Source organism: Dreissena polymorpha, chromosome 1, assembly GCF_020536995.1.
Source record: "Dreissena polymorpha isolate Duluth1 chromosome 1, UMN_Dpol_1.0, whole genome shotgun sequence".
Classification (NCBI taxonomy): Eukaryota; Metazoa; Mollusca; class Bivalvia; order Myida; family Dreissenidae; genus Dreissena; species Dreissena polymorpha.
The window spans coordinates 24,250,809-24,394,987 of record NC_068355.1 but is presented as its reverse complement, the minus strand read 5'-3'; the positions used below and the strand labels follow the sequence as shown (position 1 = coordinate 24,394,987).

Genomic DNA, 144,179 nt, shown 5'->3' with positions numbered 1-144,179 from the left:
GCGCTTGGCTGGCATTGTCTCTGTTGCTAGGCCTGATGTCACTGCATCTTGTTTAAATACTCACCTTAAATTATACAAGAGCTGTAAGAAGACAGCGCGCTCGACTTTTCGAGTGCCTGTAAAAGATACGCTGTGAGACAATGTTGTTTGTCATATATATGTAGAAGATTACTGATTAATGTTGAATACAGAAAAAAGGGAAGAATACATTTTAGGAACCTTGTCATGTGATAAATTGCAATAATGGAAATAATAAAACAACAACACTTTCCACACATTTCATTTACTTCAATTTAATACTGCATACCAAATTTAATCAATTGTCTGCAAAACTGCATACATTAACATTATTCATATGAAATTACACTTTTCTGTATTTTAGTACTGAAACAGCTGAAGCAGGATGTGCTGAATCAAATTTCAGATTATTTTTATAACCTACACCTGTAGAAGGGTAACAAAATATGTGACTTACTTCATGCTATACAACACATTTTTGCAATTCTATATAGATCATTGACCAACATCCAAATCTCTGTTAACTGAACCATTGTGAAAGTCAACGAACTAGTCATGAATTTCATAACAGGTTAATGAAAAATTATTTTACCCCAAAGAGACTTTTAAAAAAAGGTTCATGAGAGCATTGTTCTAACTAATGAACTGTTTACAAATATGTAGTTCTTGGGCCAAAAAGCTCATTAACTGTGTAGAAGATCATGAACATTACCATTACACTGTTCATGAACATTTGGTACATGAACTTTCAGTTAATACGAAATTTATTTACTTAATAAGAATCGAATGCAATAATTGTGCATATATTTATTATTAGCAATTATTACATAATGAGTTATTATGCATCAAAAGACATAAACAACCAGAGGGTCAGTTCCATGTTGTCGTTGGCCAGTCGTATGATGAGGTAGATGTATGATGAAGTAGATCAGGAAATTTTAAGTCCTTACCCCTGTCACTCAGACCCTGTTGATCAGAAAGTCAATGTATTGTTTAATGTCAATGATATATAGTGCTAGTTTCAACTATGTTCACCCATGTTTAAGTGACGGATATGATAACAAAAAATGGTGGTTTTACAACAAGCGGGCATATGTGACTTCAATCCAAAACACATGGAATAGATAGTTTCAGGCTTTGATGATACAGTGAAATGACTGAAGGCAAATTGCGCTCTTAAAATGTGACCCATTTGACTTCATAGTATATTATTTCTGCAGACCTTAACAAGATATGCTGTGAAACAATTTAGTTTGTCATATATACGTACATTACAAGATCGCTGAAATAAATAATACAGGGAAACAAATAAATTTATCTAGTCAAACCTAGTCATTTTATACATTCAAATTATGGAAATTAAAATAAACTTAACAAAGACTGTCCACTTACTTAATCCGATTCATACTGCACATTGTGTTTCATCATTGTCAGCTAAACTGTATAAAATTACATTATTAATATAAAATTACACTTATTTGTATTAACAAATTTATCCGCTCCTTTAAGACATATTTAGATCAGGATGTACATGATCAAATATCACATTATACAAATCTGCACCTGTAGAGGCGAAACAAAATACCCAAATATTTTCGTGACATAAAGCAAATCTTAAGAATGCTGTAAAGATGAATTACTAACATAAAAAACTCAGTTAACCGCCATTTGTAACACTGAAAGCCTAGGCTGGTCAAAGTCATGGCAAAAAAGAGTTAATAATAACATTATTTTTTTATGAACCATTGTGTTAGTTAATTAACAGCTCATGAAATCCAAATGAAAACAAAAAGGTAAATACAAGTATTTTTGTTATTAATGAACTTTTCATGAATCTTTATTCCATTATAAGGCTAATAAGTTAAGTAATCAGAGTTTCACAGTTACATTTTACTACACACTTACTACACAAAGTAAAATAATAAACTTTACCATAATTTATGAAAATTTGGTTCATGGACTTTCAGTTTGTAAATAAAGAAATTCATTTATTGTGTGATAAATCAATTCAAAAAGGTGCATACATTTATTATCATTACTTTGAAATAAAAAACAGGTACTTATAGTTAATTTATGTAATCAGTTCAAACGTATCTACAATCTCTTGCACGACGGTTACATTAGATTCACCTCTGTGTTGAGCTCAGAACAGACTATTTTTATGAGAGCGCCTAATTCATGTGATGATCATTTCAAGCGTTCATCATGATGGTTATAGTATACTAAACAATCCAGGGGGGGATTAATAATGTAATGCACGACTGTTGCATTACATTCACATTTAAAGCAATCCATCTCATACCATAATATCCTATATCAGTCTTTATGCATAATGATAATATGGATATTGTTGTTTGATGTTAACAAACCTACATGTTTGTGTCTCAGAGTATTTAAAATATACACTTACGTGTATATACCTACATATATTTGAATAAATCTTAAAAGGGAATATATACAATATAAAAAGGTAGTATAAGAGACAAAGCTTTCAAAATCACTTGCCATATAAATTCGTATTAATTTTAATGAATCTATCACTGGTTGATTCAATCAGTCAGCCTTATATGTGACGAAGGTGTTAATAAGTTTTTCCAAAGGAGGGGATCTGGATCAGGGGCGGATCCGGAATTTCTGTTTAGGAGGTCGGGATATTGGAAGATTTGCTGGGAGTCCAGAGGGCACTTAGGGGCCCCTGGTGGGTTCAAGGCAAAGCCCTGCTGAGGGGTCCAGGGGGCGAAGCTCCATGATTTTATTGATTTTGAAGGCTTTGACAATCACTTCTCGAGCATGTCACGCCTTGTGTACTTTCATCAAAGCACCTTCTTATAATGCCAAAAATTGCAAAGCTTATAAGTAGTACGGATAAACCCGGCAACAGAGAGTCTAAAGTTAAAACATTTAGCGATTGTCTGTGATAAATGGTAAATGTTGTGTACGAAAAAGAAGAAAAATGAGTTTAAATAGGTGATTTAGATCTAGTTAAGTATGAAACATCAAATAAATTTACTTTACTTTGGTGATTTTAGGGGGGGGGGCATACTCAGCGCCCGCCCCCCCCCCCCCTGGATCCGCCTATGTGGATAACACCTGATCACCAAACATGAATATGGGTACACGTTTGTTTCTGAAATAACGCAGGTATCGTTGTCATATGTGTCACTGTAGTTATTTTTCATGCACTTCAAATCACAATTTTCTGCTTGATCAAAAAAAAGCTTGGGCATACCTTAGATGATTTACATAGAATCAACGTGTATGGCCTTGTTTCAAAATGAGGCAATAGTCAAGTAGTATACTATCAACTTGCCATTTTAAAACTCTAATGGCAAGGGTTGGTATTATTTTTTTGTCTGCAAAATATATCAATAATGAAAACATGTCTTCATCAATAGTGTTTAGACTAACATTTGTACATGTATAAATATGAAAATATGTCTGTTTTCAGGAAATACACTGCATGGATATTTATCGAAGACAAAAATCCCCATAAATAGAAAGGCATTTGTTCACCAGTAACATAATCATTAAAAAAAGTGTCAAAATCAGACATGAGAAATTCAGTCCCCCTTGTACAATGTTGGAGAGTATAAATGTGAACAAGAGCACCGTCTAGCGGGAGCAGACTGTTCATCTATTTTTATTTTTAAAGGTGAAGGGACCTATCTCAATACTTCAATCAAAAGGGGGAGGGGTGAGGGTGGAGAGGGATGTAAAGCGTGGGTGTATGGTCATTTCTTTCAAAAAAGAAAAAAAAATATTTTGGGGAGATTCTTTGGTGAGGTGGTTGGACAGTCATTCAAAAATTAAATAATTAAAGTAAGTATTTGTGTTTTTTAACAATTTAAGAAAAAAAAGATTTTCTTTTTGTGGGAGGGGGGCCTCGGGAGTTCTGAGGTTGTGCCAGGGGTTGGTTTGGGGGTGTCCATTGTGGTATGTCAGGTTTTGTCAAAGTATGAATCAAATCTGATCATAAATAAAGAAGTTATGGCAATTTTAGTAAAATTTAAGAATTTGATTTTAAGAGTCAATGTCATTCAAGCGCCAAGGTCAAATTCAACTTTCAAGGTACAGTACCTTCATGATAGTTAGAAATTGTCTTAAGTTTGAAAGCAATATCCTTTATACTTCAGAAGTAAAATGAATCTTAGAACAAAATTTATGAAAATATTCAAAGTTACTGAGTAAAAAAGGGCCATAATTGCATCAAAATACCTGCCAGAGTTATGCAACTTGTCCCGTACAGTGCCCTCATGATATTTAGTAAGTTGTGCAACTATGAAAGCAATAGCTTTGAAACTTTAGGAATAAAGTTGACCTAAAAACAAAATTTAGCCAAATGTTCAATTTTTTAAGTATGAAAGGGCGCATAATTCTGTGAAAATTCCAGTCTTAGTTACATAACATTGCCTGCACAGTCCCCTTACAGTGTGATAGTAAGTAAGTGTTGCAAGTATGAAAGCAATAGCTTTGATACTTTAGGAATAAAGTGGACCTAAACACAAAACTTAACCAAATTCTCAATTTTCTAAGTATAAAAAGGACACATAATTCTTTCAAAATGCCAGCCAGAGTTATCTCACTTTGCCTGCCCAGTCCCCTCATGATAGTTAGTAAGTGTGCCATGTTTGAATGCAATACCTTTGATATTTTATGAGAAAAGTGGACCTAAGCACAAAACTTAACTTAACACAAAACTTGACCAGAGGCAGACGCTCAGGTGATGACAATAGCTCGTTTTTTTTTAAATATCAGCTAATATGGGCATAATGATAATAAAGAAATATTCTACAGAAGAAGTTAAGGAGCTGCATTTCTACACGGATCTGCTTTCCAAAACACAGGACATAAAATATAAATTGATTTTCAACAACATGGGAATCCATTTTCCCAGCTACATACTGCATGAGTCGAATGAGAAGATATCCATACGTCAGTAGTAAACCCATAATTGATATTGCCTCAGTTAAGGCGGTTCACGGGAACGCAATTATTATTATTTACCCACAATGTCAAACCTTAAATTCACAAATGTGGTAATGGATAAAAATGAATTTTAAGCAATGCCATCAATGGTTTAACGGTTGTATCAGTCAGACTCATAGTATGGCATTTGCCAAGATTGTATTACTTAGATGTATAAAAATACCTGTACATTACTATAATAAGTTATTATCAAGTTATTTACATTTTTATTAATTGTGAAATTGTTGTAAACATGTAGTTATTGAGTTTATTTTGTTCTCTCCTTTTTTGCATTATGCTGTCTGTGTTTGTATTGTATTGAGCATATTGAAACCATAAATGATATTATTTTGCATTTGAATTTTGTGTGATAGTTTAAGTGACTATATATTACATCACAGGCTGGTCTGGTTTTATGCTGTTTTGCACATATATTTTTTTCTTTGCTTGTGGGAGAGGGAGAGTGGGAGAGGGTTCAATAAGTTGAGACAAAAAACAACAAATTATAAAAATAACATTTAAAAGTGGACCCTAATAACCATATCCCTGATACTCTCAGTAAGATTACACAAAGGAAGAACCACTGGTATTTCGGACACTATGCCTCTTATACACTGGTCAACTGATTAAACAAAAATCTGCACAGCAACAGTTAGAAGAACAAAACTGCAAGAGTGAACATTTGATAATTAAAGTTCACCCAAATAGGTTGTTTGTTCTGTTGTGAATTAATGTAAGCCAGAAAGGTTTTGCATTAGAATTGAACCGTAATTATAGACTAGTATGAAACTTGATTTGTTTATTTATAATACTAATACAATACACACTGAATATTTCTCAAACATCATCATCATCATCATCATCATAATCATCATCATCATCATCATCATCATCATCATCATCATCAGTATTAACATCATCATCTTGCACATGAGGACAATAAACACGAAGACAATGATTATATTATTTTGTATCAATAATCAAAATAATTTAATAATATTCAATCATGAGTTTGTAAGCTCATTCAATTATTCTGTGTTCAGTATTACACTTAATTGTCGCATTTGTGTGATAAAATGCTTGTGATTAATAACTTTGCAATATTTGATGAACTCAATCCTAATAAATATTTAGAGATGCGTTAAATATGTTTATTTCAGATATGTAACATCGCTGTTTATGCTTTAACGGCGATTTTTTAGTTATCCTATAGTGTAGGAAATATGTTGTACACTTCGTTATCGTGTTTTGTATTCTAAGTAAGTCTGTAATATGCATATGCGGTATAAAGTGTGCTGTGAATGTAAGTGGTTAGCGTAATTGAAATTCAGCATTTATCAGCAGTCACTGCAATCATATAAACTTACGTTAATACACATTTAAAATGTGCGTTCTTCTGTTCCGAAACTAAGTTCTTTAGCTAATTTCCTATTTTCTGACGGATATTTAATGATAACATATTGGAGATAGAGTGTCGCGTGCAAGAACCACATGACGTCCTGTAATGTTACTTTGAATAGCCATAACTTCATCAATTGTGCAGCGATTTCCATGAACTAGGTCCTATTCAAAGCAGAAATAAATTTCCTGTCTTGAAAAGAACATATCTTGTATGTGTACAAATGCTGGGTAAAATTTAAGATATAACACGATACACAACTCGCGTGACCTACTCGTCAACGATCAGACACGATTAATGAATAAAATCTTCAGAAGTAAAGACACACCTTCGCATTATACCAAGGAAATCACTCGTTTTTTTAAAATGTCGGCCAGTTGAAATTTATGTGAACAGAGGTTTAAAACTGCGCTGGACAGTTAGTTTTGATGCATGATGTAACGGCAAGAGCGGTAAGAATGATGTTTCATACGTTTTGTTGAATTATGGTTCCCAGGTCCGTGAACTTTGCAGGGAAAATGCCCTTCACTCATTGAAGATTTCTGACTTCGATCGGGTCTGATCCATGATGAGTAGGTCACGCGAGTTGTGTATTGTGTTCTTTCGTATTTCTTTTGTTTTGACTTGACTATATGTAGTTTAAATCAAAGCGCTGAAGGCACTGAAGATTTTCGCTATTGCATAATTTAACACGCAATTCATTTTTCAAAATCAATCGCAAGTTTGAAATGAACACATGCCATTCAACTTTATAAAGTATGTGTTATAGCGTACGGGTCGAGTTTTGTGTTCACTTTTTATCATCCTTATAATTGCATAGAAATAACTTAGACAAAATAAAAACAACATGCTTTTTGGACGTTCTGAAACCATAGAAAGTATGATGAAAATTGTAATGAGAACTTTATATAAAGAAAATTTGCAGTCACCATCATATTAAAGGATTTTTTTTTCTAATATCGAATAACTATCTCACCAAGAATATAAATTCATAATGAAAAGTCTGTGTACAATACTTTTGATTTTTGACACCATATACAAATTCAAAATATACAATAATCTTCGTATCTTGTATGTGGAGAAATAAAAGTATATAAACATTGCTGTTTATGCTTTACTTGTTACCCGAGCAGTTCACACGGTGTCAACAACGCTGACATAAACATAGGTATACATCACTAATGCGCTTTTAGGCTTAGCTGTTTTACCCAGTGTTCATCTTAGTGACTTTTACATAATGCCAACAGACACGCATGAATATTTTCGAATATTTAATAAGCTGATTCGAGATACAACCTCTGAATTTTTGCTACATCACTGCGTATGTGCTCAATTTAAAGGATGTAGCACTGTTCAGTGTAAGGAATTCCGTTCTACTCTCTGTATGCTCAAACGACACAAATTGTGGTCCTGTTACAATTACGCGTTACAATCAATCTCGCAGAATTTCCCTTTCGCCTCCAAGATGAGAAAACAATCATTAGCGAAATAGTATAGTGTCACGATAAGAGAAAATCGTTTAATTATCATACCACATTGTTGGCCGTACTTGGTCAGCACGTATGGAAATCATTCCTTAATGTGTGGATAGGCTGCCATTATTAACAATTTTTCTATTTTTAATTCAATTCTGTAAAGCATTGTTCTTAAATGTGGCATTTTCAATTCGCAATGAGATTTTTAATGACCCTCGTCATGCGAAAATGGGTCTCATTCCATATGCTCCCATCATATAAAAAGCTCACTCAGCTATCTCTCCTTTTGGTAAGGAGAAACATAACATATTGATTCGACAGTAAAGAAAGATACTCATAACAAGGCATATGAGGAAACATATGAAGTGCTCTCCCGAAGTATATTTTTTTTCCTCTCACACTAATTTGTGGTTTGACAATGCTAAAACACATTTCATGCGGTAAATATGCAACTTACAAGTGAAAAAACACAACACAATAGTTTAACTTTTGTTTAATTGTATTTTTTATTTAGAAAAGTTAATTGCAAACTTTATTTCAAAGTCAGCGTATACGCCGACATTTTTAAAAGATATTTATTGTTATAAATATATTTTATATAATATATTTAGTTTTTTTCGGTTTTAGCGATTTTAAAGCATTTTCGAGGTTGCCTGTAGTATGCCTGTAGTAATTGATGAACTCATATCCAACTGTCTATGTATTGAGAACTGTGAATATATACAAGCTAAACCTTCTACTAACCTTCTACTATTGCGTTGCTAAACCCGTAAATACTAAAGATCGCCGCTATATGTTGAGAACCAAAGAACGTTTTCCAGAAATACCCACTGTAGTAGCATGAACGAGGTTACGAAACAGGGCATTCGTATTATTGTTATAAATTGTTTGTTATATTCGGGTTAAGCGATTATGAAACATTTTTTTGTCTATCGAATCACTGAAGTTATTGCTGAACTTGTGTTCAACGTTTTATAAATTGAGAATATAAATAAGCGTTGACTTTTTCCCGAATCTATTAATAGCCTCAATTTACGACCTGGACTACGTCATTGAGGTGTATGTGAGAGCGTAACCTATTGCGTTGTTATCGCCCGTGGACTTTCCTTTGTTTATCGATAGGCGCATCTATTAATAGCCTCATATTATGAATGGACTGAGAAAAAATACTACGTCATGATGACGCTGCAGAAAGTGGACTATTTTATTTATTCATAAAAAATCTCCTCCGCTACACGTACAATACGATCATTGTTTATTGATTATTTTCTATAAAAGCACCGTTCGAAACTATTGCATTTAACACGATATTAATATCATTTTTCCATTTGTAAATGAATATAATTGGAGAACTCAAACCTCTTGCATAACTTATACAACTCTTTCTCGCGCGGATACGCGGGTGTTGGGCTCCTAGAAGCTTAGGCGTATCGACCTGAATTTTAGACTAACCACCTTAGACGGTCGCTAAGCGACCATCTAAAAACAACAAAAGAGTTGCATGTCATTGAATTTAACATTACATAAGACAAAAGGCAATAACAAAATCCTCAACATGTGGACTGGCTAGCTACATCTAATAAAAGTATTTCTTTACTTATGTATTGATATTATTTAATTCTTTATAATAAAATGTTGGTGGAAAGTTTATGTTTAAAGCATTTACGGCCCTAAACAGATAACAGATTATCAACTCAGGATAAAGATGATAATATTACATATCATCTGGTAGCATTTTATTCTTTGTTGTATCAAGCAATAATAACACACAGTAAACATTGCATTAAAATATTCATTTGAAATTACACAAGATAGAAAGCATAAAATAATGTTATCCCAATGTTTTTGTCGTTTGCTACTGCAATAGGAATGCAATTGTCAAAGTATTAATAAAATCTGAACATAAATAAAGAAGTTATGGCAATGTTACTAAAGTAATATGCATATTGTAAATGGAAAAAGGGCCATAACTGTTACAAATTATTTGATACAGTTGTTTGCTCTTGTTTATAGATTAAGGTCATGTTGGTTTAGAAGTATGCAAAATATAAAAGCAATATGTCAAGGGATATAGAAAGTATTTGAGGTGGTACGCAAACTGTAAGATAGAAAATCTACATGAAAAAGGGCCATAATTCTGTCATTTTGCTTGATACAGTTGTCTGCTCGTGTTTATAGATTGAGATCATGTTGGTAAAGAAGTATGCAAAATATAAAAGCAATAAGCCCAGGGATATAGACAATATTTGAGATGGTACGCAAACTTTAACATAGACAAGAGCTGTCAGACGACAGCGCTCTCGACTATTCTAGTGCTTGACAGAATAACGTAAGCCATCATGGGGAAATTGTTCATATTCAATAATTTATTAGAAGATCTTTCAAAAATAAAAAAGGTAAAAAAAATAACAAAAACTTGGGGGGGGGGGTAAGAAGGGGTTGAGAGGGGGTTATAATGTGGGGTGTGGTAATTTATTAGATGGTCTTTCAAAAAAAAAAAAAAAAAAAAAAAAATAAAAAAATTGGGTGGGGCAGGTTGGGGGCAGGGATTCTGGGTTGGGGCGTGGGGTATTGTTTGGGTGGAATCCATTGTGGTATTTAGGTTAGATTTGTTTTGTCAAAGTATTAATAAAATCTAATCATAAATAAAGAAATTATGGCAATGTTACTAAAGTAATATGCATATTATAATGGAAAATGAGCCATAATTCTTACAAAATGCTTGATACAGTTGTCTGCTCTTGTTTATAGATTGGGGTCATGTTGGTTAAGAAGTTTGCAAAATATGAAAGCAATATGTCAAGGGACATAGGAAATATTTGAGGTGGTACGCAAACTCTAACATACATGTAGATTTATTACTGACATGCATATTCTAAGTGAAAAGGGGCACTAATTATTACAAAATGCTTGATAGAGTTGTCTGCTCTTGTTAATAGGTTGGGGTCATGTTGGTTAAGAATTATGCAAAATATGAAAGCAATATGTCAAGGGACATTGGAAATATTTGGGGAAGTACGCAAACTTTAACATTTGCATGCTCATGCTTACCCAAACGCAAACGCTAACGCCGGGGTGAGTAGGATAGCTCCACTATATGTATTTCATATATAATAGTCGAGCTAATAATATAAGTGAACAAGCGAGCCCAACTGTCACAAGATATGCCCGATCAAAGGTTTTGGACACCATGCTCAATGCTCAAAATGCACCAAATGACCTTGGAACCTAGTTATTGACCCGGCATGACCCATATTTGAACTTGACCTAGATATCATTTAGATGTAACATCTGACTAAATATGGTGAAGATCAGATAAAAACTACTTCAATTAGAGAGCGGACACCATGCTAAATGCTTGAAATGCAACATGTGACCTAGTGACCTCGTTTTTACCCGGCATGACCCATATTTATACTTGACCTACATATCATCTAGACACAACTTCTGACCAAATTAGGTGAATATAAGATGCAAAATACGTCAATTAGAGAGCGGACACCATGCTAAATGCTTGAAATGCACTAAGTGACCTCGTCATCTAGTTTTTGACCCGGCATGACCCATATTTGAACTTGACCTACATATCATCTAGACACAACTTCTGACCAAATTTGGTGAATATCGGGTTAAAACTATTTCAATTAGAGAGCAGACACCATGCTTAATCCTCGAAATGCACTTAGTGACCCCGTGACCTAATATTTGACCCGGCATGACCCATATGCAAACTTGGCCTAAATATTGTCTAGACACAACTTCTGTCCAAGTTTGGTGAAGATAGGATGAAAACTATTTGAAGTAGAGAAGTAAAGAAGTATGCAAAATATTAAAGCAATATGTCAAGGGACATGTGAAATATTTGGGGTAGTATGCAAACTTTAACATTTGCATGCTCACGCCGACGCCAGGGTGAGTAGGATAGCTCCACTATATATATTTCATATATAATAGTAGAGCTAAAAATGCAAGTAAATAAATAAAAACATTCTAGTGCACAGATTACATAGAAATTGCATAGAATTATTTCAAATATTTGGCCTCTACAAGAATTGTAAAAAATGTTTTATAAGTAAATGTATACATACCTAAAAAATATTGTTATTCTATATGTTCTTCTTAATAAATTGAACAGAACATAAACATAATAACCTGCTGCCTGTTGAAACATAGATGTAGCTTTGGATGTCATTGAATACGTATTTTACTGAAGAACATTTATGACGCATTTAAAAGATGATTGATATAATTTTGGCATTAAATTAAATAACCAACAAACACAAATTATACTCAATTAACACATCTGCTATAAGTGGTTATCTTTATCTTTCCAGTTTCTTGATAATTTCTCTCTGAAAAATAATGCCACATTTTTGAAGTCGACAATATAAAACATGAACAATGTAAAAACCATGTTGGTCAGATATTTAGTTATAAACTATTTATTTTAGCTTGATTTCATCAAAAGCCTAAGGCTTATTTAATCGCTATCTGTTTCCTGGGCCTAGAACCATTACTTGATGTATTTGGGGAGATCTTATGAATTCTTAAGTGGGGATAGAACCAGGGACCTCCCGATTGCTAGGGGGACACTATATCCACTTTGTCATGGTGACCTTTTGAGATATTTGAAATGCCTCTAACATCAACATCAGCCTAAAATATCTCAAAGGCTTTCAGCATGTGGTGGTCATTAAGACAATGAGACATTACCATTCCTAAGAGCCATGTTGTGGTAAAACTGGGCTTTATGTATGTGTGTAAATAATTGTCCCCGACTTGTCTGTGCAGCCTGCACAGGCTTTTCAGTGACATCGCTTTAAACTTAAATTGTACTTTTCTTTTAAAAAAAGTCTCTTCATAGCAAACATCAAGTTAAGTCAAAAAGTATCATTCCTGATCGGCCTATGCAGACTGCACAACCTAATCTAGGATGATACTTTGCGCCCATGCATCAAGCCCATTTTTCATGGCTACAATAGTCTTAATCCACATTCAAATCTTAAAACAGTGTTCACATTTCACGTTCTCAGTAATCATCATCAACATCATCCCCTCTGTTTATTGCACTGTCTCGTATGGCAATGTTCATAACGTCCTTGACCTCGCGCCGCGGCGCCTCCTCAAGATCAGTGTTGACCGCTCCCGTCTGCGATAGCATCCACTCGAGTTCTGAAAAGGAGTAATTATGAGAAGTGTAACCTTGGCCTGGTATCACAAACATGCTAAACCCTTTCCCACTCAAAAGCAAAGTGAAAATGGCTACATGTATGTGCAAACAGCATTAAAACCAAAACAGCGTGCGAGTAACTCGCAGTCTGTTCAGGTTTTTGCTGTCTGCTGCTCATCTGATGAACACTAACGGTTGGAAATTTAACTTTTAAAAACTGAACAGAAATATCTTTAAAAACATTTAACTTTCTAAAGGACTTTAAACATGTCAACATATGTATCTAAGTGGTAAAGATTTAAGTCAATATTCTGGCTCAACATTTATATTTTTCAGTTTTGAGCTTGACTAAACTCTGTGTTTAAGGATTGATATGTGACTATTGTTTAGGCTGAGATTACTCAATACTCAGCTGAGTGGAAACTCAAATTGCAGGGCTCGAATTTAACTTTTTTTTCTACTTGCAAAAAATTGCGAGCAGCTCTAATACCAACTCGCAAAATCAAAAACATTCTTTCAAATTTTGATGGAAACATAAAAAAGTCTGGACATTAGTTTAGTACTATTAAAACTAAATAAAAGTACTCAACAGACACATTTAATTTCTGCAACCATACAACGATATCAGTTTCTTGGACAATAAGGGCCCACATTAGGTTGAATGACCATCTTTATCTACAACAAATTTAAGTTTTATCGTAAGTTATTTTTCCCACGTTTTCACTGGTTTCGTAGAAGTATTTAATATCCATTTTTTTCTTAATCAACGGTTAATTTTGCTTTATATTTTGTATTGGTATTTCCATCTGTGGTCAAACAGGAACGAGTTATTTTTCGCTTCGACACCATGTCTGTTCCAGTTCAATGAACACGTGTGAATAGTTGACTGTTTCACTTCCTTTGTACCAATACCATCCGCGTATCTGTACTATATATAAGTATAACAGTCTACATACAGGGCTCGAAATTAACACTCACACACTCGCAAAATGCGAGTGAAAAATACCTATTGCGAATTAAGTTTTAAGCCACTAGTATATTTTTGCGAGTAAATAAATAGTGAAAAGAAATGAGTAATAATGCTATGCCCTTGACTTTGTGAACGCTAAATCTTAGGTCAATTTATAGAATGCTCAAACGAATACCCTTGTGCAGAAGCGCGTTGTGGCGTAAATATGAAAGACCCGTAAAATATGCAAGTGCGCATGTGCAAAGGGATCACAACATCCGGCATAAAAAGTGCAAGTTGCATATGTAAATATATTAATAAATCCACGAAAAGCGATGATAATTAACCTTCTTATCATTATGTAATGTCAGCCACGTAAGCCATGCTGTTGATTGCATAGGTGTCACACGGATTTAACGGTGTTATGTACGTTTTTACGATGATAGAAGATGTCCATTATGGTTGAGAACATCCTGAGAGGCCCTGTTGTATGTGTAGACGATAAAAATACAATAATATTAAATAAAAATGACCATTCGAACCTAAATAATGCAAGAAACATGGTATGTATTCATTTACTACATGAAGGAGAACAATTACTTCAAAGACAAGCTGTACACGTTGAATAAATTCAGCATACAAGATGCTTGACTTGCATATGTTGCGGTTAAAGGGACTGTCAACCACGACAACGAAGAAAAGAACTGTAATTAAATACTGTATTTTTTACAATTGATTGTATTGATTAAAATATCACGACATGTCAAAAATTAAGAGGTATTATCTAATAAACTATAAACTATGAAATTCGTCTTAAATGTATCATTTTTCTTGCATATTGTGTGTTATTATAACATATTTGTATCAATATATCAAAATTTTACACATATAAAAATCGTATAATCTCGCTTTAAAACGTTTACTTGGATATTTAACAACAAAAAATGCATATTTGGACATGATAGTACATGACTTCTCTTCCTGTTTTTTGTGAAGCGGCCTTGTCCCCCTCATTTTGTGAAAAAATGATCTGCGAACAGTTCCACATTGTAAATGAATGAGTCGCAAACTTTCTAAAATTAGTCAGTGAGCTCTTGTCTTATGAAGGCATTTTGTATTTGGAGACAAATTCTTTAGGAGTGTGTATCCTCACAAAAAATGCATATTTGGACAAGACAGAACACGGCTTTTCTTCCTGTTTTTGTGAAGCGGCCTTGGCCCCCTCATTTTGTGAAAAATGAGCTGCGAACAGTTCCTAACTGTAAATAAATGAGTCGCAAACTTTCTAAAATTAGTCAGTGAGCTCTTGTCTTATGAAGGCATTTTGTATTTAAACTTGGAGCAGATTGGAGAAAATTCTTTAGGAGTGTTTATCCTCACAAAAGTGTGACTGAAGGACAGACACTTAGAGCTTAATGCTGCCGTTTTGATACAGCACAACCAACTTTGTGTTTGTGAACAGAATGTATATAATGTAAAATAACATGTTTGAAAATCAATGAATTAAACTCTTCATTTAAAGTTTAATTGTACCTGCCCAGGATAACATTCAAAATTATTGTACATGTGTGATGCCTTTATGCTATAAGTTACTGGTAATTAATAAATAACTACCACTTGAAGTAATACGATGACAAGTGCTAGACCTTTAACTACCCACACTTGCATTTAAAATACTTTTTTATTGGAAATTCCTGTCAATGTTAGTTAGGAATTCAGCGTACATATATTAATTTCGTATTAAGTGCCAAAGTTTATAATAAAAATGGTGCAGTTATACATCCCTAAGATTAATAATAGCACATATAAATTATGACAAGGTACACATTTCTGCAAGTTATTCTACTTGTACCAAAAATCACCTGTCTTGGGGCATCATAAATTCTTATCTGTTGTAATCAACACCCCTAGTGATATATGGTTAATAGTGAGGTGTAACCTTTCTCTTGTTATTTTTTTTAACTTTTGTGTAGTGCGTTCAGTAAGCGGAACGTTTCCGGTTTTCTGTTTATTAATAGAACGCAGTCTGTTGAACGACCCGTTCGATTGCAACAGTTTCAAGATGGCGGAGTTTATCGCATTACTGTCTTTTTTACTCGATGAATTCGCCGATATTTCGGAAATAGAACAGATTCAGATAAATAAATATGAAACAGAACAAATGGACTGTCTGAGAGAAACGATATGTGAATTGTAATACTCAGAATTAAATAAACTGAAATTCAAGAAATTCTCTAAGGGGAAGGGGCCTTTAAAAGGACATTGCTAAAGAAGCAATAAAGCCCTGAACTGAGTTAATTTTCAAATGTTTGAGCCTTTTGACTTGAACCGAACTTAGTTAACAAGTTCAATTTCAATTGTCAAGAAACTTTATTTTTGTAACTAGCTCTTAAAAATTAAACAATGTCCTATTCAGTTTTAACCAGATTATATAAATTCCCTATGTAACAAAATCTGCTCACTTAAGTGATTCTAGTATGCAAAGCTTAGTAAATAGTGTATGTGATCATGTGACCTAATCAGCTAGTACAATACCATAATCAGCTAGTAAATTACCAGAATCTTGCTCTCCATCAACTGTCTGACTGACAATATAGCGAATAGTGTCATCATCTAAAAGATAAACAAAATACATGATTTAGAAAGTTGATTTGTGTGGAATATGTAATTTATGTACAGTATTTTTTGTTTTATTTAATACATTTCTTAATGAGTGCACACATTGTTTAGACAATATAACAAGGCAGAGTAAGACCTGACCTAGTTAGTAACTGGGCTGAATAGGATTAAGAAAGTCAGATCATTTCTGGCTAATTTTAATTCCTTGGTACAAACCCTTTTCATCTACAACAAGCCTGTACGTCTCCTCATCAACATGGAAGGAAACCCTTTTTCCATCCGGCAACTGCAGAGTGAGCTTCATCAATGAACTAAGCATAAACACACAACATTCTATTAGAATTTACTATCCGTTAACAAAAATATAAAATATAATTTTTCGCAGTCAACGTGAATTGAATATTGTTCTTAATATCACATAGTATACACTGAAAATAAAAAAAATGTGTATTTAAACAACATAATAACGTATCATTTGGGTATGATTTCTATCTGTTTCATAAAGACTATACATGCTATATAGGCCGAACGCATGTAAAGATACAAACAACATCAAATAAATAAGTTGTTTTTAATCGAATCAACCCATTTTTATTTTAAATATACGCACAAACGTAAAATACATAAATAATGTACAACTTCACCGATGTTGCATTCAGAATTTTGCATAAAATTGAAAATTTCAAGAATAAACAACAAATTCTACAACCTCTCCGCCATCTTTGTTCGCTTTGAAAACGACCTCCCAAATGCGTTTCGTTTCGTTGCGGAACGTTCTCGCCGAACGCACTCTGGATCAGCAGACGATTTATTTATAGGTTATATTACACTAATTCCGATTCCCATAGGGTCCCACGATTTTGGAAGATTTTATTTTTTGGAATTGGGAAAAATGCAATCAAAATTTGATTGGGAACGGGTCCGTTTGCTTTGGGAATGCCTCCGTTTCCCGGAGGCGCTGACAGTGCTGAAAAACCCCCGTGACATACCTGTACGCTGAAGCCAACCCCGTATCGAAAGTCAACCAGAGTCGTAACATATGTATGTCACGCTATCAATCAAAGAATGCTCATTTTCTTGGATACATTTCTACATATATTGGTGAATCACGAATGAATATAAATTACTGCATCGAGGAATATTTTAAAGTTCAAATGCTTCAAATGCATCTTAAAATAGAGGAAAATAACTCTCATCAGTCTGAAATTCAAAATTTTGACGCCATTGTCGCTTTGTCACGTGACCAGTTTTCATTTGGATACTTTCGGATCGACCTTGACATTTTATAATGCTGAAATGGTAAACATTACTTTTGTTTTCTGAAATCTATTATTTGTGATTAACAACTTACGTCTGGTGGATTATAAGACTGATTTCAGTGTGAATCAGGTAGTTTTAAATAATAATTACGTTGAGTTTGTATTTACACTACAATTTGTTTACAAAACAAGCCGGAATAATCTAGAATACCGGGAAATGTCATTCTGAACTTGAAAACACGAGCGAATGGTATGTTACTAAAAATAGAAATTATGTCATATGACCCGTGAAATCTTGGGAGATTCGCATTGTAAGAAAGTCTGTCACATCACTGTTTTTTCGATATGTAAGAGCAGGATAGATAAATTCTAAATGTTTAAGATAGTATTTTGAGAAAGAATATATCAGTTAAATGTGAAAAATGTCAATCTTTCCGATCAAGTGGTTGATTTGGGCCAATAACTGCATTTAAAAGCTGTTTTGGACCGGTCTTTGTTAACTGTCTACTTTTCGGGAATTTCTGGTTGACTTTCCTAATAGGGTTGATCCATAACTATAAAGTTGCGCCAGTCAAAAATCATAAAAGCGACATTTAAAGTTATGGTAGCCAGAACTAATGTATTGAACAATACATTAGTTCTTGCTACCATAACTTTAAATGTCGCTTTTTATGAGTTTTTAATGGCGAGTTGACAAGTTGAGTCTGCAGAGAGTCGGTGTAACGGAGCGGGTCGTGTTCGTGAAACAGCTGTTGACATTGTTATAGTGCTGGCTCTATATCAGAAAATGGAAACAATAACGGGAGTCACTTAAAAAAAACTATTATGAATCACAAATTGAAATTACAATATTAAATTACATATTGCATTGAAATACACAATAATCAGGCAAATACATTTGTATTACAGTAAACAATACAATACAATTTATTTATACAAACAATAAAAGCACAATCACCAGGGACCAGAAGACTTAGTTTTAGAATAAATTGGTACTGGCAAATGGAAAATGCCTATGAGCAATCACCTCTATCTTTTACAAGACTTTATGAACCAATGACACTATACTAGTGTCAGAATAAAACCAGTGAAACTCTATAGCTAAAAAGATCTCACATCAAAACATGCAGTGTTAGTAACTTAATACACTCACCAATTATCACTCACACTGATACTTCTCACAGTTTTGATTAGGTTGGTAGTATTAAAGGATGAGTGAGTGTATACCCTGTTACATTTATTTTAAGGTAACATGCGATAAAAAAATGAGCTCTAATGTGTGAAATAATTGTTTGGTGCCTAGTCACATTTGCAGATCATGTCATTTTATGTCCTGAGGTTATCACTGAATGGCGTCAAAACCTTTTTGTGGTAGGTCAAGTGTACTTAAAGCAGATCTGAAACAAATCTATGGTTACATTGTACATCTAAAGGCATTATTTTAACATTTAAACCACAGTTGCTTACCGTTGTTCTTTCAATACTTCTTGTGGCTAGTGTGCTAGTTTATGTATCACTGGAGAGGGAACAGAAGTTGTGTGCCTATAAACAGCGGCCCAAATAGTAGGCAACCTAGTTGTGCTAGTGGTTGGTAATGGAGTCTTTCTTTGCAGTCTGCAGACACTAATCAGTTTTCTTTGTATAAGGCTCCTTTTATGGAAGTTTTTGTTTATAGGAAAACTTCTAAACAAAATCCGACCGGGGTGATAAGAATACCCCACATTAATTCGGGTGGACTACACTTACAATTATGGATGTTAATTTACACATATATGTACATGTATGCATCAAGCCGCCTTTTCTCTAAGCTCAGCTTAGATGTATTTGACAATTTTTTCTTGTCAGTATGGCTCAAAGTGTTGTTTATCAATCAGAAGAAATGCAACAAATTAAGTGCAAGTGCCACGCTTTATATTTGGGGCTATATTCTTGTAATCAAAACCTGTTAAACACTTTGTGAATATTAATATACATTTTTACCAGTACCTCTTTTCCTGATAGTTTTTGCTTGACCATAATGTTTCATCATTTTGGGAATGGGGCTGCGGTCTTTTGGATAGGGAAAAATTGCGTCGTTATTACTCAAATTGGGAAAATTGCTGTATTTTATTTTTTGCGAACACACGTTATTTGTGGCTAGTGCAAAAGGTTACAATATTTTATGAAAAAAGCAAAGCAATCTGAGTTTTCTGCATTTTAACAAAGATACACATAGCTGAGATTTCTTTGAGATTGCTGAGTTTTATTGGGTGATATATGAAATACAAAAAAATCAGGGCATTACTAGAGAATATCATTACACATCCCTATTTAATATTTCAGAGATCTTAATATCACAGGAGTCACTCATTTAACTATAAAAATGGTTATGCGCTTCAAACACTCGACTGTAGGCATCGGCGGTGAGCCGTTGGTCTACAGTCAGATGTCTGAACAGGAACTTGATGAGTTGGCCAACTTCAACCCCACATCGACTTATGGCCAGGCCAAGCAGGCCTCACCAGAAGATTTTGTGCCGGGTCATGTTGCTTTAGGTGTGTATCTAAATATTATATAAACAATAATTGGTTGAGATTGAAGCTATTGCATCTCACATAGAAATGTAAAACAGATGCAAACGTTACACACTTTAACCTCAGTGTTTATTATATATTAGTATTAAAAATGTTTAATGTAGTAGAATGCTGGTACTTTATCCTCAGGGCATAATGGAAATTGAAATCAGAACCCTTGGAATCTAGTCAGACATATCCTTTTCTTATGGAAAAATTTTCAGTTCATTTGTTATGGAACCAAGGCAGTATTTTTCTTTAAGCTGCTATTTAAACCTACATTAGTGAATATGTTGTAAAAATATATATATATATTTCTCACTTTTCTTCAGACATTAATTTCTTATTTTGGGGAATAATACATTATTTCAAAGATTCGTTTCAATCACTGTTGAAGAAATTGTGCAACTGGTGTGAAAAAAAGTTCTCTATCTTGGCATCTGCCAATAGAGCTAACCAGATCAAACCACAGTGTCTCCCTAAAATATACAAGTAGACTTGAGTATATCATGTTTTAATGGGTCCAATTGAACCAAAGACCCCAGTTGTTTTCAAAACAAAAATTCTGAAAACATATCCTTTTGGTAATGCTTGTTTGATCAAAATCGGTGAATCTGCATATTTGTTCACATGATTGGAACATGTATGTTTTCAGAAAACAAAATCATGTTGTGAAGCATAAATACAAATTATATAATACAACACTACTGTTTCAAGCTTTGCGCTAAAATGCCTACTTCAAGCAAACCGTCAATGAGTCGAACGACGAGTATTTCAGAGTTCGTCCTGAGGATATTTTCTACTACCTTGAAGACGACAGCATTGCAGTTATTGAACCTCATGTAGAAAACAGCGGCACGCCTCAAGGTATGGTATTTACTAATATAATTTAGCATTGCACTGCGAAAATTTGGTTTAATGCATACAGTTTTTTCCAAGATTAGCCTCTGCAGTCCTGTAGGGCTAATCAGGAATAACAGTTTCCGTGTTAATGGTATTTTCGTTGAAACTCTATTGAGTCCTTCGCCTAGATAGAAACAGTATTTGGTGTATGTTTTGTGAAATCTTGTGTCTTTATTCTTATCAATGAAAGATTTCATATCCAAGCTTGCGCAAAATTATAAATCTATTGCAGTTCTTTTCAGACAAGCTAAACCACTGCTAAAAAACTTAAAGGACTACAGTGTTATAACCATCATTAAATGTATGTGTCTGCCGGTATACGCATAGGAATTCTTATCTTGCTTTGACGCTACCAGTTTTTTACCATTTGAGCCAAGGTCCTGGAAAACCGGGTAAAGTTTCATCCCAGATTAGCCTGTACACTTTCCACTTTATGAATTTATGATCTTTTTATAAAGGGAGACCGCTTCTTATCAAAATCTAGTCCAGACAGAAAGTGTTGTCCCTGATTTGCCTGTGCAAACTGCACAGATTAGCTTTAGGGGATTGCAAAGGCTTATCAGGAAAGATACTTTCCTTTTTATGCTATGTTTTGTTTAAAGGAAGTATCTTTTTTACAAAAAAACTGTTTAAGCAAAATTATCATCCCGGCGGTCGTGATGGAACTCTTGTCTCATGAGATATATCAGTACTTCACGCCGAAAGATTTCTTCGTGGATGACACCGTCATGGTCTATGGTCGTCGCTTCCTCATCTACGACTGTGACAACTTCACGAAGACTTTTTACTTCCACACATTTGGCGTCACAGAGGTCCAGACTGTGGATGTGAAACAGAAGCTGAAAGATCTGCCCTAGATGGTAATTGACCTACCCCAGCCCAGTGTTTTTTCTTTCAAAACATTGGGACTTTTCCCAAGCCAAAGGGCGCCAGCCCGATTTTAATAATGGAAAAAATCAACACTGGAAGCTTTCAATAAAAATATCTGATAAGGTAATCAAATACTGCTTTATGGCCTTTATTTTGTCATGCAAAGAAATAAGCAACAGACAACAGAATGAGCACAATGTAGAAAAGAAAACAAAGAGTGCAGAGAGATAATTGGCTGTTGGTTAATGAAACTCGTGACAAGATTTGCATAACCTTTAAAACAAGATTGGCTTGAAGTTACAATGATATGATAATGCTATTTGATTAACCTTATTATGTGGTTTTATTGACCACACTACATGGATTTATTAATCTTATAAGGAGAATTTATTGATTACTTGCGATGAGATTTAAATGACATAATTTAATTGACCTTACCATGTATTTGATTCATCATACATCAAAATTTCAGTGACCGTACAACAAGATTGGTTTGATTGTATGATTTGATTAGCTGTATCACATGATTTAATTGTCTCTATGATGATATATGATTTACATAATTAGATTTGATTGTTCTCATGATAACAAACGGTTGACTTCATTACAAGAGTGATGTTATTTGATTAACCTTATAACGAGAGTGATGTGATTTGATTGACCTTTTGACGAGATTGGATTGACCTTACAATGAGATGTAATTGACCTAACAATACGATCTGATTGACCTTAAAACCCTTTTTCATTGACTTTTTTCAGAATTATTTTTTGCAAGAACTCAATAAACCGCCAATAATAAAAAAAATCTCCTTTAAAAATTCATTTTGTTTATCAGTGTTTTAAAATAATTTTTTTTTGAGAATCATCACAGTATAGGAGATTCAACACATTAAACAATGGAGTGTTTCTTTCTGATTGACAGGAAATTCCGCCATTCAACCAGTTTGGATCCCTGGAAGACTCCCTGCAGAGTTGTCTGTTCCTGATTCCTCAACCTCCAAAGAAATACTTCATTAAGATGCTTGAGAATGACCACAGGGTTCTACGATTTGATGGCATTATGGTGCGTTCATTTTTTCTAATCTAAAATATTGCAACATATTTAATTTGTTCGCCCCAAAAAATTCATTTAAGAAATGTAAATTGTGCTCAACCTTTCCATCTGAATAGAGTCTGAAAATAATGATTTTATAAAAATTAATCATAACTAAAATATAAGTTTCATTGCTAAAATTGATTTTCAATCCAACGTCGTGAAGTGAGATGATATGGTAAAATTGCACAGGCTGATCAGGGACATCACTTTCTGCTTAAACTGGACGTTTGCGAAGAAGAGACTTCCTGTAAACGAAAAATACTATACAAGCCCAGAGTTTGGTCCCTGTGGGGACTGCTTATCTGGAACGACTAATAACGCACATGCATTAGTTCCAGTTTTCCGAAAACGAGAATCAATTTTAAAGGTGTTGTAGAAAGCTCAACATTGGAAAGTAAGTCTTGCACTATAAACGAAGCACTAAGGTTGTTTTTCTAATTTTTTTAAAGGATTCCGTCTGACCTGTGGACAAGGGTCGCAGGTTCATCATTTCATATCGACTAGCTGAGGACATGATGACAATCTACGAGCCCCCCGTCAGGAATTCCGGAATCATCGGTCGGAAATTCCTAGAACGTACCCGTGTTGCGAAACCCAACTGCCCACCTGACCAGCCCATTTTCTATGGGCCCCAGGATTTCTACATTGGGGCGGTGATTGAAGTTTTCCGCCATTGGTTTGTGATTACCAATGCTGACGAATATGTCCTCAAGTTCATGGAAGAGCACAAGGACCAGTTCCCAAGTAAGTTTTTGTTTAGTTTAAGCCTTTTTATTTTAGTTTGATTCCATCGAACCCCATGGGCTTATTTAAGGGCTCTTGAGTCTGTTTCTTGAGTAGAACCAGTATGAGGTGTCTTTGAGGGAGATCTAAAGAATGCTACCACTGTGGAGATCAAACCTGTGACCTCCCAATTGCTGGGAGGACAGAACAAGTACTTGCTGTCTTTGGAAGAAGATATTGTTAATTACCCCATAGTGAGCTTTAAACCTGGGGCCATTTGATTGCTGGGCAGACATATTCACTGCACCTATGCAAATTGAATCAAGTATTGGCAATAAAAGTAGCTTGTTGATAATATTATGCACAGATTAATTTGTTTGAAGTGTAGCAATATTAATCATCATTTTAACTGATGACTCTATGTAATGTGTTCTATTATTTATATGAGCCTGGCTCTGCAAAAACAGAGTTGAATGCATGTGCATTAAGTCAGGTTACGTATTAGCCAGTGCAGATTGCACAGGCTAATCAGGGACGACAGTTTACCCACATGCATTAAGCCCTGTAATCCCAGAGCGAGGATTAAATATATATCTGAAATGTTTGATTACTTTTACCAGGCAGCACTGTTGAGTCCTTCAGACAGAGGTTAGCTTAGGGATCACACATGCGTGAAACAGTGAAAGGCGCACCAATGAAAGTGAAGAGAACGTAAGTTAATAAGAATTTTATTGTCTTTTTATTTAGTTTTCCTGTAGTATTAAATATTTAAGGGTCGAACAGAGTAATATTAATGTTTTAGAATATTTTGTGAATAAAATGGGATTTGAAAAAAGAGAGTTTTTTTTAAAGAAAGTTTGATAAATAATGGGTGCTTTTTAATTATTTATGGTATTAATGTGTTTCAATAATAATGTGTTAAAACTGTTTTGCAACTTTTTATTTTGAATTTTGTTTAATCAAAACTGGTTACTTTATAACTATAAATAAGAACTGTAGATTGTTAAAATAGTTAGAATTATTATGCCCCCTTGTAATAAGTAGGGCTATTGTTTGCAATGATATTGTTAAATTTATTAATGGCACTTAATAAAATTCTTTCCACGTTGTACTTAACTTTCAATCATTTCCAAGCTAAATTCTTTAAAAATACGTTAACATTTTTTGAATAAAAAATATTTTAAATTCATTTTACAGTGAGGGAGACCTAGCCACCTTAGTGCAACAAGTTCGTGCTCAGCTGAAGAAAATCGCGATCACAGACAAAACGCGAGTCGACGAGATGTTTTTGCGCTACAACAGCAACAGGACTGGCGCCATTGACGCACTGAACATGCGGATTCTGTGCCGACGTCTATAGCTGCCTGCGGATGATGATGTCATTAATGCTGTCTGTAGTTTCATAGCTTTCTATGTCCCAGTCATTTACAGACTTCTCATTCCTCCGTTCGTTTGTATGAGGATAACCCAGTTTTACTTGTTTCATATAAGATTAATAATGCTTCCTACAAAGCTTCTATACTTGAATTGATGATGTCCTTGAACACTATCAAGATTGATGATGTCCTTGAACACTATCAAGACTGATGATGTCCTTGAACACTTTTAAGACTGATGATGTCCTTAAACACTATCAAGATTGATGATGTCCTTGAACACTATTAAGATTGATGATTTCCTTGAACGCTATTAAGATTGATGATGTCCTTGAACACTATTAAGACTGATGATGTCCTTGATCACTATCAAGATTGATGATGTCCTTGAACACTATCAAGGCAGCCAAATCACCATGAATTCATTTTAATCTGTCATTGTTAATTTCAAAGTGACGCATTTTGTCTAATTTCAATACTACTTGCTACAAAAGCTTAATACTTACATGAATATAATCTATGAACACTGTAAATACACCCCCATCACCTGAACACATTTTGACTTTGAGAATGACCTACTTTTGGACTTATTTAGGAGGAAGACAATTATTGGTAAACCTAAATTGAGCGTTTCTTATCTTCAAAACTTCTTTCTTAACAGCTTCGAAACTTCCGTTTAACTCATGGCAAACAAACATCTCACAAAACCACATTTGACTTTGACCTAATTTTGAACTTGCATTGAATCAAATGGGCCAATGAATTAATTTTGACATGGCTTCCACCATGCATTTCTTGAACCCAGCATTTTGTTTACACGTCGCCATTATGTGAATGTAACATATATGACCTGTGAACTTGAGAATTTTAGTACTATTGGCTTTAAATTGGAAAAAAAGGTATTATCATTCATGCCATAATTTCAGGACAAATTTAGACATGTCATGAAAACTGGAAAGACATTTTAGTTTTTTACGGGACACCTTACAATTACTTTATTTAAACACCATAAAGTGCGCTAACAGCAAAGACGTTCTTTTTTTTAAAGAAAATTACGGCTTTTATTGACATTATACACATGTTAAAAACATGTATTACAATCAATATTCACCAGTTTACCGAAGTTATCAATATAATTATGGTGACAGAGGGACAAACATTCAAAGAGCAGAACTGTCTTGCCAAAATCTTTACATTGAGATATTATGGTAGTATGGGTTGATGCATATTTTTGTTTTCCTTTCAGCTTGTTGCAGAATGCACAGACAACCATGAAGGGAAGATAAGCCTGGAGGATTTTAGATGATTTGTGGAAAGTTCATGAATCATCTCCCTTGAATAAACTTTATTTTTACAATTTACAAATAATGTTTTTTCCTCAGAATATGTATTAAAATGTATGCTTGAAAAGCTGATCTGGTTGTTTTATTATTGAAGATTATTGAAGCTCTGTGAAGCTTTAATACAAAAACAATTTGACAAAATGTTATTTATGTGTTCTAGGGTTTTAAATTAAATAAACAAACTTTAACTCTAAACTTTACATTGCAATGCATCAAGAAATCCTGTTAAATGGTAAAATAACTTAATTTGGAGACTTTGATTTGCAACATTACTGCCTGATGCATTTGTTGTTTTATTGCATTATATTACGGGACTGTGTGTCTCCATACATGACTTTTTGTATTTTATTTTCTTTGTTAATTTCAAAACAAAATGAAAATATATTTCTCGCATCTTTATAAAAAGGACCATAAAGTTGTGTGTACTTGTACATTTTGAATGTGCTTTATTTCAAAATAATATAAGAACATTTAAAACCAATATTTGTTATGTTGTGATTACTGGTGAATTGAGTGTAGCTATGAAGCATGTCATGATTGAAAAAAAACATGTTTGTATGTAATAAACATATAAGTAACGGTATGTAAGAATATTCAAATTAGTGGGATTTTACATAAATTGATCCACTAAACAAATATGTAAAGAACACATGCCTACCTAAAAGAATGTGTTCGATACTTTATTCAGAGTATATAATATTAATACCATAGTAACTACAGGTTATTTTAAAAACAAGTAAATGTGATACTATACTACAACAATTACACATTTATACCTTAATATTTTTGCTTTAAATAGTGTGAGTTGAATTTTTTTCACTTTAATATTATTTATAAAACTTTATGATATTCTGTTATATTAAATGAGTAAAAGATTGAGTGTGACTGGTTTTAAACTACAAAAATATAATTATTATACTGGATTCGCCTTAGATATCCGTCTGTAAGTATGTCAGTCCATAGATACAAACTCTGTCTTAGTACTCCTACACATTTCAACGAACGTCGTAAAAACTTGCATGCATTGTTTCTATTGATATGACATCCTGCATGAGCAAGGGTTATTATATTAAGCTAAATTTTGCTTCATTAATGCGCCATGTGTATACCATAGAAGGAGCGCATATAGTTGTTGCAACATGCGTATGAGTCTGTGGGTCGTTTGGTGTGTGCCGGGCATCTATATTTCATTTCTGTTTTGTAACTTTCCATTCCTTGGGGTATTTTTATATAACCTCCAGTTATAATTTCCCATCACAAGACACCGTGTCGAAATCTACCTCCATGCTGAATGGTCAAAGGTAAAGGTCATCAATTCAAGGTCTAAGATCATGAATTTCAGTTAACAATCTTTAGATTATGCTCTCTAGAACCTTGAGTTTAATATTTAGAATAGGCTCTCTAGAATCTAGGGTTTAGTCTTTAGAACAGGCTCTGTAGAATCTAGAGTTTAGTCTTTAGAACAGGCTACCTAGCATCTAGGGTTTATTCTTTAAACAAGCTCTCAAGAATCTAGGGTTTAGTCTTTAGAACAGGCTCTCTAGCATTTAGGGTTTAATCTCTATAGCAGGTTCTCTAGAATCTAGCGTTTAGTCTAGAACATGCTCTCTAGAATCTATGTTTAGACATTCAGAACAGGCTCCTTAGAAGATGTGTGGTGGTGAAAGCTGAAAGCTCGGAACCCTAAATTCTCATTCCGAAGCCCTGAAGAAACTGCAGAAAACAGGCACAAGGCCATGACATGTAATGCGCTAACAGAAAAAAAGTCGCGTACATACATGTTTTAATGGCTTTGTAACTGATTACTCATAAATATGAATTAGAAAATATGCAGTAAATTGTAATTTTCTTTAGCTTGAAAACACAAATCTTCAATCTTCAATTTGTTTTCAATACCTCAGGGGCTTCATAGACGTTCATATCCACAGACGTAGTACAAATTTAGCAAGGCATCGTAACTATATAGTAACCCAATATAAACCTGGCACTCATAGTGGGAAAATTAGTTTATCATAGCATGCTGGTGTAGTATGGCGACAACCAATCGAACTGGTATAAACAGGGAGCAGAGATCAAACCCGAGTCGCTGAGCTTGCAAGCGCGTGTAGCAACCACTGGCCGATAACGTAATAGAATAAGTATTTTTACATATTATAATTATATTAATTCATTTCAATATAGACCATATATTGAAAGACATTAATAGAACATATAGTTATTTGAACAATTGACTTATAATAGTATAAAACATGTAATATATGGTCATTTACACTGACATATCTCACTGTCCGACTCAATATCAATACTGTCCGACTCACAATCAAACTGGAGTAGCTGCATACAGCTATACCATTCTCATAGCAGAGTTGTCTTTCGTTCCTCAGCATACGTGAAGGTTACGCATGCGCAATTAATTTCCTTCTATATTACATATACAAAAGTTGATGTTCGATATCATTTGTTACCATGACCAAGCGTTTCAACACTATATCGTCATACATCATTGGAAAGATAAATGCATAATCTTTTGAACAAATGCATGCCATCAAATTCTATGTGTTGTAACTCAAAATATTTACTTTAGAATAGGCACACCAGTTTTGACTCATAGGGAGGCGACAATTTTTACTCAAATAGTATGACCTTCTTTCAAAGCCGGGAACCATCAACAGAAAAAGTATAGCACAATAATGGCTCTTTTTCTTATTGCTTACAAATTTACCTTCAAATAAATACCAAAACGTATCATTTGCATTATATTTTACAAATCCTAGGCAGCATTCACTGAACAATGTGTGCTATATATCAAATTGACTGCAATGTAACCCTGTAAACAGGAGTTCCGGTTTAGGGTTATGTGACCTGAATGCAATGAACCGCACAATCTCTTGCACGACGGTTACATTACATTCACCTCTGTGTTGGGCTCAGAACTGACTATTGTTATGAAAGCGTCTCATTTATGTCATGATCATTCCAAGCGTTCATCATTGAGGTTACAGAATACTAAACAATCTCTTGCACGACGGTTACAATGCTTTCACTGCATTAAAGAAAACCATCTCATACCATGATATCTTGTATCAGTCTTATTTCATAATTATAAAATTGATAGGGTTTTTTTATGATAAGAAACCAACATACAAACACACGTCGAAGCAATTCCTAACGTCACTCAAAAAAAATATGTTCAATTGTTTACATTTTGAAGTGCATGGAATGATTCCATCTGCGTAAATGGGCAATAAATTAGTTCCAAGGAGTTGCATTAAAACTCGCAAATTTTTGCACGATTTATCGTACATTTAAAAGTCATATTTCTTAATTAAATGCATGCGATCTTAAATATACAATAAAATTTACCTTGAATGCGTTTGTTCGGTTTATATTTTATAGACAAAATTTAGGGCTGAGCCTTTCGCAGAGTTGTATGTGAGAGCAAGGAACGACAAGTCTGCGTGGAGGTTGTGAACCGCAGTGTAAGAGAGTGCAGCTATACATATAGGCGAAATCTAAACCGTTTGCCTACAAAAACCATTGAAACGCGTAACGGGAATAATTGGCTGGGTACCAGTATGAAGAAACTGTCCTGACAGTTCTAAATATAGCTCAAATCCTTCAAAACTGAAAACACTGTCCGACTCACGATCACTTTACCCCATATTGAAATGCAGCTTCATCCGCAGGAACAAAATCTTAAATAACAGGTAGTCCTATTTATGACAAGAAACATATTTTCAAACAGTATGCCACACATCACGTACTACACATGAAGATGCCATAAATCGCTTTAAGAAAATAATAAAAATATTTAGGACAAACTGACTGACAGAGTGACAGACACACAGTTGCACACAGACAGACAGAGTGACCTATGTACCTACAGACACACATAAAGGGACAAACAGACAGATTGAGCGACCGACACACAGAGTTGCACACACACAGACAGAGTGACATACATACATACCGGTACATTCATATATAGACATATGTATAGGAACAGTTAAACTAGTAGATGGAGAAAATGCACGTTTACCTTTACCGACGCTAACATTTGGGTGAGTATTATAGCTTGAACTATAGGTTAATATTCAAGCTTAACATGACTTTTTAATGTACATGATTAATGATACTGTTCAGTGCAGTAAAATTATACACATAATAAAATCAACTAAAATACTGTTTAAAATCGGCTCTATATGATTTTGCATGCCAATGTAGTTTCATTAGTATCAACCTATTTATTTTAAGTGCACCATATGCGGATTCTTTAGTTAATATAGAACAAGGTGTTCTTATTTAGTACCTTACAAATGTGTACCCCTAGGAAATGCAAAGTTTTCAAGATGAATTTCCTTTAAATCATCCACTTTTTTCCAAAACTAAAAATTAAGCTAACTTTTCATTTCTCAGTTTTGTAGATACCCCTTTCCCATAAAAATGAAGGTTATTCATTCAAAAGTATTGAATTATAATAATAACAATTGTGTATATAGTAATATGAATGAACGTCTTTTGGAAAATATGACACTAATATATATGGACAGCATATGACGGTATAAATATGTAACTCTAAATTTGCAGATCAGCTACGTACATGTTCAGATAAGATTGTGAGGATTGTTTCAAGAGTTTTAAACTAGGTTTCAGTGATAACATTGACTTGTAATTGTTAAATTATCTAAAACATTTTGTTATGCAGACAATGGTTTTCATGGAAATACAGTTCTTCAAGTGCATACTCAAATTGATGTTATTGTTAAGTTGTGTATGCCATTGTGATATCACTTCGTATCAAGTGAATAGTTATCCTTATGAACACACATCTTGTCTAAAAGTTTCGTGATTAATAAGAATAATCACAGTTCTCAAACGGTTCTGAATTGAAGAAACTTTCTTCTGCGGTTTGCAGAGGTTGATTGTTAAATAGAACATAGCAACATATCCAACTATACGTTCGTAGAGACTTAATAATGTTCAGGTTTAGAATTCCATTTTTACAAATCGATTTATGGAGATTGCAAACTGTTTTATGTAATTATTAACGATGTCAATGGTTGGATGTCATAAAGAGACTTGTGTCACTTGATAGGGTGATGTATCGCACTAATTGACAATAAGTTCCTTGTCACAAATAATATTTATAAACTAATTAATTTATTGTCTAAATCAATTCTGCCTTTATATCGCAATTGCGTTCATAGTGTTTGTCATTGACATATAATTACATTCCTTTAAAACTAATAAAACACCGGTTTATGTTAAATATTATTGAATGATTGACATAATTTAACGTCAAACGTTTTGGAATGTTTACTTGGGATACGATTAATTCTGGATTTCCTGTACATCCGTTCACAAGGCAACAAAATACAAGGGACACAATTGTCACAAAACCAGGTTTTCATTGTGAAAAAAAAATCTGATAAAGGGAGACAACTCAAACTGAACTTTTTAAATGAACAAACAAAATTAACCCCCTTTTTAAGTTTGTTTGAAAATTAATCTATTTTTAGTCGTGGCAACCTTGACATTGGAGATATCGACGTGATTTTTTCACGCGACGCACCGTCCCATGATGGTGAACAAATGTGCCAAATGATTTTAAAATCTGGCAATGAACGACATAGTTATGGCTCGGACAAGCTCATTTATGGCCATTTTTTACCTTTGAACTCAAAGTGTGACCTTGACCTTGGAGATATCGACGTAATTATTTCGCGCGACACACCGTCCAAACAAAATTCATAATGTTGTTTTTATTTTAATTTTGAATAATTGTATAACGTTTGATAGAGCATAATTAGCAACCATTTAAACATCAAAATGGGATTGGCAAACTTCAATTGATTACGAATGGTCAAACGAAACATTGTTCACGTAGCATACTGATGTAGTGCATGGTGTCGGTGAAAGACGACCCGGTAATAAGACATAATCATACAATAATAAAACAATATCTACCAAGATTACGTTATGCATTAAATATCAATTATAAATGCAAACAAGCAGACAGAGAAAACATTGAAGGACGTTTTCCTGTGTATTTCTTTACCAAAATTTCTACAAAGACACGAAATGCAATAAAGAAAATAAAACATTGCACTATTGAAGAAAAATATGCCATTACAATGCTTCTAATTATGTATTGCTTAACGTCAAAATCAGTACAGACTCTTAAACACTGACGGATTTTTTCGGTTAAGCGCTATATCAATGTAAGGGTGTGTTATAAGCATTTGAGCAAATACAATAAAACTCTACCGCAGGTCAAAGGAACGAAACAACCTGACATTTCATGAATGTCTCATTAGTAGGAAGTTGCTTCAAGGGGCTTTTTCACGTTTTGGTAAAATAACAAAATTAAAAAAAAAGTTGGTTCAGATTCGCAAATTTTCATTTTAGTTATAATATTTGTGAGAAAACAGTAATACTGAACAGTTACCATGCTCTAAAATAGCCATTTTATGCATCTTTTTACGATTTAAAAAAAACTAAACAATATAAAGCGTTGCAACGCGAACCGATTAAATAATTTAGAGAGTTCTGTTGTTGTCGTAATATTTTGTGAAACTACGACGATTGCTTATATAAAGTATACAATACATTTTTCATTGTATTTGCATGGATGGCCGAGTGGTCAAAGTGGGTAGAATTTTACTCGAGGACGCAAGGGGTGAGTGGTTCGAGCCCTGTTGAGGGATACTTGCTTTTTCTTTTTGTAACTGTATTCTTGATTTTTTACTGGAGCTTGTTAGATCATATGTTTACATTTATCCATATAAGCATATAAAGACAAACTTCAATACATAAATGATATAAAAGCATATATTTAAGTTTATCTACATCACAATAATTGTGTATGTGGGTAAAAAAAAATGGGTAGGAAAACAATGGGTACACTCATTTTGGGTACAAAAATTATGCCAAAAAATGTGTGCGAATTTTTTTGGGGGTACGAGCAAAAATTTGGGTACGAAACAATAATTGAGTACGAAAAAAAATGAGTACAAAAGATGTAGGGTACGTAAAAAAATAGGGGTACGAGGAAGTAGTACCCGCAGAGAACTATTCAGCGAAACATGCTCTTTAAGTACACCATGCTCTTTAATTCCACATGTATATCATACCAAACTGTACATTTCGTTGTTTCCATTCCTAAGTTAATGATGCTATGTGTAAGGACGTGATTTCACATGCCCATGTGCATGAAAATATAATATTTCTCTTTTGATTATTGTTGTTTTTCTCTCTCTCCTTTCAATAAGCTTTGGCCTGTTTGTTCGTACGGCAAGTACGGCAATAATTCGATGATGATTCTTGATAGTAGGTATGACCACATAGTCGTAAGAGCACTTGAAGACGTGAGTTCACCCATGAATACATGGTAAGGTTAACTGAATCTCCGCGATATGACCGAATATGTGTTTAAAACAGCAAACAATATCCAACAAACGAATGAATTATCAAACATAGTATGTGCATTGATGATGCTCTGTATTTTCTGTTTGAAAAGTATGTTAAATATGCAAATTGAGAATGCACGCATAAGACCAAATTCCACATATATCAAACGGCTTTAATGCTGTTTATAGACCATAGTCGCTACAATGTTGACAAATGGCAGGTTCGAAATAATTCGTTTTATTTACACTCATGATCGCGTTGAATGTTAATCATACACGTTTTAATTCGCAATTTATTTACTGAATCACGACAAATGTCAAATACAATACAGAAAATGCATATTTGTTTCATTGATTTATAAACATATAATGGATTGAATATAACTGATTTAAAATTAACGTTTTCAAACAATTATTAAATATTTTCCCCAAAATATGCTGTCCTATTTAAAGCCGAGCTTCCCATACATTACCAATGCAATGCGGGGAATCACGTGGTCAGATTTGAGAAAAAATGGCTGCCGATGCCTCGATTCGATGGAGAAATTGAGTCTTCAAACAGGTACATCTACCTTATTACTTGTTTTTAATCGGATAACATCTATCATAGGGCCAACCGGAAGCGGTTTCAGCGATTATCAACCGTTTTCCGCTGGTTGGTCTGAGTGTGGAGATAACTCATGGAATATTTCGCGATTTCCTGACGGAAAACGGTTGATACTCGCTGAAACCGCTTCCAGTTAACCCTATGATTTGACCCAACATCTGTAGAAATATAACAAGATATATACATGTCTAAGGATATTCATTTCTGCGTTGAATTAGACAAAGATCGTGAAAATCGCTGTACAATTGATGACGTTATGGCTGTTCAAAGCGATGCACCACGTTTTCGGATGATTTTGAGTTGGATACATTATTTTCTTTTATACCTAATGATAAAAGATGACATTTCTGCAGTGAAATAACAGCAGTGAAAATAACAAATTGTTATTTTATACGGATGAAAAGAACACATTTTCGGAACCTTTTTTCTATTTTAAGATTTTCATAAATAATTTTATTTATATTTTCTATGATCACAAGTGAATTAAAATCAACATTCCACCGAATCGAAAACATTTTTTTTTTATTTTATTCTTAAATTCACCATATATTTACATTGTAAAAGAGTTTTAACTGGAAATTCCGCTGGTATAATGACGTCATTTCGTCATACTCATGGCGTCATTTTGTGTTTTGAAATGTTTTTAGGCACGCAAAGGGAGAAACTTCGAGAAAGGGTAACTTTTCAGCGAAAGGGAAACAGCTGTTTATAATTTTCTTGAAAAAGGGGCATAAAAGAAACAGAAAATGCTCGTGAAAATATAATTTCTATGATCACTCATGAAATAACAAACGATCTGACACTGACATGAACACACACACACACACACATATATATATATATATATATATATATATATATATATATATATATATATATATATATATATATATATATATATATATATATATATATTAAAGGTATCTTTTCACGGTTTGGTTAATTGACACAATTAAAAATAGTTGTTTCAGATTCGCAAATTTTCGTTTTAGGTATGATATTTGTAAGGAAACAGTATAACTGAACATTTACCATAGTCCAAATATAGCCATTATATTATCATTTGACGATTTGAAAACCTAAAAATTTGAAAGCGTTGCAACGCGAAACGATTGAATAATATGGAGAGTTCTGTTGTTGTCGTTTAAATTTACGAAAATACGAAGATTGCTTATATAAGGTATACAATACTTAGATTGTGTATACCCGGCGGAATAGCCGAGAGGGCTAATACGTTTTTACTTCAGACTAACTCCAGGACTTCGGGGGTCACTGGTTCGAGCCCTGGTACCGGTTACTTTTTTTCCTTTTTTCAATTTTATTCTTGATTTTTTACTGGAGCTTTTAAGATCAAATGTTTACATTTATCAAACATTAAGCATTTAATGACAAACTTCAAAATATGCCGAAATCTGTGAAAAGGCCCCTTTAAATGATATTAAAGAACCATATACATTTTACAATGTACATAACTCAATTCTTAGAATTGTAATGCAAACGTTACGATTATAATTTATATATTTTTCATTACGGTACAATGTGGTTGACGTTGTCTTTTTAAGATTTTAAATTAGCCTGAGTTTTATGACAGAAATTCGGTTACTTTATATATCCACCTGTCCATAGGTGACCGCAATCCGTTAACAGACCGAACAATACGACAACATATAGTTAAATATGATCCAAAAGCGGATTTTCACAATATGACCGTGAGCTGGTTACACTGAGGGGTGTTGCAGATAATTAAACTATAACATGGATACTACTATTCAGTTGCTATATAAGCGATCTTTCTTTTTAAAGGCAGTAAAAATCATAAATTAATATTACGTCGATAATCCTTGTAGCAATGAGCCTCGGAACAGATTGTCTTCAGTCCACTTGAAAAGAAATAAGTCATTTAAAAGTGGCAAGCAACAAATACGAGTGTGATTAATATGCTAGTGGAACTGTAAATGCTAAGATTCATACACATATTCTACATAACATTTTGTTTATCCAAACGCATAAATATTGAAATTTTAATGCAAAAGCAACTTGTTTTAAGAACAAAAAAGTAAACACATTTCACTAAATACAAAGGAATTCTGACACTCAACATTAACATTCTTATTAACACCCAATATTTATTTTTTTTTGACAGGTGCTCAGCATTGCTTAGAATACATGATTTAACCACAGTTCATATCAGTATTAAGCATTTATTTACAATTTTCTCTTGGTGGAGGTACGAACACATGCAACAGTATATAGTGTCTTACAATTATTATAGGAAGGCTAACAGCGAGCGATGATGGGGTCAACAGCGGTAACCCTTTCTGAGTTCAGTTCATTTAAAATATATACAAGTAAAGTATTTAGAAGTTTAACTGATCGTTGTTCTGACCTTCTTGAATTGTTTCATGAAATATTCTGTTATCTTAATGATAAGTAAATTATACTCAACTTTCAGCACTAAATGTCAAATACAATACAACATTCATTATCGTTAAATAATCAGGACACGGACACGTGAGCGTTTCAATAAGCCTAAGGCTTTCGATGCAATCGAGCTAAATTTAATAGAAGCTCTCTTGTCTTTAAAATTCCTCATGAACTATAAGAAATACAAAAAATGACTTCCACGTTGACTTAAAACCAATTCAAGCAAATATGTTGTTACCCAAATATTTGTCATAAATCATTTAAATAATGTATTGTGGTGAAGTACTTGTATGTTGTGCACGACATTTTATTAACAAGACGTCTTGAGATTGGTCACTAAATATGTGTCGATGAATACGCTCATTTTACAAGGATGTCAGGAAACGTATTTCGATATTAAACTTATACATACACGTTGCGATGTTTATGTAATTCTCTGCAACATGTACATATGTTTTGAATCATTTTCAATATACAGACTGAATGGCGGTTTAAATACTGCTTCCGACATCGTCTCGCTTTGATACGCAGTTTGCCGATATGAATGTTCAACGTTATGTAAAAAACAATATAAACTGCTTTCAACATGCTATAGCTCAATGTGTCATTTTCGACCTGAAATGGCCCGCAAGTCACCCGGTTGTGACTAGAAGCCGATTTTTGTCACAATAGGGTGACTTCAAGCCGACGCTAGTCATACCCGTGTGACATGAAGCCGATTGTAGTCACCCGGAGTAGACATGAAGCCGATTCGTGTCGACCGGTGGTGACTTCAAGCCGAATCTTGTCACACTCGAAATCAGCATAATGTTACCCTCGGCAACAATTTTACTTTTTTAACAAAAAATACATGACTTGGTCGTTCATATGTTTGAGAATCATTGAAAATCATTAAAACGAATGTTATCATTTATGTATATAATATATTTAAAAAAAACACAATGCCATATATTAGATACATGGATGCGGTGCCGTTTGATATAAAATACACGGATGACAAGAAGCCGATTTCAGGTCGACAATGACCCAATGAGCCATGCATTAGTGTGCTATTGACAGAGACTCATGTTTACACAACAAGCTATTAAACACCTATAAACGTCACTAAAATTAATTTGAAATCAAATTTCATCACTCTGACGTTAGCATTTTTGAATTACGCCCGAGATTAAAACCTGATGGATAATACCCTGCAAGCTATTTAAGACTCGAGATAGGTCCATATAAATTTGAACATCGATCTAATGTTGGGTTTTACATCGATTCGAGATAAGATGTATAGCATGACTCAATGTCTAATCAAGAGTTTGACATAATTCCGTCATTTCTCCCTACTACTGCTACTACCGAAAATGTGTTATATACATGAATATGAGAAATTAAAACCTTCGGTCCACTAGGCATCCAAAGGATTCACGAAAGAGAAATCGGGATGTTACGAGGCCTTTTGTACCACGATCTTGGATCATTTAATATCACAACGCTTCTGCCACCTTCTGGTACATTCGTGCTTTACTGGCATCAAACTTTTAATTTGGAAATTCGAAACAGTTAAGGGATGTCGGCAATTCATAGAGACGTTTTTTTTACCCTTCGTTAGTGACTCGGCTTCTGCGGAAAACATTATACAATGCTAAACTCTTTAGATTGAAAATTTTCAATCTGAAATGTACATAAAGTGAATGTTGTCAAACACAGGTATACAGCCTCCAACTCAGTGAATTCGAACATGAACATGCCAATGCTTATTATATCTGATACACACGGACCACAAGCTGACCTGGTGTTGTGGTATTCAACTTCTTCAGCGATCCAATCCCCACGCATATGAACTTAGTTAGAAAGATAATTCTTTCCTAATTAGATCATTTACAGAAACAAGTCTGCTTCAATTCAAAAATAAGATTGCTTAAGCAACTGAATGAATTACATGTTAGTATAAAGCAACATTGGGGCTTGTATCTATCAAATTTACAATATATGTTTTGAAATTATAATTTTCATGAAGTATTATGCAGAGTGAAATTAATTAAGTTAAACAGAGAACTTCAGCGTGTGGAAGAGTTATTAGATCTTACACTTCAACACATGTTTGTTGAATGTTCTTAACAATATACATGTTTATTTTACATTCCTTGCTTATTAAGACTCTTAAATGATATCATCATAATTATATGTATATATTGCCCATTGAACATTAAATGGGATAGGGCAAAGCTGTATATCAACTTAGATGAAACACATAGACAATATTAGACAAAACCAGATGAAACTACAAATGGTATTGTACCTATATTGTTAACACTTTACATTACGTTAAAGGATGGTGGACGAAAAATGCCGGTTGTAACACATGTCCCATATCGGACTTCAACAATGCAATCACGTATAGCAATTCATGTGCACGCTTACAGCTAAAAACGCTTTGGCGAGGATACGAGTTGTGCACAATTAGTGCAATTAAAACACAAGAAACATATAATTAAATATAGATTATGATTTTTTATATTACATTACATAGCGTTATGTAATCTGTATTTTTTAACTTTAATGCAAACAATCAAATTAATAATTATGTATGTATTAAATATGTGTGTTTGTGCATTTGAATTTTGGTTTAAAAATGCCATGTCCTATTATGTAGTTGTTTTTACACAAATATATGTTCGTATAATCACACTATAAAGTTTTGCATTTTTATTCAACATCTCTCAAAATCTCAAAGAAATACGTATTCCTTTAATTCCGCCAGCAATCTGATTTGCGGTCCAATCTAAGTTCTGTCCATAATTTGAAATTCCACCAATCATCAAAATTATAATCACGATATGTTTCTTTCGCTAGAAATGTTAAATTCCGCATGAAATCCAAGCGTAATCTGATTTTTTCTTAAATTTACATACAGAAATAAAACGCCGAGAGATCACTTTCGCACCCGAAATTGTATCTTTCACTTCGCACTTTCTTAGGGTGTCAAACTGCATGTAGGTAATAATCAGATTTTATGGTTGAAATTTTGCCTACGGGTTTGCTATAACGAAGATAAACATGGCTCACAAGTTTTATTATATGCATACACCATTATGATGTAAGCACCTGTGATATTTACCGTCGTCATGTTTACCTAAAACACATAGGAGTATCCTTTATCTCCCATGTAACCATCATACCTATTTACACTATTGTAGGCAAAATGATTGTTTTTATATATTGTTTAAAAACGGATTGGTCGTAGGCCGGATAACCGACCGAGCGTCAAAGGTATGGACGGTGTAATATACCACACATGATAACCGAATGATTAATATTCACTACAAATAGTCACATTCACATTAACAAGACACACCATTCCAGTATATATAGTTAATTAAGCAATATACATGTACTATTAGACAATAGTGTATCATTGTCTGCTGATATTTGTTGATAGTATACTAAATATAATCGCGCTTGCTATTAAACATCAAGTGACATCATTGTGTAGCTAATTTGGACATACAAACAGCATAATTTATAAAGACATAAACATTAAGCTAGACATAATTAAATGTTATCAAGTTTTTAACTTAAAATATTGCGCAAATTCAAAATGTAGGCATTTAAAAGATACATGCCGATAAGCATTCTGTGCTAAAAAAGTTTCAACTATGCGGTATCAACATATTTACAATACAGCCGTACCGACAGACATAGACAGACAGACAGACAAATATACAGATACACAGACATACAGCCGTTCAGACATACAGACAGACAGGCATACAGCCATACTGACAGACGCAGACAGACAGACATAAAAACAGACAGACAGACATACATACAGACAGACAGACAGACAGACAGAAAGACAGACAGACAGACAGACAGGCAGACAGACAGACAGACAGACAGACAGACAGACAGACAGACAGACAGACAGACAGACAGACAGACAGACAGACAGACAGACAGACAGACAGACAGACAGACAGACAGACAGACAGACAGACAGACAGACAGACAGACAGACGTCTTCATAAATATATATTCGAATTATATTACGTCACGTGAATTGGTATAGCAACATAACATAATATAACATATTAAAATAATTATAGAATGATATAAATACAATTACACACATATCAATTGCAAGAACACGTATATTATATCTAAGCGGTAATGACATGTATTACACAAAACTATTTAGGCTTGTATTTCTCCTCACACGTGATTGATATATGTTCATACATTAGAATTTGTGTATTAGTCAAACGAAAATAGTAACTTGTGGAATATATTTTCATATGGGTTAATATAAGATATAAGGTTAATATATGTTTTCTCAAGTTAGTGTAATAGCGGAATAAACATATACAATTGTATCCGTCTTCTAAATAAAAACGAACGCCTTGAAATTATATTTACGTATAACATATAATATCCAGACATCATGACCTACCATATGTAAACACATCTTTTTTGTACTAATGTTCTTAAGCTCAAGAAAATTGGAAACTGTTTTGATTGAAACGTATAAACTTAGATGTGAAACTTTTAATAGTCTAGATTTTGTTTAATTGCATGCTAACAAACATAATTGTATTTAAAATTCAAACATATTTGTCACGACTGTCATTTTTGCTCATCTTTAATTTGTATTATTATGTATGATTACCTGGCCATATTTCTTATGTATATATTTTCTTGGCCAAATACAGAAGCAGCATTGCCAATCATATTTGATTGATTGATTGATTAATTCTAAATCAACGTCATTGCAAAATATAATTAATAATATTCCGAGCATATCTGCCAGTTTGGATTCTTAATTTGTGTTCAGAGACTTTGTATCTTACAAAAACAAGCGCACACGTCTAGGAAGCAAAGCTAAATAGTTTAGTTTAAGTAGTCACTGTTGATACCACATACTCCGTTATAATTTGTTTTAACATCAAATTAAACTATACATGATGTTTATCCAAACAATATTTATCCAAACAATTAAACACACACATAAAAAACACTATTTAATAGTTATAATTGTACTGATTTCTGATTATACACTACGATTTGATTAAATATTATATACAATACATGGTCATGCTTTTGAATTATTTCACGTACATAGTATTTGGTTTTTTGGTCGGAATAAATGAATTTTCTCTAGAATGGTAAAAAAACCTTCGAAAACCTTCAAATTCTTATGAATAATTGAATAATGAATATATGAATAAAACGTAAAATGGAACAATTCTATTACATTCCCTTCATATCATTTGTTTTATAAAGATAAGTCATGTGAATTAATCAAAACTGCACGTTGCTTGTTGTTCCTTATCAATCGAGTGCCAGATGCTCCTTGTTTGGTAAAACGATCCTTTTGAAAGTTCGAACCGACAAAGATGCACATAACACACGGATGGATCGGATTCAGTGTTGTCTTAATCGCAATCACGTCGTTCATCGGTTGATTCTTTCGACACGTTAGGCAGATTCTGAAACACATGCATTTAAATGAATCTTTTCAACACGTCCTCTGATAATCTTTCGCTTTTCAATTCTGTGTTAATAAACACGGCTGTAAACACTTATGTTACAGATGAGTAGTTCATAGTCCATGTATGATCTCTTAACGTTTGAAAATCGTGTTGGACTATGACTTGTATCTAAACAGTTTGCATTGTAAAAGTATCAATGAGTTCAACACATTAACGACTTATCAATCAAAAATCACACTAGTATGTAATTATTTTATATACACAAAACATCAAACAACTTCGACCTAAATTCCTTGAGCTAAAGCACTTATTAATGGTTATTTTTTTATCGTATTTCTTAACAGCCTTAACAATTTTGATAATATGCGATATCTTAAGTCCTTGATGCATACATTATAAACAATAATTGATGTTGTTTATCTAGTTATGTTATCGTCCTTTTTATTGTTATCTCAGCTTTGCTTTCATGTATATACATCACTATTTATTAACGACTTAACTGAATAATTACTCCTTTAAAACATGATTACATTAGTAAAGTAATTTGTAAACATTTAAAATGTAACCATATTACTTATCCTAATAAGCTTCATTAATGATATGAAGTTACTGTTTTTCCTAGTTGATAGTTGCTAGTTGATAGCAATATGAAACTTATAATGTGTACATATATGCAAATATGAGAGCAAAACTATATTGTTGATATAAGCAAGTGCTCATGTGTCTTCCGCCTCGAGTCAGATTTTTCATAATGCAAATTACCAGTGATAACCACTCGTCATATCGATTTGTTTAAGCGTCGTATTTTCTCCTTCTTGAAGCCATCTTTAACCTAAATAACGCAAAATATAATAAATACCACAGACATTTTCACTTAATCCTTATGTCGAATGTTCCTATCGCAAAAAAGAGTAACTATCATAGATATCCCACTAATATGGTAATGTTAAGTGTTCCCTTTAGTAATTCAATTGAATTGACTTTGTTGAAGAAACTGTAAATTGCTCGTTTTAGAATTTAAAGGAAATGATTTTGATTGTTCACATAGAACATACTATATAATATTATATGACACCATTATTAAAATTCAATTTCAATCTAAACACGTTTGCGAATCAACATATCAAAACAAATAGTAATACTCGAAATGGTATATATACATCGCGAATATATTGAAAACAATCGGAAGATTTACTTTTAAATATCATAAGACGTTTACCTTTTCATTTAACACGCAGTTGCATACGAAGATATTAACGCCCTGCAACATAACATATAAACGTTATAAAACATACATTTCAAATGATTATATTTTGTCATGCTCATGAACTATTTAACATGCCTAGTTACAAGAAACTATTGATTTGAATCATCAACCTTTGTTGATTAGTTCATAGCTTGAATGTTATTTTTGACATTTATTTTGGGATTAAGTTACACCGCTATATGAAACGAATCGAATGTGACAGGAACTAAATCGTCTTGAGAATATCCGTTTGCGACAAAATGTAAATGGCCAGGCTAGCTGTGCGATCGTTGATGTTGCAGATAGGTTTTTATGTTATATAATACGTAGTGATATGATGCACTATGCGTGCAAACCTGCAGCCCGTTGCAGAATGCGAACACATACTGCATGAATGAGGCCGATTCTTTGACGTAGAAGATGCCGAGAATCCAGGAGATACCCATAAGAGGCACGAGCACGCAAAGAGACCAAAGAGTTGTCCTACAAAGAGTATTTTTTTACCTAATTTTGTACTTGAACTGTTTTCTATCCCGTATAACATCAACAGGTTTTCATAGAAATTATTTTCATCGATACATTATTTATGACTAGATATGAAGTTAAGGTCACCACAAAGTATATTAAAGGTAACATATAAAATTGGTTGAAGGCGTTATTGCACGATTAGTTCGAACGTACTGTACGTTCTTGTGTAACGATGCAGCTATCCATGATATCATATGTTTGGCATATTTTCGATAAACACAAAATGGTATGTCATTTACGTATTTCTTTGTTGATGGTAGTTTAATAACTTTGGTAGGGGTCTTGTTCAAATAATACAATATCTGCAAAGTTTAATTGGGCTCTTATATACTTGATGCACTTAAATATTATAAGTAAATGTATAATTATCTTACTTGATCTTGTCTTTAACTGGCTTGTCTTCCATTAATTTTAGAGCAAACATTTTCTTAAACAATATAATCAAGACAATGCTGTTGAACTGAAATAGAAACAAAACAAAGATTACAAACTAGTTTGCTTTTCTCTATTCATGTCCAACAAACACATAAAGCTTGAAGATGTACTACATCTTTAACACTCTATTCGTTCCCGTCGATTCCGTTTTCTAGATATTTGTTCGAGCTTTATTCAATTAAATTGAGTTACAAAACGACCGATGGTTTGTTCTTAAATCTTTATATTATCAGTAATCGATTACCAGTATTACGAACAAGGCTGGACCAACAAATGCCCATCTGAGTCCACGAGATAGAGACAACCAGCAGCTGGAAGAAACCGCATTGTTTATATAGGTCTTGTTGCATTCTTCGGTAATTTCTAGACTTGATTATGGTTTTATTATAATATTTGAAGCAGATACGTGCTGTGTCAGTAAATAAGAATATGTACACGTTTAATATATAAGAAAACTATTGTTTAACATAGGAGCACAATGCACATACTAATGATCGTCGCCATATCCATTTGTTTTTGTTATTGAAAGTGCACTTCCAACTATGAAAACAGGAACACCTACAACAAAGTAAGCAAAGCATTATGACTTAACCATGAAGACGTCATGATTTTATGTTATTTTATAAATACCGATTCAAACATAATCCCTAAACATTACTTCATGTATAAAGTTTATGTATGAAGTACTAAATATACATATTTTGACATTAAACAGATAATAACATGTGGTTTACCCCATGCAAACACTAACAGCTAGCGGAGTTGTGATGTTTGTGCAAAAACTAGAATAACGTCACTTAGAATAACAATGCTTTCTGCAAGCATGAGGCAAAAGACGGCGCTATAGATGTAGTGCAACGCAGCCGCGACTACCGTACACACAATCTGTAAAAAAGTTGATTTATTTCAAAACTAAATGGAACTGTGATTAAGCCTTCAATAAATAATACAGATAACGTACACAAATTATAACGTGTAACACTCTCAAAACTGTCAATTAAATGCTGAAATGTGGATTAATATCAATACACAATATACATATGGCTGCTGCGTTTTACATAAAAACAAGTGATATACTGTTTGGAATTATATACGGATATACGACTAACATTTTGTATATATTCTGTATTTTGATAATACGATTTCAAATCATAACTTAGTAATTTAAATCAATAATTGGCATTCAGCCAACGGCAATTGACTCTTCAACACACAAGACTTACGTTATAATACGTCTGCAAAAGTACATAATTATCTTGCACGGAGTTCATATGTTTAGCTGTATAAATATGTTTACAGAAATCAGCACGTGCTTGTTGTATATGTATGTGATTTAAAGTTGATGAAAATGTAGCCTTTTAATAATTGCTTGGGAAAGTGTTCATGTCCATCACCAACCTTATTTTCCGTACGGTCGATTCCTCCAATGAAGATCCCGTACGAGATTATAAGCGCAGTGATCAGATTCAGCAACAAAATGGATCTGTCACTTCGAACGTATCTAAATCAGTTAAAATGTACTTGAATTACCAAGAATGCACAAATACCATTTTTATTATGTCGAAGTTTAAAAAAAAAAAAATATGTTAGACTGTTTTAATATTACATTTTGTAAACTTGTTTGTTACATTATTGAGTTAGTAAATGAGCACAACCCATTGTGACATGACAAAACAGTTGATTGGACCGGAAAACATCCTATTTTTTTCATTTGTGCAATGGAGCGTATTCGAATAAAAAACGGCGAAGCTTGCCGAGCCGTTTTTTAATAATTCGTCTGATATATAACACTACGATCGGGCAGTAACCTAATTATTATGTTTATCATAACTCTATACCCCAATTAAACAAAACATGCAATTTAATTGCTACAATGCATTATTGCGTAAATGTATATGTTGTATGATATTTGACGTGTTATCAATTACGTCATGAAAACTTGATATTTTAAAAATACATTGTGTTCTGTTCTTGTTGCTTTTAGATTCTAATATGTATTACATTTTGGTAAAAACTTGTTTGTTTAATGAAACCTGATAAATTTATACCGGAAATGAAAACTGTATCGTTAATGCCGAGTTATATATCGAACCATTGAACCTTGACAAGTACAAACATCGACGTACCTTATACAACCATTATATTATACCTTTGGATCAGGCCAATGTAAACACTTTGATGCATGATAAAGATATATATCAGGTATGAAGAAACACCTCAGTTTTGAATTAGAAATATGTCACCATTTGTTTGGCGAAATATCAAAGGTACTTTTCTGTTTTTCTGTACCAAGTACTGAGCAGACAAAATAGGAAAAACGTATAATGAATACATGCAGGGCATAAACAAGCGCACACAAGTCCAAAGCTGTTTTTACTTGTAGCGCATGAATACTTATACACATTAAAAAGGTCCTCCCCCGTAAAAATCTGCTCAAACAAACCTCCAAAGCCTTGCAAAAACAATAATCGTCAGAATTAGGCACAATGAAGATACTGATATGCCAACAATCGAAACAATGCGTATGCCTCTGGTATTTGCATCTGCCTACAAATAAGATCAGTTAATTAAACTTTGCGGTTATAAATTCAGTGTTTGAAAACAACTTTTCGCTTACAATATATATGTTAATAAAAATAAGCTTTATAACATACTAAATGTTTCGTGCTTACTTTACAATTATACCATGTTTTACCACAGATATATGTTAACATCCCTATAGGTCATACTTTTTGAATATTATATAACATATTCATAGCTCTCTTTGCACATAGCAGTCAATGTTTAAACTTAACGTATTATACTTTCTTAACTTATAAACGCGATGTTGAACATGACATTAACAAATATAATACTAAACAATATATAACCAATATATGTACACCAATTTGAGCAAAGTGGCTTTGTATGTGTATTAATTTTGACAATTTAGTCATTATGGTGCGAATGCAAGCATAAAAAACAATGGAATACATTTGTACGAAAAAAACTTGTAAAATGTTGAGTTTGTGCTTTGTTTATTTTATACACATGCATAAAATCATGTTTTTGATTCTTTGATAAATAATGTTAAATATTAACCTTCTTAACAAACATTTTATCATTCATCAAATTGATGTGCGTTTGCTTAATGAATAATGATAATGTCATGGTATTTTCAAATGTCATCACATGCACGGTCCCTTTCACGTGATATTTAGAGTTATACAGCTTGGTGTACAGTAAAAACTCTACCTGGCTATTAAGAATGTTATAAGTTGCAACCATCGCAAGTATCAATTCACATGGAAAAATGCCATGCCAATAAGACTAAATTACCTGGTCAGTAACGAGACGTAGTCTATAAATAATGTATATTCTTACCTCAACAAAAGGACTCATCAGGACAGCGAAGTTTGTGAGGTGGTAACATTCACACACAGTAATCGTGTCATTTGAAGTTTGAACTTTACATCCGTCATTGTCCCAATAGCCCAGCTGTTCAGGCCTCAAATGTAAATAAACTACTTTTGTCAACTGTATTGAATTCTAAAGTATCAAATATTTAATTAAAACTTGGGAATAAAAGTGCGTAAATCATGAAAAAAATCTTTAAACTATTATTCATGCAAATTGCAAATACGTTTTCATTAAGTTTCAACATACACCAACATACACCTCTATACTCGTATCATTACATATACATATATTTTATCCTACAGCTACATGAAATTAATTATAAGACGCATACAGAAAATATAAGGTTTTCTCCACAGATATTTTGAGGAAAGGTTTATCCCAGACATATTTTTAGAACATGTACATAGGGGTTACTTGTTTGGCCTTTCACCCCTGATTGCGTCATTCAGGTCATTGGGTACGCAGTCGTTGAACAAGTGTTTTTGTTTACGATTGATTAATATAATATTATACATGTGAATAACTGTGTTGGGATATAACACTGGAATAAACTGGTGAGACTGCATTTTCGATTTCGTTAAAATGTCGAATGTACTCAAATAACACGATGTTTTGTTGAACAATTGATGGATCAAAGGGGCCTTTTCACAGATTTTGGCATATTGTGAAGCTTGTCATTAAATGCTTTATATAGATAAATCTAAACATTGGATCATAAAAGCTCCAGTAAAAAATCAAGAAAAAAATTAATAAAAGGGAAAAAAAAGTAGCCGGTACCAGGGCTCGAACCAGTTACCCCCGGAGTCCTGGAGTAAGGCTGAAGTTAAAACGCATTAGCCCTCTCGGTTTTTCCGCCAGGTATACAATTTAAATATGTTATACCTTATATATGCAATCTTCGTAGTTTCGTAAATTTAAACGACAACAACAGAACTCTCCAAATTATTCAATCGTTTCGCGTTGCAACGCTTTATAATTTTTAGGTTTTCAAATCGTCAAATGATACGTATAATGGCCATATTGGACTAAATGGTAAATGTTCAGTAATACTGTTTCCTCACAAATATCATAACTTAAACGAAAACTTGCGAATCTGAAGCAACATTTTTAAATTTTGTCAATTTACCAAACCGTGAACAGATTCCTTTGAATTAAAGAAAAGTGTCAGTGAATTGCTCTTTAACTTTTCGAAGGAAATCAATGTTGAATTAAAAGGGTAATATCTTTGATGAATAAGTCGTTCTTTTGTCAGTCGATCAAAGATTGTTCATCCACAAAGAATTGCCTGTTTTCATCCAGTGCTTTAAAATGGAAAAGATGTATGGTGATGAAGAAATGTGTCCAGAATTTTAACTCGTTATGGAATTAAATTAAACTTTACGAAAATAAAAATGGTTATAACAAAACTTCGGTGCGTAATACAATAACCAGTAGATGTTTTACTTGGTTTATGTAAGTAAGTAAATTAAGTGAAAAGAGTTGTTTATAGACTAAACAATAACAAAATCGGCGGTGATCAATGCTAAATCATGCTTCACGTAGGTGTCTACACATGTTTTTCATTTCAAAATGGAGGCAATTTTTGTTTTTTGTTTTGGTAGTTTACAGTGGCGAAACAAGAATTGCAGTTTGAACACAAACGTATGTGTTCTACTTGAGTATCATTTGGAACGCGGATTAAATTTGAATCGAGACGTATAGCGATATTTTGTCTCGTTACTCTCTCTGATTACTACGTAATTTTAGATTCAGTTAATTTAATGTGCTTTTGCTTTTATTTTATCAATTGAAGACTACTATTTTGATTGCAATTGGAATAAATTAAATAAAAAAATATTGTAGGATAAATAGAATACTATGTTAGCGTGATTTTGTACTTAAATTTATCTCACTCGTTTCAGAAAGCTTAAAAGGCTCAGCAAGCGTCGCCATATAAGCCTTTCTTCAATTGTGGGGTTTATTAAAGTACAAAAACGCACTAACATAGTATTCTCTATCTATACATGTGTCACTATTAGGTTACAATGAAATAGATACGAAAGTTCGTATAACGAATATACTAAAATGTTAGAGTGTGTCAATATCCATTGGCTTCTAGCAAACATAATACAATACATTTACGATAGGAAAGTGAGCATTGCATTGTAATGTGTTTGCTTGAAAAATTATTAAAACCACGAATTAAACGAAAAACATGTACGTGCATGTGTTATTTATTTATTTAATGTCCGAATCATGACACAGCTTATGCTCGTATTCAAATCACAATTATATTTGTTGTGTACTTGTTCACTTATAGATTAGGTAACAACGTTGTTTCACAATACAAAAAGAGTTTACGTAATTACACATTTGATGAGTCAAGTTAATAATTGCTGTAATTCACACAGGGCAACCGCGACGAATAAGCAACTTACCTAAACATCCAGAAGTTGCATGTTGCATTGGTAAAGTTTTTCTGTAATAAAAATACACAAGCACAATTAAAAACACTATTTGTTTAAATAAAGGACATATACATAATTTAGTATGTGAGTGAAAGGACGACATGTGATTTTTACCTGTCCATGTTCAAAGGTCATATGAATCGTTGAGACCAATTTGGTAGAGTTATCGGAAATCGAAACCGAAATGATAGGGCCGTTAACTATAAATTCTTTGTGCGATGACCTGCAACATAAACTTAGATAATTAGAATTGCATGTATTATATAATAGTATGAATGATACAATTAAACAGTGTCTTTCAAAATTGCATTACATAAAGAGTTACGAATAATGAACGGTATGTTAAGAGCGTTAACATTAACAAAATTATAAGATGACATTTCACGTTGAATACGTTTTCTTTTTCTTACTTGGGTTCGTGTGTGCAGGTATTTTACAAAAAGGATCACACATACTCTACGTTCCTATGATAATCGTGTGTAACTATTTAAACCAATGCCAGCACGAAATCAGTTACACTCATCATTATGGCACTCTCACATTATGGCACTCTCACATTCTGGCACCCTCACATTATGGTACTCTCACATAATGGCACTCTCACATTATGGCATTCTCACATTCTGGCACTCTCACATTCTGGCACTCTCACATTATGGCACTCTCACATATGACAATCTCAAATTTGTATGCCCAAAGATTAATGTTAAGGTTGATTTTGCCGAGCTACATACTGCTATGCTGGTTATAGTCTAATGAAAATAATTGCGTTAATATTTTTACTTATAGCTGATTGTAAACGTTGAGTTAACGGAATGTTATTGGAATGGCAGCATAAACATCCGGGGTTACACAAATTGTGTTTATCGAATTGTCGAAACGAACAGTACGTGTGAATACATGCATCATTAAAACATAGGGGTTTTACCGTGTTTAAAGTGTTACGTTTTTCCCCTACCTTTTTTTCCATTTATTGGAAAGATGTTCAACATTGCGGTATGAATGATTTGTTTTAACCTTAACTCCGTTTTGACCCCTGTAAGTTTCATTTTTACATCGCAAGTATTTTTAACAGTAATTACAGTACTCAGTGAATTTATATTTTAAGTAAAACTCATCAATCATGTGATCTCCGAAATTTTTAAAGTTTATTTTAATAATAACATTTACTATAATTACCATTGTCCGTTATAATATCTTAAATACTGGTTTGGTTATTTCAGATAAGTTTACTGAAGCACACACATACCAATTGATACCAAAGTTCGTTATCATAGCTTTCATACCATAGGGATTTATTCAGATTGGTTGACGGACGGACTGACAGACATACCCTAACATAAACATATGACAAGATTGACAGACAAACAAAGAGCGGATATAATGACGAAACGTAGGCACTGTAAAGCTGTACATTATTCCGGTGACAGCGTTTGAGAACTAAACACGTAACTGTTTATTATTGTAACTGGACATGTACATGCATATTCATTTATAACAACGCCTACCGGTTGCTTGACGTTCTAGAAGATATTATGCCATTCATATCTTTGTAGATAACTATCGTTACAACAACCTCACCTAAACAAATGGAATCATAGAAGCTTCTTTAAATTGATTCAAAAATTGATAATGTTACAAATACATAAGTTTAATTAATGGTGCGGACATTTGCTTTTTTGTTCACATCTATGAACTCATGAACTATGTAAAACACACAAATTTGTTTTATAAAGCTTACACAAAGTCTAAAACAACGAAATTATCGATCCGTTCTAAGATAATAATAAAATAAATTATTATGGAAATTGTAGTTCGACTTTAGAAAACGTGTATATTATCAAATGCTTTGTCCAAACTTAAAGCATCAACATTTTACAGCCACATGTACCTACTAACATCGACATAAGTAATCCAAAGACACAAAATAATATTTAGTTTATGTAAAACATCTGCTCAAACCATGGTTTCAAGCTTACACTTTTTGTAGGGGCACATACCTAATGCCGTTGTGTTTAAAGATATGCGACTCTTTGACTGAACAATCCATGTATTGTCACCTCGGGTGTCGTTTTGAATGGTCTGATTGTCAGGAAATTTTACGATCCCATCAGTCACTTTCTTGACATCGAACACGCAATTCTTATTAACAATAACAACGTTGCCAATAGCTTCAGCTGCTATCCTCTTACGCAGTCCAGAACCAAATTCATCGATTGAAGATAAAAGTGTTTCACGAGTGTTTTTGTTCTAAAAAGAATATACAATGTTTTTTTAATTAATTTAGGTGAATTTTACGGATATGTTGACCAGTATGTCTATTATGTGAATGAATAGTATTAATAAGCTTAGTTATGTTTTATCTAGCTGGCTTCACAGCACATGCGTTCAAAGATATATGATTTAGTCTTCAAACAAAGTATATGAATAGCGTATATCAAAATATGTTTGATGTAAAAAGGGCTTATATAAAGATATGAGCACCAAATATATAACATTACCGCTTGTTTCAACGATAACCATGTGTCTTTGTTTTCCATATCTAAGATATTGCTTGCCGATTTCAGAAATACCTGACAAAATATAGGTATACAGGTTTGTAAATTTTATGTAAACAAACCATTTAACATCTAAGCATTGGAGTATATATACGAAATAGGAATTATATTTCACAATGTATAATAATAATTTAATGTATGCTATTTGTTTGTAAAATACACATGTACAACTTCGTACTAATAATGCATGTTTGTGTAAAATTGTATCACCGTAGGTGAACCAAGCGCTAACTCACAACAGATACCATTTAGTGTTTTTTTGTTGAAGAAAAAAAATTTGACAGATCTTATGTTGAACTATTTAGCACGTGTATCCTAATATAAAACATTTATGACAATGTATTTATTACCTTGGCAACATCATACGTTGCTATTCCTCGGCGACTGACAAGGCCTGCAACAAAGTCCAAAGCGTTTTCTAAAGCTGATATTTATGTGGTATTGAGCAGCTCTGACGATGTCCGATTTTCTTTATATTCGGTAACGTTTGCAACCGCCGACAAAGCTTTGATAACCTCGGCCGATGTAACGTTTCCAGTCAGCGAATATGTCTTTGATTCCATAAAGATAGAGATATCAAATCAAAAATGAATATGTCTCATGCATTGCATTTCGTAATGGCAATCAATTGCTAGATAGACTGACAATGAAAAGATACTACACGATTTGTGTCTTCCAATAAATCTGTACGCAAAAGCAATTAAAATGAAAATTTAGTAACGACTCTTAAGTTATTAATAAGCTGAACGAATTAAAATTTAAATACATGGGTTAATATATCATCAATATTTTAAGTAAAACCTTTAAAAAGTTAGTATGCAATTGTAAATAGTTTGTATAATTCAAATGCACGCCATCGAAAACACGGACCTGGTTAACAGCATTTTTAAAATCAGCTCTTAGACAGTTGTACTGTAGGTACTGCCATTCTCCGTTCGAATCACAAGGTCGGCTCACGTTACCTAATTCAAAAGTATGTAAAACCTGTTAATCCAAACGGCTGTTTATGAAAACAAATACAAATGTACATACGTCACATAATATTGTACTGACGTCTGCATTGAATTAGTGTTAATCACCCCCACCCTTAAAGAAGGCGAAGTCACACTCAATTTTGGTGGGTCTATGCGTCCTGTGGGTCAGTAGGAAACTGGCTGTCTTTAATATAATTTTAATATAATTTCGTCATTTGCGGATCTATTGTGGAATACTTTGGCACACATGGTAACCATCATACGACGACGTGTCCCGTGAATAACGAGTTACCTTAATACAAGGTCAGACGAAGAGATGAAATGTCACATTTGACCATAAAACGGCGTTTGTTTTTTAAATTAAGATGTATGTGTGTGTTGAATTGTGTTCGATGCTCATTTTGGACTTACGGTGTAATGTAATGTGAAAATTTGATTACATCGGGTAGGTGGGCTACATTTAAAATTCAGTTTAATTATCGATTATGTTCCGAATTTAGTAAATAACAGTTTACAATACCAAATTGTTTCTGCCGAAAATTTGAAACAAACCTATTATGGGTGAGTTTTTAATGTAGAGTCAATGGTAACACAATCAACATCATTCAATATTGTATACTCCCATATCATTTAATTACCCAACAGTCTTTTGTGTTTATCACTGAATTGTGGATATGTGTGTCAATTGTCCTACCCACTTGTGATCCTGATGAACAGGAAAGAAATTGATTCATTCCATCGGTGTGGTGAGTGTGCATGTATGTTTGTGTGTGTATGTGTGTATGGCGGGGCAGTTTCAGAATTTAAAACTATGTCTCGGTAGTGTGCACTATCTGATGAATTGTGTGGGGTCAGTGGGCACGAATTTGACTAAAAGTGAGATGGAAGAGCTAATTGAGTCAACAGTCTCAAAATTCTCAAATGCGAAAACATACCCACACATGTATGGACATTAGGACTACTGGCAAGAGGAATAGTTTTTGCGCAAAGTATATACTGAAAATGATGTTAATTCATTTGATGATCTAAATATGTATCTGAGAAACAAACTCTTGCCACGTTCAAATTGTGGTTTGATTTTACAATTGTATATCTACAAGCATAAAGAGAAGGTTGTTGACCATTGTACCTGGCATCAGTTAAGCTCATGTGACCATATTTCTTTGTTGTGCTACACTACCTCAAAAACGCAAGATTCGGCATATATTATATACAATCAACGGCGAAAATGCCTTAACGTGTTCTTGACAAGTTGTTTAAGGGAGATTTTATTATGCATATTAAAGGATGTAAGGAATGCAATTTTGAGCGACGTGTTCATAGAAAAAACTTGTATGCGGTATGGCCTTGGTAAAAAGAGGATACGAGGTGCAGCACTGGAAGCTGGAACTCCTATGGTTTGAAGTTTGAGCTTCCATATGTGCAGCAAGATGATTTCAGATCTGGGATAATTTATAGAGCCAGTAAGGTGGACTTTGTTTAGAACCACAAAGAATTAATGCGGAGGGCGATTAGTGCAGATGCTAATGATTAAGAAGATAATTGATGAAAGTTGACATAATGTATAGATCGGTTGGATCCAAGGTCATCATCCACCCGACCTAGTGACCTTTCCGACTGGAACAATAGCACCAACGTCTGTTAAAGTTAATCAAGCCATATTTATTGGACAAAACCGCAACGATACACTTTTGAAATTTATTGTCGGAAAATGTGTAATGTATCTAATACGAATGGAACCCACGTTGTGTCTGGAAGGCACATTAGGGTTGCAGACACCAAAGTGTATGACACAAATCTGATTTATTTAAGTGGTTTCGGCTTACAAGGCACATAATGGTCGCAAACACCAAAGTGTATGACATAAATCTGATTTATTTTAGTGTTATTGGCTTACAAGAAAGTTCAAATGAAGTTGACATTAAATATATCATAATCCATTGATTGAATCCAGTACCTATTGCTATGCTTACTGAATCAAGGGCATCTCATAATCGGGTGCTAAAAAGACTACTAAAAGTAGAAGTGTCTGAACGACACTTAGCTAATTAGACCCTACGTTCAGTAATAGATTGATCTGCTTTACGGAATGTAGTTCACTAGCCAATAGACGGAAATATACATTACTACATTGGACATGCACACAACGGTTTAAAGGCATAGACTTTTCGCGACCGGCTTGCTCTCTATTCACACGCTATATCTGCAAGCAGCCATATTGCTGGATATTGTGGTATATATAAAGGTTAAAGGACTAAGATGATGAACTCGAGCAACTCTGAACATACTAGTAGGCAAAAGGACAGCTAGTATGAAGGACTTTGTGAAGGAATCGACCAGGTTTGTCTCAACATGGTACGGAAAGCCTGACACAGAGGGATTGCTAATTAAAGAAGAACGTTTTGACAGCCATGGGAGGCAAGTAGGTTAAGACTGTGCCTCGGAAGCATGCTATAAAAATATTAAAAGTGCCCATATACAGACGTGCTTATGAAAACACGCAAACTATGCAAATCCCTCTGATCCGAATCAATGTGTTTACTGTTGAAGAAATGATGAGGCATCACACACTATTTTACCTTTACAGTATCATCTAATGTTGCTTAAGCTCTACCCAATAGGTTTAAAATAATAAAATGTTGGTGTACAAAGCGATAGACCATGTCCAACGATTCGGTGCTCATGTTATAAAGTGCGACTACGTGTGTTATATGTTATGTTTGCTACAAGGTTATGGTTAACATTATATTAATACTACACGTTTGTCAACTTATATTTGTCAACTTAAGGAGATACTGTCAACCGAGGTAAATCCTATAATCTGAATGATGACGGTCTGGTATCATTGAGTGACCTAAGATTTCAAAGACGATTTCCAAGTTGATTGCCCGTTTCAACATTACTGCAATCAATATTGTGAAATATGTGGTTATATAATCATGCTTTATCCATTTTCTAGCTTGTGTACCTAAGGTATTATGCTGTTCTGATGGTTTCTGATTGGGGAGTATATTGATCAAATCCAAATTCAAGATTATACCTAAAATGTCAGCCATTATGGTCGCTTATACAAACTTGTGCAGTTAAAAGTCCATCACAAACAATTGGATTAAAATTTAATGCTTTTAAACTCGAAAAAAAATTTTTTCTTTCTTGATGGCATTTTGTAAAATAAATTAAATATTAGCAAGAAACATTCATTAAGTCTAATATTGCCTATACATGAAGAGATAAACGACAACGAAAATAAGAAGACACATGTTTGCTTATGTTCTTCATAATTGATTTCAAACTAGATGTAAACATCGTGTAGGTATATTTGTTAAATTCAAATGCATTATATTGTTGCGAAATTATTTAATAATGGTTGACAGCACCATTAATTTGTGTTGCCGAAAATTTAAATTAAAATTTATATGGACGAGTTTTTATTCATCTAAGTCACCAAATGGTAATCATCAATCATTCATGGGTAAGACGAACAACAGTCTTGGAATGTCATAACTAAAATTGTGAATAGTTTTGTTTTTGTAGAATTCCAGTATGATCCTGGTGAACAGGAGACTGGATGGTTCATTTTAGGCGAGCCTGTATGCAATTATATGAGTGTGTGCGTACACATGTGTGCGCGTGCGTGTGTGTGTATTCGTTTGTGGCCAAGCCGTTTCAAGATGGTTATACAACGTCTCGGTAGTGTATAACACTAGTCGGTAGCTTTATATTTTAACAAACTAGCTTCTACCAGGCGTACGTCTAAATTGCAGGTTGATACTACTTAAAAGTATGTGTGTTCGAGGAGAAAGGGACGTTGATGGACAGCTACATCAGTTAAGCGTATACCATACTTCTTTGTAGCTACACAAACTCAATAATGCAAAATTCGACATCTATGAAGTAATATAAATAGACAAAATCCCTGAAAGTGTACTCGACAAGTTGTTAAAGGGAGACAACGGCATGGGGCATGTTTAATTGGTATGAAATGCCATATCAAGCGACATGTTTATAGACACACCTTATATGAGTTGCAGCCATGGTAAGAAAAGGATAAGAGATGCAACACTCAAGCCTGATGCAACCATAGTTTGACATTTGGGCTAGCTGAGAGATATTAGAAGTAACAAATATGTGGACATTTATAACCGAAGCCAATAGCAAAAAATGGGAGGATTAGTGCAGATGCTATGGATTAATCAAGTAGTCAAACGAGTTAACAAAATGTATTGATCCGTTAAATCGAAAACAAGCATCCAGCAAGGATAGTGAACATCCCGACTGGAACAATAGCATAACATACTGTTCATCAATGTTCATCAAGTAATAGATGTTTTTAAAACCCAATCGACACATTTAAAAACTCATGGCCAGAACATTGGTATGGGTCAATATCGATATACCCCAGTTGTAACCATTCTGTAAATGATGTTCACTATTATCATGAATTGTTTAATTTTTGACCTCAGTTTTGTGTAACATGACTCACTAATGTCCACCTTAATTGTTATCAAGTCTAGGCTGGCAACATAATAGTTATTGCTGACTGTTTAAATGCTTAATGATCAGTCAACAGAATTACATATAAAGGCTAGAATCAGTGTTGCGAAGTATCTTCAAGTGAAATGTGTTGCTAGAAAATAAACGATACATTAAACATTTCTTCGAGTTGGTTTTTGTTTAACCTGTTTATTTCGAAAATTGACTTAACGCGCGCACTAGGTTCTAACAATATCTAATAAAGTTGAAATCCACTTTGTGTCTAGAAGGCACCTTAATGTTTCCTAAATGTTTCCGACACCAAAGTGTATGGTATGCATCCTTTAAATTCGAGAGTGATTGGCTTACAAAATAGTTCTAAGGAATGTGACATAAACTTTGTATTAGCTTTAGTACCTACTGCAACGCTTACTGAAACACGAACACGCAACGACAACAGCATTAAAGCGGTTAGTAGAACAATTGAAAGTAGAAGTGATTGTTATTAGATCACATGTTCTGTAGTAGTTTTATCTGTTGTACTGTATGTTATACTTTGGTCAATAGACGGAAATATACATAACTTCATTTACAACTTTAAGTCTGAAAAACTTAAAAATAGGATATGTGTTTTTCAATTTAGTGTCTGACTGATACAGTGTGTTCAGCACCAAAAGTATGGCGAGGTCAGGTAGACAATCTTAGGTCTAAAGGGTGTAAAAACTTAAAAGTGGCATGTCACCAGATAATATAATACTATAACATAATACTAGGATTCACTAAGAACAAGCGCCATATGATCTCTCTGATTTGAAAACATGAATGCTCTCAAACACACAAGTGAGTCGTTACAGGAGATATTGATATTGATACTGAATCATGTACCATTGTAATTATTAAACGAACTGACTTTTACACATCTAATGAGCAAGCGGAAGTGATCGCGATAAGTCAAATGTTTGATGCTGTAAACACAAACCGCATTTGCATATTAGTGATTGCTGATTATACAGCCGTTTTTGTGTTTTGTTGTCTTATTGTATGTAGTCTGCAAATTAAATTATTGATAATTATGGAATGACCAGCAAGGGAGAGGGCGGTAATTTAAATTCTCAAAATGGGCTAAAAGTAGAGACAATTCACGACCAACTCGATATCTGCTCAGGTTATCTCTGTACGCGACACTTTGGCTGGAAGTATTTGCATCCGTAAGGGTAAAGTAACTAAGATGCTGAACACATGCAACTCTAAACAAACTTTTAGTCGATGCAACTAATATTCATGATTTTGCCAAGGAGTCGACCGGGTTTTTCTCAGCATGGTACTGAAAACGTGACACAGAGGAAATATTTACTATAATCAAAACGTGTGGGCCGCCATGGACGGATAGTAGGGTATGAGTATACAATCGCTGGCGAACCAGCCTCGGTTGCATGTTATGAACATATGAAAATATGCTCACATACAGGCGTCTATATAGAAACACGTTATAGATGCAGACCCACCGGAACTGAATCCATGTGCCTACTGTTGGCGAAATAACGATGAATCACACACTTGTATTTATTCATTACAGTAGCATCAAGCGTTGCCTGAGCTGCACCAAATTTGCTTAAAATGATAAAATCTAAGTGAAAAGAGGAAGCCCATGTTCAAAAATGAGTTGCTTATGCTATAATTGGCGACATTTTTTGTGTTTGTTTTGTCAAAAGATTCAGGTTGACATAATATAATCTAATAATAATAAGGCGAACACGTTATATAACCTATTTTGTCGATAAGTAAGGGACGATGGAGACTTCTTCATGTAATCGTTGGTATAATAGACAAAATATGTAAACTGAACTAATATTAGCACAAGAACATTGCCCTATGCTAGAGTCATCCCAGCATTAGATAAAACGATACACATACTTGTTTTTTACATGTTTGGAAAAGATGACCTGCTCTTGATCTTTGTAAACAAAGGTTAACTAAATTCGTATACTGGTATTTGTATTGATATATAAATTAACTCATGAAATTAAACCGGTGTTTTTGTCAAATACAACAAATAATACAATCGAAGATAGGGCTTTAAAGACATAAGCTGTATCCAATGTTCGTGTTAAAACGATATACCCATATAAAACTGAATTGTACACATTTTAAATAAAAATTAATTAAATTCGACACTTAATTTGTAACATGTGCACACATGTATTATCATTGTGCCAAAAGCTAATATGATCATGATTTTACCAGCAAGTTGTAAACTACCATCTTGACAGTTGGCAGCCTTTGTAAACGCCATATTCATACTTAAATATAACATTAGTTGCATTTTATTGGTTATGTTTACCATGCGTGACACTTCCGAAATGACATTATAATACATTATATTTTACAGTTTGCTACGTAAACAAAATAACAATAAACATGGCAGACATTTTGCACGCAATCGTGAAGTTATGAAGACCCTAAATATTCATCAGGAACATGTTCCCTATCGAAAAACACTTAAGCATTTCCTATACACCGAAATGTCGGTCTAGTGCGAAATTATCAATTTTCTGCCGTACTCTATTGTAAATGCACTTTTTATTTTTTTTATTTCTTTTATAAATGTGAATTAGGTTTAAATGCTTAATTTAATTAGTGTAAATGTATACTGGATGCGCCATAAACATGTTTTATATTTACCGACAATAAAAAAACTAACCATAATACTCATGTGTCTGCATGTTAATTTCTCAATTGTTAGTTTATACTTTCGTTCAATAATGATAAAACAAAAGTTCCATTGTTTAACATTGAATTATATGGTTGATATATATTTTCTAAAGATCAACACTTATAGATCAATAGCACCAATAGCATGCATAACGTAATTAGGTTTCAAAATATGCATTTTTACTAGTGTCACACATTCATATCAAAGAACAAGCGAAACACCAAGAGTCCTCGCATTAGATTTAACTTGAAGACACTGAAAGATCCAGATGTATAAGCGACATTTAAATCACAGATCTGCGGTAAATTTGTAGCCATGAAAATGTTAGAAAAACTCATCGACACCATCACTTATATTATCAAAGACGTTTTGTTGTATTCAACAAGTGATCCTCTTAAGTAGAAAAGGAATAAGAAAAAGCCATGGATGACCGAAGAGAGCATTAACCCCTGCGACAAGAGTACAGATCTGATGCAAGAGAAGTACACCAGTCATTGGCCTAGAATACCAGAAAACAAACATGGTGGGCTAGTTTAGGATGAAGATGAAAAAGGCCAAGAAGGAGTTGGTTGATTAGGCATGTATCAACATTGACAAAGAGAATACCACATTCCTAAATAGATGAAGTGAAAACCGCAGCGACCTCTACAACTATCTCCTTTAACCAGACCCAGTCTTCTCCAAAGTGCTCACAGTGCAGGAGCAGAGGACGAAAGTCTGTCCATACTAAAGGCAGAGGTGCATGATGCAGTGAGCAAACTGAAGGCAGGAAAATTTGGAGTGGATAACGTACATAAATAGCCAATTAAACATAGGTGAGAGACAACGCCTGGAGTAATCACTGCACTTTTCCAGAAAAGAAGAAGTTGCCCTATGAATGGACCCAATCTCTGGTCATTCCATAACATAAAAATGGCAATGTAAAGCTGTGTGAGAAAACCATACCATCAGCCTCATGAGCCATCCATGATTCATCCTCAACCGATTGAAAAGTAAAATTGAATAACTGCTGGCGGAATAGCAGAGTCATCATTGTGACAACTAAAACACTAACATGGGCACTTCCACAACTTAAACTAGTGAACAAAGCGTTTGACCACATGCAGAAAGATGGCCTATGTCCGGTTTTGAAAGGGTTCAAAATTGAAGAAATGCTGTTGGAAGTGATCCAAGAACTCTATGGAAACGCTAGCACCACAGTTGTTCTGGACAAATGGATTTATTTTTATGATATCAGTGGGCGTCCGTCAGGGTTTCCTCTCTCTTCCGTCCTGTTTAACCTTTTATTGTGAGAAGATAATTCAAGAGAGGACCACACAGCTCGGTCTCCATCGGTGGCTAATTTACCTCCAACTTGGGATTCGCTTATGCGATTAACCATAGATGATACCAGTAATGGAAGTATCTCACGAAAGAGAATGATCATACGGTATGAAATTCAGCTCAGAAAAGACAACGCTCATGGTAAGTAGCATGAACAAAATCACCATTAACGGCAATTAATATGAAGACAAAAACACACACATTTATTTGAGAAAATTAATGCCCAAGAATGGAATAATCATCGATGAGGTGCTAATAAGTATTACCATAAGTATTGCTGTGTTAGCCAGACTTAGCAGATTATGGACAAGCAGCTCCCTCAGCTTTCCAGCAAGTATAGGTTTTTTAAGTCCCACGTAGTCTCTATTCTACTGTACGGCTGCAAGATCTGGACACTTCACGGGAAACAGAACACAAGATACAGGCCTTTGGGAACAAGGATCTACGAAGTCTGCTCGGAATTTTTTACTTGTTGCGTAAGATCAAATAGTACACCCGGAACATGACAGCAAAACTTGTTAGCCAACGAGAACCCCTCCATCTGACCGTCAAACGACGCAAGCTGGCTTTGATTTGAACACGCCACCAGGCACGATTCCTATGCAAGACTATGCTCAGGAAACCCTTACGGGTGTTTTTTTGCGAGGCGGTCAAAAGAACAGCTGGATGGTAAATGTGAAAGAGTGGACGCCCCTTCCATGGCTGAGCCACTGATGACAGCCCACAAAAAAACTGTCTGGCGGGGGTTCTCTGTTACGTCGTCTCTCATATTCCATAACGACCAGACCGGTCAAGGAAATGGTGATTGAATATCGCCATTTTCTAACTTTATGGTATTAACAAGGCTTTGTTTTAGTCATATAAGGAAAACTACCATTCCCTTTGGAGGCCATGTTGTTAAAGGAATTGGACCATTTACTAACTCAGCAGAGATATCAAAAGAACAGATATACTGACCAAGTTTCATGAAGATTAAACCAAATTAAAACACGTCTAGAGCGTCCCCAAGGTTTACCACAGTCACTTTAGGACAACTACCTCGCTCTCTGGTGGTCATGTTTTTTTCAAGCTCAGGTGATATTTGATTATAATAAATGGTCTGACCAAAATATCATAAAAATTGGGCAATCAATGTGGCCTTTAGTGTTACTTAGGTGAATATTGACGACGAAAGACGGACAAATGACGAAGGACGATGCACGGCAAACAAAAAGTCTGCAGGTTGTGCTCAGGTAAGCTTATACAAAAGGCACGGTTTGTTTTGTTAATGTTACAACAATGCACATACCGGTGCAGTTGAGATCCGCTTGGGTAATACTCCAAATGTTACGTCCATTCAGGTGTGCAGGCTTACTACATACGGCCTCGGATACTTTGAGCTTGGACTGTTTGTCCTGTACTGTCGCAATGAGCCATCGCATCTGGCAGTCGCAGTTGAGCGGATTCCCATATAGTTCACTGGAAAAACAATATAGTTTTATATACATGTGTTTAATTGTTTTGCACAGTTTTATTGATACATTAAGACGTTATAAAAATACCATTTAAATTCCAAGATGTCGATTAGAAATGTAAATTTTATTTAACAATTGTTTAACTGTTTAAAGCCTCGGTTCTTGTACTTACTTGATACAAAATCCATGCTTGCACTCGTTAAATAATGGTTGGATTATTAACGGTAAAATAGTAAAATAACCACTCATAATGTCTCCTTTTTTTCCAAAAAAATAAATAAATGCGATATTTGAACCATTTTAAAGTAGAATCAAATATATCTGTGTGATTAAACATTCAAATATCACCAGAGAACATATTGCAAAGGTTTCCCGGGTGGGAAGTAATCTAAACAGAGCCCCAAACTCGGGGGCAAACGTCATTTGTTTATAAACCGTTGGATTGGTGTGTGTGTGTTTGTCTGTTAAATGTACAACGTAAAACGTAAACACGTTACATTATTAACATGATACGACAAAGGACATATTTATTAGAAGTATATTACACTATTTTTTGGTAGAACTACTTTTTTATTGTTTAATCCATTTGAGGTAAAGCTAGTGAAATATTTTATGTGGACCTTGTAATTCGTAATGCGAATAAAGAGGTATTCACATGTCAATGTAATGATTTTCTTATATTTCTTTATGTTGTTGTTTGCATTTACTATTTTTCCTATTCTTTACACACAAAAAAATAATTTTAAACTATCATTAAATAAATTTTGCTCTAGCAAATGTGTTCTTTATTTTTGGTCTCACATGTCTATGTTATGATTAATGAAAACAATTTTTATAGTGATTGTGTACTAGAACTGTTTATCTTTGCTTTATGCATAATTTATATTTTAAGATGCATAGTACTGCTTGAAACCACAATGTTACCGGCGACATAAAATAGTGGTTCCATTAAGTTTCATTGGTTATGTATTACATATTCAAAACGAATAAAAACTGTCGTTATTAAACTATAGGCATGGTTAAACATGTTAAAACTGTACCAAAAAGCAACACAAGTAGTGTTACCTGAATTTTTATATCCGCATATGTTTATGCAACATTTCCATTCAATTTGACATATTAATACTTCTATTTCTTACTGATTATTTAGACCAAATACGCAACTTGCATGTACGCACTTAAGTTATGACTTGATATGTAACAAACGCTTCCACATATTTATAACACTCATTTGGCACGAAGTTCTAATGTTAAAAATAAATATACGTTTTCACTTAATCTCATATATAAATAAACTGAAAATATATGTATTTTTGTGACCAAATCAGGAGCAATGAAACAGTTCCTTATTCAATATCGAACATATATAAAGAACTGGCATTTGCAGTTTACTTTCAAACCAAATTGTTCTTACATACATATTTAAAAAATAGAAAAAGACCTGTCCAGCTTACACAAATATTTACATAGACGAAACCGTAAGCCCTTGTAAATCATTTTACATGTAACTATGCTAAAAATATTCCGAAATAATTCTCATCATTTGTTACTCAGGTTCCTTTATGCTGCCGAATAAAACAAATATTTAACTTTTACTAATTTTTGGTTTGGATGTCTGTGTGCGTGTCAACCTGTCGTTAATCCGTCCATGCGTCCGTGTGTCTGTGTGTATATGTGTGTCTGTTTGTGTGTCTGTTTGTGTGTATGCCTGTCTGTAAGTATGTGTATCTGTCCGTCAGTAAGACTGTATGTCTACCCATATGTCTGAAGGTCTAACTGCCTGACTTCCAGCATGTCAGCCTGCTTGCCTGCCTGCCTGTCTGCCTGCCTGCCTGCCTGCCTGCCTGTCTGCCTGTCTGACTGTCTGACTCTCTGTCTGTCTGTTTGTCTGTATGTCTGCCTGTATGCCTGCCTGCCTACCAGTCTGCCTGTCTGTCTGTCTGTATGTATGTCTGTCTTTCTGTGTTTCTGTCTGTATGCCTGTCTTTTTGTTTGTCTTTCTGTCTGTCTGTATGTCTGTCTGCCTGTATGTCTGCCTGTCTGTCCGTTTGTCTGTCTGTATATATGTCTGTATTTTTGTATGTCTGTTTGTCTGGCTGTGTGTCTGTCTGTGTGCCTGTCTGTCTGTCTGTCTTTGTAAATCCAGCAACTCAGCAATCATACAATCTAGCAATCTATTTTAATAATTATATGTATTGCCATTACAATTTAAAGATTGTCAATAACATATAATATTCAAATTACCGCACGTTGAAAATGCCGGATAAAAACATGTTACGTCGATTTTGGCATTTTAGAAAAAAATCAAGATATAAGCTAGAGATTATCGCAAGAATTGCAAAATGTATACAAGAGTATCCATATTCGGACAGAGGAGGCACACTCTCAAATTGCAGACAATTTCTCATCCAAAATAGACAACAGCAAATGCGAACGAAATGAGTGCTGGCCTGCTTTTGATAAACACAAATACTAAACATGGACTTCAAGAAATCACGTTATTATAAATAATTTGACTCCAACACAGGAGTCTTTGTTTACAGAAGGGACATTTTATAATAATAAATCACATATCTGGTTGGACAGTAAAATGACTCAACAATGTTGTACCAACACATTACTAACATTAGCTCGAATGCCTTACCTTTTCGTCGAATAAAACAAGAAGATAATTCATGAAATATTCGAGAAATAGAAAATGATGTTGTATCATGATAGTGTTTTTATATACTTTAAGTGACGAGTCAGGGCTGAAAGGTACTTTAAGGGCGGTTTAACAGGCCATTGTACAACGTGTTCTTTAGATTGTGTTTCATGCTCATCGCATTTATTAAATGTTAAATCAAAACCCTACAAATATAATACAACATTGATATATAAGACAGTGAAGTGTACAATTGTGTTTTTTTTTTAATTATGTTATTTTATATAAACAATTAATGTCTCCAAAAAGTTTAAACGTTGCCGTTGGCATAAACGATCGTGCAGATCTTCGTCACAGGAACTTTGTTTGTAACATCCAAATAAGTTTATTTGAAAAGGTAAAGTTAAATAAATCAAAAGCAAGAACATGGTTCCATAAAATAATATACTTGCTGATTGATTGCCTAGCTTATTGCATATAGTCCAGCTTTTAAACTGGATCACGACCACACGCCATCACAAGATTTGAGCAATTACCACTGATCTAAATAATAGAATTACCTATTTTTTTCGTTATCATAGTTGATAAATGAATAAATGCTATCATAAATATGTCGTATTCAGCCGTACTATTTAAACAAAACTTTTACTTTAACTTAATATGGTAGTAAATTAATGATTATGTATTCCATTGTAGTTTTAACCGATTTATTTTAGTTTGATTACATTTAAGCTCTTAGCTTATCGAAATGCTCTCGAGTCCTTTTTTAGTAGAGCCAGTAATCAGTGTAATTTGGGGATCGAATTGTTGGCCTTCCGGTCGCTAGGCGGACATCTTTACTGTAAATACTGAACTTGCAGAAACACATACACGCTTTATCTTTAAAAAACCCATTTAATAAAGTTTGAGAAATCGCGAGATAATTCCATAATACATGCATATAAACCGAATGGTATCGATAACAGTATACATACCGCTTTTCTAATGTGCACATTTAACCGATAATCCAATAAATTTTCATCACTTACACAAAAATAATCTTGAACATTTATGTCGATAAATATATTTTTAGGAATTTCATAAGTACAACCATATGCATGCCTACGCCATTTTTTAAAAATGGTCAAGAGTACAGTGCATTATAGGGCAGATCTTTCATTGGATGAGCGAATTAAAATGTATATTGAATGCAATACATGTACAATGAATTTTTTTATTGCGTCATACGCAGTCGTGTAAAAAATGTGCCAGGGACTTTCTGATACCGGGCACAAATGAAAGTGAATAAATACACTACTTTATCCTGTAAATAAGTTTTCTAGATTATTTAATTAATGTGTACTCGTACTGAAAGATTAAATGCCTTAAGGTATTAGCACTCTAATGAGACATGTTGATTTCTCTCCTTTCTTCGCATATTTCTTAGTGGTGTGGTATTCTGCATTGCTAAATAAAGATTAAATACAATTCACCATACAATAATAATGTTTTTGGCATTTTAAGTGTTCAACTCCCCCCATTTTTTTTCTGAACCATGTTTTTACAAGTTTCACTGTCATTGATCCAAATGTTGAACAAACAACACATTTATAGATAGATGCATACTATATACGCATACGATAGTTAATAACATGTGAGAAAAGGAATAAAGAAAATATAAACAGACAAGTGATGTCATCATTCTTCGGAAAACGAGAAAAATTGCAATATTCAGTCACAAGTATTTTTAAAATAAATTGTCAAGTCTTGTTTTAGGACATGTTAATAAGGTCATGTACATGTGTATATTATGCTTTTAGCTCGATGAATTGTTGTTCATATCTATGCACTTATCCACTCATTCATGTATTCATGTAAATTTTTCTCCCACACACATTTCTTTCTTTCTAAAACGTTTTTTTTTGTAATTTAAATCTTATGGAAATGTATTTTCTGTCCCTATATAACAAATTCTAAGTGAGAGTTGATTGTCAATTCTTTACTATGGCGGTCATTCACTCTTACCTAAAATTACATTTCTTACTCTTAACGATAATTTTCTGTTGTTAAATTTAAAATTTCTCTTTTTTATGCCCCCGAAGGGTGGCATATAGTTTTTGAACTGTCCGTCAGTCAGTCTGCCAGTCTGTCCATCCGTCCGAAAACTTTAACATTACTATTGCAATATTGAAGATAGCAACTTGATATTTATCATGCATGTGTATCTCATAGAGCTGCATATTTTGAGTGGTGAAATGCCATTGTCAAGGTCGTCCTTCAAGGTCAAAGGTAAAATATATGGTATCTGGTTGGCCGTCCGAAAACTATAACATTGGTCATAACTTTTGCAATATTGAAGGTAGCAACTTGATATTTGGCATGCATGTGTATCCCATTGGGGTTTGAGCGTGAGTCTTGTACTTAATATTCATGTTTTCAATAAAATTTAGCCGCATTCTGGGAAAACTGGGCCAAATGCATTTGCGTAAAGTGTGTTCCTAGATTAGCCTTTTTTGGTCAAAGGCAAATCAGGGATAAACCTTCCTGGTTTTATGGAATTTTTGGCTTAATAGAAGTCTCCTCGAAGGTTATTACAGTGTAAGCAGAAAGTTTCGTCCCAGATTAGCTTGTGCTGACTGCACTGGCTTATCAGGAACGACACATAATACGCATGCGTTAAGCCTTATTTTCCCAAAACGAGACTCAAATGTTCATTCTCATTCCTCAATGTAAACATAGTATGCATGTGTATTTATGTAAATTCTAGACTGTATTCCAGAATAACGGTATATAAAAATGTTAATAAAAATCAATTTGTTTCAGCTCTCCTAGGTGAATGGCAAAGATAAAAACAGCGTTTTGCAGAGTCATCATATTTAATTTGATGAGTTTATGATTTGAAAACATACACTTAGTATCAATAAAATGCCATTACTTCCAGATAAAAATTGTTTGTGTATACCTTCCTTGTGATCGATTGAGCCTCGTTCTGGAAAAAAACGGGCTTAATGCATGTTTGTAGTGTTGTCCCAGATCAGCCTGGGAAGTCTATACAGGCTCATCTTGGGCAACAATTTTCATCTTAACTGGATTTTTGCTGATTAGAGACTTTCTGTTATTAAAAAATACCATGAAAGCGGAAAGTATTGTCCCTGATTTGCCTTTGCAGACTATACAGGGTTTTCAGGGCCGACTTAGTATGCACATGCATTGAGCCAAGTTCTCTCAGAATAAGTATCATTGAGTGAAGAATTTATTTTATGATTAGCATTGAAAGACAAAAGGTTTTGTGAACATGGCTTGTACTTAAAATTTGCATATCTGATTAACCAGTTACAGTTCGAACCCCGTAACATTTATTGTCAGTATTCCTTACATTTTATGGTCCTAAATTTCATTAATTCCCCTTTACACCACCAGATAAGACTGACAAGTTGAAAGGCGTTCAAACGATGCCCAACATCGACCAGTCTGCCCGACCCACTGTCCCGACTGCAAACAGCAGTTCAGCTAATCTGGGCGAGGGTCTAAACGGAACCAGTCGTCAGGTTCGGATCTGCATGAAAACAACTCCTCAGTGAAGGTAAGGAAACAAATTTTGTTGTAAAATAAAGCACTTACTGGATAGAACTTGGCTTTACACACTTTTTATACTCCTTTTGACTCCGGTTCACTCCGTTTGAAAATAAAATATTATTAAATACTTTTCTGATTAGTTTCAAGTTTTAGAGGCTTCATTTCCAACCCTACCATACTGATGGGCAGCAAACAACATACAACTTAACAGACTGGGAGTTGCTCACAGGCTGTTCTGGTTTTACGCTGGTTGCATATAGCCATTTTCATGATCTGCAGGAAAACAACTCATCGGTGAAGGTCGGGAACGAATTTGAGACTTGCTATGAAAGTGTGGGTCAAGTAAAGCCATAGCAATTAAGTGCTTAACTAAATAATGAGCCTAGCTGGGATAAAAATGCGCTTATTGCACGTGCGTAAACTAGCCCCAGATTTGCCTGTGCAGACGGCTAAGGCTAATCTGGGACATAACAACTTTTTTGTAATTGTTCATTTAAAAGAAGTCTCTTCTTTATGAAAATGCAGTAAATGCAGACAGTGTCTGTGACAAATATTTACACACATGCATTAAGCATGGTTTTATCTCAGAGCAAGGGTCATGTAGGGGCATTTAATTTTGGAAATGTCAGCATCTAGTTATTCTTCCTCAATTTAGATTTATTTTAAAATTAATGATTTTTGTTTCCCCTTACAGCTGAACAATCACTTCATGAAGAAAATCCCACTTTGGTCTGATAGGGTTTAATGCACGTGCTTAAAGTTTCGCCCCAGATAAGCCTGTGCAATGTGCACAGGGTAAGGGCTAGCGAAAATCAAGTTTAGACGGAAATTGTGGTCAATGTCCCTAACCCTTTGCAGTATGCACAGGCTAATCTGGGATGACACTTAACCCTTTCAGTGTTGGAACCTAATTTTGAAGGCCTTTGCAAACAGTTTGGATCCAGATGAGACGCCATGTTTGCTATTCTGATAGTATTCTTTGAAAAAAAATGAAGAAAATGCTTATTTACAAATTCAGCAGACGACATTTTAGCAGACGACATATTTCCCAGTATGCAAAGGTTTAACACACATGCATTAAACCCTGTTGTCCCAGATGAAGGCTAATAAATTAACATTGAAATATTGAGTCCTTTTTTAGACCACGAAATTGTGCGTCCCTTGCAGTTGAACAATCACTTCATGAAGAAGATCCCCCCTGGGTCAGAGGCAGCGAACATTCTGGTTGGCGAGGTCGATTTCCTCACTCATACGATCAGGGCGTTCATCCGACTAAAGACGTCCAACACAATGGGCTACCTCACCGAGGTTCCGGTTCCAACAAAGTTTGTTTTTGTGCTGCTGGGTCCAACAGGAAACCAGAGCATATACCATGAGATTGGACGCTCCATAGCGACACTAATGACCGACTAGGTTTGTGTGTACATTTTTGGATGTTTTGCAAAAAGTGTCTATCATCTCAAAACAAAGATAACTCTTGCTCTTCTATTCTAAGAGTTATTGCTCTTTTTTAATGTTTGTTTCTTTTTTTGTCTGGAGCATATCTAAAAAAATATTAGATGTATTGAATGTTAACTTAATAGGTATGTATATTTCATTTAGGGAGTGTGCAGTGCACAAGAACCGTAAATCTTGCTCCTATGTTTTCAGAGATATTGCCCTTTTGTTGATTTTTTTTATCCTCGCCGAAAAAAAATTCGGAGGGGATATAGTAATTTGTCCTGTCCGTCTGTCCTTCCGGCCGAAACTTTGTCCGGAGCATAACTCCAAATCTATTCAATGGATTTACTTTAAACTTAGAATATAAACAGATGGCAACTAGGAGATGTGCAGTGCAGTGACCATGAACCATAACTCTATCTACCTCAGTTTTTGAATGATCTCCCCTTTTATATAAATATAGTAAATTTTTGTCCAAAGCATAACTCTAAATATACTAAAGGGATTTACTTGAAACTTGAAATATAAACAGATGGCAACTAGGAAAAGTGCAGTGACTAAGAGCCAGAACTCTATCTACCTTAGTTTCTGAAGTATCTCCCCTTTTATATAACTTTAAAGTAAATTTTTATCAAGAGCATAACTCTAAATCTACTAAAGGGATTTACTTGAAACTTGAAATATAAAAAGATGGCAACTAGGAGAAGTACAGTGACCAATAACCATAACTCTATCTACCTTAGTTTTTATATTATCTCCCCTTTTACATAATTTTAAAGTAAATTTTTGTCCGGAGCATAACTCTTAATGCACTGAAGGGATTTACTTGAAAGTTGAAATATAAACAGATGGCAATTAGGAGAAGTGCAGTGACTAAGGACCATAACTCTATCTACCTTAGTGTTTGAATTATCTCCCTTTATTTAATTTCAAAGTAAATTTTAGTGTGGAGTATAATGAATTATTTCCCTTTATTTGTTTTACAAATATTATTCTACTCTCTAAAACAAATGTTGTCATACAAGCAAACACATTTCGGCGGGGATTTGGCACTACAGTGACAAGCTCTTGTTTACCATACTTTGTCGGGAGCATATCAACTTAATCAGCAAATATATAGAAAATATCTTAAACAATCTTCTTCTATGAAACTGCAAAGGCCATGGGTTAACAATTTGGTGTGTAACCTTGTATAGTGGTCCTGTACAAAGTTGTTTACAATTATGCCCATGGGAACACAATTTGCATATAAGGGTAACTTGTTTTCCTTTTATGTATAAAGTGAACACTTGTAAAATCTTCTCTGAGACAGCAAGGTGGAAAAGTTTGGTGTTTAGCAAGGGGCATAGCATGGTGGTTATTAACCAAGTTTGTTCAAATCATGCCCGTGGGATCAAAACTCGCCATGTTCAGAGCTCACAAGATTTATATTGACTTTTAGAGTGAACAACTTAAAAATCTTCTCTGAAACCGCAATGGTCAAGGTTTCAATACTTGTTGTGTAACATAGTGTTGTTTTCCTCTAAGATTGTTCAAACCATGCTCCTGGGGTCGAAACTAACTAGGCTCCAGGGGTAACATGATTTTCATAGACTAATTTAGTAAATATTTTTATTATACCCCAAAAAACGAAGTTAAGGGGGGTATATAGGAGTGAGCTTGTCTGTCTGTCGGTCTGTCGGTCGGTCTGTCTGTCGGTCGATATTAAGTGTCCGCTCTCTAATTCAAGTTGTTTTCATCTGATCTTCACCAATTTTGGCCAGGTGTTGTATATATATGATGTCTAGGTCAAGTTTGAATATGGATCATGCCGGGTCAAAAACTAGGTCACGGGGTCACTAAGTGCGTTTTAAACATTTTTCATGGTGTCCTCTCTCCAATTCAAGTAGTGTCTGTGACATCCCAGCTTCACCACACTTGTTCAGAAGTTGTATCTAGATGATGTGTAGGTAACGTTCGAACATGGGCCATGCTGGGTCAAAAACTAGGTCGCCGGGTCACATCTGTGACAAAGCTCTAGTTTTATCTTATTTTCTGAAGCCCCCAGGGTAAGGGGTTTAATGTTTGGTGTACAACATCGTATGGTGCGCCACTATTTAGTTACTTCAAATAATGTCACTGATGTGAAAATTGAAGCCACCCTTGTGTAAACCTGTTTGTTTTTTATGTATAGAGTGAACATTTTAATCAGGTGTAATTTTGTCAAATCTGTGTCACATATAGTAAAAACCGATACAAAATTCATAGTTATTACACAATTATTGCAAAGTCTGCTTGTAACAGTTTTTACCTAAATGTCTTAAGACAGTGGCCCTTTTGTCATATGTAAATTGTGTCCTATGCCGATCTTAAAACTTTAAGTGATATCTATTATGTTATATGAATATATAACCTAACTAGCAATTCCCATTGAAACAGAGACCTGAGGGGGAGGGAGTATCTCAGACATGACAAAGACAGTTTTCAAGTTCTCATTTATTTAATAAATTTGTTTGTAAATGCATTATTTTGTCCTGAGAAGTTCTTTATTAACACTGGATTGGAGTCCTATTTTGGTATTCAAGTGATCTTCAGTTAATCATGCTACCCATGTTCTTATGTTTTATTCAACCAATTATTCTAATTTCTTTATGGATTGTTCTTGAGTTATATTTTCTTGTGTATGCCCAAATAAACCAACCGTTAACTCGGGAGTGTTTATATGGTTTAATGTTACTCTACAGTTCAGTGACAGATTTCATAGTTACTTTGTTTACTGAAGTTTAAACATTCAAGCACATATGAGTTATATATTTTATAGTGTTAGGCATTACTTGTTGTATGGACTTGAGCTAGATATAAGTGATTTGTTTAGCTGTTTAATTTTTGGAACAGTTTTAGGAGCTACCAAATTATTTAAGTTGAAAGTTAAGAGATCTAAAGCTGCCGTGCTTGTAAAACTCATTCAGTAAAATGGCAACCTTACACAATCCACCTTTGACAAGGGTTCCGACATGATTCAAGACTTCTTGTGCTCGACCTGTGAAGACAAGAAACTGGAAAATTCAGCTGATTACTACTGCGAAGCGTGCATTAAGTTTTACTGTGGGAAATGTATTAACATGCACAGGCAGTTGTTTACAAAACATGTCCCCTTTGAAAGGGGCGATATGAAGAAATTGCCAGTGGCCAAAGAGGTGGAAGATTTTCTTCTGAAATGATATGTACATAAAGAAGAAAGCCTGAAAATGTATTGTGAAGATCACAGTGAGCTGTGCTGCACAAATTGTGCATTCCTTAATCACAGGTATATTTTTTACTTCACTTTAATATGGAAAGATTTAGAAACAAATGTTGGGTTTTCACACTTTTTTGCAAGAAAGTCAAATTATTAGCTGAAAAATTGGAATTTTATAGTATCAACAAAAGATTTGTTATTTCATGAAACCATCAATTGTTCATGTACAAAAATTAAAATTAGAAAACTGCAGTTTTTAGCATCCTTTGTAAGTGTGTCAGTAAAATATCTGATGAAATAAATACTTAGGTTTTAGATACACAATGTATATAAATGATTATTTGTGTGTATACTATGTTACCATTTGACTGTACTCATAAATATATATATATATATATATATATATATATATATATATATATATATATAAATATATATATATATATATATATATATATATATATATTATATTTGGAGAAAGATATGAGTGAACAACCAGATACACAGACATACAAACTGACAGACAGACAAACACACAGACATATTCCTATTGGAGACTTCGGCGTGTGCGCCTAGTTACTGTGCAGAATGAAGCAGACATACTGTGAAATCCCCATCCTCAAAATAGGATGGTTTATTCACAGTTATATACCCTATACATCTTCCAATGTTGGAACAGTTTACATACACAGAAGGGACAGTTACATGAACATTTATTACAAACATGAAACCATAGTGTTGTATTTGGGTAGGATCCGATAAGGATTCAAAAACTACCCTAACACTATGTTAGAGACACAGCGGAAATACGTTGGATCTAGAAGATACAGTGAAATTATGAGTATTTTTGTGTTTTAAGGGAGATAATTATATTTCACAACAACGCTATTTCCGTATTATGTGATCTATTAATAGATACTCGTTCACAGTCGATTGTTTATATATTTGGAGAAAGATATGAGTGAACAACCAGATACACAGACATACAAACAGCAGGGCTTGACACTAACTTTTTTATCCACCGCCAGAGGCGGAGGGATATTGTTTTGGCGTTGTCCGTCCGTCCGTCCGTCCGGCTGTCCGTCCGTCCCTCCGTCCGGCACTTTTGTGTCCGGAGCCATATCTTGAAAGTTCTTTGGTGGATTTCATTTAAACTTGGTATGAGTATATATATGCATAAGAGGATGATGCACGCCAAATGGCATTGTACACCATCTGTTAAAACAGACTTATGGCCCTTTGTATCTTAAAAAAAATGCTTTTTAGTGTCCGGAGCCATATCTTGGAAGTTCTTTGGCGGATTTCATTTAAACTTGGTATAAGTATATATATGCATTAGAGGATGATGCACGCCAAATGGCATTGTACACCATCTGTTAAAAACAGACTTATGGCCCTTTGTATCTTGAAAAAATGTTTTTTACTATAGGCACTTTTGTGTCCGGAGCCATGTCTTGGAAGTGCTTTGGCGGATTTCATTTAAACTTGGTATGAGTATATATATGCATAAGAGGATGATGTACGCCAAATGGCATTGTACACCATCTGTTAAAAACAGACGTATGGTCCTTTGTATCTTGAAAAAATGCTTTTTACTATAGGCATTTGTGTGTCCGGTCCATCTATCATTATGTTCATCCGTCCAATTTGCACCCATCCTCAAACAAAGCATATGTTGCGGGGGATACCTTTGGCCTTTCATGCCCTCTTGTTTACCTACTGACCAAAAGGACCACCAGCTTTCAGAAATTACTGGTCCTCCAAGATTTTAAGTGGTCCGACAATTTCTATGTTATTTTACCTAAATTTGAACTAAATTTTCAAACTATCCACACTGTATTGTGCACTTAAAAAAGAACACTTTACTATCTACTAAACTATATCTTATCCTTTTTATGTTTTCGATGTACGTCAAGCTTTTTTCTTCATTAGTTTTAGGTTTTTTAGGCTGAATGAAACTCTACATCGCGAAAAACTTGTTATCTTAAAAATACGCACGTTTACTCTCCGGCAATATCAAAACATAATTCGGCGCCCTCCAGTGTAAATTCGCACGGTAAACAAAGTATATTCTAATGGTACTTAGATCGATAACATGCTGAGTATTGCTGCTTTTTCAAAATAATAAATACCATTTTTTCATTTCTCGATCCGAACGCTTGGAATTTTATGTTCATTTGTGTATCAATCATGGCGAAGTCCGGAAACATTTGCGAGTGACATTTGCGGAAGGTTAATTGATTTCTTGAACCGACACCAGGTTTTTGTCATCCGGGGATCTAGAAAAAATTTAATTGCCAATATGCTGCTACTTTAATCACGGTCTCGAGTCAGCCAATAAACTAATAATACAATTGCCAATAAACTAATAATTCAATCATCGGTTTATTATGAACATATTAAGTTGTTTTATTGATAAAAACAGCTGTCCACCAGTATTTCACAATAAGCTGGCCAGTATTTTTAACTGGTCAGACGGATCAACCAAATTTCTAGTTTCACTGGTCCTCCCTATTTTTTACTGACCCCGGGTCAACGGACCACCGTTAGTGTCGAGCCCTGAACAGACAGACAGACAAACAGACAGACATATACCTATTGGAGACTTCTGCGTGTGCGTCTTGCTACGGTGCAGAATGAAGCAGACATACTGTGATATATATATATATATATATATATATATATATATATATATATATATATACATACATATATTGATTTTACCAGAGTATTTTAGATTCCCAGTATGTAAATATTTTATATAATTTTAATTTTGTGTGTCTCTTATTTCAGACACTGCCAAAAGGTAACTGTTATATCAGACAAAGTAAAGAAATATCAGATCACAGACCTTCAAAAACTGTCAGTTTCTATCCAAACTATTCTGGAAGAAATGAAGAATCTTCAAGACAACCAGGAGGCGAGCATTCAGTATGTGCAAAGTTCATATTATGAGCAGCTACACAACATACAGAAAACTCGTGGAGAAATTAATTCAGCCTTATACACGATTGAACAGAAGACACTGAAGGAAATGAAAGATACTCTGACCAAACTTCAGGCCTCTTCCAAAAGTGATGTTGACAAATGCATCAGGCTACGGGATGAATTGAAACAACTTCGAGATGCCATACAGGACATTGATGATAAAAGCAAGCTGGAACTATCCTTTATAGCCACCAGGAAATGTGAGGAAAAAAAGCAAGAGTCTAAAACCTTTCTAAAGAAGAATTCTCTTCAGGCTAAAGTTTCAATAACATTCCAGCCTAACAATGAAATTATACAGTACTTGTCAACACTATCAGGTCTTGGAGAGATTGAACACAGTACCCATACATTGGTGGTACAAGGGGATCCAAACAAGGTCATCACTGTGCAGGGGAAGTCTGAACAAAATGTGAGAATATCAAGTGATTTAGAGGAATGCCGTATCTGTGACATATGGGTCCTCCCAGAAGGACAGGTCCTGATAGCAGACAGCCGTAATAACACAATCAAGCTTCTTGACCAGCAGTACCAGGTTGTTAGTCACTGTAGTGTGACTACCTATCCACATGACCTGTGTAATATCACATCCAGTGAGGTGGCTGTGGCTGTCAATGTAAAGGATACCGGTAATACCATACATGAGGTCTAGTTTATCACATTCAACAACATGAAGATGGTGAGAGGAAGGAAGCTCCAGTTAACACATGAATGTTGTGTTATTGCCTATCACCAGGGAGACCTGTATATAACTGCTAGTACTACATTGTACAAGTATACACTTAATGGGAAACTTGTCAGCAAGATGTATGAGGATACATCAGACAAATTTACAGGTAAGAATCATAGTTGATTAATCTTCATTTCTTTAGGAATATACTTAATAAATAGACTCAGAATTAACAATCAGTTTCTTATTTAAGCTGCAGTTAAGAATACAAATTCATGCTAACATGATTTACACATTCACTGTATGAAATATCTATAAATAGACACCGAATATTTTTCAGTTACTGTTTGTAACCTGAAGTTGATAGTTTCGGTTTAATTTAAATTTTCAATAATTGAATTTGAACTTGATAAAATGTAAAGCATTGTTACTGTTAAAGAAAATAGTTACAATATTTAGGATTTTAGTAACAACAATAACTTTACCTCTCCATGTGTATGATCATGTGTACATGTATGCATAAACTATTATTATTGCAAGTAGCTACACCACCTGACACATGCATGTGCATATTGCAGCATAATGATTTCATTCTATCTTGTTGTGAAGGACTTCAATTCTTCAAACAAAAATCACATCCAAACATGTAAAACATAAATACGAAACAAAACACTGTAACAAAACGTCCTGCCAAGCCTCAATATCAATTATTATTTGTTTTGTACCGATCTTAATAATTTGTTCTATCTGTTGTTGAGTAACATATTATAAATACTGTTTCAATAAGATTTGTTATAAACTAGTGTACATATAATTTAATATCTTGATGTAACTCTGTATTGCAGTAATGAGGTGTGCTGTGAATCCCACTGGGGACAAGTTGTACATCACTGACATCCTCCATCGCAGGCTCCTCACCCTGGCCAGGAATGGTTCAGTCCTGGCCACCTTCACTGACCCTGCACTAAAACAACCAGGTGATGTACACGTGACACCTGCAGGCCAGGTGCTGGTTTATTGGTCCATGCCCAGCACTATCCTACAAGTGGATAGTGAAGGCAAGAGGAAGCTGGCTACACTTGCTACCAAGGAGGATGGTTTGGTGAAACCATGGTCAGTCTGCTACAACAGACACACTGCCTCCATCCTTGTGGGCCTTTATGCCAACAGCAGCATCATGGTGTTCAGAGTACAATAGCAGAATTTTACATGTATCTTGATGTATTATTCAAATTATATACATCCCATGGGATCGTGTTATTGTGCATTAGAACATGGCGTTATGATACAAAATTAGTGTTTTTATTTTGTAAACAAATAATTGTTGTTTGTTCAAAGGATATAAGTAGTTTTTGTCAACATAAGAACTATTATAGAATGTATTATATTGTTGCTTCTATAATAATTGTGTTCGACTTTACAGGTTGACATGAACGTCTTCTCAACATACACAAATATTTTTTGTTCAGAATAAAATTTGCATAACTTAAACAATCACAATGAATCTATTTATACGCAATAATTTCGTTTAAAAATAAACATAAGACATATATTGAAGGTTACTTGAAATTTGTTTGATCCTTATTTTTGAAGTATGACGAATACATTTGTTTCCTGCACTGAAAACATATTTATTTTTTAAACTTTAATAGAATTATTTCAGCAAAGCTGTTAAACCCAGGTTTTGATCAAAATTAATTCATGGAAATGTTGAGAACATTTTCTGCCAGTAGACTTTAATAAATCAATGCTTATTCAGAATCTGCCTATATGAAAATTAAAGCGATGCAGCATTGTGTTTTGCAATAATATAAACACCAGTGTACAGGGTGAAGCTATTTGATCATGAGAAGACATGTTAAGCAGCTACAACAGTGTGATGCCTGACTGACACAATTAATACATTTTGTGTCTTTATATTTGCCAAAGGGTTTATTTTTACTGGCTGTGTTTTTATATATGACTATTATATTGTATTTTGGCCACTAGTGTATATTGAAGCTTTTTGCTTATCCTAAATATTGGTCACGGCTTCACAAAAATAAGCGCTATAACATGCGATCTTGCAAAAAGGGGGATTTAAAGCTTGTGTGAATACCAACAACAAACTATTTCAAACAATCGTTTGAATTTTCTAGCACAAACATTTAAAATTTGTTACCCCAATCTATACGTCAAACAAACAATTTAGTGACATTTAAGAAAAAAGTCAAAGCTTATCTTTCTACCACCCTTTATGAAATAAACTGAACATGCTTCATGCTTTTTATATATATTAAATAACGTTAGTTTAATGTTTGAATACTGTTCTTGCATAAATGGTTATTGTAGTTTTATGTCTGTCATTTCTTTTTAATTATGCTATATTTCATTATTAGTGTGCATGCATATATGATTAATTATGTTTTGTTCTTATTGCTTAAGATAAAATATAATGTATTTGTTGTATATTGTATTATGTTAGAAGACCTTGTTGAAAATATGAAATGTATTATACAAATTGCATATTATGTACTTTCATCTGATTTATTATGTAAGGGTTTTAATGTGTTCTTATACTGAATGGTATATATGACTCAACAATTTGCATTCTTCCACAATTAAATACATGCACAACACTTTAGAATTACAAATAATTAAAACCACTTCAATTGATCATATTCAAAATAATATTCAGTTAACCTGAATTGATTTGCCATTAGTGATTTTGGCATTAATTCTATGGTTTTAAATACTGATTAAATCTATTGCAATCAAATTCAATGGAGTTGGTTATGTTTCAAGTAACAATTTAATGTATCAATGGTTAGATGTGGCTTCTTAACAAGTCTCAAACAATTGGTTGCATATGATATGCCAATTACACAAGGTTTTATTCACTTCAGTTATCAAAAGAATATAGACATGTTTGTCAAGCAGATCAGTAATTATCAATGCAAATTATAATGGGTAAAATATTTGACAAGCCTTTTGAATTGTCAAAATGATAATGGTTTTATCTCAAATTTAAATTAAAATTTAAAGGGGCCTATCAAAGGTACACATTAGTACATTTTCAAAAATTAAAATTACATATAAAAAAGAAGCAATTAAATGGTTGCCTGACACTTAGTTTGTTATGATGTCTCGTTTTTTTATAAATGCTTAATGAAACATATATCTTTATACATATAAACAAGTTGTCTTCAATGACACTTTTGGCACGCACTGGACAATCTTGATAAGAAGTTAAATCTTTGCGAATGAAATGTGAATTTAATACTGTCAAATGCATGCTCTTTATTAACGGCAAATTTAAAAAGTTAAAATGTAATTTAATTAGGCTTTGTTATGCCCCCGGATCGAACGATCGGGGGTATATTGTTTTTGGCCTGTCTGTCTGTCTGTCATTGTGTCATCCAGTCATTGTATGTGTGTGTCTCAAAACGTTAACCTTGGTTAAAGTTTTACAACTTTTGCAATATATAAGATAGCAACTTCATATCTGGCATGCATGCGTATCTCATGGAGCTGCACATTTTGAGTGGTGAAAAGTCAAGGTCAATGTCATCCTTCAAGGTCAAAGGTCAAATATCATTGTATTTTTCGTTTCTAAAACTTTTACCTTTGTTAAAGTTTGGTCATAACTGTTTGAATATTTAAAATAGCAACTTGATATTTCGAATGCACGTGTATCTCATGGAGCTGCACATTTTTAGTGGCTAAAGGTCAAGGTCATTGTTCACGGTCAAAGGTCAAATTTATGGCTTCAAAGCGGCGCAATAGGGGGCATTGTGATTCTGACAAACACATCTCTTGTTTTTATTGGCGTTAGTTTGTTCCCCACCGGAGGAATGTATTGAAAAAAAGCTTTGTATATGTTTGTTCATTGCCAGTTTGAAAAAAAGTGAATAAATGTTATTTTAATAATGGGTGTATATATGGGGTAAATAATGACATTTGTACAGGATTATTTGATTGATAAACACAATTTGATTCACAGACGAGATGATTTGAGGAGTTTAAATGTGTCAAGTAAAGATTTATGTTTGCTGATCTGTTTCATTCTTTGTAAATGTTAATTGTGTCATAGAACATTTATAACAGCTTATATTTTACTGCTTATATTGTTTTGAACAGAAAAGGCAAAAGAAGCATTGTATCTGTGCCAAAGATATATTAAATACTAGTAGGTTAATAAACCGGCGGTAGTTCCTTTGTTATTTAAGAATGGCTATTGCATTAAGCCAGTTGCAAGAGATAGGCCCCGTTGTTTAAATATGCTTTATAACTGTATTATCCCAGATCCATCATTAGAACAGTCCTTATAAGATTTCCACTTATTAATGTATCAAACTATCTAGGCTCTAGCATTGTGGCTTGAGAAAAGGGGATTTGGAGATAAATCTTAAAGTCAGCTTTTGATGCATACGTGTTTTCAGATTTTTATCTAACCTGAGCACAGTGAGCTCGAGGTGGCATATTTTGATAATGTAGAAAATATCTTGGCCGAGTTTACATCTCGGTTACATGTGTTGAAAAGTTAGGTCACATTTATAACTCAATCTGCGAAAACTTCAAATCGGTTAATCTCTGTAAATTCCATCTCGCACTTAATCAAAGACAATTTGCGGTCAGCATTACTGAAAATACTTATATAAGGTTAATAAGATTTTTAATACTTATGTACAATAATATTTATATTGATGAGTCAAAAGATGTGTCCAGCGAACCACAAATTCAAAGAAAAAAACAAAACAGACATTAGCTGATTGTTTTGATCTGATCAATTTGACTGATGATCTTTTTCAATAACAAAAACCAAAATCAATGCTGTATATATTTTTAAGAAGATATTTATTGTTTATATTATTGTCCCCTACCTGTGAAACCGGAAGGGACTTATGGTTTGCGCTCTGTGCGCCAGTCTGTCAGTCTGTCAATCCGTCACACTTTTCTGGATCCTGCGATAACTTTAAAAGTTCTTCATAGTTTTTCATGAAACTTGAAACCTGGACAGATGGCAATATGGAGATTATGCACGTCAATTCATTTTGTTCCTACATCAAAAATTGTGGTTGCTATGGCAACAAATATATAAAAAAATGACAATGGTGGAGTTTCACCCGTAGGGGACAATGTTGTTTGGCAATCTCTTTTTGTTAATAGTATTGTTTGTATATAATATTTTATTTGTTGAGTGCTGATGATTTAGAAATGTTTTTTATAATATTAATACATATACAGTACACAAGCTATCTGACTTATTTGGATTGTTTGTTGCGTTGGGTTTAGTTCACATTTGTTAAAATCATAGCACTGGGGTCGAAACTGGCCCAACCCTGGGGATAATTGATTGCCACCAAATGTATATAGTGAAAACAATTCTCTGAAAAAGCAAGGCACTGATGTTTGGTATTTAGCAAGTTTGTTGAAATCATGACCGTAGGGTAAAAATTTGCCCCAACCTGGGGGTAACTTCATTAAAAGATATCTCTACAGAGTTTAACATGTTGGTGGTAAGTTGAAAAACATGGCCACCAGGGGCGCAAGTTTACTTATTTGGAAATAGTAAAACATAGTGAAGACTATTTAAGGCATGTGCTTAAGTTGGGGAAAATAAATTTGTCCTTTCATCTTTCCTTCTGTCTGCCTGCTGTCCTATAAAGTGCAGTGGTTGGTACATGCGCTGCTCACCTAGGCAATTTGGGTTCAAGTCCCTGTTTCCAGAAGCATGTGAGATTTCCTCCGGGTACTCAGGCTATCCCCCAGACCTCAAGACCACACAGAATTGAAAATATTTCAGTACAACTATATAGCTGGATATTGCAGCTATGCTTCAAAATTCACCAAACTTTCATGAGTTTAGTAAATAAATTAGGTAGGAGTGCTGGGACACACATAATGCAACACATAACGCAGCCAACGGGTCCTCACATAACGCAGCCACTGGGTCCTCACATAATGCAGCCTCTGGGTCCACACATAATACAGCCTCTGGGTTCAAACATAACGCAGCCACCGGGTCCTCACATAATGCAGCCACCGGGTCCTCACATAATGCAGCCTCTGGATCCACACATAATGCAGCCTCCGGGTCCACACATAATGCAGCCTCTGGGTCCACACATAATGCAGCCTCTGGGTCCATACAATATGCAGCCACCGGGTCCTCACATAATGCAGCCTCTGGGTCCACACATAATGCAACCTCAGGGTCCCCAAATAACGCAGCCACCGGGTCCTCACATAATGCAGCCTCTGGGTCCACACATAATACAATTACCGGGTCCTCACATAATGCAGGCTCTGGGTCCACACATAATGCAGCCTCTGGGTCCTCACATCACGCAGCCACCGGGTCCTCACATAATGCAGCCTCTAGGTCCACACATAATGCAGCCACCGGGTCCTAAAATAATGCAGCCTTTGGGTCCACACATAATGCAGCCTCTGGGTCCACTCATAATGCAACCACTGGGTCCACACATAATGCAGCCTCTGGGTACACACATAATGCAGCCTCTGGGTCCACACATAATGCAGCCACCGGGTCCTCACATAATGCAGCCTCTGGGTCCACACATAATGCAGCCTTTGGGTCCTCACATAATGCAGCCTCTGGGTCCACACATAATGCAGCCTCTGGGTCCTCGCATAATGCAGCCTCTGGGTCCACACATAATTCAGCCTCTTGGTCCACACACAATGCAGCCTCTGGGTCCACACATAATGCAGCCTCAGGCGCGGAAGGAGCTCATAAACCTCGACATGCACACATACCTTCTGTCTGTTCCACTTGATTTGTTTCGAGTGTAACTTAAAAAGTATTGGTGCTAGAGAGTAACATTTGCGAGAGTTCAAACAGGCACTATGGTTCCTTTGTTAGTAAAAATAATTTGTTTACGCCCATCTTCGAAGAAGAGGAGATATATTGTATTTGCTGGATGTCGGTAGGTCTGTCTGGTTGAAGACCAGTTCATTTCCGATCAATATCTTGTAAATGGATTCACCAATTGGCTTAAGACTTCTCATGTGCATTGGCCTCTGCCAGTAGATGACCTCTATTGAAATTGGAGTCATTAGGTCAAGGGTCAAGCTTACTGTCACTCTAAGAGTGAAAATTGTTTCCGATCAATAACTTGTTAATGTATTGACCAAATGGCTTGATACTCCTATGTGCATTTGCCTTTGCCAGTAGATTAACCCTATTGAAATTGGAGTCACTAGGTAAAAGGTCAAGGTCACTGTCACCCTAAAAGTGAACATTGTTTCTGATGAATAACTTGTGAATGGATTGACCAATAGGCTTGATACTTCCCATGTTCATTAGCATATGCCAGTAGATGACCCTTATTGACATTGGGATCACTAGGTCAAGGTCAATGCCCTCTTGTTGAATATGTGATATTCAAGAATGATGTCGATTAGATGAAGTATTTTCAAATTATGGACATTCATAAAATATCCCTGGCTATAAGATAATCGATTGGTGAAGTACAACTGTTTACCAAGAGCCGTTAACAAAATGACATAACTGTCACTTTGATACTTGCTGATGTACCCTCACCGTGTTTTCTCTTTCTAACATTCAGGTGTTCCATGATGTAGCCTACCATGCCCACAACCGCGAGAATTTACTGGCAGGCATTGATGAGAATCGAGTCCCTTCTTAGCGAAAATCCAGTTTAGGCAGAAAGTGTTGTCAGATTAATCTGGCTAATCAGAGATGAAACTTTACGCCTAAACGTGCTTTACGCCTAAACGTGATTTACGCCTAAACTTGATTTACGCCTAAACGTGATTTACGCCTAAATGTGATATACGCCTAAACGTGATTTACGCCTAAACGTGATTTACGCCTTTACATGATTTATGCCTAAACGTGATTAACGCCTTAACGTGATTTACGCCCAAACGTGATTTACGCTAAGAAGAGACCTCCTTTAAATGAAAAATACCATAAAAGCCGGAAGTGTAGTCTTTGATTGCTGACTGAACTAGCTAATTCTGGGAATGCATACGTACAGATGCTTGAAGCCCAGTTTGCTCACAATGAGGCACATTTAATAGCAATTCCCTGAACGTCTGATACAAATACAGCAGTTGTCAGTTACTTTAATAAGTGTGTCAGAGTTCGCACAGACCTTGACAGGTGCTTGAATTTAAATGTTCTTGTTGAAAAGTGCTTATTACAGGTATGGAGTGCTTATAAAGTGCTTATGTGCATATAAAAACTTCAAAATGCTTAAAAAGTGCTTATTTTGGGCTTCAAAAGTGCTTGTAAAACTTACCAAGGGTAAACATATATAATTTCATATCTTTTCCATGAGTCCTAAGTCGTGTTTTTTTCATGATTGTTGACGGTTCTGATCTGTTCATACTGGCAGGTACGGGATCGGTACGGGTTTTAGAACGTAAAGGAGGCAACTACTACTAATCTTCGGCCAATTCAGGTCTACTTGTTTTTTTTTTGTATGCATTACAGTGCTGACAAGTTGAAATATGCCAGTGCCATATGAAAGTGCATTTTTCAGAAAGGATGGCTTTTGAAGCACACTTGGGTTGTTGACAACGGCTTACGCCGATTCTGAAGTCAAAGCATCTTGTAAAGTATGCTGAACATAATATATAGAGATCGCTAGTATGGGGAAATCGGCGTTGAAAAGCAACCAGAAGAGTGCATTTAGAACATTGAGAATACATATTCAATACAAATAACAGGTTTTGTTTTGGTATGTGTAATGCATGTGGTCAAATACTATATTATAATAAAATATCTTACTTTTGATTAAATAGTTGTTACTGTAGCAGGGTAGTGCAGACTGTTGTAATTCACATAGAATGTTAAGTTAGAAGAGACCAATTTAGCGAAAATGTTGTCAGTATTGGACACAGAATAATACACAGTTTTCAGTAGGTCGGATTAAAAAAGTGCTTGAATTGTATTTTTTTCCCTTGAAAAGTGCTTAAAAAGTGCTTGAATTATATTGGAGAAAATCTGTATGAACCCTGTGTGTGCAATGAGTAAAGGTAAACTGCACAGATCGGATATGTTAAACCAACATTAAACCAGAACAGTCTGCAAGAATGTTGTTTGCTGATAATCAGTATATAAGGGTTTGAACTGAAGCCTAAAAAGTTGAATCTATTAAGCAAGATCTTTAATTTAATTTAATTTTCTAAGGGACCAACCACAAGTGAAAATGCGTATCTGAGCAGTAAAGGGTGAACTGACTGCTGTGATGTGACTGATATATTGTTAAATATTGCCAAAATGTAAAAAAAATCCTTTATTTTACCAGGTTACTGTGCTGTCACCTGGTGATTGGGACCCCACTATTCGTATCGAGCCTCCGAAATCAGTCCCTCAACAAAGTGCGCAAAAAAAACTGCTCCTAAACCTGCCACCAATGGAGGTGGAAAATCAGCTAAGAAGAGGCGCCGTCCCACGGAGATGACCCTGCCCTACAGCGCTCTGGAAGGTTACATACAACTTACATTTCTGAAACACACTTTGGAAAGAGGACTTAATTGTGCCCAACAGCACTCTAGAAGGTTGCATGCCAGTTGGCAGTTACTAGTATCATAAGAAAAAGAAGACTTAATTGCCCTAAAGTGCTCTGGAATGTTACATACCACTAACATTTCTGAAACTTAGTATCACTATAAACAGAAAACTAAATTGTGCCCGACAGCCTCTGTAAGCAACATTTCTGGAACGTTGTATTGTTTGAAATACAGTCAATCTTGTATTAAGAGACCACTCAAGGGAGTAATCAAAATTGGTCTCTTAATAAAATGGTCTTTAAATAAAAAAGGCCATTCTGGAAGAATGCTTACCCTCAATTTTAATCTATATGAAGGATAATCAATTTTGTCCACACAAACTTGATTTAAACTTTTATAATAAAATGAATATAAACACAATGCATAAACAATATTTTACTTATAATGTGTTTTATTGTTATGCCCCCCTTCGAAGAAGAGGGGGTATATTGCTTTGCACATGTTTGTCGGTCGGTCGGTCCGTCCGTCCACCAGGTGGTTTCCGGATGATAACTCAAGAACACTTGGGCCTAGGATCATGAAACTTCATAGGTAGATTGATCATGACTTGCAGATGACCCCTTTTGATTTTCAGGTCACTAGGTCAAAGGTCAAGGTCACAGTGACCCGAAATAGTAAAATGGTTTCCGGATAATAACTCAAGAACGCTTAGGCCTAGTATCATGAAACTTGATAGGTAGATTGATTATGACTCGCAGATGACCCCTGTTGATTTTCAAGTCACTAGGTCAAAGTTGAAGGTCACAGTGACCGAAAAAAGTAAAATGGTTTCCGGATGATAACTCAAGAACGCTTATGTCTAGGATCATTAAACTTCGTAGGTAGATTGATAATGGCTTGCAGATGACCCCTATTGATTTTCAGGTCACTAGGTCAAAAGGTCATGGTCACGGTGACCCAAAATAGTAAAATGGTTTCCGGATGATAACTCAAAAACGTTTATGCCTAGGATCATGAAACTTCATAGGTAAATTGATCATGACTCGCAGATTACCCCTATTGAATTTCATGTCACTAGGTCAAAGGTCAAGGTCACAGTAACCCGAAATAATAAAATGGTTTTTGGATGATAACTCAAGAACGCGTATGCCTAGGATTATGAAACTTGATAGGTAGATTGATCATGACTCGCAGTTGAACCCTGTTGATTTTCAGGTCACTATATCAAAGGTCAAGGTCAAAGTGACCTGAAATAGTAAAATGGTTTCCGGATGATAACTCAAGAACGCTAATGGCTACGATCATGAAACTTCATAGGTACATTGATCATGACTCTCAGCTGACCCCTATTGATTTTGAGGTTACTAGGTCAAACGTCAAGGTCATGGTGACCCAAAATAGTAAAATGGTTTCCGGATGATAACTCAAGAACGCTTATGCCTAGGATCATGAAACTGCATAGGTACATTGATCATGACTCGCAGATGACCCCTATCGATTTTGAGGTCACTAGGTCAAAGGTCAAGTTCACGGTGACCCGAAATAGTAAAATGGTTTCTGGATGATAACTGAAGAACGCTTATTCCTAGGCTCATGAAACTTGATAGGTAGATTGATCATGACTCGCAGATGACCCCTATTGCTTTTCAGGTCACTAGTTAAACAAGAGTTACATGAATTGCCCTTTGTAAAGTTTGTATGATGTGCCTTTTCAGGTCTATATCTCAGATATGGTACACTATTTTAACATGAACTTGCATGTGTCACTGTTTTTAGATATCAATTAAAAGTGCTATGCACAAGAACCATAACCCTTCACTTTCTTAAATCAGAGTTATTGACTGTGTTTGTATTATTTAACTTTTCAGCGCTATATTTCAGATATGATACAAGATTTAAAAATGAAACTCCAAGTGTGTTTAGAAATCAATAAGGACAATTTCAATGCATGAAAACAATTACCCTACACTTTATTATGTTGTTTTAGTATAATACTGTATATCAAGAGATAAGCAACCATTCATAAACAAACTTTTTTTGGGGGGATATAAATTTAACAAATTTACTTCGTATTTACATGTATGTCCTTGATTGGTGTATATTGTAAAGAAGCCGCACAAGATTGTCTTTAAAACTTTCAATACATAAAAAAACTTTACATGGATAAATAATTGTTAACGCGATAATTAAATGTCAGTATCAGTTAATAGTTTATATGTAAATATTTGAAATATGATTATTAAATTAAGAAATTTAGTTGCGTAAAATAATCTATCATTTATGACCAACTCAATAGCTTAAAAAGAATTTTGCAAAACAGAAATTATCCATAGAGTATATTCATTTAACATAGGTCTGTTGGAATGTTACAGAAATGTTTAAAGCTGAATAGCAGATCTATTAACATATTTCGCTTGACTATACTTATGGCACAAAATTGGCATTGCTAAATTGATCAATTGAATTGATAACGCACTTGAATAATTATAATGGAAATGCTTTACCTTAAAATATTTTTTGGTACAATTATGACTTTTAAGAATTATTCAGTACCATTGCTTCAATAGCTCCTACAATGAAATAAACCTACCCAGTGAATACCTGTAAATTGTAATATATTAATTAGATATGATCGCTCCGCAAACCTCTTTGTGTGAGTGTAGTGTCAGGCAATTTGAAAAGATCTACAATCCATTGAATTTCTTTCATATCATACCTGATAAGTCACTCAAAGCCTTTGACAAGTAAGTTGAAAATAGTTGAAATATAAGAACCATATCTGAAACTTTCAATGTAAAATCAACTTGTGATCAGCAATTTAAGGGACTCGTTCACATATTTGGGCATGTTTAGGCCCCTGAAGGAGGGCGTATATTAGTCACACTGTCAATCTATGCCTGCATTCTGGTGTGTGCATGTGTGAGTATTCTGTCTGAAATTAATATCATCTCTGTAATGTTTGCATTCCTTGAAGGATTTTAATGTCAGTTCATATTCAATCTTCCCTGACTACCATAACATGTGTCCCCGAAAACTTCCATGCTCTTAGTTCAAGTGTCTGATTTGTAACATAAACATTCTTGGAAGAATTTTAATATTACTTAATATCTTTCCCATCATGACCATGTGTCACTCATTAACCCAATTCTCCTTGGTGAAAAGTTGCAGCTCAAGGTCAAAGGACATGAGTACACAGTTCTCCTTTAAAATATTGTTTTTATGCCCCCATTCGAAGAAGAGGGCGTATATTGTTTTGCACATGTCTGTCCATATGTCCGTCCTTATGTCTGTCCACCAGATGATTTCCGGATGATAACTTAGAACGCTTATGCCTAGGATCATGAAATGTCATAGGTACATTGACCATGACTCGCAGATGACCCCTATTGATTTTCAGGTCACTATGTCAAAGGTCAAGGTCACGGTGACCCGAAAAAGAAAAAATGGTTTCCGGATGATAACTCAAGAACGCTTATGCCTAGGATCATGAAACTTCATAGGTACATTGATCATGACTGGCAAATGACCCCTATTGAATGATCCCTATTGATTTTGAGGTCAATAGGTCAAAGGTCAAGGTCACTGTGACCCGAAATAGTAAAATGGTTTCCAGATGATAACTCAAGAACGCGTATGCCTATGATCATCAAACTTCATTGGTACATTGATCATGACTCGCAGATGACCCCTATTGATTTCAGGTCACTCGGAGATGACCCCTATTTATTTTCAGGTCACTAGGTTAAAGGTCAAGGTCACGGTGACCCGTAATAGTAAAGTGGTTTCCTGATGAGAACTCAAGAACGATTATTCCTAGGAGCATGAAACTTCATAGGTACATTTATCATGACTCGCAGCTTATCCCTATTGATTTTCAGGTCACTAAGTCAAAGGTCAAGGTTATGGTGACTCAACTTAGAAAAATGGTTTCCGGATGATAACTCTAGAAGGCTTACGCCTAGGATCATGAAACTTCATAGGTACATTGATCATGACTCGCAGATGACCCATATTGACCTTCAGGTCACTAGGTCAAAGGTCGAGGTCACAGTGACTTGACACAGCAAAATTGTTTCCGGATGATATTTCAAGAAAGCTTACGCCTAGGATAATGAAACTTCATAGGCACATTGATCATGACTCGCAGATGACCCCTGTTGATTTGCAGGTCACTAGGTCAAAGGTCAAGGTAACAGTGACAAAAAACGTATTCACACAATGGCTACCATTACAACTGGCAGCCTATATGGGGGACATGCATGTTTTACAAACAGCCCTTGTTTCACTTATTATAAATTATCATTTATTATAAATGAATTTTGTGTACCGGTACATATTTATTTGCAAAAAAAACATAGACAAGGAAATATTTTTTCCGTGAACAAAGAATTCGGCTAAAAATGTGTAACAGTCTGCATATACATGTGTACATCTAGAACTAGAAATGAATGTCAGAAGCCAAAAGCTATGATATTTTATCACATGTATTTCTCTTTCCGATTCTATATTGTTTTCTTTGCGAAGAAGTCTTCAATTTTTATTTGCTTGCTCATCTGCGATTTTACGTGCACTTTTACTCTTTGACGATTCAAAACCCGAATTTTCTTGTTCAATGTTAAAATTTTTCGTTTTGACATTTTAATTTCTGCATATACGCTTAAGTAAAATCTGACTCGATAATGATACATAATGAGCTGAAAAAATTAAAACACGTCAAATTGAAAACAAAAAAACAGACCTGATTGGAAAATTTATTAAGTAAATAACAATGTGATTGGCTTACAAATATCTACTAATTAGCATAATTACAAATTGGTAAAGTACGGATTTCGACAGATGTTGCCAATTAATACTTTTCTTTCCGCACTTCTAAGGAAATGTTTGTCACATACAGTGCATTGTTTCTGCACCTGTTTTCTTTACTCGAGAAAAATCATCGTTGTCTCTTAACGTTCCACATAGTAAACTATTTAAGCTGTAGACTGTGCGTAATAGGTTCCTCTATTATTCTACTCAATAAATTGATACGCTGTCTACAACAATACAGGTCAGAATCGGTCAACGAGACAATGCATAATCAAAATGGTTGGTGTGAAAACAAAGCAGAGGTGTAACAGTACATCTTATCGGCTTAGATAACCAATTAACACGGATTTGTCCCTGAAAGATCAATAGATTAACCACTTTTGCCGCCCAGTGGTCGCTTAGTTAAAGATTCGGACATCAAAATACACAAAAATCAGCGGTCGCTGGTCGCGTATGACAAAAGTGGCTTAATACAATATCATTATATAGCGAAAAAGCTCTGTGGGATTTCAAAATGGTCGCATAAGACAAAGGTCACATAATACAAGTGGTCGCATCCACAAGATTGACTGTATAAGAATTATTGTATGTCCTTGACGTGAACATAGGCGTATATTTTAATTATTTTTTAGCTCATCTATTTTTTGAAAAAAAAATGAGCTATTGGCATCACCTTGGCGTCGGTTTCGGTGTCCGGTTACGCTTGGCGTTTAGGTCCACTTTTCTCATAAAGTATCAATGCTATTGCATTCAAACTTGGTACACTTACTTACTATCATGAGGGGAATGGGCAGGCAAAGTTAGACAACTCTGGCTTGCATTTTGACAGAAATATGTGCCCATTTTATACTTAGACAATTGAAAATTTTGGTTAAGTTTTGTGTTTAGGTTCATTTTATTCCTTAAGTATCATAGCTATTGCTTTCATACTTGCAAAACTTACTAACTATCATAAGGGGACTGTGCAGGCAAAGTTATGTAACTCTGAATGGCATTTTGACAGAATTATGTGCCCTTTTTATACTTATAAAATTGAAAATTTGGTTAAGTTTTGTGTTTAGGTCCACTTTTTTCCTAAAGTATCAAAGCTATTGCTTGTATACTTGCAACACTAACTAACTAATTAACTAGTATCATAGATATTGCTTTCATACTTGGAACACTCGCAAACTATCATAAGGGGACAGTAAAGGACAAGTTGCATAACTCTGGTTGTCATTTTTACGGAATCCTGGCCCTTTTTTGACTTAGTAACTTTGAATATATGGATACATTTTGTGTTTAGATCCACTTTACTTCTAAGATATCAAGGCTATTGATTTTAAACTTCAAATACTTTCATCTTATCATGAGGGTGCTGTACCTGGCAAGTTGAATTTCACCTTGACCTTTAAATGACTTTGACTCTGAAGGTCAAATTATTAAATTTTGCTAAAATTCCCATAACTTCTTTATTTATGATTAGAATCGATTGATATTTCGACAAAACAACTCTTACCTGGCATACCACAATAGACTTCACCCGAACCATCCTCCACGCCCCCCCTACCCGAACCCCCCCCCCTCCCCCCACCCGAATCCCCCCATTATTTTTGTTTAATGAAATATCATCTACTAAATGACCACCACACCCTTACACTATACCCCCCACCCCCACCCCCAAACAATAATTGTTATGCCCCCGGTAGGGTGGCATAAAGCAGTTGAACTGTCAGTCAGGATTTTAGTCAGTCTGTCCGTCCGTCCAAAATAACTTTAACATTGGCCATTTCTTTATCAATATTGAAGATAGCAACTTGATATTTGGCATGCATGTGTATCTCATGAAGCTGAACATTTTGAGTGGTGAAAGGTAAAGGTCCAGGTCATCCTTTAAGGTCAAATGTCAAATATATGGCGTCTGTTCGTCCGAAAACTTTAACATTGGCCATAACTTTTTTAATATTGAAGATAGCAACTTGATATTTGGCATGCATGTGTATCTCATGAAGCTGCACATTTTGAGTGGTGGAAGTTCAAGGTCAATGTCATCCTTCAAGGTCAAGGTCATACTTCAAGGTAAAAAAATGTATATAAAAATTCAAAGTGGCGTTCTCATGAAGCTGCACATTTTGAGTGGTGGAAGTTCAAGGTCAAGATCATCCTTCAAGGTCAAGGTCATCCGTCAAGGTCAAGGTCAAAATAATAATAATTCAAAGCGGCGTTCTCATGAAGCTGCACATTTTGAGTGGTATAAGTTCAAGGTCAGGGTCATTTTTCAAGGTCTAGGTCATCCTTCAATGTCAAAGGTCAAAAAAATAAAATGTTCAAAGCGGCGTTATCATGAAGCTGCACATTTTGATTGGTGGAAGTTCAAGGTCAAGGTCCTCCTTCAAGGTCAAGGTCATCCTTCAAGGTCAAAGTATAAAAATATATTTAAAAAATTCAAAGCGGCATTATCATGGAGCTGCACATTTTGAGTGGTGGAAGTTCAAGATCAAGGTCATCCTTCAATGTCATTTTTTTAAAATCAAAGCGGCGTTCTCATGAAGCTGCACATTTTGACTGGTGGAAGTTCAAGGTCAAGGTCATCCTTCATGGTCAATGTCATCCTTCAAGGTCAAAGGTAAAAAACACACACACATTTAATGCGGCGTTCTCGTGAAGCTGCACATTTTTAGTGGTGGTATTTCAAGTTCAAGGTCATTCTTCAAGGTCAAGGTCATCGTTCAAGGTAAAAGGTAAAACAATCAAAGCGGCGTTATCATTCCTTCAAGGTCAAAGGTAAAAAAATATTTCAAAGCGGCGTTCTCATAAAGCTGCACATATTGAGTTGTGGAAGTTCAAGGTCAAGGCCATCCTTTAAGGTCAAAGGTATTTTTTATATTTTTTTAGCTCACCTGATTGCTCAGGTGAGCTTTTCTGACCGGTCTTTGTCCGTCGTATGTCCGTCCGTCCGTAAACATTTGCTAGTAAACACTATAGAGGCCACAATTCTTGTTCCATCTCCATGAAACTTGGTCAGAAGCTTTGTCCCAATGAAATCTCGGCCGAGTTTATAACTGGGTTTTGCAGGGTCAAAAACTAGGTCACTAGGTCATAAAAAAAGAAAAACCTTGTAAACACTGTAGAAGTCCCATTTCGTGCTCAAATTTTCATGTCATTTTGTCAAAATGTTTATCTTAATAATATCTTGGTTGAGTTCAAAAGTGGTTCCGATCCGTTGAAACACATGGCCGCCAGTGGGCGGGGCAGTTTTCCTTATTTGGCTATAGAGAAACCTTGTAAACACTCTAGAAGTCACAATTTTTGCCCAATCAACATGAAAGTTGGTCAAAACATTGGTTCAATTGATGTCTCGAATGAGTTTGAAAATGGTCGAGATCGGGGAAAAAACATTGCCGCCAGTGGGCGTGTCATTTTTCTCTATATGTATTTAGTGGCAGTTTTCCCTATTTCAATAGAGAAACCTTGTAAACACTAGAAATCACAATTTTTGCCCAATCATCATGAAAGTTTGTCAAAAAAATGCTTTTATTGATATCTCGTAAGAGTTTGAAAATGGTCAGGATCGGTGAAAAACATGGCCGCCAGTGGGCGAGGCATTTTTTTCTATATGTACATAGTGAAAACATGTGAACAGAGTAGAAGTCACATTTTTGGCCCAATTTTCATGAAATTTGCTCAGAACATTTGTTTCCTTGATACGAGAGTTGAGTTCAAAAATGGTTCTGGTCAGTTGAATAACATGTCTTCTGGGAGGGGGGCAGTTTTCTCGTTGTGCCCCCTCCCCCTTTCGAAGAAGATGGGGTATATTGTTTTGCTCATGTCGCTCCGTCAGTCCACCAGATAGTTTCCGGATGATAACTCAAGAGCGCTTATGCCAAGGATCATGAAACTTCATAGGTACATTGATCATGACTCGCAGATGACTCCTATTGATTTTCAGGTCACTAGGTCAAAGGTCAAGGTCACGATGATCCGAAATAGTAAAATGATTTCCGGATGATAACTCAAGAACGCTTATGCCAAGGATCATAAAACTTCATAGATACATTGATCATGACTTGCAGATGACCCATATAGATTTTCAGGTCACTAGGTCAAAGGTCAAGGTCACGGTGACCCAAAGCAGTAAAATGGGTTCCGGATGATAAATCAAGAACGCTTATGCCTAGGATCATGAAACTTCATAGATTCATTGATCATGACTGGCAGATAACCCCAATTGATTTTCAGGTCACTAGGTCAAAGGTCAAGGTCACAGTGACCCAAAATAATAAAATGGTTTCCGGATGATAATTCAAGAACGCTTATGCCCGGGATCATGAAACTTCATAGGTATATTGAACATGACTCACAGTTGACCCCTATTTATTTTCAGGTCACTAGGTCAAAGGTCAAGGTTACAGTGACCTGAAAAAGTAAAATGGTTTTCTGGATGATAACTAAGAACGCTTATGCCTAGGATCATGAAACTTCATAGGTACAATGATCATGACTCGCAGACGACCCCTATTGATTTTCGGGTCACAAGGTCAAACGTCAAGGTTGGGGTGACCTGAAATAGTAAAATGGTTTCTGGATTATAACTCAAGAACGATTATGCCTTGGTTCGTGCAACTTCATAGGTATATTGGTCATGACTCGCAGATGACCCCTATTGATTATCAGGTCACTAGGTCAAAGGTCAAGATCACAGTGCCAAAAAACGTATTCACACAATGGCTCTCAAGGTCACGATGACTCAACTCAGAAAAATGGTTTGGGAATGATAACTCAAGAATGCTTACGCATAGGATCATGAAACTTCATAGGTACTTTGATCATGACTCGCAGATGAAATAATGATGAAACTTGACCAGGATAATTTTCTGGAAAATAACTAGGTCAAGTTTGACATTTGGTAAAGATTGAATAAACAGACTCTTCTCAGGTGAGCGAACTAGGGCCATCTTGGCCCTCTTGTTTTTTCCGAAGTGGCACAATAGGGCGCATTGTGTTTCTTACAAACACATCTCTTTTTTTTCAAACATGGTTTTATATTTATTTTCATTATTTTATTTTTAAAATACCGTCCAACCATCCCACCCAAGAATCCCCCCCGCCAAAATAATTTTTTTTTTTTTTTTGCATTTTTTGCATTTTTGGAAGATAATATAATAAATAACCACACCCCCACACTATACACCCCTCTCCACTCCACCCCTCCATCCTTTGTGATTGATATTGAGATAGGTCTCTACATCTTTAAAAAGAAAAATATATGGGCGGTCTGCACCTGCAAGGCGGTGCTCTTGTTTCATTTCTCCTGCAACTTTTTAGAGGCGTAGCTCTATCAGTGGTTAAAGGATACAAATGAAACTTCATATTAATGTTCAATAAAGTTTTAAGCGTTTTGCATCGTACATTTTTGATAATTTTAAGAACAGTAATTGGTCTCAAATGTCACTGTTTTTTTTTCTCAAATAAAATCCTTTTTTATTCTGATATCAACATTAAAATTATAAACTATATGTGTGTGTTTGTTCTTAAAAAGTAAACTACCGGTATATAAATCAATAATGTCAATAATTTAAAAATTAATAAATTGAAACATATAAAGTAGTAATAAGTGTGGTTATGGGCAAACAATCAAACAACAAACAGCAATTAAAATATTCTTAATTTAAAATATATTAATTTGTGATAAATACGCATGCTGATCACACATCGTCATCTTTTCATTTGCTTTATTGTCTTTCATTGGCATTCGCTGCGTGATGGCTAATAGGCAACACCCCTGAAAACACAATGCACCTAATGGGTAATAAAGTTATAAACAATTAGCGCTAATTCATTACCATTCTACATAAACGAAGTTAACGCATTCGATACAGCTGTACTGCACACGCGTTTTAAAGAAGTGTAACGTGCCAGTTAAGTACCTTGTGTAATCTACATCCCTTTGTGTCAAAACCGGATTAATCTTGATTACGAAACAGCAGTGAATGTGTGCATGAATTATGTTGGAATTTAATGCCTAATGTATACGGTAAAGTTTTAAAATATTGTTTAACTTAGTGTTTGTTTTTGTTCAAACATAGAGCATGATTACTCGTTAGGATCTTAAATTCGCCGATCGGTCGATTGACGCAGTTTATGAAAAGTAATGCCTGACGATTAATAATGGTTTCACAGTAACCATATACTATTTTACTGCTTTCATGTTTAATTGAAAATCACATCCCTGGACATTTCTGTGATTTTCCTTTTCAGGTTGTTCGGAGGTTTATTAAAAAAATCTCATCCTTGTAATTGTGTCCTTTTTTTCATTTTCAGGTTGTTTGGAGGTCTGATACAGGATATCAAGCGTTAGAAGCCATGGTACCTGAGTGACTTCATGGACGCGCTCCACGTGCAGTCCCTTGCCTCATTCCTGTTCCTCTACTTCGCCTGCCTCACTCCTATCATCACCTTTGGGGGACTGTTGGCTGCGGCGACAAAGAACGACTTGGTACGGTTACATATAAGTACAATTTGGTAAGGTAACGTTTAAGTATAACTTGGTAAGGTAACGTTTCATTACAACTTGGTAAGGTAACATTTCAGTACAAATTGGTAGAGTAAAGTTTCAGTACAACTTGGTAAGGTAACGTTTCAGTACAACTTGGTAAGGTAAAGTTTCAGTACAACTTGATAAGGTAACGTTTCAGTACAACTTGGTAGGGTAATTTTTCAGTTCAGCTTCGTAAGGTAACGTTTCATTACAACTTGGTAAGGTCACGTTTCAGTACAACTTGGTAAGTTTACGTTTCAATACAACTGTGTAGAGTAATGTGTAAGTTAAATTTGGTAACATAAATTTTCAGTTCAACTTGGTAAGGTAATGTTTCAGTTCAACCTGGTAGGGTAATGTTTCAGTACAACTTGGTAAGGTAACGTTTCAGTACAACTTGGTAAGGTCACGTTTCAGTACAATTTGGTAAGGTAACGTTTCAGTACATCTTGGTAGGGTAACATTTCAGTACAACTTGGTAAGGTAACGTTTCAGTACAAGTTGGTAGGGTAAAAATTCAGTACAATTTGTTAGGGTAATGTTTCAATACAACTTGGTAAGGTAACGTTTTAGTACAACTTGGTATGGTAATTTTTGCCCAAACGTTGACCCCAAAACACCACTGGTAATTTTTCAGTCTTTTCTTTGTGTCTGAGATGCAGGTGTCGTGTAGGACATGAACATAAAGTACTGAGCCGCTCTCTGAGAACGGGGGGCTTAATGCATGCCTGAAAAGTGTTTTCGCAGATAAGCCAATGCAGATTTATGTATTCTCAATATGAATTTCACTACCAAGACTACCTTAAAACAAAAGAAAACACCGTAAAAAAAGAAAGTGTCATGATTGATAAGCCCATATGGACTGCACCAGCCAATCATAGATGACACTTATTATGCCCCCCCTTCGAAGAAGAGGGGGTATATTGCTTTGCTCATGTCGGTCTGTCGGTCTGTCGGTATGTCGGTCTGTCGGTCTGTCGGTAGGTCTGTCCACCAGGTGGTTGTCAGACGATAACTCAAGAACGCTTGGGCCTAGGATCATGAAACTTCATAGGTACATTGATCATGACTCGCAGATGAACCCTATTGATGTTGAGGTCACTAGGTCAAATGTCAAGGTCACGATGACTCGAAATAGTAAAATGGTTTTTGAATGATAACTCAAGAACGCATACGCCTAGGATCATAAAACTTCACGGGTAGATTGATCATGTCTCGCAAATGACCCCTATTGAGTTTGAGGTCACGAGGTAAAAGGTCAAGGTCGCGGTGACCCGAAATAGAAAAATGGTTTTCGGATGATAACTCAAGAATGCATACGCCTAGGATCATGACATTTCATGGGTAGATTGATCATGACTCGCAGATGACGCCGATTGATTTTGAGGTCACTAGGTCAAAGGTCAAGGTCACAGTGACCCGAAATAGTAAAATGGTTTTCGGATGATAACTCAAGAACGCATACGCCTAGGATCATGAAACTTCACAGGTAGATTGATCATGACTCGCAGAAGACCCCTATTGATTTTGAGGGCACAAGGTCAAAGGTCAAGGTCACGGTGACCCGAAATAATAAAATGATTTTCGGATGATAACTCAAGAACGCTTTTTTTAGGATCATGACACTTCATATCTACATTGATCGTGACTCACAGATGACCCCTATTGATTTTCAGGTCACTAGGTCAAAGGTCAAGGTCAAAGTGACAAAAAACGTATCACACAATGGCTGCCACTACGACGGACAGCCCATATGGGGGGCATGCATGTTTTACAAACAGCCCTTGTTGCAAATGCATTAAGCCCCATTTCCCCAGAATGAGGCTCATTATAAAACAAAAACACATATATTTTTAGGGTGCTCTGGAGAGTCTGTTGACGGGGGCGATCAGTGGGGTGAGCTACGCACTGTTTTCTGGGCAGCCACTGACCATCCTGGGATCCACTGGTCCCGTCCTTGTGTTTGAGACCATCCTAGTCGACTTCTCCGAGTGAGTGCTGGCCTGTGCAGTCTTTTTGGGCGCTAAACGTATTTGTTAGAACGAACCAAAAACACAACATCACATAAATATCGTGCCTTTATTTTACACCAACCATTGGTAAAGCTCCCACTGGGATTTCACTATTTCTTTGTTGATAATATAGGATGTAGGGTTGTGGTTTTAAATTGAGAGTCATCTCATTTCAAATTATCACACGTATGGAATGTTAAATGTCCAAGTAAGTTATTAATGTGTGTAATAATATGAGTGCAAATGGCACAAATGAGAAACTGGCAATAATCAGAACATTGTGAAAATTAGTGATTCTCCAGTATCTTTTATTTGCTCCCTCAGGGATATTTGTCGATTCTACCACATTTCTCAAGCATTTACATTGAAACGTGAAATATGCCATTATTATTTAGTGGAGACACGCAAGATTTTCATCCTGAGTGACACATTTCTGAGTTATGTGCCCCAGAACATAACTGGCACAATCCTAACCCTATGTTAGTAACGTTTGTGACACAGCTCTTGTTTAATTAATACAATGTGCCTCGTTATGGGAAAAGTGGGCTTAATGCATGTGCATAAATTGTCATCCCAGATAACCCTGTAAAGTCGGCACAGGCTAATCAGGGATGACACTTTCTTGTTTTAAGACATTTTGTGTGTAAAGGAAGTATTCTCCAGACCAAAATCTAGTCTTGACCGAAATTTTTGTCCCTGGTTAGCCTGTGCAGTCCACACAGGCTAATCTCGGATGTCATTTCACTCACATGTATTTAGCTTTTCCAGTAAAATGCTCAAATGTGGCTGCTCTGATCTCTCTGCCCTGCTCTATTGGCATGATCGTGTATGGAATTATCCATCATCTTTATGAAAGAGGCAGTTTTCAAGCTAATTGGAATCACCCAAAAGGCCCTTTACAATCGCGACCCAGATAATATATCCTGCAGATGCGAGGCACCAGATGCAAACAAAACCGAAGCTGGAAATAATTCAAGTGGGCTTTTGTCGAATGTGACACTGGGCGGGAATGTTTCGTCAACTGTGAGCTATGTTCTGGGAACTGTAACAAAGAAATGGGATAAAATTCATCCGGATTTTTGTGAAGCAGAGGGCGGTCGACTGCATGATGACTGTAAACACGTGGAGGACGTGTTCTTTTTCTCGTGAATTCTCTTCATTGGAACATTTTTACTGGCCTATGGTTTGAAATCTATGCGCAATGGACGCTTCTTCCCAACCAAAGTAGGTTTGCTGTGATTAAGCATGAATTTGAGCTGTTCTCTGGCAAAACAGGGTTTTATGCATGTGCGTACAGTTTAGTTCCAGATTAGCCTGTGAAGTCTGCAATAGATAATCTTTGATGACACTTTTCACTTGAATGGTACTTTCATTTAAAGAAAGTTTCTTCTTAATGAAAATCCAATTTAGGTGGAAAGTGTTGTCCCTGATTAGCCAGTGCGAACTGTACAGGGTCCCTGATTAGCCAGTGCGGACTGTACAGGGTCCCTGATAAGCCAGTGCGGACTGTACAGGGTCCCTGCTTAGCCAGTGCGGACTATACAGGGTCCCTGATTAGCCATTGCGGACTGTACAGGGTCCCTAATTAGCCAGTTCCGAAAGTACAGGGTCCCTGATTAGCCAGTGCGGACTGTACAGGGTCCCTGATTAGCCAGTGCAGACTGTACAGGGTCCCTGATTAGCCAGTGGGGACTGTACAGGGTCCCTGATTAGCCAGCCCGGACTGTACAGGGTCACTGATTAGCCAGTGCCGACTGTACAGGGTCCCTGATTAGCCAGTGCGGACTGTACAGGGTCCCTGATTAGCCAGTGCGGACTATACAGGGTCCCTGATTAGCCAGTGCGGACTGTACAGGGTCCCTGATTAGCCAGTGCCGACTTTACAGGGTCCCTGATTAGCCAGTGCGGACTGTACAGGACCCTGATTAGCCAGTGCCGACTGTACAGGGTCCCTGATTAGCCAGTGCCGACTGTACAGGGTTCCTGATTAGCCAGTGTGGACTGTACAGGGTCCCTGATTAGCCAGTGCAGACTGTACAGGCTTATCAGGGTTAACACTTTACGCATATACATTAAGGACAGATTTTTCAGAATGAGGGTCATTTAATTTTACAGATAGTTCAATTAATTTCAAGCTAAAGTAATGTTACGTATGTTAAGTGAAAACAATATTATGTTTTGACAATATTTTGTGTTTGCTTTAAGAAATCCAGAAGATTGGCATCAGGCTTAAAATGAACTATAGGTTTTATATTTTCAAAGTTGACTATGACAAAATTATAAGATTTTAATGTTAACCAAATGTTATGCGGCATCATTTAAAATACATATCTGCCAACTACGGCACCAATGTTTTTTCGACGGGGTCAGTTTGGACGCCTATAACATTTTCATTAAACAACTCAAAGGGCGGATATTTGGCTTACGTATCCTTAAGGGATAAATGCGCAAGTATATAACACGAAATCAAGTCATTTATTTCAAACTTCAGATATTTTGAACAAAAAGCAGTCATGTTCAATGATTTGTCGGAAACTGTCACTTTTAACTCGTTCACATTTCTTAAACCTTGAACAACGAGTCCACAATTACCTGGTGGCGTCCTCAGTCAATGGACAATATGTTCGTAGCAACGATTTAGGCCTTACTTGCTTTATATAATTATACCGAACGAATTTGTAACCTACCTGTTTACGCGGTCGAGTAAAGCTATCTGCCATCGACGGAACATTCTGCCATCGACGTGACGCGTAATACGGTGTGATTAAGTTTCAAGTAAGTCAGTGGTCTGCCGACCCCAAAATTGCAAGTGCCAATTAAGTTTCAAGTAAGTCATTGGTCTGCCAAAACCAAAATTGCAAATGCCAATTAAGTTCTAAGTAAGTCATTGTTCTTCAAAAACAAACCATTGCAAGTGCCAATTAAAATTCAATTAAGTCGTTGGTCTGCCAACCCCAAACATGCAATTGCCAATTAAGTTCCAAGTAAGTCATAGGTATGCCAAACACAAAATTGCAAGTGCCAATAAAGTTCCAAGTAAGTCATAGGTCTGCTAACCCAAAAATTGCAATTGCAAATTAAGTTTCAAGTAAGTCATTGGTCTGCCAACACCAAAATTGCAAGTGCCAATTAAGTTCCAAGAAAGTCATTGGTCTGCCAACACCAAAATTGCAAGTTCCAATTAAGATCAAAGTAGGTTATTGATCTGCCAACCCCAAAATGGCAAGTGCAAATTAAGTTCCAAGTATGGCAGTGTTTTTTCAGCACTTTGTTTAATGGGACTGGGTCTCTTTGGCTTTGGGGTTATCTTGTTGTTTTGACTAAAATTTAAAAAAAGATGGTTCTTTACTTACGAAAAGGTTAAAATTGAGTATTAACATAAAATGTTTTCAAAATTATATTTACTTTGGGTTAAGTTAATATAGTGCTGATCCATGAAAAACAAGATGTAGTATAGAGATATAAACTAATTGTTGAACTTTATTGATAAAAAGATATCATTGTAATTATTCTTTTTAGAAACCTTCAATCGGAAATTTAAGGTATTCAGTAGAGAAAAACAATGCTTCTGAGATTGGAAGTGGGATCGAATTTTGTTTCTAAATTTCATTAAAAAATCACTATGGGTTCTGTCGTGGGGTTGTTCAGAGCAGGTTCCATGTAAGTTTGTGGAGTGCACTTCTACCACATTCCTTTAGCGATTTTATTAGTTCAGCTGTTTTCTGAGAAACCCTGAGGTATTGTCATATCCAGCTCATCTTTCCGCCGTCCGCGTCGTGCTAAAACTTAATGTAGCTGCACCTTGATGAGTTCTATATGCCACACCCATATTTAGGTCACTAGGTCAAATGTCAAGGTCACTGTGACCTCTTATATACAACTTTAACATGGGCTCTAAAATCAAAGTGCTTCAACCAACAACTGTGAATTTTCATACACGAATGTAGATGCACCTTGATGAGTTGTACACACCAAAACCTTATTGGGTCACTAGGTCAAAGGTCAAGGTCACTGTGACCTCTGATATAAAACTTTAACAAAGGCTCTAAAATCAAAGCTTTAATTTATTCAAAACTGCTCCCACAGTCGAGCATTGGCATCCGCTATGCGGTGCTCTTGTTAAAACTGAAATGTATGAAAGCACTATGATGTTTAGTTTGACAAGAATCCATTTTCATAATAATCAATACACATATGGTGAGTTATTTGCGTTTGAACATAGCTGACAAATCGAGGGTGTTTGCGTGCTATTAGCCTCATTGTGGCCTTGTTGTGACAAAGCTCTAGTTGTTTTTGTTCACTTCAAAATACTGTTAAACCCTTTACCACTTAAAAGCAGAGTGAAAATGGCTATGTGCAACCAGCAAAAACCAGCACAGGCTGTGTTCAACTCAAATTCTGTTCAAGTTTCATGCTGTTTGCTGCTAATCAGTACCTAAGGTTTGGAGATGAAGCCTTACAAATTTAAATCTAGTAAGAAATTAAATATAACTTTGTAAGGAACTATCAATGCGTCAAAATACGTATCTTAGTGTTAAAGGGTAAATTAGGTACATGCATCTTAGTGGTAAAGGGGTACCGGTACGTATCTAAGTGGTAAAGGGTTAAGTATTATCTAAGTGGTAAAGGGTTAAATACGTATATATGTGGTAAAGGGATGGATACATATCTATGTGGTAAAGGGTTAAATATGTATCTAAGTGGTAAAGTAATAAATAAGTTGTATCTTAGTGGTCAACAGGTAGATATGTATCTAAGTGTTAAAGGGTTAAATACGTATCTAAGTGATAAAGGGTTAAATACATATCTTATTGGTAAAGGGTTAAATACGTATCTAAGTGATAAAGGGTTAAATACATATGTTATTGGTAAAGGGTTAAATACATATCTTAGTGGTAAAGGGTTAAATACATATCTAAGTGGTAAAGGGTTAAATACATATATAAGCGGTAAAGGGTTAAATGCATATCTTATTGGTAAATGGTTAAATACGTATCTAAGTGATAAAGGGTTAAATACATATCTTAGTGGTAAAAGGTTAAATACATATCTTATTGGTAAAGGGTTTAATACGTATCTAAGTGATAAAGGGTTAAATACATATCTTAGTGGTAAAGGGTTAAATACATATCTTAGTGGTAAAGGGTTAAATACATATCTAAGTGGTAAAAGGTTAAATAGGTATATAAGCGGTAAAGGGTAAATCACTTATGTTTGTCAGCATGATATTTTGTGTTGTTTTTTGTTTTTTGTTGTTTTGTTATGCCAACCTTCGAAGAAGAGGGGGTGTATTGTTATGCACATGTTGGTCGGTCGGTTGGTCAGTCGGTTTGTCGGTTGGTCCGTCGGTCCGTCAGCCGAATGGTTTCCAGATGATAACTCAAGAACGCTTACGCCTAGGATCATGAACTGTCATAGGTACATTGATAATGAATCGCAGATGACCCCTATTGATTTTCAAGTCACTAGGTCAAATGTCAAGGTTACAATGAAAAAAAAACGCATTCACACAATGGCTGCCGCTACAACTGACAGTCCATATGTGGGGCATGCATGTTTTACAAACAGCCCTTGTTTTCAAAACTTGTTCATGGAATCGTAAATTTGAAGATTTTTTATTTGAAAATAAAGCATTTGCGACGGTCATTTGAGCTAAGCTGAGGTGTGACTATATTTGTCTTAGACACAGTTGAAAATATATTTCTGGTATTTTACTAATGGAACTGAGTAAAAGTTTTTGTAAAATCGCATCTTTCATTCAATCGTTACGCCTGTTTATAAGTTTAATCTAGATTGGAGGAACTATTAAATTTTTGTATTGCATTCTGTCTGTTATTTCAATGCAGGTTTTTTTTAGAAAAAGGGGAAGACGCTGGATGAAAGGGGAAAATGACGTGCAAAAGAGACATATTTTGAGAAGAAATAAAAACTGGTTTAATCAATGTCTATAACTCATCTACTCTGATTTTAGGATTTTTCACCACTATCTGCGCCTCCGAAAAATGGAGGCATTCCCAAAGTAAACAGCCCCATACCCAATCATATCTAGATGACAATTTTCCCAATTACAATAAAACAGTTTTCTGTCAAAAATCATAAAAAAATGTTTACAACTACTAATTACATTTTGAGTGACTTCCCTTTATCCATTACGTGATATAGCATTTGCTTGACTCAGAAGAAAGCACGTTTAGTTTGAGGATTCTTTTAACAACTTTTACAGCGATGAAGTGCGAAATGTTCCGCATGACTTTGCAAACATTATAAGGAACCGCAAACTACTCATTCTAATCCAACTCCGTAGACGCTTATTTCTATTTTAACGTGTTTTCGTGACCACCGTTCATAAGCTAGTATTGCGATGGATAAATAAGCAATCAACATTAACAATATTCGATTTAAAGCTTAAATAAATGCAAAATATATATGTTTTGGTGAAAAATGATATTCTTGGAGGGGAAATTGTATTTTGAGTGGAACAAATTCAGGTAGGGGAAAACGCTGACTATTGACGTCACATTCTTAGTTAAAAAACCTAAGCTATTATTTGACTTTGAACTTACTTTTTACAGCAGACAAACCATCTGAGCCGGGGTTGGTTCATTCAGCCGTTCAACGAGAAGAACCCCAAGTGGCTTTGTGTAGCCGTGATTATCCCTGCCCTTTTGGCCACAATCTTGTTGTTCATGGACCAGCAGATCACGGCAGTCATCATCAACAGGAGAGAGAACAAACTGAAGGTTTGTCTAGTGTTAATGTTTGTTTTTAGTCCCCTACCGGTGAAACCGGAGAGGGACTTATGGTTTGCGCTCTGTCAGTCTGTCTGTCAGTCTGTCCGTCACACTTTTATGGATCCTGCGATAACTTAAAAAGTTCTTTATATTTTGTTCATGAAACTTGAAACATGGACAGATGCCAATATGGACATTATGCATGTCATTTCATTTTGTTCCTACGTCAAAAAATTCTGGTTGCTATGGCAACAAATAGACTAGAAATACTGCTGAAAATGGTGGTTTTCTGGATCCTGCGATATTTTTAAAAGTTCTTTATATTTTTTCATGAAACTTGAAATATGGATATATGGCAATATGGACATTATGCACATCATTTCAATTTGTTCCTACATCAACAATTTTGGTTGCTATGGCAACAAATATATATAAAAACAATCTGACAATGGTGGAATTTCTGACAATGGTGGAGCCGGTAAGTGACATATATTGCTTGGCAATTGTCTTATTTTGTTTGTTAATGTTTTCATTGTCGGCAGGAAGGAAAACAAACTGAAGGTTCGTTTAGTGTATGTTTTTTGTTGTTATCAACAGAAAGGAAAAAAACTGAATGTTCATCTAGTGTTTGTGTGCTGTTGTCAACAGGAAAACAAAATAACTGAAGGTTCCTGTAGTGTTTGCCACGTCATAGTAGAAACGAAGAAAAGCAATCTGAAGGTTTGCGTAGTGTTTGCGTAGTCATTGTCAACTGGAAGTAAAACCAACTGAAGGTTAAATATTACATAGGCTGATCTGAAACAAAATATAACGCTCATTCAAATCCTATTTTTCCCAAGACAGAAAGGATGTAGATACCACCTGGATCTCCTGATCGTTATGGTTTTGTTCATCCTCAACTTGTCCACAGTGCAATACTTTCTATCCGGTACACTAATGCAACCTTTCATCTGGAGAACCCCAATTGCTTATCCCTTTACCACTTCAATATGTATTGTCAAGCATTTGTAGTCCCTCAGAAGTTAAATTTTATTAAAGGCCTTTTTACTAGATCCAAGTTTTAAAGGTTTCAGTTCCAACCCTAGATACTATTTAGAAGCAAACAGCATAAAACCTGAACAGACTGCGAGTTACTTACAGGCTGTTCTGGTTTTATGCTGTTTGCAAATAGCAATTTCCACTAAGCTAATCCCAATATCTTCTTCCCACAGAAAGGGTCTGGCTACCACCTAGATCTCCTGATTGTTGCCATTCTCATCACATCATCTTTCAAATGCTTTTATTTTGTAAATCAGCTGAATTCAACAGCTTAACACTTGATATCTAAAGACAATGTTTGGATATGCTGAATGAAGTAGGTGCAATGGCTCATATTTATTCTCCTTCACAGAGAGCAGCGGGTGACAGGTGTTGCCATCTTTATGATGATCGGACTGTCTGTTTTAATGACGGGTGTTCTTAAGGTATGTGCCTATTTTCATTTTAAGTGAATAACACATTTATGTTTGCCTAGTATGCAATTTTTGTGCATGCTACATGGGGATATAATATTTTCTATAATTAGCTGTGATATGAAACATTTATCATCCACCAAAATTCAACAAATATTCTTTTTTTACATATTGGGTGTTCCTGCTAATGTTCCTATAGAATTTTAACTGGACCTTGATTTGTTTCTTAAAAGAGCCAAATATCACTGAGTATGCATAACAGATGAAAATAAATGCATTTATGGACATGTTTTCAGTTCATCCTGATGCCCATCTTCTATTTCAGTACATCCTGATGCCCATCCTCTATTTTAGTACATCCTGATTCCCATCCTCTTTTTCAGTACATCCTGATGTCCATCCTCTATTTCAGTACATCCTGATGCCCATCCTCTATTTCAGTACATCCCAATGTAAATGCACTATTTTAGTGCATCCCAGTTAGTATCCTCTATTTCAGTACATTCTGGTATCCATCCTCTATTTCAGCATACCCCAATATCCATCCTTTTTAGCTCACCTGTTTGCTCAGGTGAGCTTTTGTGACCAGTCTCTGTCCGTTATCCGTCCGTCCGTTAACATGTGTTCGTAAACACTCTTGAGGCCACATTTATTGTCCGATCTTCATGAAACTTCGTCAGAAGCTTCGTCCCAATAAAATATTGGTCGAGTTTGAAACTGGGTCATGCCAGGTCAAAAACTAGGTCACTAGGGAAAAAAAACAAAAAAAAAATTGTAAGCACTGTAGAAGTCACATTTCATGCCCAATCATCATGTAACTTTGTCAAAATGTTTGTCTTAATGATATGTTGGTTGAGTTTAAAAGTGGTTCCGGTCCGTTGAAAAACATGGCCGCCAGTGGGCGGGGCAGTTTTCCTTTCAAGGCTATAGAAATACCTTGTAAACACTCTAGTAGTCACAATTTTGGCCCAATCATCATAAAAGTTAATACAAACACTGGTTTTATTGATACGTCGGACGAGTTCGAAAATGGTCCAGATCGGTGAAAAAACATGGCTCCCAGTGGGCGGGTCATTTTTCTCTATATGTATATAGTGAAAACATGTGAACACTCTAGAAGTCACATTGTTTGCCCAATTTTCATGAAATTTGGTCAGAACATGTTTTTCCTGTATACAAGAGTTGAGTTGGAAAATTGTTTCAGTCAGTTGAATAACATGTCTGGTGGGAGGGCAGTTTTCTTATATTTATATAGTAAAAAAAAGCTTATGAACACTCCAGAAGTCACATTTTTTGCCCAATCATCATGAAACTTGGTGAAAAGATTGGTTTTATATATATCTCAGATGAGTATGCAAATGGTCCCGATGGGTCAATAAACATGCCTGCCAGGGGGTAGGGGCAGTTTTCCTTATGTAACTACGTAGAGAGAAACCTTGTGGAACTCACATATTTTGCCTAATCATCGTGAAACTTTGTCAATACATTGGTTTTATTGATTTTTTGGATAAGTTAGAAAATGGCTCAGATCGGTGAAACAAACTTTTTATCTCACCTGATTGCTCAGGTGATGTTTTAGAATTGGTCTTTGTCCGCTGTCAGTCCGTCCACATTTGGTTTGTAAACACTCTAGCATTCTCATTTCTAAAGCATTCTCTATCAAAGTTGCTGAAATATCTCAGTCAAGTTTGATGAAAGGCCACCATTTCAAATCTTACAAAAACAAAAACACTCCCTACGCCAGAGTTTTGGTTCAATAATGATGAAACTTGACCAGAATGTTTGTCTGGTCAATATCTAGGTCAAGTTTGACATTAGGTTAAGATTGAATGAACCGACATCTCTCAGGTGAGCGATCAAGGGCCAACTTGGCCCTCTTGTCTTGAAGAAATTTGAGTTGGGATTGTATTTTGGTCATCTGGGGTTAAAAACTAGGTCACTAGGTCAAATACAAGAATAACCTTGTGTAGACAATAGAGGTCACAGTTTTCCTCCAATCTTTATTAAATTTGGTCAGAATGTTTATCTTGATAAAATCTGGATTGGGATTGTATTTGGGTCATCTGGGGTCAGAAACTAGGTCACTGGGTCAAATCATAGAAAACACTTGTGTAGACAATAGATGTCACAGTTTTCATGAGATCTTAATTAAATATTGTCATAATGTTTGTCTTGTTAAAATCTGTGTTGGGATTGAATTTTGGTCATCTAGGGTAAAAAACTAGGTCGCTAGGTAAAATTAAATAAAACATTTTGTGTAGACAGAAGAGGTCACAGTTTTCATCCAAACTTAATTAAATTTGGCCAGAATGTTGATCTTGATAAAATCTGGGTTGGGATTGTGTTTGGGTCATCTGTGGTCAAAAACTAGGTCACTAGGTCAAATCATAGAAAAACCTTGTATACACAATTGAGGTCATAGTTTTCATCTGATCTTAATGTAGTATGGTCAGAATGTTTATCTTGATAAAATCCGATTTTGGTATCGCATATGGGTCATCTGGGGTCAAAAATTAGGTCACCGGGCCAATTCTAGTAAAAAACTTGTGTAGATGAAAGAGGTCACAGTTTTCATCACGTCTTAATGACATTTTGTCAGAATGTATTAATTAATGAAATCTTTCTTGGGATTGTATATGGATCTGATAGAATTTAAATTGATGTAGAAAGGTTAGTCAGGTGAGCGATTCAAGGCCATCATGGTCCTCTTGTTTCTGTATATCCAGATGTCCATCTTCTATTTTGGTACATCTCGATGCCCATCTCTATTTCAATACATCCTAATGCCCATCCTCTATTTCAGAACATCCCGATGCCCATCCCCTAATTCAGTACATCCCGATGGCCATCCTCTATTTCACTACATCCCAACGGCTTTCCTCTAGTTCAGTACATCCCGATGCCCATCCTCTACGGTGTGTTCCTGTTTATGGGTATCGCGTCTCTTAAGGGGATGCAACTCGTCAACCGCATCATGATTCTTTTTATGCCCATGAAATATCAGCCTGACTACATCTACCTGCCTAACGTCCGCATACGCAGGGTCCATTTCTTTACGTTCATTCAGGTGAGTCTACTTCTTCACTTTCATCCAGGTGAACATATTTAGATTGACTTTAAACATTTCTTCACTTTCTTTCAGGTGAACACATTTAGGATGCCTTTGAAATTACATATGGTTATTGCTTATTCAGGAACCTTCATTTACATTATCACAATTTTAACTTGCACATTTTGAAGGCTTTTCATATATATTAGTGTATATGTTCTAAAAAATGCGAGGGATGAGTGGTAAAATTTTAGTACAATTTTATTGATTTTAATAATGATTTTGACTTCTCTTCTTCATTAGAAAAATTGATAAAAATACTGATGTGTATGTAAGCCATTCAGAGCTTTGATTGACATTTAGCTACTCAGAGCTTTGATTGACAATATATTCAGCCATTCAGAGCTTCGACTAAAAATATAAAATTAGCCTATCAGAGCTTTGATTGACAATATATAAATAGCCATTCAGAGCTTCGATTTACAATATATTTAACCATTCAGAGCTTTGATTGACAATATATTTAGCCATTCAGAGCTTTAATTGACGATATATAATAAGCCATTCAGAGGTTTGATTGACAATATATTTAGCCTTTCAGATCACCTTGTCATCACCTTGGCGTCGACGTCCGGTTAAGTTTTGCGTTTAGGTCCACTTTTCCCATTGGGTATCAATGCTATTGCATTCAAACTTGGTACACTTTCTAACTAACATAAGGGGACTGGGCAGGCAAAGTTTGATAACTCTGGCATGCATGTTGACAAATTATGTGCCCTTTTTATACTTAGAAAATTGAAAATTTTGGTTAAGTTTTGTGTTTAGGTCCATGTTATTCCTTAAGTATCAAAGCTATTGCTTTCACACTTGCAACACTAACTAACTATCATAATGGGACTGTGCAGGCAAAGTTATGTAACTCTGACTGGCATTTTGACAGAAATATTTTGTCCTTTTTATACTTACAAAATTGAAAATTTGGGTTAAGTTTTGTGTTTAGGTCCATATCATTCCTGAAGTATCAAAGCTATTGCTTTCATACTTGCAACACTTACTAACTATCATATGGGGACTGTGCAGGCAAAGTTATGTAACTCTGACTGGCATTTTGATGGAATTATGGGCCCTTTATACTTAGAAAATTGAAAATTTGCTTAAGTTTTGTGTTTGGTCCATTTTACCCCTTAAAGTATCATAGATATTGCTTTCATAGCACTCGCAAACTATCATAAGGGGACAGTAAAGGACAAGTTGCATAACACTGGTTGTCAGTTTAATGTCATATATACTGACCTGCTATCTCATGCTTATCCTTTCCAAGGGGAATTAACTCATCCGGAATTTTAACAGGGAATCCGCCACCTCAATACCGTAATACAGGCAAGGTTAAACATAGTGCAATTCAACCTAGCCGAAAATCGGTAACCAACCCTCAATTTTCTTTCCGGATCGACCAGGTGTATACGTGTCTTTTACGGTTTTAAATTGAAAATTGTTTTTCGATTAATTTCACTTGGTTGATTGGGGTTTTGAATAGATAAATTGTGTTATCCATCTGTTTATTTCTCATTCGGATTAATTTATGTGGATTTAATGGATTTTACTTCATTTGTAAAGGTAAGCCATGCTTGTTTTTATCGAACAATGGTTTATTTCTACCATGCTGGGTGTTTTCAGGCGCAAACGACCGCCTGCAAACGTGCTCTTCTAATTCATTGCTATAACGTGCTGCTAGAACGTGCAAAGCATGTTCTTCTAATGTGTTACGAGATCGTGCAAAGCGTGTTCTTCTATTGACAGATTGTTTATCATTTGCCATTGTGTGTTATGATTTTAACGTTCCGTATGACAATTTAATTGATCGTCTTATTATTATTTATCTGTTTTGAATTAAACATTTTTTTAATTTATGATCTACGGCAGTACTATTATAATTTTTATTATGGTGAAATAATGATTTTATGTACCGTATGATTATCTGGCCTGTGATCAGTGTATTGAATATGTTTTGCTCTTGTTTTTCATATATTCCACAACATGATGGTCGTAGAAACAAGAGTGGATCAATACCCGGTGACTTCGCAGACCATGGATGACAAGTTGCAGCATCAGTCACCGGGTATCGGGCACAATGGCGACCGTACTATGCTAAGACTCTTAGACAGTTGGTCAACATCAGACCATATGGCGACACCCGTCAGCAAGTCTTTGACAGATGGCATTGTTCAAGGACATCGACCAATTCCGGACCATTTCGCATCCGCCATACGGTCATTATCCGGTGACAACACTGGTCATGATATGACCGGTACGTCACCTGGGACGTTGATCACAGACCTTTGGCTCTGCATTGATTGACGTCTGACCAGCCGGTCTGGTCATGATATGACCAACCGGTCACCGGTCTGTCATCTAACTGGTCAGGTCATGATATGACCGGCTGGTCATCGGTCCAGTCCATTCACCGGTCATATCACCGGTCCGGTCATGTCACCGGTCCGGTCATTGATCATCGGTCCGGTCACCAGTCATATGACCGGTCCGGTCATTGATCACTGGTCCGGTCCGGTCACCGGTCATGTTACCGGTACGGTCATGTCACTGGTCCGGTCACCGGTCCGGTCACCGGTCCGGTCATTGATCACCGGTCCGGTCACCGGCCAACGGTCATCAGTTAGGCCTGCCACCGATAACACCAGTCACCGGTCAAGATGATGAACTCGGTCTTCATCATTGGATTCTTCTTCTTCCTCCTATTCGTTGTTAAATGCATCGTCTTCATCAAGGAGTAGACATCGGACACGTTCTTCTTCGTCGATCAGTTCTCATCGTCGCGGCTCTCGTAAGCGATCACGTCGTCACTCACGGAGACGGTATTCATGAAGATCTCGGTGTCATCGCAGCCGATCCACATCTCGACATCGCAGGAAACGAGGACGTCGTCAACCTTCACTTCAACGGACTTCATCGAGCACAACATGATAGTTATCAAACATACCTCTCCTTCATTGAGCAGTTTTCGGCGTTGATACGCTTGTAAGCGATCACGTCAAAGCTCACGGAGAAAATAGTGTAGGAGACAATAATCCTAGCGTAGCCGAACAATAATTCGACATCGCAGTTATATAAGATGTCTCCACTTCTCACGTAGGCGTTAATGAACCTACTGGTCATATCGACGTTCTCCATTTTATTCCTTTAGGGATATCATTTCTCCATTCCACGTGCGATGGTTTTTCTTATCCACACATGTTTCAGTCACCGAGCCATTTTTGTATACGAACACTAGTTCGTTTAACTTTCAGGCACCGGGATTAGGTGTTCTTATCTCCATGAGAAAACATGGACACTTTATGCCTATTAATACTGATAATCTACCGTTGTTTTCCGCTAAACATTATCAGATGACTTCGTGGATGGTCATTCTTCTGAACCAGATATTTCCATTCTTACGCAGTTATATTATAGCGGTCCGATCACCGGACATCGGTCACCATTCATAGGTCATATCACCGATCACGGTCAGAATAAGTTACCCCTGGCTATGTATTGAATACTATATTTTATGGATTCAACAAACCAAATGACATTTTGTGTTTTTCAATACTGATGTTCTGTTATTTCTACTTCTATCTCAACCGGCTACATGCAGACTACTGGTCTTGCAGATCGATCGGATGAAGCGGGCTCGGAATCTAGTATTAAGGTCGAACATTACTATTTGACCTCTAGTAATTTATGTTCGAGACCCAACGGATGAATTGTTTTAACCCCCTTTACCTGTCGGCTACATACTTTGCAGTCAGTGTCACGGAACAGTTGGGACACATAAGTGACGCTAGCAGGATTAGCAAGACAACATTTCGTATTGCTTTCTGCTTTTCTATTGCTCCAACGACAGTGCTTTTCAACCTGATGGAATCAACAAGAGTTCGGATACATAGGATTGCCTATCAGATTGACCGCATGGCGGCTACAGTCTTGTAGATGGATTTGGGGCTATTGAACTCAGATCTTTGATGCTAGGATCTTGAGGGACCTCATCTTAAAGTTCTTCTATTACACTTCTGGCCATAACAGGCCGTCTTCCTATAACTGTTCGCATCCTTTCGGAATTCGTCCCGGTAAGGAGTCATGAAGTAAATGGATTTATCAAGTCAGAATTGAAGACTTCCAATCATTCTACCGGCACGGGTGGACCCCTTTAAGGTTGCTCCTAGGGTTTTCACCTTTTTCTGCCGTCACACCTCCGATTCCGGAGGTACCATTGTCAATCATATTTCCGTACTTCGCAAATCGATGACTTCACAACCTGTATCTTAAGGATTTCAAAAGCGCCTTTTATTGGTTCAGGAATAGGCTATGTACTGTAGATAGGTCATAAACTTATATGTGTTAAACACTTTCCTATTCTACCAATTTTCAAGTGTGTTTGGACTGGGCAAGTTCAGCGTGTCGTGATTTCTTTCCCCACCCATCATTAATGGTTCCGGCCACCGGTCGGTATTTTCCGGTCCGGTCACCGGTCTTTCTGCTGAGACGTCTTTTCTTACGTCCGTTTCAGCTTAATTTTTAAGTTAATTGTATAATTCATGGGATTATTCAATGACACAGATTTCCATCTTTGTGTTATTATTAACCACTATTCAGTTGTGTCTAGACTAGAAAATTATTTTGTCAAGAATATAGTTAATTCTACCACAACCTTCCTTACATCTTATACAGATGTGAGCAGAGAAGGTTAGGGACGATCACATAGAACAACGTTTCTTGATTTTCTCAATTATGTGGTATCCTAATGAATATCACCTGCACATCTACATATTGAAAAGCGAAAATTCTTTTTAGCTGATTTTCAACTGTTTTTCACGATTCCTTTGTGATGGTTTCAACTATCACACATCGGTCGTGGTTTACTAACAGACATGGAGGTGATCATATTATCACTCCTTGTATCCGGAAATCAGAAACTTATTCGTTCTTTGCAAGAACAACAAATTTTCTCTATCGCCTTACTCATACCAGGTCGTTTCAACGCCCTGTTGGGCGTTTTGTCTTGCAGTTCTTTCTGTCGAATTATTTTTTCGTTGGGTTCAAATAAATGTTATTGCGCATGCGCGGCAGTGATTTTGATTTGGTGTACAAAAATTGATGCATAGTATATCGAAGAACGTTGTTTATCATATAACACTAGTAATGAGCGTTATGCGATCGTAGATCGCAGTATATACCGGTATGCTGAACAACGTCAATAATACAGTTCCCATAAATCGATCTAGCAGGGTATGCGATTGTTATAGATTCGTCCACTTGACATACATGTTAACTGGAATATATTGCCTTCTTGGTGAGTTTTTGGAATAACTGAGTTTGTGACATAATTTTATGCAATATACTCAATGAACCATGGGATTATGGTTCTGCGACCTTTTAAGTCTCCTATACAATTATTTTCAGGAAACTTCTTCACAGGTCAAATATCTATCTATCTATACTGTCTAACTCCCCTTGCGGGTATTATTGACAGGTGCGCAGTCAGTGAAAAATAAAATTTTTAAAAGTGAATAAGTGAGAAAGATAAAAGTATGTTCGATTAATCATGCATGGTGAAGTGATTTAAGGTTAAAGCTGATAAAACATGTCTCTCGGAGTTCAAGGGGCAGAAGGGGAAAGCAGGGACCGCTTAAACCCTTCAAGATCAGGATATTATACTGTAGTGGCAGGGAGGTTGTTCCACATCACAATAGCACTTGGGAAAAATGAAAACTTATAATAATTTGCAGTGGTATGGATCTGTCTGAAAGAGGGGGGGGTGCATGTGACGAGTGAATCCGGTGGGTCGTTCGATATATGATGGCAGCGGCACGGCTACTAAACCATGAACAATTTTGAAAAAGATTATTAATTTAGTGTCATTTCGTCTGTCGTGTAGGGTCTGCCAACCAAGTTCCTCTAACATGGAGGTGACACTGTCATATGTAGAATAATAATGCTTGACCAAGCGGACTGCTCGACGCTGTACTTTTTCAATTTTGTGTATATTTTGTTAAGTGTGAGAACTCCATACGGAAGTAGCATATCAACCTGTCGTCTTACTATTGTCGTGTATGCCAGCTGGCGAATGTTGGAATTTCTTGTCTGTATGTTCCTGCGTAGAAAACCTAGAGATTTATTAGCGTTATTTGTAGTTCTATTTATATGGGTGTTTCAGGAAAGGTCTTTTGAGATGTCCACACCTAAGTATTTTGCATTGTCAACAGTTTCTAGTATTTGTCCATGGAGTCGTTATTATAAGATAATTTTTATTTATTTCTGGTTATGTTTAAAACTTGGCATTTACTTGGGTTGAACTCAATGTCCCAAAGATGTTCCCATTTCATAAGTTTATCTAGATCTTCTTCTAGAGTATGGCAGTCATGCATATTGTTGATTGTTAGATAAACGACAGTGTCATCTGCAAATAAGCGTACTTGAGAAGTAATCGATTTAGGTAAGTCATTTATATAAAGAAGAAAAAGTAACGGACCAAGCACAGACCCTTGTGGTACCACAGATGTCACTGGTACCTCGGATGATAATTCTCCATCTTGAGCAACACGTTGAGTACGACCTATAAAGAATGATTTGATCCATGAGAGAGTATCTTTATCTGCACCATGTTCCTGTAATTTGAAAAGCAGTTTAAGATGGTTCACTTTGTCGACCTTTACTGAAATTATGAAATCAAGAAATATTAGATCAGTTTGTTGTCCAGATGACATATTTCGTGCCAGGTCATCAATGAGTTGTAGAAGTTGTGTTTCGCAGGAACGCTTTTTTTCTGAAGTCATGCTGTAGGTCATAAAGTATGTTATATTTATTGAAGTGAGCTGAAAGATTTGAGGAAACTATATGTTCTAAGGATTTACATAAAATACAGGTAAGAGAGATCGGTCTGTAATTTGCTGGGTCTTCTTTGTTTCCTATCTTGTACAGTGGTATTGCATTTGCAGATGTCCATACTTTTGGTAGAATTCCGGAGTCCAATGTTTTCTGAAACAGAAGTGTTATTATGGGAGAAATTTGTTTACTTAATTATTTAAGAACAAGAGGTTTGATGTTATCTGGACCTGCTGCCTTGTCTGGTTTAAGATTGGATAGCAACGTATGCACCCCATTGACACTGACTGTGATCTTTGGCATTGTTGGAAATTTTCTGAAAGATGAAGATGAAATTCCATTAAGATTTCTGAAAAAAAGAGAGACATGATTGAGATAGGGTAAGGGGGACATAGGTGTGAAAACGGATTGAAACTTTTGGTTCAAAACATTGGCCTTTTCTTGATTCACAGATGTTGATTTTCCTAAAACATTGTCAAAAAGAGTATATATACCTTGAGCGTCTTGTTTGGAGTTTTTTAAGAGAGTATACAGTTTCTTCGAATTAAAGTTGGATCTGTAGTGTTGGGCGTCAGGGTCTTCAATGCCTAAACTGTATAAAGGTTCTATGGAAATTCTTTTTTGACTGGGTATGCAAAAGCATAGTTATTACCTTAATCACTCTGCTAGTTCCAGAGAGGTTTTTCTCATCTTTATCTTGATGATAAGAAATTTGCTTTTTTCTTCATCAAAGGATAGAGATTATGCTTTCGTATACTTTGTTTTGTGTAAATCATCACAACTCTGTGCTGTATTACCTATTTTGGAACTGATCCTAGCTATGGAACGTCAGCACTATGTTTTTTCGTTCCATTTCCTTCTTAAGAGGTTTTGGCTTGAATTACATGTATTGGGATGCTTAATGAGCTTCCTATGAACCTTTTTCATCAGGCTTATTAGCAGTTCCAATATAATTTTAAGACGGTTTTCCTTCTTATTATGGCTTTTACCATACTGAGAAGTGAAATTCATGTTTTTTTTGTTGAATACGACCAATGCCAGTTGGATCTAATGTCATCTTCACCTTGTTGTGTCAGCCAGGATTCCTTGCTTATTATCAAGTCCTCTATATGGCTTTTTAAAGGAAAGACTGAGGACAAACTTCTATGGGCAATCGGGGCTTTGAAGTTCTATCTCAGCAGTGTTAGTCAGATGTCCATTTGAAATCTCAAAAGACACTCTCTATTTCCCTAAAAAAGGGGGGGGGGATGCTTCTGCGGCTTCTATTTCTCAGGGTTAGACCTCGACTAAGGAAAGTTACTCTTATCTCTATCTAAGGATTCATTCCTTTTTAGGATCTGACCGCACGAATTAAGAGCTCTGTCTGTTTTGTGTGCATACAATTATTACACCCCACTTTTTAATGTGCTCTAAGCTGTTTTCTGGAGCAATCCCACCACCTTTGTCATCTTTTTATCTTCGTTTTCTGAAGTGCCAACAATACAATTTGTATATGTTTGGGCTTGTTGTGGTTTCACTAACGGTAGTGTCTTCTTTACGACATAGACATATTACTTTGTCCGAGAAGTCATAATTAATACCGTTTTAACGAAGATAACTTGATAACCCTTGTTAAGGGTTTTGCTAACATTAGCTGATAAACCTGTTTCTGGGTTCTGCTGTGTTGGGAAAATATATACGAACCTTCCAACCACAGCTGCAAAATCAGCATGAGATAGCAGGTCAGTAAATATGACATTAAAACAAATTTTAAAAATAAAATTCATTTTCATTATTAAATACTTACCTGCTATCGCAAAATCGCACCTCCCACCCCGCTATTCTATTAATATGTGTGTATATATATTGAAAGAATATTGAGTGTTGGTTACCGATTTTTGGCTAGGTTGCATTGCACTATGTGTAACCTGGGCTGTATATCGGTATTCCCAGGTGGCTGATTCCCAGTTAAAATTCCAGATGAGTTATTTCCCCCTCGAAAGGAGAAGCATGAAATAGCAGGTAAGTATTTAATAATCAAAATGTTTTTTTATTTTAAAAAAATGTTTTTACGGAATTATGGCCCTTTTTTGACTTAGTAACTTTGATTATGGTTAAATTTTGTGTTTAGATCCACTTAACTTCTAAAGTATCAAGGCTATTGCTTTCAAACTTCAAATACTTTCATGGTATCATGAGGGTACTGTATCTGAATTTTACCTTGACCTTTGAATGACCTTGACTCTCAAGGTCAAATAATTATTTTTTTCTAAAATTGCAATAACTTCTGTATTCATGATTAGATTTGATTGATACTTTGACAAAACAACTCTTACCTGACATACCACAATAGACTCAATATAGACTAATGAAATAAATAACCACACCCTCACACTATACACCCCCTCCACTCCACCCCTCCTTTTGTGATTGAAATTGAGATAGGTCCCTTCACCTTTAAAAAGAAAAATAGATGAGCGGTCTGCAACCGCAAGGTGTTGCTCTTGTTATTGCATCTAGTGCTTTGAAAATATGTTTTGCCATTCATAGCTTTCATTGACATTAAGCCACTCAGAACAATATATTTAGCCATTCAGAGCTTCGATTGACAAGATATAATTAGCCATTTAGAGCTTTGATTGACAATTTATTCAGCCATTTAGAGCTTTGATTGAAATTATATTTAGAAATTCATAGCTAAAGTTCATAATATATTTAGCAAGTGACAAATCTGTTTTCATTTTTATGTGTTTGCAATGTGTTTCTTTTGCAAAGCTGGTTTCTCTTTTAGGTTTTGGCAGTGTGTTTCATCCGCCTGCCAGGTTTCTTTTTCAGGTATTTGCCATGTGTTTTATCCGCAAGGCTGCTTTCTCTTTCAGGTCTTGGCAATGTGTTTTATCCGCTAGGCACTCGACTGGGTGTTTACTCAGAACGAGCTCAAGTTGCTCGATGACATTATGCCGGAGATCAGCCTGCGTGAGAAAGACGACAAGAAGAAGGAGACAGAGGCCGTGCTGAGACAGGAAGAGGTAACGTACTATATAATCTTTATGATTTTTAGCAGATCTATTTTTTTTTAAATGAGCTGTAGTCAGCACCTGAGCGGCGTTTGCATCTGCGTCCGGTTAAGTTTGGTGTTTAGGTCCATTTTTCTCATAAAGTATCGATGCTATTGCATTCAAACTTGGTACACTTACTAACTAACATGAGAGAACTGGGCAGGCTTAGTAAGATAATTCTGGCTGGTATTTTGACAGAATTATATGCCCTTTTTATACTCAGAAAATTGAAAATTTGGTAAAGTTTGTGTTTATTTCTACTTTATTCCTAAAGTATCAAAGCTATTGCTTTCAAACTTGCATCACTTACTTACTATCATAAGTGGACAGGCAACGTTATGTAACAAACTGGCAAATTGGGAGAATTACGGCCCCTTTATACTTAGAAAATTAAAAATTTCGTTAAGGTTTGTGTTTTGGTTCACTTTACTCCGAAAGTATTATAGCTTGTAACACTCGCTAACTATCATAGGGGACTGTACAGGACAAGTTGCATAACTCTGGTTGGCATTTTAATGTCATAAACACTTACCTGCTATCTATTAGCTACACCTTTTTAAGGTGGGTTATCTCATCCAGAAATTAATCAAGCGCAGGGAACGGTCCACCTTCATAACGAAAGTATATCAGTTAAAACATAGAATAATGTAACCTAACCAGAAATCAAGAACTGCAACTCATCTTCCTTTTCTGGATCGCCATCCATGCACGCCATGTCTGGTGTCTGGATTGAAAATTGGATTTCCTATCGTTTCTGCATGTTGGTTCGGCTTATTTGAGGGATATATATATTTATTTATCTGTTCTCTTTCATTCAAAAGTTGTTTCTTGTATGAAATTTTGCATCTCTAATTGTTTTCAATGTTGCTGGGTTTTTTTTTCGTACGTGCTCATGCAATTGAGTAGGTGCATTGCGTGATCTTCGCCAATAAGAAATTGAGAAGATTTGTACAGTGAAAATATATTTTTTTGATTGTATTTTGCATCAAATCTGTTTTATAAACACTGCTTATTCTTTTGTTGGTTCTTTTCTTTTTCTTCTGTTTCAGAAAATTAGAAATTAATTTACAGACTGGAGGTTCTTGTGGACACATTTAGGCAAGATGGGATACCCATAAATCTTGCCTGGCGTGTACACATTGTATATTTGATAACACATGTACTGTTTGCGGTTCATGAGATGATGATGCTTGGCACAAAGCGAATCGTCTGAGAACTTTCCTGAGCTGTAAATATGCAGACGAACCTCCGTCAGAGGATAAATACCCGTTGACTTCGCAGACCAATGATGACAAGTTGCAGCATTAATCACAGGGCATCGGGCAAGATGATGACCGTACTGCGCATATTGCTGTCAGTCGGTCAACATCTGACCATATGGCAACTCCCAATCGCTGGTCATTGCCCAATGACATTGGTCAGGGACATCGACCAATGTCTGACCATATGGCAGACGCCATACTTCGGTCATTATCCGGTGACAACACTGGTCATGATTAGGGGCACCGTTGACAGGGTTTATCACCGTGGTCCAGTCCATGGCACCGGGGACCGGTCCGGTAACCGGTCCATGGCACCGGACAACGACCAAAAATAGACGTTGTTCTTTATCATCGGACTATTCTTCCTTCTCTTCCTCTTCTTAGCCTAATGATTCTTCGTCATCAACGAGTACAGACAATAGCGGTAGACGTCAGACACGCTCTCCTTTATCAAGCAGTCCTCATTCCCGGCGTTAATATGCTCGTTACCAATCATCTCAATGCTCACAGAGACGCTGCTCTAGGGGACTTAATTCCAATTGAAGCCGATCTAGTTCTCGGCATTGCAGGGATAAAGGTCGTTGACAAGCTTCAGGTAGGCATAGTCGTACCGACTGATTTTATCGGTCACAGCACTATCCCTTTTCAAAGAATGGTAATGTTTCCATACCGAATGTAACAGTTCGAGTTTCCAGTTTGACATCAACACAGGTTGCAGTGACTGGTCCCAAAATTCAGGCCTTGAGTTCTGGTGTTCATCTCACCACTACGGCTACTTTGTCTGCACCACGGGTATCTTTTACGTTACCTAGTCGTGTACCCCGTTCTGAAGCATCGTCAAATACTGACACATTATGGGTTCAAGATTCTTTTGGACAATTTGTACCTGTCAATACTGATAATGAACCTTCAACTTCCGGTGTTAATTGTCAGTGTGTTGACTTTGTGGATGGTCATTCGTCTTTACCAGATAATCGCAATCTGTTATTCCCACTTACGTTCCCGCTCATTCTATGCACACTGCTAGTGTTGTAGTGAGTAAGGCTGAATCAGATGCAGAGGCAAACATTGAATTTGATCAATATTTTGCTTCTATTAACAAGATTTATGAACTTATGTTCCAGACTCTTGGTGAAGATTATTATCCACGACCTGCTGAGCTGTCTACACATTCGACGATCTCTGTCACGGAACAATTAGTTCGCACAATTGATCCCAACAGGGTTAGTAAGGCGAGGTCTCGTCTTGACCCACACCTTCCTATTGGTGCTACTGCTTTGTCTGTTTTTCAATCATTGGGATCTTTGTGGAAAGTTCCTTAAGATCTTTCTGATCCTAAACATCATGAAGGTAGTAGAAGCTACAAGTCTCCGGTACCAGATCCAACTTCTGGCTTGGATTTTTCCAAACTACCGGTTCAGGATCCTTACATCAACAAGCTTTTACTTACTATGCCTAGTACTTCAAATCCTGTTTCTATTCATTACTCCATGTTGGAAAACTGGGAATGGTGTGAACGCAGATCATTAGATCTTACTAGCCAGATAGACTTCATGTTAGCGACAAGTTTGCTGTTGGTTTGTGATTGGTCGGACTCTGTTCCTGAAAAAATTCGTGATTTATTAATTCATCTATCACGAACAACAATGTCCTTCTCAATGCAGACAAATCAGACCTCGTTACTTCTCAGGATTTCACTTTCGTGGAAATAAATTTCTTGTCCCTTATCAATCGGGTCAGAGTGTCACGTCAACGTATATCAGACCTACTGGTGAAGATCAAATGGGTTTTGTCCCAATCTCATATAACAGCTCAAGAATTCCCCTCTCTCTCAATGGTATCCTAAGCTTATTTGCAGACTTTGTGCAGTTGGGACGTCTGTTCCTACGTCCACTTCAGGATTACCTCTCAGTTTGTAGGAAATGGTCTACAGACAATCTGTTATCACAGATTCCAATTCTTCCAGACTTAGTACCTCATCTTCAGTGGTGGTTAGACGAGGACACTCTCTTGGCAGGAGTACCCCTTTTTCCTCCGCAACCGTCTTTATTCCTAATGACGGACGCAAGCAATGAAGGGGGGTTGCTCATCTGCAACCACTCAGTCTGATAATATCAGGATTGTGGTCTCATCGGGAGTCACATCTGCATATCAACAATCTAGAGATTCGGGCAGTCTTTTTAGATGTATCGCATTTCCAGTCACATCTTCCAGACTATTGTGTGATGGTGTCAACATACAACACATCAGTTGTGACTAACATCCAGGCACAGGGGGAACTCATTCTCACTCCCTGTATCTGGAAACCAGGAAATTACTTGTTCTTTGAAAGACGCTCAACATTTTTCTTCTATCCAAATATATTCCAGGTTGCCGCAACGCCCTGGTGGATGGTTTGTCTCACAATCACCAGCTACTTCCATCGGAGTGGACACTTCATCAGGAAGTGGCCAATCAGATCTTTCTCATGTTTGTTTATCCACTGGTTGATCTTTTTGCGACCAGAAACAACCACAGACTTCCTCTGTATGCGAGTCCAGTTTACGATCCAGCAGCACGGGCAATAGACGCGCTTTCGTTCTATTGGGACCAACTTTACGCTCACGCCTATCCCCCACCCATTCTGATTCCCCGAATATTGGCGAAAATCAGGGTGAGTTCGTGTCGCATACTCCTGATTTCCGCTTGGTGGCCCAGGAGATCTTGGATCTTCTGAATCTCCTGTGCAATTATCCCCGGAAAATTCCTTACAATCTTCTTTCTCAAAGAGACAGACTACATGCGGATCTAGCAATGTTCCACTTACACATCTGGCCGTTATCAGGCAATCTCTGCAAGAAACGCTTTTTTGTCAGGGATTCAACCCTCATTGCTTCTGCAAGGAGAAAGTCCACACGAGCAGTCTATGATGCTCGCTGGAATTTCTTCTCTAATTGATGTATTCGAGGGAAAATTGATCTTTTCAATCCCTCTGCTAGACGCATAGCGGATTTTCTCATCTATCTTTTTGATGATAAGAAACTTTCTCTTAGCTTCATCAAAGGATATAGATCTATGATTTCCCATACATTGGCTTTTCGTAAGTCATCACAAGTCTTTGCTGATCCGACTATTTCGGAACTGATACGAGCTATAAAACTCAAACGTCCTGTTTTTTGGACACTTGCTCCATAATGGGATTTGGCTTGTGTTCTTTGTTCTCTTACTAAGGCTCCCTATGAGGCTCTCGATAAAGCTTCGTTACAGTTCCTAACTTGGAGAACTGTTTTCCATCGTTCGATGACTTCAGCCAAACTGAGAAGTGAAATTCATGCTCTTTCAATCGAGGACAGTCATCTTCGTTTTGATTCTTCCGATGGATTTGTTACTTTGTTATGTCAGCCAGGATTCCTTGCCTCGTAGATAACCCCTTTTGATTTTCAGGTCACTAGGTCAAAGGTCAAGGTCACGATGACCCGAAATAGTAAAATGGTTTCCAGATGATAACTCAAGAACGCTTATGCCGAGGATCATGAAACTTCATAGGTACAGTGATCATGACTTGAAGATGACACCTATTGATTTTCAGGTCACTAGGTCAAAGGTCAAGGTCACGGTGACCTGAAATAATAAAATGGTTTCTGGATGATAACTCAAGAAGGCGTACGCCTAGGATTATGAAAATTCATAGGTACAATGATTATGACTCGCAGATGACCTCTATCGATTTTCAAGTCACTAGGTCAAAGGTCAAGGTCACGGTGACCTTATATAGTAAAATGGTTTCTGAATGTTAACTCAAGAACGCTTATGCCTAGGATCATGAAACTTCATAGGTACATTGATTATGACTCGAAGATGGCTGCCGGTGGGGGGGGCAGTTTTCCTTATTTTGCTAAAAAGAAACCTTGTTAACACTTTCAAAGTCACAATTTTTGCCCAATCATCATGAAAGTTAGTCAATACATTGGTTTTATATACATCTCAGACGAGTTCGAAAATGGTCCAGATCGGTGAAAAAACATGGCCATCAGTGGGCGGGGCATTTTTCTCCATATGTATATAGTGAAAACATGTGAACACTCTAGAAGTCACATTTTTGGGTCAAGTTTTTATCAAGTTTGGTCAGAACATTTGTTTCCTTGATATGAGAGTTAATTTCGAAAATGGCCCCGGTCAGTTGAATAACATGGCTGCCGGGGGGGGGGTAGTTCTCCTTATTTGGCTATATAGAAACCGTGTAATCACTATAGAAGTCACAGTTTTTTGCCCAATCATCATGAAAGTTGGTGAAAACATTGCTTTTATTGATATATCGGACGAGTTCGAAAAAGGTCCAGATCGGTGAAAAAACATGACCGCCAGTGGGCGGGGCATTTTTCTCTATATGTATATAGTGAAAAATGTGAACACACTAGAAGTCACACTTTTAGCCCATTTTTTATAAAATTTGGTCAGAACATTTGTTTCCTTAATATGAGAGTTGAGTTCGAAAATGGTTCCGGTCAGTTGAATAACATGGCTGTCAGGGGAGGGGGGGGGGCATTTTTCCTTATTTGGCTATAGAGAAACATTGTAAACACTCTAGAAGTCACAATGTTTGCCCAATTGTCATGAAATTTGGTCAAAACATCGGTTTTATTGATATATCAAACGAGTTCGAAAATGGTCCAGATCGGTGAAAAAGGATGGCCGTCAGTGGGCGGGGCATTTTTCTCTATATGTTTTTAGTGAAAACAGGTGAACAGAGTAGAAGTCACATTTTTGGCCCAATTTTCATGAAATTTGGTCAGAATATTTGTTTTCTTAATATGAGAGTTGAGTTCGAAAATGGTTCCGGTTAGTTGAATAACATGGCTGCCAGGGGGGGGGGGGGGCAGTTTTCCTTATTTGGCTATAGAGAAACCTCACTATACCCTCACACTATACCCCCCTCTCACCCCGACCCCCCCCCCCCGCAAGAAAAAAAAACATGGTTAAAAATACATATATATTGATATTTCGCTCACCTGATTGGTCAGGTGAGCTTTTGTGACCGTTCTTTGTCCGTTCGTCCGTCCGTTAACATTTGCTCGTAAACACTCTATGGACCACATTTCTTGTCCCATCTTCATGAAACTTGGTCAGAAGCTTTGTCCCAATGAAATCTCGGCCGAGTTCGAAACTGGGTTGTGACAGGTCAAAACTAGGTCACTAGGTCAAAAAAATAAAAACCTTGTAAACACTAATAGTCACATTTCACCCCTATTGATTTTCAGGTCACTAGGTCAAAAGTCAAGGTCACAGTGACATGAAATATTAAAATTGTTTCTGGATGATAACTCAAGAACGCTTATTCCTAGGATCATGAAACTTCATAGGTACAATGATCATGATAACTCAAGAATGCTTACGCCTAGGATCATGAGCTTTCATAGGTACATTGATCATGACTCACAGATGAAATAATGATGAAACTTGACCAGGATGTTTGTCTGGACAATATCTAGTTCAAGTTTGACATTTGGTAAAGATTGAATGAACCATACTTCTCTCAGGTGAGCGAACTAGGGCCATCTTGGCCCTCTTGTTATAAGTCCCACCGGAAGGGACTTGTGGTTTTTGCTCTGTGCGTCTGTGAGTCTGTCAAACTTTTATGAATCCTGCAATAACTTTAAACGTTCTTAATAGTTTTTCATGAAACTTGAAACATGGATAGATGGCAATATGGGCATTATGCACGTCATTTCGCTTTGTTCCTACGTCAAAAATTATGGTTGCTATGGCAACAAATATACTAGAAATACTGCTAAAAATAATGTTTTTTTTCAGAATCCTGCGATTACTTTAAAAGTTCTTAATATTTGTTCATGAAACTTGAACTATGGATAGATGGCAATATGGACATTATGCACGTCATTTCATTTGTCCCTACGTCAAAAAATGTGCTTGCTATGGCAACAAATAGACTATAAATAATGCTGAAAAAGGTGATTTTGTCTGGATCCTGCGTTAACTTTAAAAGTTCTTAATATTTTTTCATGAAACTTGAAACGTGGCTAGATGGCAATATGGACATTATGCACGTCATTTCATTTTGTTCCTACGTCAAAAATTATGGTTGCTATGGCAACAAATAGACTAGAAATACTGCTGAAAATGGTGTTTTTCTGGATCCTGCGATAACTTTACAAGTTTTTAATATTTTTTCATGAAACTTTGAACATGGATGGATGGCAATATGGAAATTATGCACGTTACTTAATTTTGTTCCTACGTCATAAATTCTGGTTGCTATGGCAACAAATACAAAACAATTCTGACATTGGTGGAGACGTTAGGGGACTTTTATTGCTTGACAACTGTCTTGTTATTTTTAATTTATTTTTGAAAGACCATCCAACCATTCCTCCCACCCAAGAATCCCCTGGTCCAACCATCCTTCTCACCCAAGAATCCCCCCCCAATTATTTGTTCTCCATACTCTTCTTATTGTTTGAAGATAATGTAATAAATGACCACACCCCCACACTATACACCCCTCTCCACCCCTACCCATCCCTGCTCTTTGATTGAAGTATTGAGATAGGTCCCTTCACCTTTAAAAAGAAAAGTAGATGAGCGGTCTGTCCCAGCTAGGCGGTGCTCTTGTTCAATTTAACAACATCGGAAAATGACCAATGCAAATTTCTCTTTGTTTTCCAAAATCAGAAATCTACATCCATTGTTTTGTTTCTTTCAGGAGTGTGAGACCTTGTTGGACCCCAAGAACGCTGCGCCTGGACAAGAAAACTTTGCACCCAAGGCCTCCATCATGAACTTTGCAATCAATGGAGGCACGGACAGTTTTGTCAATGAAGTGAGTATAAATGGAGGCACGGACGGTTTTGTCAATGAAGTGAGTATCAATGGAGGCACAGGCAGTTTTGTCAATGAAGTGAGTTTCAATGGAGGCACGGACAGTTTTGTCAATGAAGTGAGTAGTGTCACTGGGGGTGAGGATAGGCTTATAATTGGCTTTAACAGGGATTTTTTCCTGTCTTCTTGAAGTGGCCATTTGCCCCTAAATGTGTGGAAAAATAAGGCTGAACTTTTCAAAAATGTACAAAAATGTGTTGCAAGCTTTGCCAAATTAAAGCAAATGCGTCACAAACTTTTTAACATTGTGAAAATTGTATTCGCAAATTTTCAAAAATATTAAATTTTGAATCGTAAACCTCCCAAAATTGTGAAGAAATTCCATTGTCCAAGAAGGAAAAAAAGCCTTGTTGGATAATTTCAGGTGAATTAGGTAGATGAGAAACATGTTTATTGTTTCATAATTTACCAAAAAGAATTAGGATTGAGTTGTTGATTGAATTACACATGCCATTGACTGACAAATTTAATAAACTGATAAAGTAAAGTTAGTTGCAGATAAATAGGTCTCTTTGATTCCTTTTTTGTATTTGTTTCAGATGAATATATCCGAAGAGATTGCGAAGAACTCGATATGAAAGAATATTCAGTCCGGAGAACGTCAGAAAAATAGTGATTCATCCTTGAATATGAACTCCATCAGTAAAAGGTGAGCCAGAGTTATAAAACTAACATGTTGCCTGTAGTTGCCCACCCTTTTTATGTCCCCCTGTTTATACTGGGAGACATATTGTTTTTTCCCTGTCTGTTTGTTGGTTTGTTTGTTTGCATCAAACTTTAACATTGGCCATAACTTTTGCAATATTGAAGATAGCAACTTGATATTTGGCATGCATGTGTATCTCATGAAGCTGCACATTTTGAGTAGTGAAAGGTCAAGGTCATCATTCAAGGTCAAAGTTTAAATATATGGGGGGGGCATAGCGTTTCAAATACACATCTTGCTGTGTATATACTTCTCGTTAATGGGATATATGATTTAATTGTATTGTGTAGTTGACAGAAATCTAGGGGCCTACCACTTTTGTAAGGGGCCATAGTATATAAGACCCTAGCTAATTCATGTTCCTGGTGAGTTATTGATTGCGTGCTTGGCTGTTTTATGCATTCAAGTTTTGTGTTGTCCAAATAGATGTGTTCAATTTATGTTGTTTTGTTCATTGAAGTGATTAAAGTGTGTTTTTAAAAAAATGATTGTTTGATGGCATGATTTGCCCTTATCCCAGAAGATTTTGAGTCACTTTTCCATAGACCTGATAGAAGTATCCTGTATGTGTTTTTGTTCGGAAGACCCCGATGTACGGGGGGTGTAAATAAAGCTTTACTCTGTCATTATCATACTACATGTAAAAAGTTATTATTTGAATGAACAACCATTTGTGCCTACAATGGGTATTTTGTGAATTGACCCCTAATTATTGGGGTATTCCAAACAGTAGTGTTTCCAGTGCTACACGCATGTAATTATATTCCGATCTAGTGGAGCAGGGTAGCTCAGATGGTAGAGTACAGTTTAATTCCTGGGCTGGTATCATCACTATTTGTGTTGTGATTGGTCATGAAATCACTGGTTAACCAGCCTAACCTGCACACCTGTGAGCTTGTTGAGTGATTGACATGATGGCAACGAAATACTTGGAAAAAAATGACTCAAAATAAGCTAATATATATACTGGCATAGCTTCTCATGCTTATTGTAAATGTGACATAAAAGCATTGTAAAATTTGTGTCTTAACATAAAAATATTTATATCAGTTTTTGAACTTTTCTTTATTTTTCTATAGCGTTTTCAAGCATGGCACTCCGGTAGTTTTGAAAGGGAAAAGGTATTCACAAGAGTATTATCCCTTGGCATGATTTGTTGTGAGGATTTCAAAGGCACCATAAATAAAGTCGATATATCAAAATTTGCGTTTTGTGCTGGAAATTTAAAACTTTATGTAATCTTTGGTTGATTTAAATGTATTGAATTTTAAAAATAGATTTATTAATCCACTATGCATGAAGTAGCAACTCGGACCATATTTTATTTCAAACTTAAATATATATTTGATATATTTAAACGAATGTAATTTAAAAGCAGATTTATGAAAAACAGTATGCATGAAGTAGACACTCAGAACGTATTTTATGTTCAAACTTACTTATATTTTCGATATATTTAAATAAATATAATTTAAAAGCAGATTTTTGAAAAACAGTGTGCATGAAGTAGACACTCAGAACGTATTTTATGTTCAAACTTACTAATATCTTTGATATATTTAAATAAATATAATTTAAAAGCAGATTTATGAAAAACAGTATGCATGAAGTAGACTCTTAAAAAGTATTTGATGTTTAAACTTTATAATATCTTTGATTTATTTAAATTAATATAATTTGAAAGCAGATTTATGAATGCACTCTGCATGAAGTAGACGCTCAGAAAACGTATTGATGTCCACTGTTTATTTGACTTTTTTTCTTAAAAATGAAGTTAACTAGACTCAAATGTTAGTGTGCTTCATTTATTGACTGATGAATTGTTAACTGTTCTTAAACTGTAGCATAGTCCAGCGAAAAGACATATGTGTCAACAACAATGAGTTAAATAAGTTGTTTTAAATAATTTGCATAATTAGATTTTAGCCTTACGGTGGGAAAAGGGCACTTAACATATGTGAATTAAGTGTCATCCCAGATTAACATAAGCAGTCTGCACAGCTAATCAGAAGCAAAGCTTCCCGCTTTTGTGGTATTTTTGTGTTATGCCCCCAGATTGAATGATCGGGGGTATATTGTTTTTTGCCTGTCTGTCTGTTTGTCTGTCTGTCTGTCATTGTATGTGTGTGTCCGTCCCAAAACTTTAACCTTGCTCATAAAATGAAAACTCTTGGGTCTGTGTTTTTTAAACTTCACATGTGCATGCATCTGATTGAGATCTACAATCAAACATGGTTTGAGGTCACTAGGTCAAAGGTCAAGTTCACTGTGACCTTTACATTCAAAATATATCATTGTTTCTAAAATAGCTGATGTGCGGCTTCAAAGCGCAGTAGGGGGCATTGTGTTTCAAAACCACAGCTCTTGTTTAAGTGAAGTTTCTTCTAAATGAAAATCCAATTTAGTCCCAAAGTATCTGATTAGCCTGTGTGTACTGCACATGCTAATATGTGAAGACTTTTTAAGCACAAGTCTAATTTTCACAGAATGAGACTCGCTTATTCTTATAATCTTCTCTGAGAAGATTTGACAACTTATTTCAATGTTGGGTTTGAATAATTTAAATAATTTAATTAAACATTGTTTTACCGTGGACTAGTATTCTAAGCATAAACTTATTATCAAAGTTAGTGTCTTGCTTTAAGTGATTAGTAATCAGTAATGGCCAAAATATTTTGACTTTGCAGAAAAAAACTTATATATATATATATATATATCATATTGTTTCAAATCATTATTTTTCGTGGGACCAGACATTTTGTTGATTTCATAGGCTCACAGATCCAGGAATTTAACACAAGCACATCAGAAATATTCTCGACAAATCCTTTTTTTAAACCATGAAATTTCATGCCGACTTATTAATGAAATTACATAATTCATTTTCCAAAACACCAGCACTATACCTACATTTGTCTGATGGACTTGACCTCAATGTGTCTGATACACTAGATCTAAATTTGTTTGATACACTTGATCTATATTTGTCTGATGCCCTTGACCTACATTTGTCTGATGCAATTGATCTACATTTGTCTGATGCACTTGATCTGCATTTGTCTTATGTACTTGATCTTCATATGTCTGATGCACTTCACCTACTTGTGTCTGGTTCACTTGACCTACATTTGTCTGAGGCTTTTGACCTACATATGTCTGATACACTTAACCGACATTTGTCTGAGGCAATTGACCTAAATTTATCTGAGACACTTGACCTATATTTGTCTGAGGCACTTGACCTATATTGGTCTGAGGCACTTTAACTACATTTTTCTGAGACACATAAACCTTCACTTGTCTGAGACATTTTACCTTCTCTTGTCTGAGGCACTTGATCTATATTTTTCTGGTGCACTTGACCAACATTTGTGTAAGTCACTTTATTTTCATTTGTCTGAAACACTTTAACTTCACTTGTCTGAGACATTTTACCGTCACTTGTCTGAGGCACTTGATGTACATTTGTCTGAGGCACTTTACATACATTTGTCTGATCACTATTCAGGAAGCACAAGAAGAGCCATAAAAAAGACGGCAATGGTTTCCATGGCACTGGGCTGGCCCCAATACCCAGCTCTCCAACTGAGAAATCCCCCGGAGGAGGGGGGGACGGGAAATCAAAGAAAGGGGTCGCCTTCTACGTAGAGGAAGAGGATAGTGACAAGGATGAGAAATCGAGATGCATGCATATACCAGAGATAATGGTGGATCCACCGAGCTATTCTTCTATAGATAGTGCTATCTCGAAAGCTAAATACTAGAAATTGTAAGGCTAAATTGTACGGATTTAAGATTATTGTAAGTCACAGCTCTAAGAATAATTAGATAATTGTTAGGCAAAATTCTGAGGACATAAAAAAAAAAAATTATTATTGATATCAGTGTTCATATACCGGAGATACTTGGTGATCTGCCGAGCTATTCCTGTATAGAAAGTTCAAACTCTAAGGCAAAGTTCTAAGAATGTTCATGTTATTGTAAGGCAAAGAATTTTAAGATAATGTTAAGGAAGAATTATCAGATAATTATATAAAGTTAATTGTATGATAATTGATATCTGTGCTAATTTTTGTCTCAAGGCAAAATGTATAAAGAAAATATTAACTCAAGGGCATTTTTGTCTTATAATTTTAAGATCATTGGTCTATACAAATGTTTTCATTTCAAGAATTTGAGACGCCTTCGCATAGTTTTTATGCTGTCTACCTAGCGCTTTGGAGGTCAAGAGTTCGATCCTCCCGGTTTGGGAGTTCTTTAGATTCCCACTATATACACTCTAATCTGGTTCTATCCAGGAAACAGACTCGCGGGCGTTTCAGATAAGCCTAAGGCTTTTGATGCAATCCAGCTAAAATAAATATGTTTAAAGAAAAAGAAAGTGAAGTGGAATCAGTTTCACTTTAACTTTTTTTTATTTTCAACAGGAATGCTGTTTGTGCAGTGTATAGAGACATTGTATTAGATGTGGTTTGAAGTTTATCACTAGATTGCAGTATATGCATATTAGTATTTAGAAGGGTGTTTCCAGGTTCTTGAAAACATAAAATATTCATTCCATTTCATGTAAAATTGAATCATTCGGGTGTGGCGTTATCTAAAGATAACTTTCATTAGTTGTAGATCTTTGTCTTTAGTAGCGAAACGTATAAAAACTGTGTGGTTTTTAAAAATGTCTGTATTTCAAATCAAAATTAATCTTAAAATGTTCCTGGAAAATAACCTTATATAGATATGTACTGTTTCAGTATCCATACATAAATGTATGAAGTCCATACATTTCTGAATTCCATCTGCAAAAATCCAAAAATTGTACGTACGTATTCATGTAACTTTATCATATATCTTAATTTGCGGATATGTTCCAAATGAAAAAGAGGGTTCATTTGTCTGCAATGTCCACGATTGAAAATGCCAGAGTTCCTGAAATCGAAATAATATGTTGTTCATTTGTCATGAGTAATTATATGTCTGTTTTGCTGTGTATGCTATGTATACATATTGTTCAATGCATTGACTTCTATGATCATGATTATTTATACATAATGTTGTTTTTTAGGTGATTGAAATGCAATATGTGAACAAGTTATACAATTGCGATTTCTTTTCTGTTAACAAGAAGCGTGCCTGTTGTTTTTTGATGTTGGAAGTATTCATGATTGCTTGTTGATGTTTAATTTATGTTGATAATATTCAAGGATTAAATTATTACAATATTTTAATGGCTTGGTGTTTTAGTCAGAATAAAGTGATTTAATTATTAATAGCGATTTGATTATTTATATTGATAATACTATATTATGTTTTTGACCTGATTACATTTTTATCTATTTCAATGCAAATTGTGAATGAAAATGTGTAGATGTACTGGTGTGTATGTGGCAATTTTATAGTCCTAAAAACATTATCAATTAAAAACAATTTAGTCTCAACATTTGATCATTAAATAAAACTGAAGTTAAGATTTCTCTAAGACTCTATACAACTTTTAAAGTGTGTAAGTGTGCCATACAAGTGTTCTAGAAATTGTAGTACACGTGATGTTGATAGTTTTGGTTGTTTAACATTAATGTAGACATGTATGTGTACTTAGAACCTGTGTGCATGAGGTGAAATATAAAAAAGTTATTTTCATCAAAGTATTGAGATGTGAAAACACTTTACAAAAGTTTAGGTTTTGATTTAAAAAAAAGATTGATGTAAGAAATAAAGGACTTAATTTTTTGTTATTTAGAAATGTGTTTATTAGTTATTGATTCTTTTTAGTTGCTTCTTGATATTCGAAAATTTTATTTGACTTTTTCTTTTGTTATTGTTAGCTTAGACATCTTGTTAAAATTATTGCGTTGGCTATAATTTTCTCTGGTTAGCTTTTGTAATACATCGGGACTTAATTTTAAAGTTTTATTATGCTCCCACAAAATTTATTTTGTGGTGAGCATATAGTTGCCGCTTCGTCCGTCCGTCCGTGTATCCGTGAGTCCGTCAGTGCACAATTTTTGCCCGGGCTATTTCGCAGCAACTAATGACTGGAATTCAATGAAACTTTATGGGAAGCTTTACTACCAATAGGAGATGTGCATATTCTCAGCGGGTTCTGGTTGTATGATTTTTCACAGAGTTATTGCCCTTTGAAATTTTCCATTTAACGTACATATTGTGCAATTCTTGTCCGGGCTATTTCTCAGCAACTAATGACTGGAATTCAATGAATTTTTATGGGAAGCTTCACTACCAAGAGGAGAAGTGCATATTATCAGCGAGTTCTGGTCCGATGATTTTTCTAGGAGTTATGGCCCTTTAAAATTTTCCATAAAAAAATATTGTCCCCCCAACTACTGTGCCCTCAAGACGTTTTCTTTTATCTGAATATATAGTGCAATATTGTGACCAAAAAAACCTTTGGTGAGCATCACCCGTCTCCGACGGTTTCTTGTTTATTATAGTGTCAAGTACTTTAAAGGGGGGGGGGAGTCGGAACATTGCACTGTTTTATATCCTTAATATTTCCGTATTAAATGCAACGTTTTGTGTCTGAGCAATCGGAAACATACATGTATATAAACTTATTAATATAATTAAATGTGACTTAGTTCAGTTATTTTCACTGTTAATTGTGTTCTTGTTCGTGTTACTTCCGTATTATATCATTATTTAAGTGTTGTATCATTTTAATTGACCATCATTTCCAGATTCAATCATCACAATTTATTCGTTTCTAAAATTAAGTGTTTTCTCAACATGTGTAGATTATTTTAGGTATGGAGTCGTTTGTATTCAATTTACACTATGGCAGTGCTTTTGTTAATTGAGTTGACTTGCTTATTTGTAATTCTTGTAGTTTTCAAATATTTTATTTCTATACAAAATTGCAGGTCAAAATATTTTTTTATGTAAAACACGCTCATGAAATCTAAGAATCTTTATTTCCTTGTTATTTCCTTGTTATTCTCTACCTATATGGTAGATGTCTACGTTTAAGCCATCTTGAATTCACATCGAGTCTACCAATTTCTGTACTTACTCTGCTATTGCCTAACAACCATTAACTTCTCAGTCTAAAGCGGCACGTTCTTGGAAAACGGGGCTTAATGCACATGCGTAGGCTTACCTGGGACAAAGTTTTGCGCATGAATAAAACCCGCGATTTCTCCTCAAATGCTGATTTTTGTCTTGTTTTTCTCCTTCCATTCTTGTTCTAGAAATCCCTGTATGGGGCATAGTCTAACATTTCTGAAATAATAACACATTAAATGTTTAGCAGTTGGTGTAGAAATGTTGCATTTGTTAAGTAATGTAATGTTCTTGGAGTGGAAACGTTAGTTCTGTTGTTTGCTTCATTTTTCTTCATACAATTATTTTCCCAGATTTCATGATAAACAATAATTGTCTTCATTTTAAGGTAATAATTGAATTGAATTTTTATGACACCATTGTTATTGAAGCAATATGAGAATGCAATACCCATGTGTTTTGTGTGCGCATCTTTTTCATGAACATTGAAGACTTACTTATAAGATCACAGAGGTCTGTTTTGGTTCGTTAGAGGTCAATCTTTATCAAATCTGCATTGAATCAAAAGCAACATTGATTATGAAACACGCTATAATTCTGAATTCAAAGAAGAACAGAATTGTTGTTTTATTTTTATGCCCGCCGAAAAAAATTTGGAGGGGATATAGTAATTGCTCCTGTCCGTCCGAAACTTTGTCCGGAGCATAACTCCAAATCTTTTTAATGGATATACTAAAAACTTAGAATATAAACAGATGGCAACTAGAAGTAGTGCAGTAACCAAGAACCATAACTCTATCTACCTTAGTTTTTTAATGATCTCCCCTTTTATATAACTTAAAAGTAAATTTTTGTCCGGAGCATAACTCTAAATATAATAAAGAGATTTACTTGAAACTTGAAATATAAACAAATGGCAACTAGGAAAAGTGCAGTGACCAAGAACTATAACTCCATCTACCTTAGTTTTTTAATAATATCCCCTTTTATATAATTTTAAAGTAAGTTTTGGTCCGGAGCATAACTCTAAATCTACCGAAAGGATTTACTTGAAACTTGAAATATAAATAGATGGCAAGTAGGAGAAGTGCAGTGACTAAGAACCATAACTATATATACCTTAGTGTTTGAATTATCTCCCTTTATTTAATTTCAAAGTAAAGTTTTGTCCGGAGCATAACGAATTATCTCGCTTTATTTGTTTTTACAAATAGTATTCTACTCTCTAGAACAAATGTTGTCATACAAGCAAACACATTTCGGCAGGGGATCTGGCACTACTGTGACAAGCTCTGTGACAAGCTCTTGTTTACATGAAGAAATAGTAAATATAATACTTGTGCTTGCATAATTTATTTGCCAATTGTGCATGTTGTTCTGATGTTTGCAATAATTCTTTGTCTCATCAAGTTTGTTTTGTTTTGAAAAATCCTTAAACCTTGTAATGTAAAACACAGTATTTAGTGATTTTCTATTTATGTACACAATTATTCCTAGTATGTACGATTTTAAGCCTGAGCTAAACAGATTTTACAACTGAATGAGCAGCCATTTTAGTCTAGTTTATGTTACTTAATTATGTGTGTTTTATCTTGTTTATTCATATTTTATTATCTTTATTGTTCTGCTTTTCCCAGTTGCACGCATTGCATAATATTTCACAGTGTTTACAAAGAATTCCATTAACGCTTTAAAATCACAGTTGTTTTCTTTTAAAGCTTTACTATTTTATTCTTTTGTACGGATTTTCATTTGTCATTATTTATTGTATGTTTTATTGCTTCTTCATGTGCTGTTTTAGTGTTACCAATATTGCTATTTATTTAACAATACTTTGTTTTATCTGTACGTAACTACAAAAATGTTTTAATATTTTATAACTGGAGGCTTCGATTTTTGTTTGACCACATTTTGATTTCATTTGATTATTTTTAATTCATACCATAGTATTACACGTAATTTATCTGAATATTGATTGTTCTTCAAGTTTGTTTATGTTTTGTATTTTTCCCGCTGTTACTTGCAGTGAATTATTTTTGGGGTTAAACAGTCATTACTTAACAATGTACTGTTTTTAAAGCTTTATTTTCGTGAAAAAAAAACTTAATGTTAGTTTTGTGTACAAAAGTATGCGTACATTTAAAATACTGTACTTTAATTCAGCAGTTTTATTTTTTGGACTGTTTTTTCTTTCAGACCAAATTATGTTTTGAATTGTCAAGCTCACACAGTGCTCGTGCTGTGCTATAATGGTCACCCTATCTCGGGCGTCTTGTGTTGTGCGTTGTGTGTAGTGTATCATAAACTTTAAGACTTGCCTCTCTGAAGGCCATATTTTTCATCCTATCTTGAAGAAACTCGGTCAGAATGTATATAATGACAATATCTAGAGTTAAAATCTAGGCCATGTGTGTCCAAGCATAAGGTCGCTTGTAAGAAAAACGTTTTTAAATCTCTAAAGCCCACATTTATTGTTCATTGTTGATGGAATATGATCAGAATATTTCTCATCAACATGATCAGAATATGTGTCTTCACAATATTAACGCCAAGTTAGAATCAGAGTCTCATGCGTCCAAAAACTAGATCACATGCTTTCCCAAACTAGGTCACATGTTCAGATCTAGAAAAACATTGATGCCTCTTTGGACGCCAAATGTATTACTCAACCTTAATGAAATTTTGTCAAGATATTTAGCTTGACAATGTCAAGGCCATTTTTGAGCAACAAACTAGGTCAACGTGACAGTATTTGTTTTGACTTGAACTCAGTTGAGCAATTTGGGTCATGATTGCCCTCTTGTTAAATTGCTATCACAGTTGTTTGTATGTTTGTATACACAAATGACTTACGAAATGTAATGTTGTTTCATCATTGCCCTCTTGATAATTTGCTATCACTTTTGTTGGTATTTTTGTAAACACAAATGACTTACAAAATGTAATGTTGCCTCAGTACTCTGAAATATCTTACAAAACGTTATGTTGCCTTAATGATGACCTTTCAAATCATATCAATGAGCAGTTAAATACAGTTAAAACTGTCATGAATACAGTTAACATTGTAATTTTTCTGAATACAGTTAACATCATAATTTGTCTTGTTGTGCAAAGATATGTTTGCAGAAATCCTGGTTTACACATATACACATTCTGTAAATAGGACATGTAATGCATACAAAGTAAAGAACACATTCAAATCCTGTAATTACGCAACATATATTTAGCATAAATTAGGTTATTTTAAGTGGTGGCTATTTGATGTGGTTTAAGTAAGTCCATTTATTATCTTGTTATGTGCAAGGCTGTCTAGTATTGTTAAGGTAATCTGTGGACGTAATGGTGTAAATGGTTTTATTCAGAAGTTTAAAAGATTTTTCTAAATATTTTCACAACAAACAGGAAAATAAACTGCTAATTAGATTTTTCACCTTTTAGGAATTCCTAAACATTTTTATTCTGCAGAACATTATAAGCTTTTTAACTGTTCGCATAATGTAAGGTACCGTAAATTATCGAAGTTTGAAGGCGTGTCAGTGAGTGTAATGGTACATAAAGACCCAACAGTGTTTGCGTCATTTAGAATCAGTTTGTTTATGATACATTATTTAGATTCAGTTTATTGATGGTAATTCATGTAGACTCAGTTTGTTAAAGGTACTATGTGCCCATGTGTCTTGTGTTTTGTTGAATAAAAGTGTACACTAGAAAAATGTGCGTTTTTGTTGATTTTGTGAAGATTTTGACATAAATGCTTACTGTATTATAATTTATAAAGAAATGAAATGGGGAATATGTGTTTGTTTTGGTAGATTATTGATTTGTATTTAGGAATCATGAGATAAAATATTATTTTAGTTATAAGTTACGTTTAGTTTTATTATTTTACTATTTTGAATATTTGTCATGGTCTGGATTGGATGAAAGTCTTATCAACTGAATCTCGCAGAATGTGTTTTATATAATGCGTTTTCCATCGTTACATTTAAAAGGAGTTAAACTTGAGAAGTTAAGCGAATTACCTTATCAAGTCAATATTATGATACCATTTAACTGTGAAACAGTGAATTTTTTCAATTAGTTTTAGTTGTAGCTGCTTAACACGTCTTAACTTGATAAAATAGCTTAGCATTGTAAACTCAGGTAAACAATATTGCAAAACGCAATGCGGCATCGCTTTAATTTTCATATTGGGAGATACTGAATAAGAATTTATTCATTTAAGTCAACTGATAAAGAATATCGGAAAGTTTCATTGCATATTAATGTTGATCAAAATCTGATTTAAGGCAATAACTATTTATAAAGAAAGGTTGTTTTCAGTGCAGGAAACTACAATTTTCATCATACTTCAAAACAAAGGATTAAACAAATTTTAAGTAAACTTCAATAAATGTGTAATGTATAGTACAGAAATGACAGCCATCATATATAAATTGAGTGTGATTTAAATGTCAGGTAGATAAAATAAATTAGTATCTGAACTAAAATCGTTTAAACGTAAAAGTAGACAGTCGTAAAGAATTATCATACATGTAACAATTTAATACGTTCATAACACTTCTAATGTTCACATATACTCTTTATTAATACTATCATTGTTATAGTATCGTATCACAATGCTCTAATTGTACAACAACATATTCTCATGGCCAATTTAAATAATCTGAACAATAAAACAAGATGCATTTTAAAAAACACTATTGTGCTTTGAACACCAGGATATGCAGGCCGTGTGTCTGTTGTAGCAGACTGACACTGGGTCATCCACTCCATCCTTCTTCGTAAGAGTGGCCAGTTTCCTTTTCCCCTCACTGTCCAACTGTATGATGTAGAAGTTGATGTCTACGCATCCACACACTAGCACCTGGCCTGCAGGTGTAACATGCATAGCATTTGGTTCTAAAAGTGCAAGGTCGGTGAAGGTTGCCAGGACTGACCCATCCCTGGCCAGGGTGAGGATCTTGTGATGTGGGTAGTAAGTGATGTACAACTTGTCCCCTGTGGGACTCACAGCAACCATAAATACTGCAAAACAGAGTAACTACAAGATATTGAATAATCTGTATAGCAATTGATAACAAATATTTTTTAAACTGTATTAATAATACATAGTTAAATAAAATAAAATGTGCAACAAATGAGTAAGGTCTGAATTAAAATTAAATAATAATCATTAATTAGGTTCGGCAGGAAGTTTTGTTCCAGTGTTTGTTTTCTTTGTTTGGGATGTAACATGCAGTAATAATAGATTGTGTATACACAGGATTACAATGTTAATGACGCTAATATTGAGATATTTTACATGAAAATTATACACAAAAGTAACTTAAGTTAGTTTTGTTCATGAAATTGAAATAGTATATATAGTTTTTTAATAAATTATAAAAGACATTTGTTTTCTTTACAAGTTCATACTCAATTGTTGAACATTTCAAATACACCGAAAACTATTGACTAAATGTTAGTCATTAAAAAACAAATAATGTATATTTATAGACATGTCATACACGGAATGAAATGAACCTGACATTGTATTCTTAACTATTTCATTCTATATCTATTTATTCAACATAAAAATATTAAGATTTTTTTTAAATACGTACCTGTAAATTCGCCTGATGTATCTCTATACATCTTGCTGACTTGTT

General features: G+C 35.3%; 1 protein-coding gene, 1 long non-coding RNA gene and 2 pseudogenes across 2 annotated transcripts; 2 read left to right on the top strand and 2 right to left on the bottom strand.

Moving 5' to 3' along the window:
• The first annotated feature begins 20,216 nt into the window (after positions 1-20,216).
• LOC127849868 (EF-hand domain-containing protein 1-like) lies at positions 20,217-26,698 on the top strand (annotated as a pseudogene).
• Positions 26,699-42,569: 15,871 nt separating this feature from the next.
• Positions 42,570-43,898, bottom strand: LOC127857530 (uncharacterized). The gene is made up of 3 exons (XR_008038403.1): positions 43,857-43,898; positions 43,400-43,469; positions 42,570-42,634 (listed from the first exon to the last, which is right to left on the bottom strand). It is a non-coding gene; the product is annotated as an uncharacterized LOC127857530 (long non-coding RNA).
• A 1,685-nt stretch (positions 43,899-45,583) lies between these two features.
• Positions 45,584-64,183, bottom strand: LOC127848936 (adhesion G protein-coupled receptor E3-like). The gene is made up of 5 exons (XM_052382001.1): positions 64,095-64,183; positions 48,210-48,333; positions 47,290-47,393; positions 46,245-46,347; positions 45,584-45,731 (listed from the first exon to the last, which is right to left on the bottom strand). Exons 1-5 carry the CDS (start codon positions 64,181-64,183, stop codon positions 45,600-45,602), a joined length of 552 nt encoding a protein of 183 aa, XP_052237961.1. The 3' UTR covers positions 45,584-45,599.
• Positions 64,184-70,262: 6,079 nt separating this feature from the next.
• On the top strand, positions 70,263-131,457 carry LOC127848234 (electroneutral sodium bicarbonate exchanger 1-like; annotated as a pseudogene).
• Positions 131,458-144,179: the final 12,722 nt, after the last annotated feature.

Coding starts and splice junctions, on each gene's coding strand:
- LOC127848936 (XM_052382001.1), bottom strand. CDS start 64,183: ATGGGAATCCGCTCAACTGCGACTGCCAGATGCGATGGCTCATTGCGA. Junction 47,394..48,209: donor TGATGAGTCCTTTTGTTGAG/GTAAGAATATAC, acceptor TCTTATTTGTAG/GCAGATGCAAATACCAGAGG. Junction 46,348..47,289: donor GTTTTTGCAAGGCTTTGGAG/GTTTGTTTGAGC, acceptor TAACTGATTTAG/ATACGTTCGAAGTGACAGAT.